Here is a 144179-nt window from a genome sequence, read left to right on the forward strand (position 1 = left end):
GCACTCACATGGCTAACACAACAAACAGAGCCCTATATAGCATGACATGCATCTGGTTGTCTGGCCAGACTGACGGACTGGATGAACCACACGGCCTTTTGATCGCCTCACACTTCCGTGTGCATGCATAACATGCATCAGAGAGGAAAAAACACTCAGGGCGACTTTTGGCAGCAGAACGCCCTACAAGAGTCCGAGCATCGAGTCAGCTTTGATAGGTCATGTTGGTACAACTTTAGTTCAGACGCAGGTATTCGAAACGGCGTAACGATTGAGGCATGCCGTAGAATTGACACGGTTTACGTCACACTGACTCGAAGTATCTAACAACCTGTCCAACACGTTGAGTATATATATTGCAATTGTTGATAAGCGTTTAGGAAGGCCTTTAATTAAATATTCATTTGCTTTAAATTAAGAATAAGTTAAAATTGAAAAAACGATATAGAGCCCGACGTTTCGCATTTATTGCTTATTCATGGGCAACTGAGATACAGCACAATTTGGTCAACATACACATTAAAAATTCAAATATCATCATTGACAGCACGCTTTTCTATAAACATGTCTTTCACTAAACGATATCGTATCAGTTCGATCGATCGAATGCGTTATCGATGCGAATGCGTATCTCAGTTGCCCATGAATAAGCAATAAATGCGAAACGTCGGGCTCTATATCGTTTTTTCAATTTTAACTTTATTCTTAATTTAAAGCAAATGAATATTTAATTTAAAGGCCTTCCTAAACGCTTATCAACAATTGTCAATCTATATATACTCAACATGTCAAGAAGTGTTATGGAAGAGCCAATTAAGTACAAGCAATTTACGTTAGCCAAAAATGAAACCGAACGATCGAACGAATAGTTTCTTCAAAGACGCATAGAGGAAAAAGTTCTTCCTTCCTCAACGCCAGTACAGCCGAAATAGAAGAAACAGCATTTCACTCCAGCAGCTAAAGCATATCTAGAAGATGCAATCAAGACTTTGCAAAGTAGGAACGTAATCTTGTCGAACCGCATTGGAAACCATGTGCAACTTCCAGAACATCTGAGGGATCGACTGAAGGCAGTATCAGCTGAAGTTGAAATGAACTTAAAAAGGAAGCTAGACAGATTATGGGATCCAAGTGATTGGAACACAGCTGGAAACATGTCTCTACAAATGTACCAATTGAAGGAGCCATGAGGGCCCTTCAAGAAGTATTATGACTAGTGGACGATGTCCAACTCCCAGTTCCAGAAGAAAAAAAAAGGATGATTACGTTAGGCTGGTCGAACTTTGCATAAACGGGCGTGTACGTAGAAACGCATTCGATCGATCGAACTGATACGATATCGTTTAGTGAAAGACATGTTTATAGAAAAGCGTGCTGTCAATGATGATATTTGAATTTTTAATGTGTATGTTGACCAAATTGTGTTGTATCTCAGTTGCCCATGAATAAGCAATAAATGCGAAACGTCGGGCTCTATATCGTTTTTTTCAATTTTAACTTTATTCTTAATTTAAAGCAAATGAATATTTAATTTAAAGGCCTTCCTAAACGCTTATCAACAACTGTCCAACAACGACACAGCGCGTTTGCTGTCGAGGCCATAAGTGAAAAGTGAAACCGCAGCTCGCGTCTGGCTACATTATACGAGCATAATGTAAACAACGGTGGATGAAAAACATTACATCCCCCCCAATTGTTACCACCACGGCGTATCGGCTACCAAAAGCGCTAACTTTCAGCGCTTCCGGTACACAGGTACCTATGCGGGGTCCGATCCTGGGCGGCCTCGCCATTAGACCACACCCCTGGACCCCACCGGATGTAGGTAATACGTGTAGGTACATCGGTCATAGGCGCTGATACGGCAATCAGCTGGACCATCACGGGTGTGATATCCACACGGGCACAAACCACAAACAAACGGTCCCGGTTCAAAGCCAGATATGCCTCCCAACGCCCCATAAATTCCATAGGAAGCAAGCAGAGCAAGGAGTGAATAGTTTCTGTCTGTAAGAGCTGAGCGAAGTGCCATCTGCTCGGTGAAAAGCAAAACTCACTCTCTATCATATACACGGAGTGGGTTTCACGAGAGCGTGACATCCTCACCTGACCATCGGGCCACTTGGAACGTGCGACCTGACTGTGGGACTTTTTGTATAGCCAGTGGCTAACAAAGGGACATTGTCCCTCTGTGCTGGCGTCAACACTAACAATGACGACTTGGTGAGACTCAGCGCACCTATCCAGCATGAACCGGCTGGTGTCAAGGTGCGATCTGGTTTGGTTTGGTTGGCTTGGTGTTGCCACGTGTACGATCATTATGATTTGTGTTGAATCACAGGAAAAAAAACGCCTTGTGGCGTAAAGATAGTTAGGTGCTGACTGCTGACGGCTTACCATTGTTCATTTACTTTTTGGTTTATGGTGTGGACAATTATTGCAATGTGCAGAAAAGTAAAAATAGAAGTGATTGCAATAAATTCACGCTCACAGAAATGTAAAACATCCGAAAACAATGCTATTTCTACGACTAGGGGTTGGTTGTCTTTATGGCTTGGCTCAGTTGTGTCTTCTCCCAAGCTAAAACAACCGTTATCTGGCACTTGGCAGGTAATCATAGCTGCAGAGTTTGAACCGATTGCCGCTCTGCAGCAAATACAGCACGCGTATTCTAGGGCGGCAACTCCCGATTCACGATATGCATGCATATTGCATAAGCGCTAGTACTTTTAGCATGCGAGGTGAAATTGCAGGAAAAACAATGGGATATCCTAACATATTTGATATCCCTAACATCCTAAGATATCCTAACATGTTTGTATCATCTAGCGGTTAAGACCAAGGTTAGGTCGGGTCAGCAGTCAACACAAAGTCGTCATACATGCGTAGCTGGGTGTTCGAGCTGCGCCCCTCCCCTCCATCGCCGCCCGGCGGGTCGGCCGTCCGTGGCCCACTGCTCACCGGCTGCCGGCCGGTCAGTCAGTCCGCGGTGGACTGACTCTCTCGCCCACCCAGTCTGCACCAGTCAGCCCGGTGAACCGGGCTGACTGGTGGATTTTTCCGTGGATTTTTCACAGTGGGGATTTTTCCGATCTAGCGCCTATTAATTCAAAAAATATTTTTTGGATTTTTGTTTATTTTTTGTGTCAGTAGGGCTAAGAAATGTCTGAATTTTTCATATATGGCATTGTTTTATCTGTATGTCCACAGCAAAACTAGGAAAAATGCGCCCAAAGTTCACACTCATGCGTGATTACTCAATGGGCTCAGCAAGGCCCGAAAGTATAGCTCAATTTCATTGTCCTGTCCTGTTGGTTTTAATCTTGCGAGGTCTTAAAGTTGCATATCGTCTGAAAGGCACCTTTATTAGGAATGGAATGGCAAACAGAAAGTATGCCACAACCTTACTAAGGTCACAAAAATGCCCTTTACAAAAAAAAACCCTTACAGACACCATATTGAAGGAATGGTATTCTAAATAAATGTAGGAAATCAACAATGTTCTCCACACTTTTCCACTCCGAAATATATCCTATCGAATTCGCCACTTTCTTCTGCACAAGGCAACGCCTAGTTTGGCTGCCGAAACTTGCCTGAACACGGAATATTCACATTAGAGTATCTTAACACCCCACTCGAGGAGCGCTAGGGCAAACAGCACGATATACAGGGTGTCCCAGAATTACCCGGACATTTATTTTCTGGCTAAAAGTACGATTGCGCTCGATTCTAATGATATACAAGCATCATACTTTTATAAGATATCCCTTAGCTATCGAGCTTGGGGACTGTGTGCTTTTGGTGACCGGTAACGACTCAAGTCAAGTATTATCCAGAGTCAAGTAAGAGTAGTCCTTTTCCGTTTTCAGCTTAAGCCCCTAATAGGCAACCATGGTGAATCAACTCCCGTTTTCAACTTTGTAAACGGACTTTCGGCATGGTTTTCGCTGGAGAGCTTCAGCAGCTCATCTGCAAGCAGTTAGGATTGGGCAAAGCGCAATTTTATCAGCTAACGAAGCCAGAGAGAGCAAGAGATAAACCTGATTGACAAGCTTGGGCTCGGCCATAAAGGGTCATGCACCAGTTGTCAAACGGGTGGTTGCTTGTCATGGACAACAAACGTCACTGATCTAGCTAAAAACTAGCTAAACGATAGATCAGGATTATCTAAAGAACATCAGTCTACTTTCCACCACTATCTTCGCAAAATTTTGGAATTTGGGGTCCCTCGCCTGAAAAAGATGCGAAAACTACGGGAAAGGCAGCGAAAATCACTACAATTCATCCCAAAAATATAACATATACAACAAAAAATTATATTGAAGCACACTTTGTGGTCTAACGAAGGTATTCTGTCATTAGAACCGCCCGAAAAAGGCGTGTGTGAACGTCAGATGGCTACAACGCCCCAACAGCAGAGACGGCCAGGCACCCGTCGAAAATCTAATTGTGAGACATTTTGAGCCACCGTGCACTCATGGGGCTTGATATGATGGCCCAACGACAGCCGTTAGCACAAAGTACTACTGCGGTAATATTCTACCAGTAAAAAAACTGGATGCCGTAAACCAACTGGCCATGAACGGGTTTGTTTTGGAAATCAAATCTGTTGGAAGCCAAAGGTCTCGCCATGTTCAGACATGGAGCTTCTCCACTTCAGATGTAAAAAACGCGGCAAAAGTGGTGAAGGCAGCAATTTTTGTTTTGGGGGATAATGCCTTATGACCTGGAAACACTTTGATGTTAAGTTTGTCTTATATGATCGTATTATCCTCCGGCAACAGGTCAAAGAAAACAGGCCTTCACCGAGTTTCGGGAGAGCCGTAAAACAACTGAGACCAGCAATGGCTGGCATTTTCAATCATGGTCGGCTGATCTTGTAGCAAGCGTATCTATTGCATGTGCTATTTCACAGCCACCCTAGTTGACTATATAGGACGACAAAAAGAAAAAAGCGCAATCATGTTTGCCTTATTTTATACGCTAATTAACAATGTCCGGGTAATTCTGGGACACCCTGTAGGTATGTTCCGGACATAGGCGAATAATTTTACTTCGTGATTTATATGATGCATATTTTCTGAGACACATTCATTAGGAATAGGATGACAAGCGTAAATTATACATACCGTAACCTTATTAACCATCGCACTTGTGGGGAGGGGGAGGGGGAAGGGGTCGGATAAAACCCCATGGTTTTCCGCAAATTACTCGCGCAAAAAGCGGCTGATCGCGCCGAAACTTTGGGTACCCTCGAGATCATTAATTTTACATCTAACCTAAAAATTTTCATGACTCTCACCCAACTGACCTTTGACCTGTGACATATTTCTCGAGACCATGTTTGGCCGAATCGTGATTCGGCGTATGCCAGCTCCACATTATCCGCGGTTTCCAGTCTTTTTGTGGTTTTAAACGTTCAAATATGTGCAATGATGTTGGTGCCATGCATAATGGTGGGAGTCAAGGTCACGTGAAGGTCAAGTCAAGGTCATTGACCTTTTAATGACCTTGGTTCGCTTTTTCGAGTTTTACTTGTTTCTAGGGTAGTTTTTGGTGCTGATTTCGATTTTAGCAGCCATTTGAATATTTACGAAGTAGTTCTAGTGCCTTCGCTCCATGTTACGAAGCTATCAGTAGTAGGTGACACTTCTATGGATGGCCGGCAGGACGCCTACTAATTGATCTAACGTGACCTGACCCGACCTGGCCTAAATGCTTAACCCGCGCCCCACTGGGGGGGGGGGCTATTTATAGCCCCCCTCCCGTTTTTCTGCAATAACTTCCAAACCGCTTGACGTATCGACGCCAAACTTTCAGTACCTTCGGGTACATCAATTTGACACCTTGTGTCAAAATTTGAACTTCGTAGCTACCATAGGTCGGCCGGAAATGACGTCAGAGTGACGTCATGTTCGGCCGATTTCGACGCAAAACATCGAACCACGGCAATCGCTCCCAAGGGCTCAGTTTTTAAGCTAGATCCAATTTCTTTGCATGAGAGGACTCAGAATTGATTGCGCTATCAAACTGCAATCTCGGATTTTCGAAATTTTGAAAATTTCGAAAATTTTATATAATAAGATTCAAAATTTACATTTTTACATTTTTTCAAAAAAGTTTTTGACTTTTCGAAAAAAAAAACCGGAATATATATGATAGAACGCGTTATTATGACTAACTCTAGCAAGTTTCAGCTAAATATCTTCAAAAATGGCCAAGTTATACGCATTATTGCAAAAAAATCACAATTATTAATTTTTCTAATCGATTTTTCACCACGTATTTGACATCGTACGCCAATATAAATAGCACCATCGTGTTCCTGAGCTCAAACTGCATCCAATAGACATCTTTTCTGTTGAAAAATTATAACTTCAAAATTTGACCTTTTTTGACCTGAAAGTGACCTGACCTAAGCTAAATTTGACTCAAAATGACCTCGAATGACACAGACGACATCAAATTCGAAATCTTTGGCCTAAATGGGCCATAAAACATGTGTCACGTGACCGACGCATGATATAATATTTTCGTGACCTGTGATGACCTGACCTTGACCTGAAAATCAAAGTACAAGTTTGGTACCCTCAGGGTATCTAGAGCATCTGTTCACGAGTGTGTGAACCAAAAATGAGCCTGCTCTGACTTGTACGACGGCGGCCAGAGCCCAAAACGTGAACAAACCAAAATGCTAATAATTTTCACTTTGACCTGACCTGTGACGTCATCGGTGACCTCGAGCTCAATGAAATTAGGTTTCGCTGAACAGTTTTTCCGGGGCTATCAGACGCCGTTTGAATTTTGACGATCGGCCCAGTAGTTTCGGAGTTAGGAGGGGGGCTATGAATAGCCCCCCCCCCAGTAGGGCGTGTTATACGCAGACCCCAGTGGGGCGCGGGTTAAAGACATCGTCTGTGATCAAAACTAACATGAAATTCGTGATCAGCACCCCAAAATACCCCGTAACACCCTAACTTTGCGAAGTTTCAAGAGGTCTCGATTTCCCAACTTTAGTTGGGTCATTAAACTGACTTGGAAAGTCAGCTTATGACCTTGGACTTTGAAATTGGATATATTCGGCCTAATTTCGTCATAGGCAGCACGCTTGACTTTTCCGCGAAGCTCTAGCTTGATCAGGGGCCAAACGGCTGAGCGGGGGGTCCAATTGAACCCCCTATACCTATGTTGATTATGCACATTTACAGGTAAAATTCTCACCAGGACACACCAGCCAACATCTGTGCACAATCTGGCCACAATTCTACCTATGGTTTGCCCTCTACGAATAAATACGTGCTAGATCGGAAAAATCCCCACTGTGCGGTGGACTGGGCGGCAGAGTCAGTGAGTTGGTGATCCTGCGCTGCTCTGTCGCTGATTGAGTTCACTGGATCCGATACACTGAACTGGTGGAAAGCCAAGTCTTTACATGAACGATAAGTTGAGCAGTATGTAAAACTTACAGCACACGGTTTCTGCTTATTTTTCTCTTGCTGTTGGGATCCTAGGTCAGATATCAGATCCATGAGGTCCATTCCTGTCTCCTCACCCCTACCCGCCCGTGACGCTTTGACTGAAAAGCTCCCTGGCCCTGACCAAGTTCTCTCCCTGTGACAGGAGCGCGGCGATGTCGCTGTGCCGCTGGCTCTCCCGCTGGCAGCTGTTTTTCCGCACGCGGCGGCGGACGCTGCGCCTGCTGCTGCTGACCAGCACAGCGGCATTCTCGCTGCTGGTGCTGGCACTGCTGGATACCAGCGAGCGGCGCTCGACGGCGGCAGGTGCTGGTGACAGCAGCGACCAGCAGCAGAGCTACACCTGCCTCCGGGTCACGCGAAACACACCCGACCTCGACCTCACCGAGGTGTTGCCCACGCTGAATTTTACGGTGAGTTCTGCAGGGGAAGCAGGTCTAACGGCTGGGAACCAGGCCTGAGAGCCGGAAAACCAGAACCAGGCCGGGAAACTGGGGAGCTGGTCGGGGGAGGGGGACCAAAATAAGATCATGGGCACACTTGAAAGCTGGCGGTCAAATTTGACCGCCCGATTGAGATGCTCAAGCGCAACAATCAGACTTGACCAGATTCATGAGCCCGATTCCAATGTTATTGTTCAGTGCATCTTTTTGTCATTCAGGGGCGTTGTGAGACAGCCCTGAGCCGGACTCACCCCCCCTCTCTCAGCTTTTCCAGTGCGCTCGACTTCACAGTGCACTGTTTCTAAAAGTTGGTCAAACTGTTTGACCCGAAGTTGACCTGAAGTTGTTCAGATCTGGCCATCTGACCGGACTTGGATTCCATCCGATGCACAACTTCATAGAAAGCTTTCTTTGGTAGTTGGATTCATAGAAAGCGTCAAATGTTGAAATGCCATCGTCTCCTTAGCTTGCATTCTGTGCACTCCAGCGCTACCGGCTAGGTAAATAGCATTTCGTGTATGATGAACAATGATATGCCGGCGCGCAAAGATTTTCACGGGATTCGTGCGGGAATCTCGAGTAATTTTCCGACTTAGTTTGTATCTCTTAGAAAGCGGTTGAAAACATTCCGCCGCCCGACTGCAAGAGTTTATTTCCTGACAGGCACTTAGAGCGCCCTACTGAAACTGGTTTAGAGAGAGCAAGATCGCTTTTGCTCTGTATTTATTTGATAAAACCGCCATAAGCACGCCCGTGCCTCTTTGCATCATTTCATCTGTTCTTTTCATGACCACGCTGCCGTTAAAGATGGCCTCTTTTATGTGTTATGCGGAAAACAGACTATAGGGAAACACATCATTCATCATCATGGAGTAATCGCACATTTTCTAGGTAAACAAACTTATTTTATATTTTGCTCACAAAACCACCCAGGCATTTTTCTGTGGCAGTTTCACAAAGTTTTATCACCATTTCTTGTTCATTATCGCGGAAAACAACTGCTCGTCCTTCTGTTTTCACAAGGGATACGAGGAGTCCTGGATGAGGCGCGATTGTTGTTTTCACACTTTTCGTACACCTACTCTCTTCTCATTTCCAATTTGTCAGTTTCCTTGTTTAGCTTCCTGCCAAGCCGGTCTGACCGGATGCCATCCGAAGCTGAGCGACTTTTGGTTTTACTTGTATTAGCCTGCCGTTCTTGCGTTCAGAAAAGTGGCGGCAGAAGTGGTGTAGGTCTTCTGTCGGCTTTGCAACAATCACACCACAGTGGGTGCGCTCTGCGCTCGCTCAGCGTCGGGCTGTCAGACTCTCGTCACGTTCGCGCGGCGTGCTCGTGCATCACGCCGGCCGACCCGTGACGGGCGGCTGCCGGGGGCTAATCGCGGCGCGTCACGGTGAACGTCACGCGTGGGTGACGCGCCGGCGCCGCGTCTCTGCGATTATTGGCGATGCAAGAGTGGCGGCTGGTGCGGTTAAGCAGCGGGTTGTTCGGATACCGTTAGCTGTAATGGTTCTGTACGGGAAGGTGCAGGTGGCATAAACTGCAACAAGGAGTGTGATTCTGTAAGGTGCAATTGAAGTTTGTTAAAAGAAGACAATAACTTCATGATGCAACAGTTTATTGCATGTTTTACCATATAAATGTGTGACTTTTTGTGTAAGTACAGAAGATCGCGTGTCCGTTGCGTGGTTCACGAATAGGTAGCGTTGTCGTCATTTTAAACCAATTTAGGCACCTGAGTCCTCATGTAAGATAAACGCAAGGCGTTGTCTTACACAATATTTATTAATTATACTACATGACATGCCGTTTTCAGGTGTAGGTATAGGAAGACGGATAAAGTCTCTGCGCCACATATTAATTATTGGCATTAACACTCGTGTCTCTGTATGGCAAGTAGGTAGGTACCCTATCAGATGCTGAGTTTATTCAATGTCAACACTATATAATAGGTATTGAATGCTATCGTATACCTTCCTATACATTTTGAAGCAACTGATAAATGCATACTTGCTATTGTCGGCGTCGTCACCGAAAAAAATGCAGCTTGCAGATCACCATTCAACGAAACCTGTCAATCATGTGCAATTATGCTATTTGCACAACCGAAGCCCAAACTTTTGTCCAGTTTTACGACATCGATCTGCACCAAGGCCATGAGGATCCGTGATGTTCAAAGCCGGTCACGAAATCCCGTGTGGTATGCATGACGCGGGACGATAATTTCAAATATCACCTAAGAAATAGCCCTCGCCCGGCGGACTACCGCGGCTTGAATTGACCGGAAGGCGGCTTCATATCTAGTGGATGACGTCGGTAGTTCGTGGTCTGAGCTCCGCCGACAGAAAACAGCGGATGTTGAGCCGACAAAAACAGCCGACAGCAGCCCGCGGAGCCTGACACTTTGACAGACTGGCCTATAGTGTCGGCAGTAGAGGGAGGGCTGGTCTGGTCTAACCAGTGCTCTACATACCACGCCGACAGACCCAAGTCAGCTTCACAGATCAGGGACCAGAACTAAAACAGCGCACCACCACTCACCGGGTTCCTCAGCACCGTTGAGCTCATACTTGAGTTGGGCTCCTGCCGCGCTGAGCCGCGCAAGGACGCCGTTAATTCTTCTGCACCGTGCCCGTATACATAAACCGGTGCAGCTGGCACAAAGACAGCTTGACCTGCATTGCTGGGCGCTGAGAAGCGAAATGGGTGACTGGTTAATTTATTAACCATTTTCTCTCATGGTCATGACGCGTGTGGCTCGGAATGTATAACTACAAGGGCTTCCTGGTGTGCTCCAGCAATCACTCTGATAAGAAAGTTGTACAATGTGGGCTGTTGTGGCATGATCGAACTTCCTGGACAACTAATCGAAGACCCATTCCCTCTTCCCTCGACTGTCGACCCCAGCGGGCGTCCTTCTCCGTACTGTGAGCTCCGCCTGCTGCGTTCACTGTCCATCTCGGGAAGCCCCGCTCGCGGGGTGGCTGAGGGCGCGGCCGGTCGTCTGCCTCTGCCGCCAGTGCCCTGCTGGCGATGTACCGTTATCGTGAGCCATTCTTGCAGCACGCTGCTGGCGGGTCGATTGCAGACAGTGGCCCGTGGACGTTAGGAACCGTGCCGGCCAGAGGAGTCCGTGATGAGATAGGCATTTGGCGTCACTGCGCATCAGACAAGGCGACAAGACAGACGCGGCAGCAGAGGCCTCAGATCCGACTGCAGGGCCACTGCCCGATGCCTTCTAATCTAGGGTCGATATAGGCTGTTGACTGGACTGATCCCGGAATAATGTGTATGTTGGAAAAGCTGACTGAAACTTAATACGTATCGAATTATGCATCTTCGACTAAATTATGGTGTTCGCTGCTTGTAAAGGAGAAATAAAAAGACGTTAAATGCCTACTTAACACTGATATGTATAAAACGAAACGAATATTTTATATTCTTTTTTGACAAGCATTTCTTCACACAATAGCCGACTTTTTAATTGCCATCAGGAAGTGAGTCGTTGTTGATTGATATCGGATAGCTTCCCTGTTTTCTTTCAGCCCCCGTAGGCTCGTTGCCGTTGGATAAATTGCATTATGAAGAGCAGCCGTCCACTTTGCAATGCTCAACAGCCACCCAGCGTTTCACACTAGAGTGGATCCCGACGGACGACGTTTCATGCTTGGTTTCAGTCGCCGTCCAGCACAATACACAGAGCTGACAGGCAGTTTCACACCCAGTGGTCGGCGGCGTCGGCGGAGCACGGGGGTGGCCAGTGGCCACGGCCCATTTCACCGCTCCCCCTCCTTACAGGGGTAGGGGGGTACCACATGACCCCGAACATCGTCCGCCCCCGGTCCGACAGCCCTGCACGGCCAATTCCGTGCGCGCTGCAGCGCTGCTCATTGTAAACCCGGATGTCGGACGGCCGTTACAGGGCTCTTCAGTGCGGCGGTGTGTAGCGTACGCCGACACTGACGCCCCCCCCCCTTCCCGTCGTTGTAGACCCCGGCCCCTCCCTCCGCCCTCCCCCTGCCCATCGCCACCGCTGCCGCCGCCGCCGCCGCCCGTCGCCGCGCCGGCTAGGCTGGGCTTAGCTCGTACCGCGGCGCCACGCAGGGCCCTGTCGCGGCCGCTGCAGACACCGGTAAGGGTGGCGCCTCGCGTGTCGCAACGCTGTTTTCCCGGTGCACGGGCCAGTCAAGGTCACTCGGCGTGGGGCGCGCCTTGACCTGAGGGCTCCGGTGCGGAGTTCTGACAGGGTGAGGGCTGCCGCGTCGGCACGTGGCGACAGAAGCTGAGGAGGAGAAACGAAGGAGAAAAAAAATACAGAATAGGTGAAAGAACAGAGTGATAGAGAGGAAGGAAGTTAAGAGGGATGGAGAGAGAGAGAGAGAGAGAGAGAGAGAGAGAGAGAGAGAGGAGAGAGAGAGAGAGAGGAGAGAGGAGAGAGGAGAGAGGAGAGAGGAGAGAGAGAGAGAGAGAAAGAGAGAGAGAGAAAGAGAGAGAGAGAGAGAGAGAGAGAGAGAGAGAGAGAGAGAGAGAGAGAGAGAGAGAGAGAGAGAGAGAGAGAGAGAGAGAGAGAAAGGGAGAGATTCAGATTCTGAACTACGATATGATATGAGCATGAAAATATTCACATTTAAAGTGACCAACCCACCTTTACATTAGTTTTGAGTTGAGATAGCCAAATTGGTGGCCATGGCCTGAAAACACCGGTTTGGGCACTCAAAACATCGAAAAATGCTTTGATTCGGAGATATGGAATTTCAAACTTGCAGTTTTCGGATTCTAAGGGGCTAATGCATTGGTGTGCCCCCTTAGAATTTGTGACGTCAGCGGAGATCTAACGATTTTTAAATCTTTTACTAAACCGTTTGGTAGCACGCGGTGGTATATGCTGCTTTGCGCGCAACAAATGCCGCACTTTCAAATAAAGTCGCTAGGAACAGCGGAGATCCCAAAAAGTAAACAATAGTAAAAGTCTAATATCTTGAAAACCAGTGAATATCTTTCGATAAAATTTGGTAGATATTCGTTTTCGCTCTTTCTGAACCGAGCGACATCACTTTCATGCCAATTCATTAACATTTTTGAAGGTGGGAGGGTCCCTTTAAAGGGACATTCATTAACATTTTTGAAGGTGGGAGGGTCCCTTTAAAGGGACCCTCCCACCTTCAAAAAAGTTAATGAATTGGCACGAAAGTGATATCGCTCGGTTCAGAAAGAGCGAAAACGAATATCTACCAAATTTCATAGAAAAATATTCACCGGTTTTCAAGATATTAGACTTTTACTTTTGTTTACTTTTTTGGATCTCCGCTGTTCCTAGCGACTTTATTTGAAAGTGCGGCATTTGTTGCGCGCAAAGCAGCATATACCACCGCGTGCTACCAAACGGTTTAGTAAAAGATTTAAAAATCGTTAGATCTCCGTTGACGTCACAAATTCTAAGGGGGCATACCAATGCACTAGCCCCTTAGAATCCGAAAACTGCAAGTTTGAAATTCCATATCTCCGAATTAAAGCATTTGTCGATGTTGTGAGTGCCCAAACCGGTATTTGCAGGCCATGGCCACCAATTTGGCTATCTCAACTCAAAACTAATGTTAAGGTGGGAGGGTCCCTTTAAGTAATCGACACGTGCAGCTGAACATTTAGGACGTGGGCCGAATCGTTAAACGAGCGGAATGGCCTTCCCATAGAGGCGAAAACAACTTAGTGCAGCGCAGTTCAGGTCCCACTCCTATCTATGCTCGCACAAGGCCTAATGAACTCGCCCTTTGTTGTGCTCTAGCATGGGTTAATTTAGCTAAACGTTGCATTTTCTGGAGCATATGCACCTGACTAATGCCTTGTGTAGGTTGATTAATGTCAAACACAATAACAGCTTTCAACATGCATGACAGCTATCATATTATCCCGCAAATCACTGATGCACAATCTGGGTCGAATTAAGAGGCTGACGATGCCATTCATACACAGCTGCGCAGAGAGCTGCATTCGTTTGGTGTGGGTCTGGCCGACATGTGCGGAGCGGACAGGCTGGCCACCGACCCCCGCTGCTGGCAGCCACGGGGACCAAAAATAGCCCGCAGGGTCAGGGCAGATACGGCACGCCGGCACTGGGTCGGGCGGCCGTCCAGGTGCGTGACGTCACCCCCCTCGGGCGGTCCCTCCGCGGGGGGGGGGGGCACATGACCGACGGGCTACTATATCACGATCGAGTGGCGACAGGACGAGACGCCGGGGACCGCCGGAACGGCACGGGTCGCTCCAGGCTCGGCAGGCAGTCGGCAGACTTCGTCATTCTATGTAGACGAACATTCGGCCGCATGGCGTGCCATGATTTAGAACTTTATGTTCCGCAACTCCTTGTCGCAAATCTTGATTGATATCGTCTAGGCAAGAAACTATAGAAAGTGACTTAGATTAGAACTACAATGAATCCGATATGCGTGAGCTTCACGCAATCATTTGACAATGCCCATAGCGGATTATTTCCGTAACTAACTACTAAGGCGCTCAGTGCTAGCAAGCCTGACTTTCATGACGACATGCACGCCAGGCAACAAGTGATTGCGAAATAAGAATGTCGAATGCGACAGGTCACATGCACACCGTCATTTTGAAATACTCTATCCTTTCAACGAATATCGGCATTCGGCATGCACATTCACATGCACAGCATGAATATTCATGTCAATGTGACACTGGTGACATGAATAGTGACCATGCGTCTGGTCGTCGATTTAGGCCATCAGGGATTATTCGACTTTGATGCTGATGCAATGTCAAAACATGGCCGCATCCCCTCTCACCTCAATGCCATGTATCGCCATGGCAGCTCGGCGCTAAACTTATATCAGTTCAGGGTATTACCTGCAATGGTACAGCCCTAGCATCAGTGTTTACTTTTTTTGTATACACAAAAAAAAGAAGCAAACAGTTTCCTGAACGCGAGTGCATACATGCATACGCGATGTTTTAGCCGTCCTGACACTGCAATGCAAGGGTTGCTGGTGACAATTAATGTGCATTTCAACCATGCAGGTACCGTCTGTCAAGCGCAGGCCTGTCATTATCTCTATAGCTCTACGGCTCTACGCCTCTAATGACTTTTTAGCGTAGCAGCAAACACACGCAGTGTTGGCACTTTGAGGCTCGTGGGTATAATAGCGAGCAAGGCCATTTCTCGGTTTTGATCTTATTGTTGTTGTGAGCTCAGAGCTGCTGTTTTTTTTTTTCAGTGCACACTGGTATTCTATGATAAGTCGTGCTCTTTTTCAGGCACCATGGACAAAGAAGAAGACGTTTTGGAACGCTGAGATGGAGAAAAGATTTCAGAAGACAAGGGTTAAACCACCATTCCCGCTAAAGGTACGAATTCGTACGCTGTTATGCATAACCCACGGCCTTTGTTGCAAGCTCTTTTTGTTGCTCCTCGGCGATATAACGTTGCTCATTAAAACCAACTGCGAAGTGCCCGTAAATCAGACTTGATAAAATCATCGTGCCTAGTGGCTGACCAAATAATCGATAATTTTCTCAGCAATTCAGGATCTAAGAGTAGTTTTTTTAATTCGTTTTATGAGCTCGTTTCCTGCATTTGTGGCGGTCCTCTAGAATTTCATTTGCATACAATTAATGTGCGAATTAAGTCCGCTAAATGGGATGCAAATTTATTTCCTTTGCCGAGACAAGTCGAGGCGAGATCTTATAAGCCGAAAAACGCGATACGATGCATGGGCATTGGACATTTTTTGATGCTTTAAACGTCGTTTGGACAATGCTAAAATGGTAACACTGCACAGTATTGATTGTTCGCGGTATAGCTCGTACAGCCTTATCTTTGGTGGTAGTTTACCTGAGCACACATCTGCCCTGCGCGCTACATACACTCGCCGGCCACCTAACGGCACCTGTGTGTTCCCTGGCTGCAGATAATGGTGGTGCCTCACAGTCACAACGACCCCGGCTGGGGCTGGACGGTGGTCGACTACTACCGGTCGCGCACACGTCACGTTCTCGACAGCATCGTGCTCATGATGCCGCAGCAGCCCAACATGCGCTTCATGTGGACCGAGGTCACCTTCCTGCAGCTGTGGTGGGAGGAGTGAGTGCCGCGCCCCTCTCCCCTCCCTCCCCTCCCCTCTCCCCTCGCTGCCCGCCCCTCTACCCTCCCTGCCCTCCCCTCTCCCCTCCCTCCCCGCCCCGTCCCTTCAGCCCGGCTCCCTTGCGCCCACTGCGGGTGCAGCACATGTCGCGTGCATTCATTGCAGGCAGTGCATCGCTTCAATCGCATCCGTTTCCGCATAGAGTAGAGTTATGTCGCTTGTGTGGCATTCGCTTTTTGTGTAGTAATCCGTTCGAGGTCAACACCGCAGTAATACCAGTCTCAGCATAGTGTGCATTGACACCGGCCAGTGTGACCTGTAGTGGACCTATTCAACGAGTCACGTCTGACCGTTATAAACCTTCCACTTACGAGGGAGATGATATGATTTCTTGTAAATCATACAGGGTTGGGCAGATAAATTGGGACAAATTTCAACTTCCTCCAAAACGACTATTTTTTGAGTGTTAAAGATAATTTTTTAACATAAATATAGGCTAATGAATACGTTTCCATGTTATGCAGGTTGCGTTGTAATTTTGACTCGGCTGGTCACAGGACGTGGGCAAGCCACTATCAACTTGGTCCGCGCGCACATGCATGCCAATACTCTAATTTTACTCCATCAAATGGCCGAATATACATTCTTGGACGATACCGCGAAAACGAAATATTTCTATCGAGAGTTTTCAAAGGATTTCATGCACTCGGCCAAGGCCTCGTGCATGAAATTCTTTGAAAACTCGAGATAGAAATATTTCGTCGCGGTAGAGTCCTAGATATTATTTCCTGGATTTCCTGTATGTTTCTTAATATCGTTCGTTATTTGCTTAAAAAAGGCCGAAATATGCATAAATAAAATACAGTAACAACACGTTAAATACTGAAATACTGGCAGTTCTAATTACTTAACAGTTCAGCAAAGCTTAAAATTTTCTTTAAAACAGAAGCCCTCGGTGAAATCAAGCTATCCAAGAAAACCATCCAAGAAAACGTCTCGCGCAAAGTTTCTTGGATGGCTGGATTGCATTGCAAGACTGCATCAAACATACAGGAAAGTAGTGTGTATCGAACAGACGTAAACGTTGGAGGAAGAGATGATATTGACTCATCCTTACATACCTATTGCATTGACAACGGCCGCTCCCCCGGTTTTCCAGGGGGGCTAAAAGGCAAAATTCAGTTAAATCAGAGGATCCTCGCGAAAACAGTGGCGCGAGCTTACAACGAAGGTAGCCGGGCCATGAGAAAGCGATATACCAGCACCTCAAACATGTACTCTTAGGCATTGATGCATATCAACCTGTCAACATAGATGTTGAAGCAGCTGTGACGTTAAAAAGATTGGTTCCTCTTGAAGGGCTTGGAGAAGCGAGCAAGCACGTGTGCAGGTCTTTTTCGATGATGGTATCCCCATAACCGAACATATGAACAACTGCAAACACCATGTAACATCGCAACCAGCCCAGAAGACTTGATCTTAGTTCCAAAAAGTATGCAGCAGACATCGGTGGTGGCATTCCACTCGGTGACTTCTGACGGTCACGTGGGGCCCCCTTATTTTACGGAATCGGGAGGGGGTTCGCCATTACAGGGTACCTAACCATTATTCCGGCAGTTCGAATCAACAAGATGGAAGAAGGCAACATCCTGCATGGAGTGATGCTATTCGAGGAGTCAGCTCCCCGGCATACAGTAAATTAAATACAAAATCTCCTTAAACGGAGGATCCCGCAAACTGTACCCAAGGGAAAATGCCCCCTTCCTCAGTAAACCTCAGCCCACACAAGTTCTGGTTGCTGGGGCGTTTTTGCGGGTGAGTCTAACGAACCTCCCCATTTGACTGTGGTGAGCCTCAGCAGTGCCAGTTGGCTACAATTACGAGCCATTTCAGACGGGAGATCTCGCCGCGCGTGCGGCCAGTCCAGGCACCGATAAGGACTGATGCAGGTGGACCACGGTGACCATATTTGGTGATAAATGTGCAAAATTGGTGTGCCAATATGTGATCCAAATTTGAAATGCCTATGTTTACAAATTTCTAAGCTACGGCGTTCTAAATGCAAATATGTATTTTGTCCCAATTTATCTGCCCAACCCTGTATTCCAGTCTGACCCTTGCTCGATGTTACCGATAGTGTTCATGACGCGGCGAGTGACTCCATGTCCTGTGCTGCCGGCAGCGCTACGGAGCAGCAGAAGAAAACGTTTAAGGAGCTGGTGCGCTCGGGTCGGCTGGAGCTCACCACGGGCGGCTGGGTAATGACTGACGAGGCTGTCGCTCGAATGTACCCGATGCTGGACCAGCTCACTGAAGGTATGGCTCCGCCGCGCGAGGGCACAGGGTGCCAGCCATCGAACCGGTCGCAGCTTGATAAATTTAGTAACTGATTTCATTGCACTGCCCTGTGGGATCTGGGGTCAGTGATGCGAGTGATGTGAACTGATGCGAGAGATCGGACGCCCGCGTTTCGAATGGGTGATTCGGATGGAATCGAGATGTCATTCGATGCCAGCTGTTTTTGTTTGACTGGTAACGAAACTAGTTTTTGTGGTCTGGTATCCTGACCAGACACTCACTAATGGCAACTGGCGCTGACGAAAACATGAGATAAGATTAGAATAAGATATCGTTCTTAGTTCTCGTTTATGTGATGCCCGGTCCCTGTTATCGAAATCCAGCCATCCAGTCCTTTCATTAATGAAAAATTGGCTTGTTTCAGATAAGACAGCTAAACTTAAATTATCTAAAGCATATACAGGAATAACAGAAAGGTGATTTCATTTGGAAGGAACACATTATCATGCACTGTCATTTCTGCTGTTGGAGCAGATATGAGACAAACCTAATACGTGCTTTTTACCTTCACTACCAGACGCTGTTCTCCGATATCGACTCTGCGCCAGGGCCCCCTTCCGCCACATGTGTCGTTGGTGTCTACTCGACAGCTGCATACCAGCTGAACGCCTCCCGCGACAGCCGGCACCTGTGGCGATATACTGGACATGTTTGCCCTCGCTCACACCTGCATACGTGCAAAATAAGCATTCGTTTGTTATGTCATCCATCACGGAATCTGTCACTGCTACCGCCTGCCACGCAGGACGCTGGCGTTTCCCGGGACAGCTTCGCACCCTATATCACCCACTGTGACCCTATGTGACCTCTGCGCGACCCTCCGAGACCTGTGACCCGTGTGACCCGCAGAGACCACTGTATGACCCACCGTGACCTCTGACCCGCAGTGACCTCTCCGTAACCCGCCGTGACCTCTGAGTGACCTACCGTGACCTCTCCGTGACCTCTCTGTGACCTCTGTGTGACCTCTGCGACCTTTCCCAGGTCACCGGTGGCTCAAGCACCACCTGAACGCCACGGTGAAGACGGGCTGGGCGGTGGATCCTTTCGGCCACGGCTCCACCATGCCCTACCTGCTGCGGCAGGCCGACATCAAACAGACGGTCATCCTGGTAGGTCACTCTACTGCAGCCTTTTTTGGACTTTGGACTTTCAGGATACCCTGTCACCATTATTCCTCACAGTATTTAGTAACGTGCATCCTTGTCTTGTTGTTGGCTTGTTATCGATGTTCTCCGCGAAACTGCTGGTTGTTCGCTTAGATGCTGTTTTCATCACTCGTGTGAATCTGTGTTTGCACTTTACATGAATTCATGTATTCCTCTAAAACAATAATGCTCTCTCTCTCTCTCCCTCTCTCTCTCTCTCTCTCTCTCTCTCTCTCTCTCTTTCTCTTTCTCTTTTTCTTTCTCTTTCTCTTTCTCTTTCTCGTTCTCTTTCTCTTTCTCTTTCTCTTTCTCTTTCTCTTTCTCTTTCGCCTACTCTCTCTCTCCCTCTCTCTCTCTCTCTCTCTCTCTCTCTCTCTCTCTCTCTCTCGCCGTGCCATTTGAATGGCTCTCCCACATTCGTTCACCATATTCGCACTGGTCGGCTGACCGGTACAGTAACCGGCTGACCGTCATACGGAGAGAACCGGGCCTCACGGTCCCGCTCCGGGCAATGGAACGAGTTGAACCCGTCTGTACGAGATGAAATCGTCATCACAGAGACACCACTAAACGCTTCCGACACGCTGCAGGCCTGCTGTAATCGCACATTGTGCAAAACATACTACAGCAGTGTACTGTACGGCGCACGACAGATAGCGCAGCGTGAAAAGTGCACAGTGCACACAGTACGCAGTGTACACCGAGACGTTGTAGGGTGGAGGTCCGCAGGCCCATCTGTCACTCTCGTTCGCTATACACGGGACAGATATGGGTCGACGTGCACCGTAACTGACAGCGGGCCGAGGGGTGCAGTCCAACATGTCTGAGACAGTCAGCAGGGCACTGGGAGAGATGCATATTTGGGGTGAATGTGATCCGATATGATATCGAATCAAACTTGATTGCCACAAAGCCAAACTTTTTTCGCAAACGTTTTTTTCAGAAACTCGTATCAATAAATGCGTTGATAGAAACTGCGGGCGAATATTAGGGATGTTATGAATCTTTTTGGCCAGGTACTTTTAGTGGTTAGGAAGTTATGCCGGTTCGCAACTTTAAGATAATAGTTGTGTTCTGGTACGTGATCTGCCAATGGCGAATAGTTAATTGGTACCACTTCCCAGTGATATGTGGTAATAAGTAATTGCAGTGTCTAGTAATGCTGAATCATGTGTGGTGTGTCGAATCACGTTAGAGATTGTCGTCAAAACCACTAGGGTAGACCTCAGGAGTGTGGCAATGGTATTTAATGAGCTGTCACGTCTTTGTGTTACTTAGAACCGACAGTTTCGGCATCGTAAATGTGCAGGCAAATGAAAATAATTAACGATGGAGATTTTCTTACACAAATATAAATCATGGCATTAAAGCTGTTGGTTCATAAGACCTAAAAGCCTGGATGCTGACGCCAAAGAAAAAGATGGTTTTGGACTAACCAAGTGACCAAACGTTGACTGAGGTGTAGCGGATAACCTTGACAACATGTCACAAAACGCTAAGCAGATCACGGGCACGAACACCCCTCAATTCTGCCACCACGACATAATGACCGGTTTACAGGCGCAGGTATTTGTGCCACTAACAGGTTCCCCAGGTGTGCCATATAATGAATGGGCTTACCTGTTGCGGTGCTATACAATGAATGGGTTTACCTGTTCCGGTACTTATTTCCATGCAGGCGAGCCAGGCCATTCCTATGAGTGGGCTGTTAGTTCAGCTGACCGGATTTTTTGACAGAGTGGTGATGAATGCACAGTGTTTATGAACTATTCTGCTGCATTATATTCCGGTGTCATGAAGGTCAGTTACATGCATAACAATACCGTTAATTTCACGCCATCACAGGCGCATACAAACAATGCGATGTAACAACAATGCAATGTATAATGCACTTTTAATGATTTTTTCACCCTGCGTTTCGCCTTGGCTTTGATGAGCAGGTGGGTCGGATATAAAGTGGAAAATATTTGGATGGTTTTGCTACTGATGTGAACGTCGATTCTCCCTTTCACATACATTTGCAGCAAAATTCAATTACCGAGGAGAACGGAATGTAGTTCCTCAGCTTGCAACGTGCCGTCCTTTTATAAGGGGAACTTCTATTTAGGTATAATTTGTAACAGTATAAATGTTAGAATGCGCTCATTTAGCTGAAGCTAGTTTTTTAAGCGACACATATGCCTAATTTTACTGTCTTTCTTGCTTTTATCATCCAACATACCTCTCCTAGGTGTAAGATGCCTTCCCTTCATTTTCTACATAACGCTGATTATCATCTCAGGGATCGTGTCGGTAGCGTTCAATAGTTGACTCCTTAACATCATCACCCCACTTCATATCGCGCACCAGACTCGACGTCACCCTACCTCATATCGTTTGCCGGGTGCGCGAGTTCGTAACGCCAAGCGGCAGTTTAGCGCCAGTGACGCGCCGCATACGGAGTGCATACCCCGATCGACTTATAACGGACCGGCGAGCCGGATGCGCGGTGTTGCTATCTGCCACCTGCATACACTTGACCTCGGCTGACACGGACCGGTGAAGACCGCGACGATGTCAGTGGTGAACCCAACACCTTGTAAGACATTGATGGTATGCGTGGTTGGGTCCGGTAGAGGCCCCGTTTCGTAGACCTGGAGCGGAGCGCTGTTTCAAAGCAGGGGCGAGACAGATTGTGACCTCGAGTCGTGGTGGTGTACGGGACGTTTATGCTCGCTGTTAGGTGTAATGTGTATCCCGTTTGGTGGTCAGACATGCATGTGATACCTACGGTGGGTGCGAATGACAAGTTCCTGTCTGTGGCCGCTCAAACTGTCTGTGTTTAGGGGACCATACCAGGTCACAGGCCATGCTTTGAAGGATGTTCGCAATAGCGCCTGACGAAATCTATCGTATTTCAGCGGACGCCATACGTATGGAAGGAGTATCTGGCAGCCCGACAGGGCGGCGACTTCATATGGCAGCAGCAGTGGGACAAGGACGGCTCCTCATCCATGCTGACCCACCATCATCCCTACTTCATGTGAGTTGGGATCGTAGCACCGCATTGAAATTTTAAAATAGAAAGAGTTAAATCGACAGATCTGTAACAAAAAAAAAATACGAATAATCCTCGAACGACTCGTTCCCCATCCCGAAAAATTCTTGCCATCTCAATACTCACATACACGCTCAAAGGTTTTAGCAAACAGCAACCAACATTGCCTGACACTTCCATGATAATGTTTTGGCTCCACGGGATAAAGTTTTCTTTCTGACAGCTTGCATAAGTGTAACGCCAACTATAAAAATGTCAGCTGCTTACGAAAAGGACGTCCTAATCACTGTTAAATGATGTGCCGAGGGTTAGCTCGAAGAAAAACGACACGGTGTCATAACGGCCAATTATTCCTCGGTCGTGCTGGATGATTGTCGGTTACACGAACTGTGATTACACATTAGTTTTATTACTCAGCATTTGTTAAACCCTTGAAACAGTCAACGTAGCAATTTAAACATTCACATCAGCCTAACTATCCTTGCATCATGGGGACAAAACCCACGCTATTGCAAGAGCAGCAATTTCCGTCAGTTTAGTCGCTCGACGAGGGTCTATGGTGACAAACCATAAGTATTTGTTTTCCAAAAGCCGTCATTTCACCATTTCACGCGCTATTACCTGTCTCAGAAGCAACAAAAACGGTAACGTGACGCATCACATCCAGCGGTGGTAAGAAAGCGGGCATGCCCCGCATTAGCCAATATGTTTGTCAATAACTGTTCTGTGGCGCTGTTAGCCACATATAACGTAACGCCACGGCGCGGGCGGTCCGGCGCCCGACCCCGCCCGGTGTCGCAAGCGAGCATTATGGTGCGTGACCGCGCTGTTTGGTGCGTGCTCTCCTTTCGCCGTCGCCCGAGCCAGGTCACGACCACACCCTATGGCGTAGCTCACTAGCGCGCGGCTCACCCACACGAGCTCCAAGGCCGGCACACGAGGATAAGTGCTCCCGCTGCGCAGTCGGGCACCCAGCGCGGGCCACTCACTCTCACAGTCACGCCGTGCACGAGGTAAACTCAGAGCGCGAGCGTGGCTCAAGGAAATCCCGTCTGAGCTGAATGGAAAGGAGGGTTCTCTGTGACCCAGCTGTATCCGCTCCTCTAGCCCTATAGCCACAGTGCTGCGTCGTGCATGACTTTGAAGAACGCCGATGCCACGAAAGCAGTGATTCGGAGATATGGTACAGGAAAACTGATGCTCACTGTTTGTTCTGCTGCTAAGAATGTCCCTTCACTGATTGAAATCACAGCCCTTCAACGCGACGGTGTTCGCAGAAATATGCCGCCAATTCTGTGAACACTGAACATGCACTGCGTGACCATCGATAAGTCGAATCCCAGTCAGACTGATTGTTTATGCAGCAACGGGCCTCTTACCTCTCAATCTGCAATAGCACGGTGTCGTTTCCTACACGATAGATACATCTCTGGACAGATGGGCGCGGTGTTGTCTATTACCGTTTATCTCTGGGGGACTTTGGCGAGCAGTCACGCATCAGTGTCTTTGCGCTGTTTTTGCAGTCATGCAATCACCGCTACTAACTGACTCAGGTAGTTGCAATCGTCGGTAGACTGTATGTATATTTACAAAGGCTGGCAAATGTGGTATGATTTTTGCGCCATTTAGCAGATATAGAGCTGAAATGGCATTGTAAGAACATTGCAGTGGCGTTGAACGCAGATCATTTTCGCTGATATCGTAAAGCTGTTGTCCCGTGGCCGTGTCCATCCTTCGACCTTCAGGGTCAATACCCGAAGTCATTGGTGACCAGATCTAATAAAATCTTGACATTTGATGGGTTCAAAGTTACAGTCTGTTGCAAAAACTGGTGTGACCGGCCCGGCTGTCCCCAGGTACACGACCAGTGCTGCGTGCGGTCCGTTCGGCGAGTCCTCCAAGATGTGCTTCAACTTTGACTTTGCCCGCGACTGGGCCAACCCTGTGGCCTGGTACCGACAGTTCACTCATGTCACCGACGCCAATGTCAAGGTGAGATTAGGTTGTCAAAATAAGGCATGGCTATGTTATCATGCTTATCTTACTTTATACGACATAAGTTTGAAACGATTGAAGTTTGAAACCTTCCGGAAGAGATGCAAATATGTTCAGTGCAAAGTCAGATTGGAGCATAATTGTTCACTTGACATGCTGGTCTTCTTCCGTTTAAGAACAAGAATAAAGTTACCTGAGCCCGTCAATCATTTTTTTTATAAATCTTCTTCGTAATAACCCGTCAAAGAGGACTGTCTGTATTTGTTAAACTATATGATCGAATGTGATAGGTAGGTACTTCTTTACCTAGAGCTCTAGATCCTTAATTAGTAACTGACATCAAATATTCTACTTAAGTTGTAATTGACCATTTTCTCCACCTCTCTTCTCCGCAGGAGCGCGCTGAACTCCTGGTCGACGCCGCTGGAAGGACAGCTTCTCTGCTCCCCCACAACGTGGCGCTGATGATGCTCGGAGCCGACTTCCAGTTCCAGCATGAGTTCGAGTGGCGCGAGCAGTACACCAACTACACCAAGCTGATGACGTACATCAATAGTCACCCGGAGCTGGACGCCGAGATTCAGTTCGCCACGCCAGCGGAGTACTTCAGCGTGGTTCGGGCACGTTCTCGCCGCCGTCGCCGGCTGCCCACACTGGTTGGTGACTTCCACGTGTACTCAGACGTGTTCCAGGCCAAGCCCAAGTACTGGTCCGGCTACTACACGACGCTCCCGCACTGGAAGCGCGCTGCCCGCCAGCTGGAGTCGCACCTGCGTGCTACGGATATCCTCTACTCGTGGGCGTGGAGCCAACATCGCGAGGCACACAGCACGGCCAACTCGGCGTTCTACCACAGTTACAATCGACTGGTGATGAGCCGTCAGGATGTGGCGCTCTTCAACCACCACGACGCCATCACCGGCACTTCGGCCACCCACGTGATGCGGGACTTCATCGAGAGGCTGGAGATCAGCGACACAGACCTGAGCCGAGGCTCACTGATGATGATGATTTCTCTCCTGCTCGAGTTGGGTCTCTACAGCAAGGTGCTGACGCTGTTCGATCAATACTCTCCTCTTGAGTACGGCGTCGGCCTGCCTCCACAACTGACTGAATTCAAAATTCCGACCGGTGAGAGTCGTCGCATCCTGCTGTTCAACCCACTGGCGCAACCACGCACAGAGCTGATGAAGCTGCGCGTCATGCAGCCTAACATTGCTATCGCTGACGACACGGGGAAGCCACTGAAGGTGCATTTCCAGCCGGATGGCGTTTGGTTCACCGCCTACTTCCTGGCACCACTCGACCCGCTAGCTGTCCATGCCTTCCAGGTGACAAAAGCGCAGAACCCTCAGCCTGCAGTGGTAGAGCGAACCAACCGGAACCTGGAAGATTTTTTCCACATCAGAAACGATCGTTTCGTGGTGACGTTCAACAAGACTGGGTTTACGTGGAGTGTCCTGGACAAACGCTCCGGGCGTGAGCTTCCTTTCGTGGTGACCTTTGAAGCGTTCTCCACTGTCAAGGGAGAAAGTGGTCTGTACTTGTTCGCCACGGTTGATGAGACCCCGCCGAAGACAATGCCGTGCAGGAACCGTCGCTGGACGGTTCAGGAGGACGGTGCACATTCGGAGGCCACTGTCGAGTGTGACCGCATCAGCCTCACGGTGCGTCTACTGAAGACAAACACACCGCAAGGTCAGACACTGCAGCTGGAGACGACGACCTCGCTGACGGCAGAGGACACAGAGACGGACGTCTTCATGCGCCTACAAACTGGTGTCGAGTCGTGTGCACCGCGAGGCTGTGGTTTCTACTCGGACGCTAACGATTATCAGATGGTGTGGCGTCCGTACGTGGCTGATGCGGGAGTGCCGGGCAACGTGTACCCTGTCACGACGCAGGCGAGTGTGCAGGACAATCGGCGACGAGTGACGCTACTCATGGACCACTCACGAGGTATCGGTGTCCTCGACGAAGGAGAGCTCACTGTCATGCTCGACCGTCGCTCTAACTTTGACGACAATCGTGGCATCGGACAGGGCAACCAGGCAAACCGTCCGGCGCGCTCCACGTTCTGGGTCACCTTCGAGGATCTTCCGGAGCCGCCGGTGAAGGACGAACTCTTCGCGTCATCACCTCTGATAGCTGCCTTGGCGCGGGAGCTGAATCACCCTCCGAGGGCGTACATGTCGCGCGTGGCCTCCAACGACCCGCGTCTCCGGGAGCCTCTGCGACTTGTGGGCGGCGCGCTGCCCTGTGGCTGGGAGCTGGTGACGCTGCGTCAGCTGCAGGACCGTTCGCGGTACACCTACCCGGGTCGCAAGATCCAGATGACGCTGCTGCGCCGCCGGCTGGACTGCCGGCTCTGGGACGAGCGGGACGGCCTGCAGTGTCGGCACAGTGACACGGCCGGGGTGGATTTCTCAGAGTTCCTCGGCCTGGAGAGCATCCACGAAACGGGTCTCACGGGGGGCAGCAAGACATCCAGCGGTCCCGGTCCGCGCGGGCTCAGGGATGTCCGGCTGAAGCCCGATCAGATCAGGACGTTTGAGCTGGGATACACGAGAAAGGGCGTGGATAGCGTTGAGGTGGATACGGATGAGGAGGAAATCGCGTTAGTGAAAAAGTTAAATGACGTTTCGGAGGAAACCAACGTGAGATAGCGGTCGACTAAGCCGCAAGGTGTAATAATATTCCGGGCTTGACTGCGAAAATAGATCTGAATGATCAACAGTTGAGCTGTTGGAAGCACGTTGGCAGTTCAGAATGCCAGAGTAAAGACACCATTGAAGTGAATCGTCTCAAACGATTGCCGCTGTCCTGCTTGCCGGCGGGACCTTCTGGAGGTGGTTGTGGTGCAAAACTGCCAAAACGACGCTCTTATCAAAGACAGCCTTGGCAGCAAGTCCTTACCACACATCCACACTAAAAATGTCGTTTTAACACGACTGTGACAGTTATGTGGCGGGCGAGCCACGCTGTGTTGGTTTGGGATATTTTGGGCACGTGTGTTGGGTGGTTTGTTACCGGGAATCGGTTATGTCACTGTGATAATGTGCCGTGGTACTGTGTATCGTAGCACGTGGTTACCTGAACGTTTTCATTTGCACACACGAATCAGGGCGGTGCGGTGTTTTATAATGAGCGCAGGTGACATACCATTTGTCAATGCACATCGGCACGCTGACGCAGTTGTTCAGAGCTTACTGAATTTTGTATTCCATTGCAAGAGTGGTTAGTGTTAAAAATACGATTTGAATTGTGTCAATTCACTTGCAAATAATGGCAATTTCGTTGCATTCTCAGCATTAGGTATGAGTCGTGAGACCTTTACAGCGACCTGAAACACCTACCTTGGCGCGTGTCGTAAAAAAAACTATTGGTATAAACCCGTTTGTATAATTTTTTTTTCTGTGTATTCTGAGCTGCACTATCCAAAAGTAATTTGATTTTTAATAGTTGTACGGCTTCGTTGTAAACCTTCGTCTCCTCTTCCATGCTTGCCGTCTCACTTAGGTATTGGCTAAGTGTTTTTCGTTTAAAGTCTAGTTTCACTTCTGTACCTACCGTGGCGCCTGCGCTTGCTGATGCGCCGTATGCCTGTGAAAGTTTTGAGTGGAGCTTTGTTTTTGCTGGTACGTACATAGTGGAGCTCCTTTTTGTGGTCTACGAATGTAATCACTGGGTGTTGCATCGTTGATCCACATACGTTTTGTATTTGTCATGTGTGTTTGAGTTTTGAGATATTTTCTTCATTTGTGTTGTGGGGATTCTCGCACGGACTCAGTTTCTTACGGACCTCATTTTCTTCATGGACTTCTCATACAGAGGCCTGTTTCACTAACAAATAAAGTGTGTAATTACAAAGAAAAAACTTGAGTTTAAAAGAAATATTTACCAACATTTGAAATTTGGATTTCACGAAACCTCCGAGCATGAATTTTGAGTTTAAAATTTACCAACTTTTTTACAAGAAAAAAGTTTGTAAGAAACATCGAAATCGCAAACTTTCTGTTTCACGAACACCAAAAACTTGAAAGAAAACGTTGTACTTACAACCCGAAATTCCAGTGGCTCTTACGTTCGGAATTTTATTACTTTTTGTGCAATGATGGAAAGCAATCAATTATTTAAAACAAATATGATATGCTGAGTCATTATATGCTCTTTTTTAATTAGCACAATCCCTACGAACCAGCTACGAGCAATAAATAAATATCGTCATGTTTTGTCATTCGCGCGCCATAATTGCATTCAGCAGTCTTCTGCTGTCAAATGTTTTGCGTGTTATTTTCTTTCAATAATAAGATATTGTGAACTATCATTTATACCATTCCGAAACAGCATAATTATTTATATTTTATTCATGCATTTTTTGACATGAGTACTAGACATAATTTGATAAAAAGAAGCAATATCTGTAACATGTTATAGTTCTTGATTAAAAACATTTTTACTGTTTACAAGTTTATTTGCAAGCTCTTTTTATCGGAGTTGCCGCTGGTGATGAAGTTTAGTGAAATCCGATTTTACATGGTTTGCAAAAATACTTATGAATTTTAAAATTCAAACACTTGTAATCGCAAGTTTTTAGTGAAACAGGCCTCAGATCTTTTGTTTTGGAAAACCTTTTGTAATTCACTTTGCAAAACCTTTTGATTTTATGCTCAGAGGCCTGTTTCACTAAAAACTTGTAATTACAAGTGTTTGTAGCTTACAATTCATAAGTATTTTTACCAACTACGTAAAAACCGATTTCACTAAGCTTCATCGCCAGTGGGACCTCCGATAAGCAAATGTTTGCAAATAAACTTGTAAACAGTAAAATTGTTTTTAATCAAGAACTATAGCATGTTAAAGACATTGCTTCTTTTTATCAAATTTTGTCTAGTATTCATGTCAAAAGCTGCCTGGTTAAATTATAAATAATGATGCTGTTGGAAAAAGATATAAATGATAGTTAACATTATCCTATTATTGAAAGAAAATCACACGCAAAACATTTGACAGCAGAAGACTGTTGAATGCAATTATGGCGCGTGAATGACAAAACATGACGATATTTTAATACCGATCATTTTTGCTTCTTAGGGTGTGTGCTATGTAAAAAAGAGCATGAAACGACTCAACAAAGCATAGTTGTCCTAAATATATGACTGTTTTGCATTATTGCACAAAAAGTATCAAAATTCCGAACGTCAGGACCACTGGAATTGCAGGTTTGTAATTACGATGTTTTCTTTCAAGTTTCTGGTCTTCGTGAAACAGAAAGTTTGCGATTCCCATGTTTTCTAGCAAACTTTTTCTTGTACAAAAGTTTGCAAATTTTAAACTCAAAATTCATGTTCAAAGGTTTCGTGAAATCCAAATCTCAAATGTTGGTAATTATTTCTTTTAAACTCAAGATTTTTCTTTGTAATTACAAGTTTTATTTGTTAGTGAAACAGGCCTCAGGTTTGATGTTTTTTAGGCATAAAGGGTACGTAAACGGCATCTCTGAACTTCAATAGGCCTGAATAAATCACGGGCTGTCGTTTCTAATCTTCAGGTATTTAGAAATGTTGACGCTCATGGGAATGAGAATCGCCAACATGGCTTTTTTGTGGCGGTGGTCTTTTTATATTTATGTGTGTTTAGGTGCGATTGAATGAATTGTGGATTGGTGTACGAATGTTACATTTGGTGATGTTGTTTTTTTTTTATTTTTTCAAAAGCATTGAAGATAATTTTTCATCGTTTGAATAAAAGCAAGCAATCGTGTATGAACATAAATTTGACATATCGGATGATCTTAGATGTTTTAAGCGTAGAACCACTTCATTTCCTATAAACACAGGACAGAAGTGTTAACAAACAAATGACAAATATGTGAACGTCAGATTCGTGTAACAATACAGAATAACTGTGACCAGCTCAACTTAACTTTTCTAATTAATCAAAACTGATTTTCTATTTGATATCTGACTATTGGTTGCCACATTCCACGCATGCGGATTTATTAATGTTTACACATGGAATTTCAACAAACTTACGATACGGAAAAATAGAAACGAAAGAGCATTCGTCACTGCACTTAAGTCCACATTTCTAGCAAATGTAATAATCACAGTCCATCTCGAATTTGCAAAAATGCATCGAAGTCCGTCGGACATTTCATTCAGAAGCGGCATGGGGCTCATTTCATGAATAACCACACGCACATTAACAATTTACACAGAGTGAGCAATGTACATATTTCACACAACACGGCACCTACTCGTTTTTTTTTTATTGCACGAAATTAACAGGACAGAAACAATAATCAACATGGTGAACAGAAACACGGCAACGAAATACATGCGGTTGCATATCACTCAGCCTATCTCCCAAACCCTGTCCCACACAGGCTTCTTAAACTGCAGGCGGCTGCTAGACAGGCGGAGCCCATCCGACGCCCGGCGGCGGCAGAGGAACGCGAGACAGAGCCACAAGGGCGGGCCACGCTCCGGCGACACCAGGCGCCAGCCGCCACTCCACCGAAAACCAACCCCGAAGTCACGCCAGGGTTCTCCCGGAACCGAGCTCTTCGGAGTGTGGTAAAGGATCCAGTCGAGAAGGAATCTGAGAGCAAGGATGCTGGGGCGGGGCCATTGAAACAAACATCGCAGGGCGCTTTGTGGTGTGGCCCGCCTGGCCGAGCCGGGGCGGCGTTCTCTCATGGAAACGCCCCGGCCCCGGGGAGATCTGGAGGATACCTCCCCAGCCGGGGAGATCTGTTGGTTACCTCCCCGGCGCTCCAGGCGGGCCGTCAGCCACCGCCCGCGCCGCCCGTCGAAAAAGTATCGCGGGCGACGCCCCCTATCCACCGGCCGGGCCTGCGAGCCGTCGACTTTTTGGGCCGGCGCCCCGCACGCCCGGCCGGCCGACCGGCCCAATTTAATAGGGCCGGTCCCGGGTTGGCCCGGATGGGTCATAGGAGCGGTGGCTGATTGTTTATCTTGCGTAGAATTGCGATTGAATGAATTGTGGATTGGTGTACGAATGTTACATTTGGTGATGTTGTTAATGACATGTTTCATAAAACGATAGCCAAAAGTCGCAATGGGCGGGGATTAGTCCGAATAATGAAAATATATGTAGATGTCAAGCTGCTTTTGGCGCCATGATTCGGAGTTTGACGTAAGATCGTGAAGTTTACTCCACTCATGTGCTTTTACACTCAGTATTTAGCCGCGTTTTTTGCAGCATACATTAGCCTTTAGGTACCTCCTGTAGAGAACGCGGAACAAGGAACTACACAATCACGCAACACAGCCGACACAGGTCCCAGAGCGATTTTTCCCTAATCGGCCGGTAAGCTGCATCGATTTCACGGTGACCTTTTGGTTTTGAAACTCGCATGCGGTTCTCCCAGCACGATATCATCCAATGCAGGACCTCTGGCTTGTTTTGCGTCAGTCACATCTCGTTGGGGCTGAGGAAGGGAACACGAGCGTAGTTTCCGGTGCTGGTGATAGTGACGAGCCCGGAACAGTGTGTCGCTTTGAGAAGCTGCATTTCAGAGAAGCTGGTTTACAAACGGACATTTAACCTGACTGGCGTTTACTTTTGGTCGCAATACTTAGAAGAACAGCGTGTGGCGGTATTTCACCAGCGTGTGGTTCCGTGTCTGTAGCCAAAATCGGACTGGTGCTACGAATCTGGAAGTGCTGATTTTTTTGTGTGTAAAAGATCAATATCCAGCAACGAGGTCTGCGAGGGACAGTTGTGACCATGGATCAGTGGCCCCCGCCCCCTGGAGCTCGCGCCGACCGGTGGAAGAGTCTGGGAAGAGAGCCAGCTTTCTTCACAGATGGGTAAGATCATAAGGCTAGTGTGGAGAGTTTGAACGAGCCTAGATTTTATTTCTGTCATTTCCATCATGGGCTGATAATTCGACGAGTATTCAATGCGAACAACTATGCTGTAGTGTATCCGTTTGTATAAATAATGAAAGGGGTTCCACGCACGAAAGCTAAGGTCGAAGTGCGAGAATAGCCTGAAGCTAATTATTTATTCAAGATGCATTGTTGAAAACGGAAAACGGTAGGGTACGTTCAAGCCTGCCAGCTGCTTCGCTTTCCCAAGGCCATCTATAGAAGGTACAGTCACTCCCCCGCCGACCAATCAGAGACAGATCCTGAGTGACGTCACCCCTGATGCTCGCAAGGGGTGCTCCATTCCTTTACAACGTAAAAATGACTAACTTCATTTGAAGATTATTGGTGACACTCTACACATATGGTTCAACCGTTGATGTCATTGGAAAGTGCAACTAATTTTCTAGCGATAAAAAAGAGCAGCAATATGCTAAGAAATGGCCGGTTTTGAAGATATAGACGATTTAAAAATCCTCTGCAGTTGCAGGAAAGCAACGTAACAACGCATCGAGCTTATATTTTTACTATGAATAAATCATTTTTTATTAAGTTTTTAGATATGGTATCGATTTAATCAACAACCTTATTACAATATTTTTTATTACTTGTAACTTTATTTCAAAATAATATTTTCAAAAATGGCAACTGTTGGCAAGTAGCTTTGAAGCGATTGTGGCGCACCGCGCCATTATTGTCCTGAGGCCCCCTTATGATGTCATCAAAAGTGGAGTGACATGGGCCTGCGCTTTCCCGTTAAGTTTCATAGAGGGCCGATGATCTGTCGCGGCCTATCCGTCCGTTCTAACGCTGGATGCGAGTTCTCCGAGGCGTCGCTGTGAGCGGCGGTAGCATCAGACCTAGGTGGCGCTAGTGATGCTGGAGCTGGGCCATCTGGTCCAGGTTCATGACGGTGGTTTACAAATGACGTCTGAAGTCGAACTTCAGCTTGACCTTTCTTCATTTGCAGCGCTCCTCTAATTTTCTCACGTACGAGTGGCAAGGGAGGCATGGAGGCAGTTAGGCACTGAAGTTCGACTACGTCAGTATGGAAGGAAACAGGCACCTGACCATCGTTCGCCTCTTGGGCCGGCCTCCCAGCCAGCAAAATTGGTCTAGGCCGTAGCTGGTTTTACTCTTGCTAGCTTTAGCACTTTACTCCGGCCGAAGTACGGGCAAAGCCTGGAGCTCTACTGGAGCTAGCACACGATTCCAGAGCTCTCCCGCGCCACAGCCGGACTTATGCCGCATCAGCCGTGCCGTACCTCCACCGTACTTCAGCCACAAGCCAGACTGCAGCTAAGAGACCACCGGACCTGGCCGTAGCGACGCCGTGGTAGGGAGCCGGACTTGAGACGGACTTGGTGGTCCGAAAGCATAACAACTCCGGAACGCTACGGCAAAGACTGGCTAGCCGGATAGAGCCATATTGACCCAACCCCCAATTGTTCCGGTGGCGTTCCGTTTACACCGGCCCAAGCCTGGCATGTCGGAGTTGCCGCCGCAAAACGGACTTGAGCCAAAATAAATTGCTGGCTGGGCTACTGTTTTCCTTTCAGTTCAGCACCGGCTGGGACGGCCAGTGCTCGAAATGCACCGTCCCTCGTGTTTCAATAGTAGCGTATATGGAGCCTGTCCATGAACTTTACGGGTTTATCTCATGGCTACCTTTTGGTTGCAAACGTATCTGCTGACATCAAGTTAACCCGCGCACCGACGGGGGGGCGGATATCCGCCCCCCCCCCGAGGTTTTTCGTAGATAGAGGGAAAGCCGCGGCGCGTAGCGCCGCGAAATTTGGTACGACTATTCTCTAATCAATTTTACACATGGTGTGCAAGTTTGAACCTCCTAACTTTTAAGGAGGATCACGATGATGCCCTTAGTTTGTTCCTATCTTGACTAGTTCGAAAGTTATTCGAGAAAAACTCTCTCCATATCTAGCGCCGCCATTTTGACTTTTTGACCCCTGTGACGTCATCTTTGACCTGACCTGAAAATGACCTTCGTAAAAATTGTAGACCTTGTCCGTGCGTATCCCATGCCGTTTACCGCTTGTCGCTATCTTGCTTCGTTCTCGAGATCTCAGGGGGGAGGGCGGTCATCGGCCCCCCCCCCCCGTCGGTTCTAAGTTGGCGCAGACCCCCGTCGGTGCGCGGGTTAATGAAATATATTCAAAACAGCTTTAATGAATTAGGTATCGTAATGGACAAAATCGAGCAGCATATGGATTTTTAGCACTAATTTGAGGGACAATACAATTTACAATAATGATAAGCAGCTCTATGCCTTACAGTCATTCAGGTCCTTTTTCATAAAGCCTGGAATTGTAGAATTGTAGTTGTAGTTTGTAGGTTTGTACTTTCGATTGTACAAATCTGTTCCATAAAGGAAAAAGTACAATCCGAAAGTACAAACTACAATTCCACAAACCTACAACTCACATTCAGCAATTATCAGCCAAAAAACTAGCAATCTGTTTCATAAAAAGAACGGTTCCTCTGATTTTGGGATTTCCTTGGCGGAAAATACAATCGAAATCTACAACGCCCTAACCGTGTGTAGAATTTCGGAGATGAAGCATAGGAATCAGCTTAACGTTGCTAATAATTTAATTCAATAATAACCAATGCTCAGATACACGATATGTATTATTACTGAGCGAGAGAGCGCAGCGAGCGAAGCGAGGTCTTTTCAATATAACGAAAAAATCTCAGTATTGAGCCGCCCGGTCCGGCCCGGCCAGTAACACTTTTGCCGGGCTAATATCTCAGCAACCGCTGGACCGATTGGCCTTCGGTCTTTTTTGTTGGGTAGTCCTATTCCTTCTACCCCGTAATTGACTACTCCTAATGCATTTCAGAAACCCTCGTGGCACGTACCACCATAGGCGATGGAACGGGGGGGGGGGGGTACCGGGGCACCGTACCCCCCTTTGATCTTGCTATTTTATCATTAGCCCTATGGACGTTGCATGGAAAGAATGGGACCAAAAGTCGGCAGTGCCCCCCCCCCCCCCATAATTGAAGGTGTTCCGCCGCTACTGCGTGCCACGTGAAAAGTCAAGGGTGTTCATTTTCAAGCTGTTTTGCAAAAGTAGTGATTTTGAGAGGCTCATATCTCAGCAGCCGCTAGGACGATTGTCTTGCGGTAATTGTTGTAGGGTAGATGCATCCCTTCTACCAAAGGTCGCATACTCTTGACCTATGTGAGTGGCCCCCACTGCATGTGCAAAAAGCAAAAAGAAGAGGTGTTAACTTTGCTCCCGCTCGTTTTTCGCCCAAAAGGCACTTAACTGGTTATTTTCATCATTTTCCTGTTGATATATAGATTCATGTGCGCCGCATTTCCGAAAAAATGCCGGCATTGAACGGCGGCTCGACCCGACCCCCCTCGATCCGGCTGACCCACGCCAATGGCGTTTTTGAACGGAAGGAACTAAAGCGCTGAAATTCGTACCATCGTTCGGGCCTATTCATTGTTTATAATTCGACAAAAAGACGGCATTTTATCAACAATTTATTTTCCTTATTCATACGAACCTTTTATCAGTAGGTAGTCATAATAAGTTCACGAATAATATCTAAAAGTGAAGGATAAATATATACCTAGCTATTATTGATATCAATATCTGAATACATTATGCTAGGTACTATACCTACCATCGATCGACTCATGTAACATTTTTTTTTTAACATAGCTCATAATCTTACATTAACATAACAGTTTTTTGCGGATAAAGTTTTCTGGGAAAAAAGAGCAGCCTACGCTCATGTCCTATTTGTTTCCGGCTCAGTTTCTTCAACCAACACTTATAGTCACCGTGCCAACACTAATGGAATGACCATGCACCTTCTCTTCAAGACTTGTAGCCTATTTCCTTTCACGCAGTAGGAAAGCTTGTATTTTTATCAGTTTTCATCCCGTCTCCTGGGTGGCTCCAGCCTCCATCTATTTGCTTCTCGCTTCGTCACAATGCTCTTGCATTTTGATTTTGGCATTTGATTCGCTGGCTTTCTTGTTGCTTCATGTTTCGCTAGGCTGCATTACTTATCAAAACGGGTAATTCAAGGCTCAAAGCAATTTGAGGTCACATAGCTCGTCGCTACTCGCTAGGTAATATGACGGTCAACAATATCCATAATAACCACTCTATAACTCGGATAGGCTTAACCTAAACCTTTTTCAGCCATTTTTGCATTATTGTCTGAACAATTCATGAAGAATTCTTTCAAGAAACTAGTGACTTGTTGGACTTACCCAGATACCAAATCTCGAAACAAGCACATCTTGAAATGATTGCAATGTTGAAAATGTTAATACTTTCAGCATAAAAGTTTTAGCTATGCATGTGCAAAGCGATGGCTGATCCCTAAAAGCAATTCAAGTTATTTATCAAAAATTATTTCTTTTAAAAATTGCAAAAAACTGTCTGCACACCATACGCAATTTGCAACACAACATCGAAAACTGTTGCAGAAGTTTTTGTTTACTCCGTTGCCATGGAGACGAAGCCCCGCAAAACTACGCTCCCGGATCGAAAGTACAATTCTATTGACGCCGCATGTCCAGGCTTTATGAAAAGTAGTAGTTTGTAAAATTGTACTTTGAAAACTACAAATGTACAAACTACAATCGGATTGTAGAATCTTTATGTAGAATCTGAACGGAAAAGAAATGGGCAAAACACGAAACACTTTACAACGTTCGGGATAGGTCATCCCAGCTTTGAACTTCTTCAACATTGAAAGTGATAATGAAGTGATAATGCCTAGACCGAAACATCCCGAGCCTTACTTCTCGCCAGTTTCGAGGATTTCCTTTCACCTATCGTAGCTTTTGTAATAAAGTATGCGTCTTTTTATTTACCCAGCTGTAGGCACATAACTAATTAAAACACTTAAAGGTAGTGTGCCACCTTTGAAAGATTTCCCATTTTATTTTTCCTAGGATAAGAAGCTTCTGTTTTTACCTAATATCGCAAAAAAAATCAAAAATGGGCCTGGAATAGTGCCTTTTTCGCCTAAAAGTTTATCGGTTTTTCGATATGTATAACAACTGTAGTGGGCTGACCTGCAAACAGGCGTCGGCAGCAATCGCGAATGCGGCGCACATGTGACAATAAGCAAAGGTCATTATAGAGTTACGACGTACGGGAATGAGTTATCAGCTGTCTAATCGTAGACAACACAATGTCGAGCCTTAAACTGTAAGCCTGTATTGGTATTGTTTCTTTTATTTGGCTGTCGAACATTATTTATGGTTTGAAATATGATTTTATGTAAAATAATTGATATGAAAAAGCCGTCTCTTAAGTTATGACCCCATTTCACCACACGCAAGTGGCAGAAATGACAATGATCAGCTGACGCATTTTTCTTGGCCGAAGTCAGAGCGCGCGGCCCGACGCACCACCACCGCACCACAAAGTATGAGCAGAAGCCGCGCTCAAAGCCAGGGCTCCGGTAACGTGAGGTAGCCGAGTCGGGGCAGCGTGCGCTGACCCAAGCCGGGGCCGCAGCTTTGGGCGCGGTCTACCGCATCCCCGCGGGCAGCCCCGGGCTATCACATGACACCGGGAGGACGCGCGGCCCCGGCTTGGGTCAGCGCACGCTGCCCCGACTCGGCTACCTCACGTTACCGGGGCCCTGGCTTTGGGCGCGGTCTACCGCACCACCTAACAGGCGTGTTCGAAACCGCAGGAGATGATGATGAACGGGTTTATCGAAACTTGATTGGATGAGCATATCGGTAATAGCGATTTCAGTGTGTGCATTTATTGTTCATAGTGGTGTGAAATGTGGTTGGGGTACGACCGACAACCCGTCGGGGCGAATTTCGCACTGGGGTACTCAAAATTTGAAGAATTTAAGACGTTTCCATGAGTTTTGAAGGTATGGATAAGTTCTAAAAATCCGGTTCTCCTTATCTGGGCCATTAACTCCATACGGTCCAGGAAAGCTGGCACACTACCTTTAAACGTAGTTAAATATACATTCAGAAACAATGTGTTTTACATCTATTTGGAAAAAGTTCTGCCTGTGACTTAAATCACCCTGTGGAGTTTGGTGGTTATAAGAAATGAAAATAAATCAACTGTAGATCATGCATTGCACCACTTGCCAAATTGCACATCAATCAGCCTCTGAATTGTTTACACCTGAATCATAACCATATCTTTCCGTGTTTCGTGTCGAATTATGTCCAATGACGAGCCATATTATGCTGGCTCACAACTGCTGCAGGCGATTCCTTTGGACCGTTTGGGCGCGATTACAGTTTGCAGCGCTGCCGAGCCTGGTAGTCAGTGGTACGCCCCACCACAGCGCCATGGCCCCGACTATCACGGACATTATGTCCATGGACAGGGCGCCGCGCCATATCGGCCGAGTTCCCAGACAGGCGCTGGGTGTAACGGTGTCCCATTGTAAAACGCCCTATTGAGCGACCTGACCGACCTTAGTCTTTTAAATGTGTTTACCGTCGGATGGAGCCTTTGTGGTGTCATAGTGGGACGGGAGTCGATCTATTATTTTGAAGTTTATTTATGGATGCTTTAATTTATTGGCACGAATGCTGTATTTTTTTTTATCAAGATTGGGCCGAGCAATTGAGCAAAAATTGCTATCATCATGAGGACCCAGGAGGAAAATGAGTGAAATAAACATATCAGTAACTGATTCGTAACCCATCCATGATGTCTGTAATTTAGCCCTCGCCCATGTGGGGGGGGGGGGGTGGTGCAAGTTGCAACCCCCCCCCCCCCCTGAGGTTTTTTCTTAGCTACGCGCCGAACCGTTTCAGATAGCCTGCTCAAATTTGGGGCCCTATGGGGCATCCTTTGCGAACTTTAAGTATTTTTTTGTCAAGGTCATGTCAGGTCACGGAGTTATGACGTCATAAAGGGAACAACCTCCGGCCAGATTTACGCTAAATTGGAGATTGCTTCACATTGGTATAAATGCCGACTGACCTGACACACTGATGGATTGTTTTAGAATCACAACTGGCTGATTTGACATTGGCACAATGTCCGTTGACATTTTGAAGGTTACTAAAGGTCAAGGTAAGGTCAGTGACCTCGGTTGACCTGTAATGACTTCTTGCATTTGTATGCCTTTTCGGAGTATTTTGATGCCCTGAATTCGAATTTGCTATCCATTTCAGGCATCGTCGGTTGTTTCTTGTAGTTCATTTTGGGTCAGGGTCAGGTCAGTGACGTCACACGCCTGACGTGACCCAATGCACAAATGACCTTGCAGACTTCCGATGCTCCCAACGCATCATTTTTAGAGTTATGACATCGAAATACACACCAAACGATAGAGAATTGATCAAGGATCACGATAGTAAAGGTTTCAAGTCGATATCTCTTACCGTTTTGCCGCAATCGGCGCGGAAATCTGAAAAAGTTAGATTTTTCCGAAAATTTGACCTTTGGCCGGTCATAAGTAGGTCAAATGTTGATCTAGGACCAAAAATATACCACCAATCGCGAGATCTCGTTGAGAGCAATCCGTTGGTCTTTTCCGCTAAGCTCTACGACGCTCCGTTTCCAAACGCCAGGGGGGGTCGCACCAACCCCCCCCCCCTGCATGGGCGTAGGTGGCAAAACACCGTTTACGGGCGAGGGTTAGTACATATAAGCAACAGTGGCAATGCTGTAAGTATGTACCATCGGTGCCTAAAACTTCTCTCAACAGCGATGAATTATCAAAGAGCTTAGTTTTTCTAAAAAGTTGAAAAAAGGAGGAAAAAAATGACACTTTTGACGCTTTTGAAAGCAACTTTTTACATAACTACATGTGTGTTTTCTTTAACACTATTGTTTATAAAAAACGTGTAACGTTTAAATGCAAACTACTGGTAATTGCATTGGTAAGTTTTCAAAGTTTGCTTCCTTTTGATGGTCATTAGTTGTAATTGCTTGAACAATCAGCAGCTCTGATGAATCAACTCCGGCCATCATCGGTCCTACAGTGCAGCGCCCATTTTTACCGGACACATCACTAATCGCTCCTATTTCCGACTGCGCTACTGAAAGCATCACCCCACAGCACGCTAGCGCACTTCGGCACGATGCGCGTCATAAGTGCGTCGAAATCGACGCATTCAGTCGACACCTACCTACACCACCGGAACTCTCTACCTCCCTCCTCCCCCTCCCCTTCGTCCCAAGCACCTCTGTTAGTGGCCTGAGGGGTTGTTCGTGACCCGACTCGGTTAGTTGACGCCAGTGGGCCGGTACTTTTGCCGCTCGCGGCGATTTTGGCGTCGCGACGCAGCAGGGGCCGTCCGCGCCGGCTGGCGCCCCTCCCCGGACGACACGTGGCCGGGGTGGGGGGAGGGGAGGGGGTTGTCGGCGCCGACGCTGTGCTGTCCGCAGGCTTCACCGTCCGGAGAGCGTCGAGTGGCACCTGGAATCGGACGGCGGAGGTGCGCGGAACTGCGGAGCTGCAGCAACAGGCGTCCGTCGTCAGCTGACACACGGCACCGGCCACCAGACGGGGTCACCAGACGAGGTCAGGCGGGGTCAGACGAGGTCAATTCAGTCGTCAGAGCGACACAGAGAGCTCTGAAGAGCAGAGAAGACGTCGGATCAGCCGCTCTGGCGATGAAGTGGTGAGCGACCGGACTTTGTAAAGCGCCGAAGATCTGCTGCTGAAGAGGGCTTCAGACCGGCAAAGAGATGGGAGATCAGGTTGTTATCAAAGTAAGTGATATGCTTTTTTTGTTTGCTGTCATCTCCATCTATAGGATTCGTGACATTTCAGTGTCAAGGTGTTACAATCAACACATACATATTTACGAGTCACTTTACACATTTCCCTGCTGGGGGGGGGGGGGGGGGATGGTTGAACACCCGCCCTTGTAAGCCGGCTGCCATGGGCCACGGTAGCGATACGGGAAAGGCGGCATTCAAAAGAGCGTCAAAAATAAGGAAATTACTTCGGTCACTTTTTTGGTCAGGTCAAAGGTCAGGCCATCAGAGGTCATTGAAGGCAAAAATTCGCTGATTTCCAGATCAGATTTTGACAATTTTCAACAAATCGACGCACTGTTCGGGAACTAGGTAAAAGAGCTGCAATTCCGTGGAAACTCGCATTTGATAACCATATTAGCGCTCTTTCTGAATAATTCTCTCAAATTTGACCTACTCCCAACGGTTTTGCCTGCAGGCAGTGCAGGGGGCGAAAACTGCCAAAATAGACGATTTTTCGGAATCAGTTTTTCTGCCACAACTTTTGACTGAAACCTCGCACGAAATTTATTTTAACAGAATCGTGTTTCTCTCGTCAAGACGCATCGATTGAACTCATCTGACCTTGAAAGGTCAACTTAAAAATTTGACCTCAGGTGAAGGTCATTTACCTGACCGGTAAGGGTCATGTAGCATTTCAGTCGATCCGTATCGTCGAGCCGAACACATCTTAGGGCTTTCATCGCTCTGGCGTGCCTCTATCAGAAGTTATTGGCAAAAACTGTCAGATACCACTCGTGACTTGAGATGACCTCAGGGGTATAAAAAGGGGATACGCTCACGGGTGCGATTTTCATGTTCAGTGTGTCGGCGTTATTATTAATTCAGTATTTGAGAGTGTTTATAATGACTTTCGTCTGAAAGAGACGCCTTTCAATTTTCTCCTTACAATGGAGAGTTCGCAAAACTGACCTGACCCTAGGTCACCAATATTGAAATTCCGTTTATCCATTTTGTACATACCTACTTATTAATCGCTTACATACTTATTAGTCAATCTTATTAATCACTTACATACTTATTAGTCAATCTTATTAATCGCTTAAAGTTTCAAAGCAATCGGTCACTCGGTGTAGCTATGGCAGACATTGGAACTGTTGTGTAGTGAGGTCAGTTGTCCTGACCTCAGGTGACCTGGGTCTGAAAGTTTTACAACATATATAGAAAAGATGTATGATAAGGTGTGCCAAAAACGGCGGTGCTTATTCGTAAAAAACCGCAGGGGGTTGTTCAGGGGCGCGGGGACTACTTTCCGACTGGAGGGGCACACCATAATAGAGATTAACCTAGGGTACCCCCAAATCTAGTTTTCTCACCGGTTTTAGGCCACTTATTTTTCACCCCTCGGCTTTTTCAACAAAAAAAGAAAACATTTGCAAAAAAAGTGTGGTATTCCGTCTCAAAGCTGTGGGGGCATCGCCCCCACGGCCCCAAAGTTGGGGGGGGGGGGGCAAGCTGCCCCCACTGCCCCCCGGCTCCCACGCCTATGGGGTTGTTTGAACCCTCCCCCCCCCCCCAGTGGGTTAAAATTTTATTCCATTCCAAATATAAAACATTAGCGGCGTAAATATGACCATTTATTTAACATCGTATAAGTAATTGCGTAAACACAACCACATTACAACGGCATAAAACAAATGATAAAGCACAACTCAAGCGTAGGTAGCCACATTGCCGATAGCCACATGATAGTCACATTGCCGAGGTCATTTATGTCGTCGTCCGGGCTGTCCGTTTCACTTGTCTACACAAACTGGACGGTAGCCACAAAGCCGGAGCCCATGAAGTACTTCTTGTAGGATTTGAAGCGCAGCACCAGGTCTCCGTCGGGGCTGGTGGACGTCAGCTGCTTGCCCGTCAGCTGTTTGCTGCAGTACATCTCTCCGCCGTCTAGCACTCCGCCCAGCCGTACCGAGAGGTACTCGTACTTGCAGGAGCCGTTCACCTGCTGCATGATGGAGAAGGTAGTGAAGGTGACGCGCGCCCGGCGGCCGGTCGGCGGCCGCACCCACCACGAGCAGTCGGCACCGGTCGGGTACAGCGCCGGCCAGCCGGGGCTGCTCACGGTGCCCTCGGAGCTGATCTCGCCACCGCAGCTCGGAGCCGGGTAGTAGCTGCCACGCACCGTCTCGCACGCCGAGCCGCTCGTGCCCGGCGGACAGTGGCACACGCAGTCGGCCGACACGTAGCCGCCGTTCCGGCACGGCGGTGGGCTGCTGCACAGCTCCTCGCAGCGGTACAGCCGGTTCATGAGCGCCACGTCACGGAAGGAGGGCTTGTTGCGCTGTCCGATCAGACCCTGCAGCGTCGGGTTCCGGGTCAGGATGGTGGGCCCGCCGTTGGAGGAAAAGTACGTCGAGCCGTAGTGCATGACGGAGCCGAGGTCGTACGGCACGCCGTGGTTCTGGGTGTTGTCCACCTTCTTGAAGTTGTGCTTGTACGCCTCTTTGACGTTGTCCCACATGATGGTGACGTGCTCGTCGCGGTCAGAGCGCGACTGTTCGTGGTAGAAGCCGAGCGAGTGGCCGATCTCGTGGGTGACGGTGCCGAAGCCGGTGCAGCCAGAGCCGAGACTCAGCTTCTGTGTTCGTGAGGAGGCGTGCTTGGCCGTGCAGCCGAGCATGGACCAGCAGCCGGACTCGGCCACGAAGAGCACCCGGGGCTCGGAGCTGCCGCTGGACACCTCCTGGAACTGGACGCAGCTGTGGTCTCGCCAGAACTTGATGCCGGCCTCGATGGCGGCGCGACTGGCGTCGTTGGTGATCTCGTAGTTGTAGCGCCGGTCCGTCCAGAGCTCCCCAGAGGTCACGCCCTTGCGGTCCTCCTCCGCTGACCTCAGGAGGTCGCCCTCCTCCAGACGGCCGTACGGCGTCAGGACAGGGTTGGTCTCGTGAAAATCGAGCGGCTCGGGCTCGTCAAAAAGTTCGAAGTATTCCTGCAAGTTTGCGCGTTTGATTTCTTCTTCACGTAAAGCTGACCTTTCCAGCTGCAACTTCGTGACGTTAAAGATGATATCGTCCCTGTAGCGATTCGGCTGAAAAATGAACAAATGGGGTAATAACATGTACTACTACTTCGTACGAAAATTTGCTTGTATGTTAAAATGTTTACCTCATGAAAGCTCTTGCTCAGCGCATTTATGCAAAAAAAGGAAACATCAGACTGCAGAAGGAGCAGATGATGAAAATAACCTCATTTGATTTCTATCGGATTAGCCGTTGTGTGTATCCCGCACGCTGAGCACGACTAGCCCGCGCCCCACTGGGGTCTGCGTATAACACGCCCTACTTCGGGGGGGGGGGGGCTCTTCAAAGCCCCCTCCTAACTCCGAAACTAGTGGGCCGATCGTCAAAATTCAAACGGCGTCTGATAGCCCCGGAAAAACTGTCGAACGAAACCTAATTTCATTGACCTCGAAGTCACCGATGACGTCACAGGTCAGGTCAAAGTGAAAATTATTAGCATTTTGGCTTGTTCACGTTTTGGGCTCTGGCCGCCGTCTTACAAGTCAGATCAGGATCATTTTTGGTTTACACACTCGTGAATAGATGCTCTAGATACTCTGAGGGTACCAAACTTGTACTTTGATTTTCAGGTCAGGTTCAGGTCATCACAGGTCACGAAAATATTATATCATGCGTCGGTCACGTGACACATGTTTTATGGTCCATTGAGGCCATAGATTTCGAATTTGCTGCCGTCTGTATCATTCGAGGTAATTTTGAGTCGAATTTAGCTTAGGTCAGGTCACACTATAACTTTGTACTTCACTTGGTATACTCGTAACTTTGCCATTTTTGAAGAAATTTAGCTACAAGTTGCTTATGATAGAATTTTCAAAATTTTTAAAATTTTGAAAATCCGAGATAGCAGTTTGATAGCGCAGTCAGTTCTGAGTCCTTTCATGCAAAGAAATTGGATCTAGCTAAAAAACTGAGCTCTTGGGAGCGATTGCCGTGGTTCAATGTTTTGGGTCGAAATTGGCCGAACATGACGTCACTCTGACGTCATTTCCGGCCGACCTATGGTAGCTACGAAGTTCATATTTTGACACAAGGTGTCAAATTGATGCAGCCGAAGGTACTGAAAGTTTGGCGTCGATACTAGGAATAATAGCCGGTCCCCTAGCTCAGTTGGTAGAGCGTTGGACTCCGCGTGGTGAGTGCACGCGTTCCCGGTTATAACAGTCCGGGTTCGAAGCGCGACGGGCGCTTGACATTTATGGGCCTCCTGACAGGTATGGTTGCGGTTGCTGGCAGGCCGTAGCCAGGCGAAGTCAGTGAGGGGACCGGCCGTGCGCGGCTATGTGCGCACGCTAAACTTTGGACTCTAAATTCTGCCATAGAACTGGAATTGCGCGATCGGAGGGTAGAGGGCAGGGTCACCGCAACAAGCTTCGCTTAGCGGTGGCTCTGTCCTTGTGAATCCTTCCTATCAAAAGGTTCGGACTAAATTTATAAAAAAAAAGATACGTCAACCGGTTTGGAAGTTATTGCACAAAAACGGGAGGGGGGCTATGAATATCCCCCCCCCCCAGTGGGGCGCGGGCTAGAAATTACACCGCATACTCCTAAATATTGAAGAGTTGTTGAGATGCTGCTGGAGATCCAATGACAACAGTCCCTAGGAATTGACAAACCATAAATTATTGATCAATTTTACTCAACACCCAGAACGGTAACATACAAAAACCTATTAGCGTCACTCACCATCACTCCTGAACGAACTGCCTGCGAGCACATTGGAGCTGAACCCGGCACGCTTTAAGCGAGCAGTCAAGTCGGTGGTGTGCAATAGGGGTGGGGAGGGTGGACAGGGTTAGCATTTTCTGACGTATGAGTGTTGTTTGACTGTGTGCCTGTTTTTACCCCTCAACCATATTTCCCGTTGATCGTTTTATCTTTTGACTTGTGACACAGAATAGCCACAATGAGTGATGTGGAGTTGTCAGCAATTGTCAATACAATACAATACAATATTACCGGTAACTTACCATTGCCGAAACACCGCAGAGCAGGAAGATGCCAAACAGCCACATTGCTGCTCCGCTCGCAGATTGTGAAGTGATATAGTTGTTGGTGGAAGTGATGCCTCTGCCAACGTCCCTCCCTCCTTATATACCTACCAACAAGGCTTGGAGCCCCCGCAAATCGGAAGCATATAATCTCCACATATGCCGAACTGAGGATTATCCCTTCCCACTTGCTGTGTATTAACAACACTTGCACAGTATTTGTCACGGGTTTGTCAAATCAAAGAAGAGATTAGTGCCAGGACGGCACATCTGAGGTGAGGGGGGGTGGGGTGGGGGATCAACTGCCAACCATAAATCAGGAGAAATAATGTGTTCTAATAAATAATAATGTGTTCCTCACACGCAACAAATAGAACGCTATAGGTATTGCTGATAATGCTGATTCGCACCATGATCTCACATGACTGAAACTGATGGTTAGTAAACCGATGTTTCGCGATGTTTAGGAACTTTGAGATCGTGAAGCAGACGCCACGATTATATTATGCATTGTGTATCGCACACGATACACCAATAACTTAAAGTCGACATCCCCTTCTTCCTCTCCAACTCACTCGACTGCCTTCCGCAGGCATCCCACCTGCTCGGCTCGTCTTCGGAGGACGTCAGGTCGTCCGGCAGGCCCTTCAGCCTGCTGGTCCCCTCGCCGGTGCTACCCCTCCGGAGGTCATCGGCCGGCAACGGGAAACGCGCCACAAGAGGTCAGTCACACGTCCGAAATATTCGCATAGGGTCGGCATATAGAGCTGGGAGATAGAGTTTGGATATTTCCTTCTTACATACAGTTCGTGCCTCGTGGTTAACCCTCGCCGGACCTATTGGTTTTCTACATACGCGCCGGCCGAGGGGGGGGGCGGGTACGACCCCCCCCTCGCCGTTTCGCCCCTGGTGGAGCTAGCGCGTCGCGGAAAAAACGAGCGTGTGCGCCGTTACGAGACGCAGAGATTGGTACCCGATTTTAAGGTCCTAGGTCAACCGGTGACCTCTGAGGTCAGGTCAAGTGCCCCAAGGTACGGTTCAGTTTTTGGTGAATAACTTCGCAAAAAACGGTCGCAGAGCGCCGATTTTGGCAGCATCGTGTTCGTCTCGCTCAGGCGCGTCGAATGATATACTTTTTGTCCGGGTCAGGTCAACTTGGGGTGTTGACCTCAGGTCAAGGTCAGGTCAGCACCCCCAGGTCACGAAGTTGGTCGAAAGAGGTCATGTCGCATATCATTCGATTCGGCAGGTCTTCCTGAGTCCATTGGTGGCTTTCCCGACTCGCTAGCTCAATTTGATCAAGAGTTATTGACGAAAAACTAATATGACCTTGATGACGTCATAAATGACGTCACGCAAGGTCAACATTGAAAAAGTGACGCATCTAACCTTGCAAGGAGTGCATAAAATCACGATTCTGTGTGCTTGAGATAGTTGGAGATCGCTCCCGGTGCCAGAATAGCAGTTTTCATTTTTCCCCATTGACTTATAATGGTGAGGTCACGAAAATGACCTGACCTCATATGACCTTTAGGAAAAATCCGAGATATACAAGTTGTGGGACTCATAATGGATACTAGATCCTGCAAGTTTCATTTCCCTGTGACATCTCCTCTGGCAGTGAGGGCGTTGCGAAGTTGCGACATCTGAAGACCGTGCAGAGGTTCACTTATGACGTCATAGGTCAGTGACCTGACCTGACCCAAAAATGCGGTTGGTGTCAAAAGATGCGGCTTGGATCAAAGGTCAGGTATGCCAAGTTTCAGCTCTCTATCGCCAGCGTGTTCGGAGCTATCGCGAAAAAACCCTATGGGGGGGGCGGCACCCGCCCCCCCCCCTCGGCCGGCGAGGGTTAACAGATTATTAATTGCAAACAATCATACACATGAAGCAGGAAACGTGGTTAAAGGAAGGGTGCCACCTTCCGAAATTTTTGTTCTATGAATCTATTTTACTTATTTGAATTTTTAGACGTGGTTAGCGCGTCCACAATATACAAAAAACCGAAACATTGCATTTAATACATTGGCCAAAAAAAGATCGTTGTTTATATCACCACTACAACTCAAGGTCGTTTGATGTGGCAGCTAGGACGGCTGGCATATCCTGTTGTCATGGCAACATATCATTCTGCCATTTGCATTTATGGCGCAACTGAGACAAAAAGATGAACAAATAAAAAGGAAGAAGATAACATGATTTGAACTAAGTTGTAGTAAGTAAGTTGAACTAAGTAAGATACGTCAAAAGAACATCAAATAAGTCGAGTAAAGGTTTTTCCTTTACAATGCTTAAGAGATCTATGGAACCCTTCACCCTTCATGCAACTTACTAGAAAAACTTCCCAATTAAAATTTTAAAACTTAAGTGTATACCATAAAGAAAAAATATACCCTTTCAAAATGATAAAACATGCTTCAAAAGTATAACTTTTATACATACCTTTGCTGATTTCATGTTTTATAAAATACCCTTAACACGACGAGGAAATAGTGCTGAAGATTTTTGCCTGCCCGAATGCTGGCAGCAAAACTCGCAAATGATAACTTCACGTGCGGATTCAATGCTGACCGTCTCGAGCATAGGTAAGTGAAGCCGGTTTTTAGGTTCATGTGAGGCTAATCTTGTAAAAACTGCGTTGTGTCCAAAAGGTGGCACCCTTCCTTTAAATGGTATGCGATGGTGCCTTTGCGTTGTTTTGGTGGTAAATAAACTAGATAAGTAAAGGGAGGCAGTAAAATCTTTATTCGTCACCAAATGTTGATGTCCACCAACCGTTTAGGAAAAGTTTCGGCTGAAATGAAGATGTAGGACTGCCATCCTTACAAACTCTTCACATTTCATGGCATTGGCTTCGATTCGTGCCAATAATATGCAGGAACTTGTGTGGTATAATGTCATGTATGCGGGCTTAATTTGGTATCTACAAGTAAAACACTGGGCTCACATTACGAAAGCCATCCCCAATCGAATGACTTAAATTGAATAGCTGGAAACGCTCAGCTGAATATCGTGTCTCTTGCTAATGTGTTCTCGTGAACATTTGTGATTAGTGTAATTAACAAAAATTGCCTTCACCTAAATTAGAAAACACTGACGTCACTGATTATTGAAAGACTCTTAATGTCTCCCGATGACTATATTTGAAAGCGCGGCTGTGTAGCACTTCCAAGTTCCAATAGCGGAGCAACTTTTGGGGAGATACCCTGATACCAACGTGTTTTAAAACTTGATTATTATTCTGAACCTAGTTGTTTGGTCCCGTACTCTTTGGTCCAGCTTAGTGTTAAAGGTCACTATCACGAATCTAATGGACGGTAATATGCATATGTTGGCTGGAGTTGGAAAGATTCATCGCGATTTTGCGGTCCAAATAGCTCTCAATCAACAGACAGCACAACTTTTCCTGTCATCGGCGGTTGTTCGGTTATTTGTTTTAGCGACACAAAACAAATGTTCACAAAGTCAAGACATTGACAGTAATATATGACTTCGGATCGATATTTGATGGAGCAAATGGTTTTAGGACTTTAGAAGAAAATAGCAGACCTTAGAAGAAAATAAAATATCCGAGCATAGTGCAGTTTTGGAGCGTTTAGGTAAATGTCTTGTGAGATATGTTTGGACACATCATGGCTCTTATTCCACTCATTACTGCTGTTCAGTGACCACAGTCGCATGCTCAGCTGAGGACATCAGGCGGCAATGTCCGATCCAGTGTTCCACGTGGTTCTGCGATTAATCGTCCTCCAAATCGATTAGACGGCTCAAGGACGGAATGGACTTCCGGCCGTCGAGAAGGCAGCTGCCATCGAACACAAACTATAACGGCTGACACGCCGATCAGGCCACACGCAGGCTGCGAGCCATAAGACGCACAAAAAAGAAGAAGCCCGAGATGGCGCTAGCATGGAAAGCTGGTTAATTCTAATACCAGGTTATGTGGAGTGCTGCATATAATTTATTTTGTTTTATTACCACAATATTTTTTATGCGCTGGTAGGGTAGGTACCTACGACGATGAGTATCAACAAAGTTATGTGTAGAACATGGATATTTGAACCAAAGACTGAGGATGTGATGAACCGTATGCTTTACTAAAACTTAACCCTCGCATGTGTGCGGCGTTTGCCAGCTTCTAATGTGTAGGGGGGGGGGTCGGTTGGACCCCCCCCTTGCCGTTTGGCCCCTGATCGAGCTAGAGCTTCGCGGAAAAAACGAGCGTGTTGCCCGTGACCAGAGGAAGCCGATGATACCCAATTTTAAGGTCCTAGGTCATTGGTTGACCTTCCAGGTCAGGTCAATGACCCAAAGTCGGGAAAATCGGGACCTGTTAGAAAGTCGTAAAGTGTGGCTGCTAAGGGGTTTTTCGGGGTGCTGATCACGAATATCGTGTTAGTTTTGATCACAGATGATGTCTTGAAGCATTTAGACCAGGTCGGGTCAGGTCAGGTCAGGTCAACCAGTAGGCGTCGTGACGGGTATTCGTAGTACGTGTCAACCGCCTCTGACAGCTTCGTAACATGTTACGAAGTCACCAAAACTACTTAGTAAATGTTCAAATGGTTGCTAAATTCGAATTCAGCTCCAAAAACTAGCCTAGAAACATGTAAAACTCGAAAAAGTGACCCGAGGTCACCCGAGGTCACCAAAGGTCAATGACCTGACCTGACCTTCAGGTGACCTTGACACACACGGGAGTAACATCAAATCACATGTTTGAACGTTTGAAACCACGAAAAGCTTGCAAACACGCGGCTAGTGCGAGCCGACATACGCGAAATCGCGATTCCGGCCAAACATGGTCTCGGAAAAGAGGTCACAGGTCAAAGGTCATTTGGGTCAGGGTCATGAAATTTTCAGGGTAGGTGTAAAATTCATCAATGTGAGGGTACTGAAAGATTCGTCGCGATCGGCCGCTTTTTACGCGAGTTATTCGCGAAAAACCATGGGGGGGGGGGTCCATCCGACCCCCCCCCTACACATGCGAGGGTTAAGTAAAACATTATAGTAAACCCTGTTTGGTAGCAGCATGAAGTAAGTTACTTCGTTACTACTCCACTAATATTAAATTTACAAAGCAATGTTTACCCCCTCCCCCCAAAATGTTTCAACTTCAAACATTTTACCTGGTCCTATACCAATTAGTGTCCATTGTCCAACATACCTAAAAAGCAAATACAATAAGAGTTTTGCCAATTTTTGTTTCAATGTAGTTATATGCTGGTTTGAGAAGAAGTATCACCATTAGTTTAAATTCATTTGTCTGCGTGTTGGTCGTATGCTGCCGTCCACCTGAACCAGGTCACAGGACTGTTTTGAGCATCTGACAAGGCCGCACTGGCCATGAAGTGCGTAGCTCATCATCGTCGATATTTTCGGGAGGACAGTTTCACCCATACTGACCGGGTATCGACCAAACGGTGGGCTGTTTGGGCGGACCGGGTCCGGTTACGAGTCGCCCCTCTCCCCGCTCCCTGTGCTCCTCCCCGCTCCAAACAATCGCCGATACTACAACAGGATATGGACAGTGATTCGGACAGAAAGGTCGGTAAACGGAGGGACCGACTGATCGCCGTTTGACCTGAGTGGTCCGGCGGAGCGGTCCGAGCGGATTGGAATGTGGTCGTCTTTGACTAAAGTGAGCGGTGCGATATGTTTTTGGACAATGCGCACGATCTGTGTGCTGTGACTGGTGCACCCGGAATATGTGATAACGTACAGGGTGATTTTTTTACAGGGCAAAAAGTTTTTAAGCCTAGAGATACCAAAACATATAACAAACGCCAAAATAGTATATCCATGTGAAAGGAAATTGTTTGTCATTTTGTTTTCAGGACCTTTTAAAGACTTCTTGGGACTCATTCTGTTGTGAAGTTCCGTGAAAATGGCGCACAACAAAATGTTTTCCCCAAAATCGCCAATTTCTCCAGGCTTGCGTGCATTAAAACTGTGCTCACTTCGAACACGTTCTGTAAGCCTAAACGGAGCTCAAACTCAAAGTTTGTGTGTGCAAATGAAATGTCAGAATGTGCTTTTTACAAAGATATACATTTGCTGTCAGTTGATCAGGATCTGTTTTCTGGTACCGCCATTGCTCTTTACTTTTTGCCCTGTATAAAAAATCACCCTGTATTTGGTATTCCATAAACTCTCATAAAATATTCAGATGAGGTACCAAACTTCAAAACTAGGTCTAAGGCAAGGTCTGTCTTATATTGCCGTAGTGACGTTTTTGACGCATATTATTTCAGACTAAGGCATGCGCTAGCACAATAACAAAGTTCCGATAACGTCTAGTCAACTATGTCACGGCAACAAAAAGCATCTTTATATGCTTACATCAAGCATGGAGAGCATGTAACTTTCATAATCCCTAAAAAAATACGAACTCGTATCCCATTGGCAGTTCCTCGCTTCTGACAGCATCCAGCGTCTGTCGGTAATTATAGACACCAGAGTCCCTGATAGACACCAGCCCGGTAGCCAGCGGCGTATTTAGAAAATCGCGAAGGGGGGGGGGCAAGGGTTTGGAGGGCGCCACCTCACCCAAGGAGGGCGCCATACGTTCGCGAGATAAAAATCCTTAACGATCGCTCAGCGGACAGGGGCGGATCCAGGAAAACTCCAAGGGGAGGGTCATGAATCGAAGTGGTGCCCCTACCTATACCCAAAATTAAAAACTCAACGGATTTCGTCCACTTCATTTTGGTGGTGCCCCCATTTTCAGTTTTTTTCTTTTTATTTTTTTTTTGTCAGTATCTTAACTCTTAGCCACAACCACATTTACCAATTGTAAGCAAGTATATATGAATGTGCTATGTGTATATATGTTGTGGACGCTGAGTAATGAGTACTTACCAGGAACGTTATCAGGTAAGCAAATCGTTGTCAGTCCGACGAACTTGACCCTGGCGTCTAAAGGGTCTGTCCTTGACACTTCAGGCTTGTCAGGGGCACCAAAGTCCTTCCAGGGACACCACTAACCTGCCAGGGGCACCTACGGTCTTGTAGGGGCGCCACAGGCCCGCCAGGGGCACCACAGGCCTGCCAGGAAGCAGGGGCACCGCAGGTCTAGCAAGTATACACGACAGGCCTGTCTGGGGCACAACGGGCCTGTTGGGCCCATGAGCACCCCTAGGGGCAGGGGCACCACAGTCCTTCCAGGGGCACCGCAGGCCTGTGAGGGGCACCAGCGGCCTAGCAGGGGCACCAGTCAACACAGGCCTGCCAGGGGCACCACAGACCTGCCAGGGGCACCAGAGGTCTGCCAGGAGCACCACCGACCTCGCAGGGGTAACTTGGGCCTGTCAAGGCCCAGGGGCACCACGGGCCTGTCGAGAGGCACTTCAGGCTTTTCAGGGGCACCATAGTCCTCTCCGGGCGCAGGGGTAGCAGGGGCACCAGAGGCCTGCCAGGGGCACTGCAGGCCTAGCAAGGGCACCACTGGTCTATCAGGGGCACCACGAGCCTGTCATAGCCAGGCATCTCAGGCTTATCAAGGCCCAGGGGCACCACAGGTCTGTGAGGGGCTCCAGCGACCTAGCAGGGGCACCAGTCAACACAGGTCTGCCAGGGGCGCCACAGACCTGCCAGGGGCACCACAGACCTGCCAGGGGCACCAGAGGTCTGCTAGGGGCACCAACGGCCTCGCAGGGGCATCTTGGGCCTGTCAGGGGCACCACGGGCCTGCCGAGGGGCACTTCAGACTTTTCAGGGGCACCAGTCCTCTCCGGGCGTAGGGGTACCAGCGGCCTAGCAAGGGCGCCAGAGGTCTGCCAGGGGCACCAGCGGCCTAGCAAGGGCACTAGAGGCCTGCCAGGGGCACCACAGGCCTAACAAGGGCACCACGGGCCTGTCAGGGGCACCTCAGGCTTGTCAGGGCCCAGGGACACCACAGTCCTTCCAAAGGCACCGCAAGCCTGTCAGGGGCACCAGAGGCCTGCCAGGGGCACCACAGGCCTAGCAAGGGCACCACTGGCCTGTCAGGGGCACCTCAGGCTTGTCAGGGCCCAGGAGCACCACAGTCCTTCCAGGGGCATTACAAGCCTGTCAGGGGCACCAGAGGCCTAGCAAGGGCACCACAGGCCTGCCATGGACACCACAGGCCTGCCAGGGGCACCACCGGCCTTGCAGGGGCGCCTCAGGCCTGTCAGGGGCACCACGTGCCTGCCGGGGACACTTCAGGCTTGTCAGGGGCGTTACAGTCCTGTCAGGGCCCAGGGGCACCAGGCCCGTGGTGTCCCTGCTAGGCCTGTGGTGCCCCTGGCGGTCCTGTGGTGCCCCTGTCAGGACTGTGATACCCCTGATAGGCCGGTGGTGCCCCTGGCAGGTCTTTGGGCCCCCGGGCCTCAAGGGGGGGGCCATGACCCATGTGACCCCCCCCTTGGATCCGCCCCTGTCAGCGGAGGGGGCGGGGGTGGGAGGCCTTTTTTACTGCGCCACCAGTTTTTTTGCGTACCTTGGTATAGGTTATGCTGCATTGATTTTCCATCGTGTGTATTTTGTTTTTACTCCAGGTCACAAAAGGTCAAGTCACCCGCTCAGCTTAAGTGACTATGCTTAAAACTTTTTTTTAAGTTAGGTCACTCGACATGGCCTGATGACCTTGCTTTTAGCGACTATGGTTTACATTTTATAAAGCACGTGTAAGAGTAATGTACGAAAAGGTGTGCCCCTCCCGCTCACCCAGTTCCCTTCCCCAACAGGAAAAAACGGAAGCTCGTAGCGTAGTGGTATATGGGATTTTTCTACCGCATGTCTGAAGAAATGTCCTGGCGCGGGTTATTCTGACACGTGACGAAAAGGTTGGAAGTGATGGGCTATAAGTTCCTACTAAAGAAGTGTTGTTGTGCGCGCCGAAGGCGCGCGAAATTTTTGAAAACAGCCTTTTCCTCCGCCTTTTAGGCACATATTTTACGTGCTCACTGTTCAAAGCTCTTCTCGCTCTTTTAACAAATTTGAAGGTGTAAAAATACGGCCAGGGGCTCCGCCACAGGGGGGGTCGCGGGGGTCCGGACCCCCTCAATAATTTCCCTGGGGGGTACAGTACCCCCCAATATTCCAGATACCTATAAGCTTGTTTTCGCGTAGAAATGACTATCATTCACTATATGCATTTTGAGTGTGTTGACAGTCGTATAGCTAAGGAACTGAAGATCTAGAAATGTAGGGAACCCTTATAATGTCATAGCAGACAAAGTGCTCGACAGTGACACTCACCGGTCAACGTGGGAGTGTCATCATTTCGCCATTTTTGTTATTACTATGAATGCATTTAAGATGGCTAGGATTAGCTAGGTATGCTAGAATTTGGCTATAATTTTGCGAGGGGGGTCTAGCTTGTAGGTCACCTCCTTGACACAACACCTGCCCTAAGAGAGCTTCAAATCGATCTGAGAATCCTCTTTCAATGTGAGGTCATCCTATAGTGTCGGGGGGTCCATGTCGGTCTTTCAGAGCACCATACTAGTCTAAGCATCCTCACACCGTTCTGAGGTAATCTGCAATAATCTACACAGGGCTCTAAATGCAGGTTCGTTGAGGTAGGACATTCACAAGTCACAATCCCAAGTCCCAACAGCAAGTGGAGCATTTTGATATCCATTTTCAGGTCAGGATAGGTCAAACTCATCACAGAGACTGAATCTGAATGTCAATTGTCAGTCTCTAAGGACTCCATGTTGCTATATGAGGGTAGGGCTTTCAAATCCCTACAATAACTGCTAAAGCCCTGAGCTTTCCTTTAAGTACGGCCTAGGAGAGCTCTACACTGGCTTTAGAGCCTACGTAGATACCTGAGGGCCTATGTAGGTCCCCCAAGCCCATGCCAGTCACTGAGAGCCCAATGCGTTCTCTGATGGCCAATACCTACCGCCTTTGGAGCTCGCAACACTGGCCTCTACTCCTCAAGAACGTCAATTTTAGAGGCCGCCATGTCGGTGTCAATAGGGCTCTGCTCCTCGGTTTTCGATTCCTTATCCAATCTGAACCTTTGTTTTGCAGTTTAAAGCAAACCCCTTCCAACAAAATTGTTAAGTTTCTTTGTACTCAAGAAAAACAGCAATTTTTCGTCGATTTCGGGCGCTGCGGTAGGGGGGGGGGGTGACATCCTGGTGATTTCTGGCCAGGGTGGCATCCTCTTGAATGCCACCCTGGATCCGCCAGTGAGGTTTTGTGTTTTGGGTCGGACCCCCCCAATCCCAAAACCGTGGCGGAGCCCCTGAAAATACCTAAGGTTTGGTGGGGCCGGTGCCACACAAACTGTATAGGAAGCTTCGCCCATGGGTGACGATGTACATAGAAAAGTTTATTGGCGGTGGCATACACACCAGACCACCATATCGGATTGATACCGGAGCGCGAGGTGCGTAAACACAAGCGCACAACGAGAAGGCAGCAGCAACAGAAAGATAGGTGAACCATAACAGGACTGTTCCTCATGAGATTGATTAGCCTCCTCGGGCTTCTCATCCAAATTACCTCGACCAGCCCTCATGGCCTTCTCACAGATGCATATTACAGTGCTGAATACCTAAATAACCAGCTTCAATCACCGAAACTGATGCCTGCTGTTGCAGCCGAACCTGTTGACAATACTTAATCGTGATCCATATAAAATAGATGTCATGATGCATGTAAAGTAAGATCAATCCGTTAAGACCAAAGACGTGTTTTATGCATGGTAGAGCGTAGACAGTTTTGGTATGCTTCATTCATTATGCTGAATGCACGTTCATTTGTGGCAGTTTTCACAGGCCACAAATGAACAAAGTAGATAAATCAGGAAAGACATCAATATGTGCAAGAGAACTGCTAAGTTGGGAAACATGCCAAAGGAGTAGGTAAATTATAGGAGGGCAGCGATCAACGGAGGTCGCCAATAGGTAGAAGGGCTGCCTGCGATCGACAGGAGGTCGCTAATAGGTAGGAGAGCCCCGATCAACATCCCGAGTTTCGGCAGGAGGGCACCGATAGGTAGGAGGGTGGCAAGCAGCAGGAAGGCGCCAATGGGTAGAAGGGCGGCGATCAACAGGAGGGCGCCAATAGGTAGGAGGGCCCCGATCAACAATCAACGGGAGGGTGCCACCAGGTGAGAGGGCGGCAAGGAACAGGAGAGCACCAATATATAGGAAGGTGGCGATCAACAAGAGGTGGCCAATGAGTGGAAGGGTGACGATCAAGTTCAACAGGAGGGTGGCAATGGTGAGGAGGGTGCCTTTGCCCAAGAGGATGACATTAAACAGGAGGGGACCTGTGGGGAGGGCGCCAATTTAGCAGGAAAGTGCCAGTGGGTAGGAGGGCGGCGATCAACAGGAGGGCGTCAATGGTTAGGAGGGCGGCGGCCGGCGATCAACACGAGGGCGCCAATAGGTAGAAGGGCCCCGATTAACATTCAACAGGAGGGACTAGGGAACCAATAGGTAAGAGGGCGCCATGCAATGGCTAGAAGGGTGGCACTCAACAAGAGGGTGCGAAAAGGGAGGAGGGCGGCCATCAAATTTCACGAGGGCACAATTGGTGGGAGAGCGCCCATAATTATGAGGGTGCCGACCAGCAGAAGGGCACCATTGTGTAGGGCAAGGTGGCGACCTACAGGAGGGCGCCTTCGGGTGAGAGGGCGCCTGTTAACCAGAGAGCGCCAATAGGTAGGAGTACAACGATCAAATGAGGGCGCCAGTGGGTAGGAGGGCAGCGATCAACAGGCTTACATAGGCGACTACCGCTACGCTTAGAAAGCTTAAGCCTACAAATGCGGTTGGAGGGCGCCCAAGGGAGCCCTCCAATCGTATTTGGAGTGCGTATTTGGAATGGCGCCCTCCGAGGGCGCCCTCCAACCGTATTTTCATTTTTCCCTGCAAACACATTCGCGATTGGGCGCCCTCCAGTCGCGATTGTTTTTCGATTCGATTCTATTACAATTGCATTTGCGATTGGAGGGCGCCTTCGGCGCCCTCCAATCGCAAAGGGCGCCTTCGGCGCCCAAGGGGGGGGGACCATGGCCCAGTGCCCCCCCCCCTGCCTACGCCCCTGCCGGTAGCTCTGTGACACGTCACCAAGGCGACGGGGGCGGGTCACGGCGTCACGAACAGCCACTGTTGCGTGTGCCCAGCTGCGGGCTGTCCCGGGGCAGGCTCGGGTGGAACAGTGTCCACAGAGACGTCCTGGGTTGGGCTGTGTCCACAGAGGCGGCTGGAATTGTGTCCACATGGTTGTTAGAGCTGGGTCTGACGTGACGGCCGGACGCAGGCAGCCCGGACTAGAGCTGTTCTATCAGTGTGTCTGGATCAGTGGAAGGCGTCGCTACCGCGGTGGTAGCTGCTGCTGTTGGTGATGGTGATGGTGCAATGGTGGTGATATTGGTGCTAGTGACAGCTATGCTAGTGCACAACGTGAATCAAGGAGAAGGCAGATAGTGAAGCTCAGACTGAAGTTCATAAAAATAGCTTATTCACAAAGATTGGTTATTGTGGAAAGTAATCTGTTCTAGGGTCAACTTCAGGTTGTCTTGACATGTAGGGTACCGTGAGCAGCTTTATTTAGCAAAAAAAAAAAACAGAAGCTAGCTTATTTAATGTGATTAATACAAACCCTCATTGACAAAAAGTCATATACTTTTCCTGGAAGTCTTCGAATTTCGAAGACTTCATTTTCCATTTTATACGAAAACTTGTCTAGAAACATAACAATGCATCATCATATCAATCGAATTCTCTTTCCAGGAACTTTTTCTGCATCCATCGACTTATGGTTTGTTCCTGAACAGACACCATTATTATTCACTTTTGGAGACGACCTGAACGATCCTTAAGTCGGCCAAAGTGGCTTGTTTGATAGGCACCGGCGTCTAAGCAGTCAGACTCGGGAAGTTAATTGCCGGTTTGCGTGTCAATTGCCGTATAATTCACCAAACGAATCGGACTAATCTTGCAAGATGAGTCCATGGACTCATGGCGCCGGGCAGTTTGGCATTTAGACGAAGCACTGGGTCATGTTTTTTTTTTTTTTTTGGTACGGGAAGGTGGTGGCCGGTGGCTGAATATAAGAGCAGGGTTTGTGCAAGTTTTTTTTTATTTTTGAGTTCACATAGGTCGTTTGAGATAAATAGATCAAGAAATATGCATTTTGCTTTAGACAAAACTGAAAAATCAAAGCATGCTTGAATGTCAATATCATGGCCGAAACGTGGCAAATATCCACCACTGTGCCCAGCGATCATTTCAAGACGTTTCTTAGGAGGGCAAAAGGTGAGATGGTCCGGGTCGTTACAGCATAGCTCCAAATCCTACTAACAAGATGCTTATTGCGTTAATTGAGATCTTTTTTAGATGAATAATTTGCATTATGTTCACAATTTCAATCTGTCGTAAAAAAAAATCATATCGTATTCAATCAAGAATGCAGTTAAGTGGCCAAATACTGGCTCCACTCCAATAGCATGTTGTTTTTACTAAAATGGATTGAACACGTTGGACTTATGCCACCTTTGAACTACTCAGCAAGTGTCTGCTTTAGTTCAAAGCATGGAGTGACAGTTCTACTTCTAATGCATTGTACTATTCACAGAGAAGGTGATCTACCCGCGGCGGCTGACGACTCTGAGTGGCTCTCCTCCGTTCACCGGCGGGACACAGCTCAGCAAACAAACGGCAATGGTGAGTAGCTAACCAGGTGAATGCATCTCGACAGATTGCAATCATGATGGGTCGAGTCAATGGTCAGAAACGTTAGCATCGTGCACTTTCGGTGAGTCAAGAAAGTCTAGTCAAGTAGTCGTTAGTACCTATTGGGTAACGTCTTGCTCTATGTATACTATGGTGAACGGCTAGCTTGGTAAAATTTCCAGGAAAAATGCTGGTTCGATAAACTTACCATCTGGAGTGGCCCAGACCGATGTAAAAACCATAATGATAATGAAGCCCTCACAGCTTATGACAACACATGCTGCCCGTGTCTGACAGCGGCTGCGGCAGCTGGTGTTCGGAGCGTCACTAGCGCCACCACGGCAGGAGTGGCTGAAGGGCGGCTTCACGTTTCAGCCGCCAGAGGGCAGGGTGGGCTTCGGTCTCCAGACTCCTCAGTCGCTCACTCAGCCTCTGGTGATGGCTGTCCAAACACGGGTCATCAAACATCTGCTGTTCCAGAGGTTTCCCAGCGCTACGGACATCGACAGGTATGAGCATTTTTATACCTGCCGGACGAGGGACACTACCGAGTAGAGATGTCAATCGGATACCAACTTTTTGGTATATACCTACCGATACCAAACCGATACCAACTTGGTATTCGGTATTTCAATCCTAATGTACTTGGTATTTTGTTGGTATTATGAGCCCTTACTGATGTATAAGAAGCTGAGAAATTGGTAAAAAGTCGGTATTTCCCTCATGTTATGAAATTGGTTCGGTATCGGTAGGTATTTCCTCAAGGCTTATGTTGGTATTTGGTCTGGTATCGGTATTCAGATTTTCTGTAATTGACATCACTACTACCGAGTGCCTGAAAGTACCGAGCATCCATTGCCCGGCTACCTCATGAAAGTCGCACTCGGTCTTTGGTCTCAGTATTTCTGGGTGCTGGGTGTTGCCTGATAGACGGCGCGTAGGACAGGCGCTAGCCGCGGTGCAAGGCAGCAGCAATAAGTACTGAATATGTGTCCCTAATAAGAAGGTAGTTGCACGGCCAACACGGTGTTGGCCGTGCAACTACCTTCTTATTAGGGACACATATTCAGTGCTTATTGCTGCTGCCTTGCACCATAGCGGCTAGCGCCTGTCCTACGCGCCGTCTATCATATACATAGGTATGCTGTCTCATTTCATCTGGTCCGTCGCTCCTGTTGAGATCCCCGTCACGGGCTGTTCACTGGCCAGTGCCCTCAGTGACGTGATTTATTGTTACCTGTCTAACCCGTATTCTGTCGGCAGTCTGTTCCGTCTGCGCCGCTGTGACCAGCTACAGGGGCTGGCCAGTGCCCTCAGTGACGTCATTTGGGGTGCCAGGGCCGGCGGCCCGGCTCACGTCTGCCTCTGTTCGGAGGCTCAGCAGGTCTGGGGTGACACCGACTACCTCTCCGATGGAGTGACTGAGAGGGTGAGAATAGATTAGAGCGGAAAAATCATGCGTTATGAGTGGAGTTAGCCGTCAGTCTCGGAGTGCTTTGATATCGACACGGCTAGACCGGTAGCCTGATCAAATGTCGCGCTGAATTTTCGCAAGATGATGCGCTTATTCTTTAAATGAATGCCTAAAAACGTTTACTTCTTATATAAGCAAAAGCAAACATTCTAATTTTCATACAGGGTCATGCTCTAGAACGTAAGATTATATCAAACTGTATGACCGGAGACTACCTATATTGAAACGTAAACATGAGTGGATATTGAACGTCTCTTAGTAAAGATTGTTCAGGACACCAGAGGCCTCTTGCACCAAAATCCTCTTGCACCAATGCTTGGATTATTTTGCATCGTATACCCAGTCCAAGTCTCAAATGTAACAATTTGCATGCAAAATTTTGCAAGCACATGTAGGATTATGTATTGGGCTATTGCAAACAAATTTACCACCGTTAGATTAGCTTATTCTGAAACCGGTTTTTCGATTTTACCTAGCTAGGTAGTTTGGTGCAAGAGGCCTCAGCTTTGTTTATTTTTATTGGTAGTTTTCGGAAGACTTACGTCTTCATTTATCAGCCTGTCTTAAAGCACTAAAAATACATATAAAAGACCAACACAGAAATAATGAATACTTTTTCCATTTATTTTATTTCTGTGTTGGTCTTTTATATGTATTTTAAGTGCTTTAGATAGACAGGCTGATGAAGGAAGACAAGACGGATGTCTTCCGAAAACTACCGATAAAAATAAGCAAAGCTGGTGTCCCATGAACAATCTAAGAACAATACCACTGTCCCAGCTCAACAACATTAACTATAACATCGAACGTCTTTTAGATAGACGGGAGTAGCACATACGTAAAAAACAATAATGCTTTAATTAATGAAGTGTTATTTTGCAGGTGCAACATTGGACATTCGGTAACAAAGATGAACTTCAAAGTTTTATTTCATCTTATATCAAGGAGGTTATACAGATTAGAACTTGCCAGCAATTAGAAAATAGTTGCCGCGTCTCTCTCTCTCTCTCTCTCTCTCTCTCTCGCTCTCTCTCTCTCTCTCTCTCTCTCTCTCTCTCTCTCTCTCTCTCTCTCTCTCTCTCTCTCTCTCTCTCTCTCACCTTTATAGCAGTTTCACTGATATATCCAGGCAGGTCATTTGATAGCGTGCTTAAAGGATCCTTGCTTCTAGTATGTAAGTACTTACCATGGTTATTGTACAAAGTAACAATGACATATAGCATATGGCTGAATGGTAAAAGTAGCCTTTGATAAGACCTTTTGAGATGACCGGGATAAAACAATGCCGCAGTGTCGCACCCACTAATTGTTCACCCCACTCAAATATAACTTCTGTGGATAGCCTCGGTATAACATATATCATGTTGAGCCCGCCGTAACAAATATGTACTTTATATTTCAGTTTGAGTCATCTGAGGGCCACGCCTACATTTTGCTGTTGTACAGTCTTGTGCTGACACGAGGAATCAATAGGTGAGTAAAACAATATGAAATTGCAGATTTGGAGTTTTGGAGTATGACCTGACTAGGTCAGTCCAATGGCCAATATACAATCCATGCTTCATCTTTTATTAGAGGGTTTTGCCTCTAGCGCCAAAATTGTCAGAATAGTCTTGGACGGAAATCCGAGTATGACTACTATGAGGAGGTCAATACCTGACCAAATATACAATTCATTCGTTATCTTCGATCAAAGGTTTTTGCCTTTAGCGCCAAAATTGTCAGAAAAGTTTTGGATGGAAATAGACTTTGCTAGTTTTGTAGCTCGTATTGCATATCAAAGGCAAGGCATTTGAGTGAATTTGTGACATTCACTAATCACTACTCCTCAGATGGTTTAAAAATATAACTGGAAGGGTTCGGGAACAAGACGTAGGATATAAACGTTAGCTCGGCCGTTAGCCGTGTCTTGCGCATGTGATAAAAAAAACATGCAACCCTCTACCCATATTGTTGAACAATAAGCATCAGCCGTGTATCATATTTCTCCCTTGCGCTATCATTTGGCGAGCCTTCTTTAGCTTCCAAATAAGTAAGGCGGGTAATGCAACAATATCGTCAAGCAAAGGCAGACCTCATCAACAATAAACTGCACTAACACATAAATGAACTTCCAATGTTTATGAAGTCAGTTAAAACATTTCACTGGGTCTGTTTATAAATCTGGCAAGCTAGCCGCATGACACTGCATACTGCAGTGTATTTAGGTCGTAGGGCACCAACCATTCGAACAAAGAAGGAAGCAGGAGAAACACAACAGTAATTTTATTTGAGCATGTGACTAAAAGTGTCACACTTGTAGTTCATCGATGGAGTCAATGGAGGTTTCAGGTCTCCAGATTTGAAACTAAACGTTGAATCGCCAGCCCGTTCGTAGACCGATTTCGCTCTCTTGTTGCACCTCTGTAACAGCGGACTCCGTTTATGTTATGGCGTCTCAGTTTACCAGGCGGCACGATGGCGAGCGGCGGCGTGGTGCGACTTTCTGCCGAGCACATTCCCTCGCTGGTGTCCCGGCTGGCCAGCTATGGCGCCCTCAGTCTGCAGACGCGCACCGTGCTCCGCCTGCTGCGCGCGCGCATCAACCCGGCGCCGTTCCGGCTGTTGGCCGCCGGCACCGAGGGCGCCGACCTGGTGACGGTGACGGCCATGGAGATGACGCCCGGCCGCGCCGTGCTGGACGTCTGCGGCTGAGGGCCGCAGAGCCAAATTCAAATATCGTTGGCTTTACAAAAAACTGGGCGTAACCGAGTTTCCTTTATTTTCTTTCCAAAGTAGTTCTTATGACGGCGGATCGTGCCATATTAAAAAATAATCCCTCGGGACCGTCAAAACGCGTAGGCATGGGGCGGCCAAAGTGACCCGTGCGGCCAAATGACCCCGTTCTCCCCTAAGTGGGGTTCTGGGCAACGTAACGACACGCGGTAAGGGGCATTCGAAAGAGCGTCGAAAGTCATGACGAAAATGCTTCCGTCATTTTTTGGGTCGAGCCCAAGGTCAGGTCACCGTAGGCCATGAAAGGTAAAATTTTGCCTATTTCAGCATTTTTCAACACTAACCGGCGCGTAACTTGGGAGCCAACAGAGCTACAGCGCCACGGGAAGATGCATTCGATACCTCTGTTAACGCTCTTTTTAGAGTGAGACCTGAGACATGATCAAAGATCAACAGGCTAGCCTTCAGATCAGAGGGCAAAAAAAACTCCAAAAAGAGTCGTTGTATGAAAATGTTTTTCGGTGATAGCCTTTGACACAAGAAAGACAGATATTAATTTTACCAGCATCCTGCTCCTCTCGTCGAGACGCGTCAAATGAGCTATAATCTGATCTTGAAGATCATTTGGGAAATATAACCTTATGTCAAGGCCATGACCTGACGGGGTAAGGCCATGTTGCATATCAGCCGATTTGTATCGTCGACCTGAACATAACCTAAGGTGTTTTCATCGCTCTGGTAGGTCTCTAGCAAAAGTTATTGTCAAAAAACTGCTATAGGGACCTTTCATGACCTGTGGTGACCTCAGAGACAGAGGAAGGGGCCACGGGTGCAATTTTTTCAATTCAGTGTGAAAATTTCATTGGGTAAAAGTCTTTTAGTAATTATAGCAGCTACGCTGCACATTTTAGTTACCGCACGTTGGACAGTATAGGTCGCAGGGCACAAAACTGAACAATGTGGATAGTCATCCCAGGTAAAAGCCAGGTAGTCGCACATGATATTGTTTTACTATATCCACGGAGTATAGAGTTTTCAGGTATCCAGATATCGAATTTGAAGTGGGAGCGCTATCGTTTATATACTGATCCCGCTCCCTGGCCTCGTTGCGCCGCTGCCAGCGGACTGAGTCTGAGTTTACGTTAAGTCGTCTGGTTTGTCAGTTTGCCCGTCGGCACGATGGCGAGTGGCGGCGTGGTGCGACTCTCTGCCGAGCACATTCCCTCGCTGGTGTCCCGGCTGGCCAGCTATGGCGCCCTCAGTCTGCAGACGCGCACCGTGCTCCGCCTGCTGCGCGCGCGCATCAACCCGGCGCCGTTCCGGCTGTTGGCCGCCGGTACCGAGGGCACCGACCTGGTGACGGTGACGGCCATGGAGATGACGCCCGGCCGCGCCGTGCTGGACGTCTGCGGCCCGGAGAGCGCGGCCGGCCGGCGGCGGCTCGACAGCCTGCTGCGGGCGCCCGAGCTGGCGGAGCTCTGGCGGCGGCCCGTCAGGGTTGAATACATCGCAGAAGGTCTGGCTGATGTGTTTCAAGCTGCCGCCGAAAGCCATGGACTCAGACGAGTGGTTGATGGAAGCGAGACGTACCGTTTGTTCCTGCGGCCTGACAACCTGCCCGACCCGCCGCCGGTCCACCAGCCAGGACTGGAGGTCCGCTCCCTGGAGGAGCGCCACCTCGCCAAGGTGGCAGACCACTGGTGGCACAGTAGAGACCTGTACAAAGACGTATCGGCAACGATAGAGTGTGGTCATCGGGCTGGCCTGGCCGTCGGAGTATTTCTAACGGAACGTGACGAAAAGCACCCAGACACCCCATTCGACGAGCCGGTCTCTTGGTCAGTGGTGAACGCTTACGGCGCTCAGAGCTTCGGCTACACGGAGGAGGCGTTTCGGGGCCGCAGTCTACAGGTCCTGGTACTGCAGGAGCTGGTGCGGCGCTCCAGAACACTGGGACTGCCCTGCTTCGGGTGCACTAACGATGCCAATGGAGCGCAGCGGAGGAATCTCACACTGTGTGAAATGGAACCGAAACACTTGGTGATACGCATGTGTTTCGATGCCAAGTGGAGTGAAGCAGCAGGCTGAGTCGTGGTATTGGATGGTCAATTAACAGTAACAGCTATAAAATCGCCACCGTTTTTTACCACATCACTTGATGTATCCTGTCTGTAAGTTCCATACAAGTAATGTGTAATGGCATTTTCTGTTAACAGGCACTTTTATAGCATTACATTTGACCAATAAACATTGCAATAGCGATAGATGAAATACTACTAGAATTTACCTCCCTGCCTACCTTAATTCGAATTTTAATTTATCATCCAGTGGAGCGGACACTGGCGGATCCAACTTAGAGTTTCTGGCGGGGCAAACAATAATAATTTATCGGTTCTTTCCATGCGCCGTCCATAGGCTTAATGTTAAAATTATGCCATTTGGGAGAGGTAATTGCCCTATCTATTTGCCCTCCCCTGTATCCGCCACTGGAATCAGATAGGAATTTAGGTATCGATTGCCGCTTAAATTTTAAAAATCGGCCAGTATGATCTCGAGATACCGGGGGGGGGGAAGGTCGTAACCCCTTCCCTGCTACTAATTCTAACGCCTGTGGCCCTATATGCTGAGCCAGGAGGTTACAACCAATATGGTTGAGTCCGAAATTATTTTTGATAGCATCTTTGATTTATTTTGGTACTCATAACTTAGACGTTTTACCTGCGCATGACAGGGGCATTTTCCATAACGCGAGTGACTGAGAGGGGAGGGGGCTCTACAGAGCCCCCTTTAGAGCCCCCTTCCTATCTCCGAAACTACTGGGCCGATCATCAAAATTCAAACACCGTCTGAAAACCCTGGAAAACTGTCGAGCAAAACCTAATTACTTTGACATCAAGGTCAACGATGACGCCACAGGTGAGGTAAAATTAAACGTTATTAGCATTTTGGCTTGTTCACAATTAGGCTCTGGCCGCCGGCTAACAAGTCCGAACAGGCTCATTTTTAGTTTACGCACTCCTTGATATATGCCTCAGATACCCTGAGCGTAACGAACTTGCACTTCGAATTTTTCAGAGCAAAGCCAGGTCATCTTAGCTCATGGGAATTTTATAGCATGTATCGGTCATGTGGCACAGATTTTATGGCCCATTTCAGCCATATAATTCGAAAATAGTGTCACCTGTGTCATTTGAGTCTATTTTGCAGCTGTTAACCCGGCGGCCGCTGGGCCTCCGCGCCACCCACCGGCCGCTGGGGGGGGGGGGGGGAGGGGGCAAGTTTCGTGTCGATACGTCCAGTGATTTAGAAAATGTTACAGAAAAACGGGAGGGGCGGCTCTGTAGAGCCCCCTCCTCCCCCCCCCCAGTCATGCGCGGGTTAATTGCCTGGCGACATTTTGCTTCAGTCATCGGAAATAACTTTTAAATAAAAAATCGCTTAGATGACATATTCATCGTGTTCCCGAGCCGGTTGTGAACAAGAAAAGTCCGTATAAATTCGGCGTCATTTGGTACCTTTTTCAAGAAGGTACTTTTTCAAGATACTGATATGAAAGTAAAAAATATGAAATATGCATGTTATGAGCATTTATGTAGCATCTTGCTATCGACGCATGATTATTTTGCCGTCAGGCGTGTTCAGCGTACAGTTTATTTACCATGCATTTGCATAGCCATGAGGGGCAGGCGCTCTCAAAAGGATAACCTGCCGTAATTTTCCTAATTCATTTAGGTATGCAGTCGTCGGAGGTTGGTTAAAATTGGACAAGCGGAAGCGCAAAGCTGAGCTAATGGGCGGTCATACACAATGAGGACACCGACGCATGTATTTATTGCAACATACCTACAGTTTACATCGTGCACCGAACGGTTAACACCAATCAAATATAGGTATGTTATAACTTATAACTAAAACCAAACAAGAGCGCGGTAGCACACTTCACATTTTATATGTTGAATACATTGTGCAATCCGCAACCTTCAAGTACAATACACATTGGAACAGTACTTACCATCCCGACCGATTTCGTTCCCTCGCCTCGCCTCTGCAACCACGAGCTCGGTCTACAGTTTACACACGGCTGCCTGACCTTGTCCAGTTGGCTTTGTGCTACCATGGCGAGTGGCGGCGTGGTGCGACTTTCTGCCGAGCACATTCCCTCGCTGGTGTCCCGGCTGGCCAGCTATGGCGCCCTCAGTCTGCAGACGCGCACCGTGCTCCGCCTGCTGCGCGCGCGCATCAACCCGGCGCCGTTCCGGCTGTTGGCCGCCGGTACCGAGGGCACCGACCTGGTGACGGTGACGGCCATGGAGATGACGCCCGGCCGCGCCGTGCTGGACGTCTGCGGCCCGGAGAGCGCGGCCGGCCGGCGGCGGCTCGACAGCCTGCTGCGGGCGCCCGAGCTGGCGGAGCTCTGGCGGCGGCCCGTCAGGGTCGAGTTCATGGCAGAGGGCCTGGCTGATGTGCTCAGTAGGGCTGCAGAGTGTCACGGCCTTAGACGAGTCGTGGATGTAAACGAAACGCTGCGGTTTTTTGTTCGACCTGACAAGCTACCCGACCCGCCACCGGTCCACCAGCCAGGACTGGAGGTCCGCTCGTTGGAGCAGCGCCACCTCGCCAAGGTGGAAGAGCGCTGGTGGTACAGCCGCGACATTTTCCATGATGTTCCTGCTATGATAGATGCCGGTCAGCGGGCAGGTCTTGCCATCGGACTATTTCTAAAGGAGCGTAACGAAGCACATTCCGATATTCCAGCTGACGAGCCGGTTGCGTGGTCCGTGATAAACGCCTACGGCGCCACCAGTTTTGGCTACACGGAGTCTGCGTTTCGCGGCCGTGGGTTACAGAACATAATCATACCCGAGCTTATTCGACGCCTACGCCGACTAGGGATGCCGTGCTACGGATATACGAACGATACGAATGAGCCAGCGCTCAAGATATTCTCTACATTCGGAATGGAGAGAAGACACGCGGTGACCCGTGTTCGCTTTGTCACCGAGTGATCACAATGTGGTGCTGAGACTGCGCTCGTCGATGGAGAGAAGTGTTTGTTTGATTCTGCCTGTGATTTCGTCGTGATGCGACTTATCTGCCTGTGAATTCAAATTATCATTGTAAGCTGTTTTTCAACATGTACATCTTTTGATTATTTATAACTTTATTATTTCTCATCAGTACCTACACATTCCTAAGTCATTGTTAGATTCGGGAATCAGGGTTTCAGCTGAAAACGTCAGTGTGCGCATTTCGCCTGGAGAATAACCGAAAGGCTTAGCCGAAAGGCTTAGCCAACGTGCGATTTTTTACGGCTCAACGCGAATATCAGCCTTGTTAAAAATAGCTAGAAGTAGGTATACCTTGGCGGCAAATATTTCAGTGTCCTGTCACATACGAGAAGTTTACAAACGTTAACCCGCGCCCCACTGGGGTCTGTGTATTACTGTATGCCTGGCCTATTCAAATACATTAGCCAGAGGGGTGTGGTAATAACTGGTGTAAGCAAATTGACCACGGTCAAAAATGTATTACCAGAATGCACTTAAGCCAACATTTTGGGATGGTCTCGTTCCTAAGTCGGCTAAGAGCTTCGGTCCAGAAAATAAATTTATCGTTGGCATACAGTAAAATACATACCAAACTCGGCCGGTGATAAATTTTCAAGACCTCAGTCCTTACTGATTTTTGAACTCGGCCTTCGGCCTCGTTCAAAAATCCAGTAAGGACCTCGGTCTTGAAAATTTATTTACACCGGCCTCGTTCAGTATTATATATAACACGCCCTACTGGGGGGGGGGCTATTCATAGCCCCCCTCCTAACTCCGAAACTACTGGGCCGATCGTCAAAATTCAAACGGCGTCTGATAGCCCCGGAAAAACTGTCGAGCGAAACCTAATTTCATTGACCTCGAGGTCACCGATGACGTCACAGGTCAGGTCAAAGTAAAAATTATTAGCATTTTGGCTTGTTCACATTTTGGGCTCTGGCCGCCGTCTTAAAAGTCAGATCAGGCTCATTTTTGGTACACACACTCGTAAACAGATGCTCTAGATACCCTGAGGGTACCAAGCTTTTACTTTCATTTTCAGGTCAAGGTCAGGTCATCACAGGTCACGAAAATATTTTATCATGCATCGGTCACGTGACACATGTTTTATGGTCCATTTAGGCCATAGATTTCGAATCTGATGTCGTTTGTGTCATTCGAGGTCATTTTGAGTCGAATTTAGCTTAGGTCAGGTCACTTTCAGGTCAAAAAAGGTCAAATTTTAAAGTTAAAATTTTTCAACAAATAAGGTGTCTATTGGATGCAGTTTGAGCTCAGGAACACGATGGTGCCATTTATATTGGTGTACGATGTCAAATACGTACTGAAAAATTGATTTGAAAAATTAATAATTGTGAATTTTTTGCAATAATGCGTATAACTTGGCCATTTTTGAAGATATTTAGCTAAAACTTGCTAGAGTTAGTCATAATCATGCGTTCTGTCACATATATTCCGGTTTTTTCGAAAAGTCAAAAACTTTTTGAAAAAAAAAAATATAAAAATACAAATTTTGAATATTATTATATCAAATTTTCGAAATTTTCAAAATTGTGAAAATTCGAGATAGCAGTTTGATAGCGCGGTCAATTCTGAGTCCTTTCATGCAAAGAAATTGGATCTAGCTTAAAAACTGAGCTCTTGGGAGCGATTGCCGTGGTTCAATGTTTTGCGTCGAAATCGGACGAACATGACGTCACTCTGACGTCATTTCCGGCCGACCTATGGTAGCTACGAAGTTCAAATTTTGACACAAGGTGTCAAATTGATGCAGCCGAAGGTACTGTAAGTTTGGCGTCGATCCGTCAAGCGGCTTGGAAGTTATTGCAGAAAAACGGGAGGGGGGCTATAAATAGCCCCCCCCCAGTGGGGCGCGGGTTAACCCTCGCCAGACCTATTGGTTTTCTACATACGCGCCGGCCGAGGGGGGGGGACGGGTACGACCCCCCCTCGCCGTTTCGCCCCTGGTGGAGCTAGCGCGTCGCGGAAAAAACGAGCGTGTGCGCCGTTACGAGACGCAGAGATTGGTACCCGATTTTAAGGTCCTAGGTCAACCGGTTGTTATGCGCATAAGCATTGGCGAAGGAATCTCCCTCCGCCAATGCTTATCTGAATAATGCAGCGGTCTTGGCGCACTGGGAGAGCTAACAAGTAGTGAGACAAACAAAAACAAATCGTTCTGCCCAGACAAAGCACAGTGTTCCAACATAAACGGAAACACGTAAGCGAATACGGGACACTACGCATCACAGCGAACAGGTCACAGAGTCCTCTTGAACGTACGGCATAACATCTCCCCGGCATAACATGGCATTGACCGTACGGCATAACACAGATCACGGAGCAGGACGATACCTGTTCGGTGGGTGGCGCGCACGCGCACTGCGACGTGGTGGAGGCATTGCCTCGTCCGCAACACAGACGGAGGACGAGTTAGATGGACCGCCGGGAAGAGATGGATGGAGAGGCCTGATGAAGCGTCGGTTTCTCCAGCAGACTCGCCCACTCGGCAGCTTGATGTGGTAATCTCTGTGACGACCGATTCCCACGACCACGCCTGTGCGGTCCCACATCCTGGAGAGAGGGTTCTGCAGGCGGACTTCATCGGCGATCTTCAGCGGAAGAAGAGGAGACGCAGAACGGTTGTAGGTTTCTTCTGTCCTACGGCGCCTCTCTGCATTCGCCTGATCACACTTCGCTGCTGAAGCCTGCCATTCTGGAGCAAAACTTCGGTGATGAGCTGGAACACAGCTTCGGAGTGGATGACCCAGTACCACTTGGGCTGGAGACTGGCCGCCCTCACGTGGACTGTTGCGCAACTCCAAAAGACCCCGGTCAAACCTTTCATCGTCTAAGTTGCCGTCGACGGTGGTTTTTGCAACGAGCTGTTTCAGGGATTTGACGGCTGACTCTGCCAAACCGTTGGACTGTGGGAAGTGGGGAGATGACATCACATGCTTAACTCCCCACCTCCGCACGAAGTCTCCGAAGACTCGGCTGCTGAATTGAGGGCCGCCATCTGAGCGCAGCGTTACAGGAACACCGAGCATCACGAAGTTCTGACGCAACGCTCGAATGACCTGCCTTGAGGTTGTGTCACCCGCTGGGAACACATGCACAACAGGCCACCCGGAAAGTCTGTCGACATATACCAAAAAAGATCGCCCAGCGTGACTGAAGATGTCTGCAGCAACTTCTTCAAACACTCGAGTAGGTGGGGGGTCCGTCATCAGCGGCTCACGCTTCTGACTTGGTAGTCGTTCTTGACATAGCTGGCATCCTTGGACGGTGTTTTTGATGTCCGTTGATATTCCTGGCCACCAGACCACTTGCCTCGCCCGTCTCTTCGTTCGTTCGATGCCTTGATGTGCATCATGAAGACGAGCCAACACGTTGCACCGCTCCTGCTGTGGAATGACGAGCTGCGCTCCTTTCAAGACAATGCCATCATCCACGCAGAGATCGTGTCTCACTTTCCAAAACGGCAGTAGATGACTGGGAATGTCGGACTTGTTGCTTGGAAATCCTTCCAAGACCATGTCAACCAGGGCTGCATACTGATGATCTGCCTTTGCGGTGTCTCGCAGCTGAGAGAGCTGCATGTCTGAAGCCCGCTGGATGGCGCCGACGTGAAGATCAATGCTTTGCACGATCGCAGCATCCTCTGAGGTCGGCGAAGAGACTGGAGATCGTGACAATGCATCCGGGATAGCGTGCTGTTTCCCTCGACGCCACGTGGCCTTGAACGAGTACATGCTCGTTTTTTCCTTGAGTCGCTGCAACCGGAGATTTTCCACAGAATCCATCGTGTAGTCATTCCAAATGGGAATAAGGGGCTTATGGTCCGTCACTACCTCGAAGTGTTGGAGTCCCATCAAGAAGGTTCGACACTTTTGAAGAGCCCAGACGATGGCCAAGAGCTCCAGCTCGACTACTGCGTACCTGGACTCGGCGTCACTTAAGAATCGGGAACCACACTGCACCACTTTCCAGCTTCCCTCATGTTGCTGCATCAGTGCGTAAGCCACTCCCTTTAATCGAGCCGCGTCCGTCAGAAGTGCGGTAGGAAGAGCCGGGTCGAAGTGGGCCAGTGAGTTGGCGTCGAGTAGCGCCATTTTTACCGCATTAAATGCCTCTTCGTGTGCTTCTGTCCAATTGAAGACGTTCTTCGGTCGCAGTAAGCCCCGGAGAGTTTCAGCTGCCCTTGCGATACTCGGCGTGAAGTCATTCAGCTGTTGCACGAGGCCCATAAACGATCGTAAATCTGTGATATTGGACGGTGTGGGGAAGTTTGCAATGGCTGCCAGCTTGCCTGGATCCACAGTTTTACCGTCAGGAGAGACGACGTAGCCACAATACTTCACTTCAGACTGCGCGAAGTGAAATTTCTCCGGCCGAAGAGTGATGCCGTGTTGGCGACATCTTTCGAGGACTGACCGGACTCTGGCGACGTGGGCATCCAGGCTGGCATCGGCGACGATGATGTCATCAACAACTTTGGAGATGTTGCTGATGCCATCCAGGGCAACGTCACCTCTTCTGCAGTAGGAGTCGCCTGTGGAGTTGAGTCCCATCGGTGTTCTCAGGAACTTGAATCTTCCCCATGGGGTGATGAAAGTCGTCAGACTTTGGCTGTCCTCGTCTAGCGGTAGCTGCCAATATCCATTAGCGGCATCGAGAGTGGAGAAGAACTGGGCTCCAGAAGGGAGTGAAGACACTGCATCCTTTGGAGTTCTCATTGGGTGCAGGGGGCGTTGGACTTGCTTGTTAAGCATGGTGTAGTCCACACACAGTCGTGGTTGACCATTGTGCTTCGGGACGATCACCAGAGGGCTGCACCAGCTGGAAGGGACGTCGCCGACCGGTGCGATGATCCCCCTGCGAACCATGTCCTCCAGCTCCTTCTTGACTGCGTCTCTCCATGCTATCGGAATGTCTCTCGCCGTGTGTACAGCATATGGCTTCGCGTCTTTCTGGAGATGGATATGGACGGGAAGACCATCCATTGGTTTCAACTCGTCATGAGTAGCGAAAACGTCGGAATACTCCTCCAAAAGTTGTTTCTTCATTCTTTGTATGCGGTCTTTGACTCGCTTGTCGTCTGCCTGATACTGAGGGCGAGCTGTTGCTTCGGTACCATTGCTCCGTTCACTTGGAACTTGCCTCTTCTCGCTTTCACCTGAAGCAGAGGATTCTCGCAGCGGGATGGAGACCTGATCAAGATCGATTGTCTTCACAAACTTCGCCTGAGGAGCTTGAGGCGTGGGATAATTTTCGGGAAGGATCCCCAGATCCAGAGACGCATACCATGACATCAGTGGGGTCTGTATGTCATCGAATACGTATACATCATCGTGTGCCTCCCGACTGCCAATCTTGAATGTTGCTGGAAAAATCCCCAGACATGACATTGTCTGTCCATTGGCGGTGCGGATCGTCTCTTGGTCGCAAGGACGCAGATCGGCGCGCTGCAGACCGAGGTCGGCCAGCTGTGATGACCCGATCACGGATGCTTCTGCGCCAGAGTCTGGCACTGCCTCAATCACACCTCGCGAGGATCGATCGAATGGTCTGAGGATCTGCACACCTACAGTGGGGGCCTTGCGACAGCTCTTCTCTCTGACGACATCAGCGAGCATGATTTGACGCAAAGCAGGCTGCGTTGGTCGTTTCTCCCGTCTTGGTGTGTTGACCGGTCGTGTGCGGGGATCAATCCTCTTCTGCCGACAGGCCACTCCCAAGTGGTTTTTCTTCCCACATTGTTCGCATTATTTACCCCAAGCTGGGCACTGCTCTTGCGATTCATGACCGTCATCGCCACAGAAACCACATTTCTCAAACCGTCTGAGGGGAGCAAACGACGACTTCGATGCACCTGTCCGCTGTTGTGACAGCCGTCCAACTGTTTGGCTCGCCTTGCCATCCAGATCGACTTCATTGGACTTGCTGATTTCGATGGAACGACACTTATCCACCGCAGCTTGGAGTGTCGGGAACGGTCTCATGGCGAGCAGCTGTCGACGTGCCTCCGAATCACGGATCCCAGAGACGATGCGCGTAGTGAGTCTGTCCTCTATGCACTGGTTGCATAGTTCGGCTTCTCCCGCCAGTTCCTTCAGTGCTATGAAGAAGCAGTCAAATGATTCGCCTTCTTGTTGGCGACGTTCTTCAAAGAGCACCCGATCTAGCGCAACGTTTCGCTGACTCCTGAGGTATTTTCCGACCTTGTCGAGAACATCCTCTGGGCTGCTGTCGACGTCACCGATGACGTGCTCCAGTGTGGCGCGCATTTCATCAGTGAAACACGAGCGAAGACAGGCGATCTGCTCAGGTGGCGCCAGCTTGTTGAGTCTCGCGAGCGTGGCGTAATCTCTCCAGGCCTGACGCCAGCTCTTGAACGTCCGCAGTGAGATGTCGCGGCTGAGTTTTTCTGGCGGATGGGCTGCTCTCACGGCAGGACCTTCCGCTCCACCGGTGCCAGCACGGGCGGCTGACGCCGCAGCATCGTCAGGTGGAGCACTGTCGGCTCCAGCTGTGCTGGGGTTGGCGGATTGGGAGATAATCTGAGATAGACGCTGAATCTGCTCCTGATGTTGACGCTCCAGCCGCTCAACTTGTTCCTCATACCGCTGTTCTTGTCGTTCCGCATGGTGGCGCTGCGACTCCAGGAGAGCGGCCACCCACTCTGGGAAAAACTCCTCGCCAGATGCCGACGATGGTTTCTCCTTCTTCTGAGGGGACTTCTTTGGAGGCATGACAAACTGGAAACAGACAAGAGTCGAGTCTTGATTACAGTCACTAGAGTCGTGGGAACACTCGCTCTTATGGTTGTGACTTGCGAGAGGTAGAGTGCGATATTGTCGGTGGGCGAAAAAGCTGCTCCCGCGTACAGGGCCAAGTGACCCGCTGGGGTTCGAACCAGCGACCTACCCGCTACCAGGCAGGCATCATACCACTTCACCAAGCAGCCACTCACATTACGGCCGCTGGCACACCGACTTGTTATACGCTTGACATTTCAACAGTTGGCGCCTTCAGTGCCTCAGGCGATTGAGGCACCAAGCGAACGTTCCAGACGGCGGACACTCAAACATAGACCACATTCCAAAATATATAAAATCTACGAAGTATGTTATTTCGGTTTTACTGTCGGCTGCGCCATGTTATGATCTGTGCAGTGGTCCTCACTGTTCAGGGATCCGAAGAGTCGTCCGTCTTGCGCACACAGGTGTATTCTTCCTCTCGCGACCAACACAGATCAAGTGAGTGCCAGCTCAGCTGGCCACAGACGCGTATGGCAGCACACATACACCAACGCGAAGGAATCTCCCTCCGCCAATGCTTATGCGCATAACACCGGTGACCTCTGAGGTCAGGTCAAGTGCCCCAGGGTATGGTTCAGTTTTTGGTGAATAACTTCGCAAAAAACGGCCGCAGAGCCGCGATTCTGGCAGCATCGTGTTCACCTCGCTCAGGCGCGTCGAATGATACACTTTTTTCGGGTCAGGTCAACTCAGGGTGTTGACCTCAGGTCAAGGTCAGGTCAGCACCCCCAGGTCATGAAGTTGGTCGAAAGAGGTCATGTCGCATATCATTCGATTCGGCAGGTCTTCCTGAGTCCATTGGTGGCTTTCTCGACTCGCTAGCTCAATTCGATCGGGAGTTATTAACGAAAAACTAATATGACCTTGATGACGTCATAAATGACGTCACGCAAGGTCAACATTGCAAAAGTGACGCATCTAACCTTGCAAGGAGTGCATCAAATCACGATTCTGTGTGCTTGAGATAGTTGGAGATCGTTCCCGGCGCCAGAATAGCAGTTTTCATTTTTCCCCATTGACTTATAATGGTGAGGTTACGAAAATGACCTGACCTCATATGACCTTTAGGAAAAATCCGAGATATAAAAATTGTGAGACTCATAATGGATACTAGATCCTGCAAGTTTCATTTCCCTGTGACATCTCCTCTGGCAGTGAGGGCGTTGCGAAGTTGCGACATCTGAAGACCGTGCAGAGGTTCACTTATGACGTCATAGGTCAGTGACCTGACCTGACCCAAAAATGCGGTTGGCGTCAAAAGATCCGACTTGGATCAAAGGTCAGGTATGCCAAGTTTCAGCTCTCTATCGCCAGCGTGTTCGGAGCTATCGCGAAAAAACCCTATGGGGGGGGGGCGGCACCCGCCCCCCCCCCTCGGCTGGCGAGGGTTAATTTACGAATTCAAAGAGCTGGGCCGCATCTCATTTGAGATTATTATAAGGATTATAAGAGCATAATTTAGTTATCTTTAAAAACCATGCAACCCGAATCACCGTTCAGTTCCTTACGAAGTCAACCTCATTTACCGACCGATCACCGCCTGTTGGTTGTCGATAGGTATATGCAAGCCAGGTGACGTAAAACATCCTTTCCACATACGAAACAAGCAGCGTTGTATTTTTATGAGCGCATAACAGTATAACGAAGCGGCAACAGCCTAATGCCCATAATGATCCTAACAAACCGTAACGTTGCGGTATTTGACCTTCACTTGACAGTAGAAGGTAGCAGGCGCAGCGGACGCACCAAACACTAAACAGTGAGCAGCCGTCTGTCGCAGCATCGGCTAAATGAGGTCACGTTCAAGTGAATCCAATGCTTGTTTATCCTGTGCTTTTTATAGGCACCAGCTTGGCGCCTGGCGTCCAGAAGCATTCTGGTTTAGAAGGTCACCCGGAGGACCTATCGAATCAGTTGGGCTCCTGGACGGTGGATACTGGATATTGTTGATGCCAGTGGTTGATGCCTATAAAAAACTAGGGATAAACAAGTTTGAAGCAGGCAACAAATGCTTCCCTTCGAAGAAGTCACACTTCGTTACAAATGGACGATTTTTACCAAGCCAAACCACACACGTGAGATTAAACCAAACCACACAAAGAGATTAACCCTCGCCCGCACATGGGGGGGGGGGGGGTTGCCACCCCTCAGGTAGTCTTTCTGCTCTGCACTCAACATCTTTAGAGCTAGAAGACTGATTTTTCGTATACCTGCTCTTCTATCCTTTCTTGATGTTCACTGAAACTTTCAAGTTTCTGTGGTTTTTGTTTTCGGAGATATGACTTTGTTTTTCAGGTCATGTCATGACCCAAATGGCCAATTCTCAACATCTTGCGTTGGCTATGGGCCTTGTGAGCTTTTGACACCTTGATTTCGGCCTTTTTTGCCAGTCTTACCTCCCACCTATCATGGAACATGTTGCTCGACGATGTACAGATGTCAAGGTCAGGGTCAAGGTCAACCTAGGTCATCTAAGATAATTGCGTTTTAGGCAAGCGGAATTTACTTTTTGTGAAGTTTTTTGACTGCATTTTTGGTAAAGGCTTCTCAGATCATGATTTCATGTAATATGGACACATAAACAATCGGTGCACACATCAGTATACACACAGACACACACAGACATACAAACACATATAATTGACCTTGACCTAACTTGACCTGAAATGACCTCAGCAGCAAAAACCTGGTCGGGTAGTGTGGCAAAGAGGTTCTAGCTGGCTTGGCACCAGAAAACCGCATCGTCATCGGTGTATGATAAGCAGCGCACTTGATATCCAACGGTGACCCAAAATAACAACATTTTTTAGTTTGACCTGACCTGGAAGGTCAATGACTGACCTGAGAAGGTAAAACTGGGTATCATTGGATTTGTCTCTTCCCAAAGAATCTTTTTGGTCCTTACCGCTAAGCTCTATCTCCAACAGGAACGAAATGGCGCGGGGGGATGGCAACCACCCCCCCCTACCGATTGAAAAACAAATGCCATTAAAACCACCCGAGAACGACGATGCCTCTATCGCTCACGGTTTGTCAGTTTCGTAACAAAGCCGTGTCGTCACGTGCTTGGGTTCCAACCCGCACAGCGCGATATTCTGCAGCTGTGACTCGTTCGTATCGCTGGTGTATCCGTAACATGGTAATTCCTGTCGTCGGCAGCGGCGGACCAGCTCCTGAAGTACCATTGCCTGTAGACCTTGGCCGCGGAAACCAGGTTCTGTGTAGCCTATGCTCATGGCCCCGTAAGCGTTCACGAGAGACCAAGAGATAGGCTCGTCGAGTGAAATGTCTGGTTGCGTCTCGTCAGGTTCTGTTAGAAACATGCCGACGGCCAGGCCTGCCCGCTGGCCGACCTCTATCATTGCCGATATGTCTTGGTATAACTCACGGCTGTACCACCATCGATTCTCCACCTTGGCGAGGTGGCGCTGCTCCAGCGAGCGGACCTCCAGTCCAGTCTGGTGGACCGGCAGCGGGTCGGGCAGGTCGTCAGGCCGGACGAAAAGCCGCAGCGTCTCGTTCATATCCACGATTCGTCTGAGGCCGTGAGGCTCTGCAGCCGTCCTAAACACATCAGCCAGGCCTTCTGCCATGAACTCGACCCTGACGGGCCGCTGCCAGAGCTCCGCCAGCTCGGGCGCCCGCAGCAGGCTGTCGAGCCGCCGCCGGCCGGCCGCGCTCTCCGGGCCGCAGACGTCCAGCACGGCGCGGCCGGGCGTCATCTCCATGGCCGTCACCGTCACCAGGTCGGCGCCCTCGGTGCCGGCGGCCAACAGCCGGAACGGCGCCGGGTTGATGCGCGCGCGCAGCAGGCGGAGCACGGTGCGCGTCTGCAGACTGAGGGCGCCATAGCTGGCCAGCCGGGTCACCAGCGAGGGAATGTGCTCGGCAGAGAGTCGCACCACACCGCCACTCGCCATCGTGCCGACGGGCAAACTGACAAACCAGACGGCTTTACATGAACTCAGTCGGTTGTCATAACTGCTACAAGGTCAAGGGAGAGTCTGTGGTCCATGGCTAAAGTTTGTGTGGTCCATCTCGGCGTGAAACTCTGGCCTGTTGCAGCCCTTGCTGTTTGCAAAAAAGGAAAAATAAATTGTATACCTACATTAACCCGCGCCGTGCTGGTGGCCTGAACTTTCCGCCGAGTGCTGGGGGGGGCGTTTTCACGCCCCCCCCGTCTAACTCGGCTCCTGGGCCACGTAGCGACACGCGGTAAGCGGCAATCGAAAGAGCGTCAAAAATAAGGACGAAAACACTTCGGTCATTTTTTGGGTCAGGTCAAAGGTCAGGTCACCAGAGGTCACCAAAGGTAAAATGTTGACTATTTCAACATTTTGGAAACTGCCAACGGCTATCTCGGGAACCGATAGAGCTACAGCGCCGCGGAAAAGCGCATTCGATAGCCCTTTTACAGACCTTTCTGAGTAATGTTCTCAGATTTGACCTCAGGTCAACAGTTTAGCCTCCAGAGGGCAAAAACTCCAAAAATAGCCGTTTTTACGAAAAACGTTTTTTCGTCAATAACTTTTGACTCATAAGCGCCATGACATTACTTTTGCCAGCATCGTGTTCCTCTCGTCGAGACGCGTCGAATGAACTATTTGTTGACCTTGAAAGGTCATTTTGAAAATTTGACCTCAGGTCAAGGTCATGACCTGACCGAAAAGGGTCATGTTGCATATCAGTCGATCCGTATCGTCGAGCTGAACACATCTGACGTGTTTTCACCGCTCTAGCACGTCTCTATCAAAAGTTATAGCCAAAAAACTGCTGGCGACCGTTCATGACCTGAGATGACCTCAGGGGCACACAGAGGGGTCACAGGTGCATTTTTCCTATTCAGTGTGTCATGTTTACCTATGAACCGATGTTTGAGAGCGTTTTGAACGATATTCGTCCAAAAGAGGCGCATTTCAATTTTCTCCCATTGACTTATAATGGAGAGGTCGCAAAATTGACCTGACCTTAGGTCACAGATATCAAAAATCCGAGATATACATTTTATACATACTGTTACTCATATCAATCGCTGAAAGTTTCAAAGTGATCGTTCAGTCGGTGTAGCTATAGCGAGCCTTTGAACTTTTTCTGAGGTAAGATCACTTGACGTGACCTGGTGACCTGACCTTGAACGGCCTAGGTCTGAAATTTTCACAACATGTGCGGAAATGATGTAGGAACACGTGTACCAAAAACGGCGGCGCTGCGCGCCGCCGTTTTTGAGATATTCGCGAAAAACCTGAGGGGGGGGGCGTAAAAACGCCCCCCCCCCCAGCACGGCGCGGGTTAACTGAGCTGTGATCTTTCAACTTCAGATATGTTATCCAGCTCTTTAATGTACATATACATGCATGACCATACTTGCGCGGAATGCGTACTATGTGGGTATGCATAGGGGAGAGCGGGGCCAGTTGAACCACTTTTTATATATTGACATGCACAGCGAGATCTAGTTGTCATATCGAAAAATGCACAATGCCATGAAAAAATATGCTCTTTTGGCTTTATTTTTAGATATGTAAAATTGTGTTTCAAACATATTTTGCTGCCAAACGCATGCTTATAAAACAGCTCTACGCCCGTTTCAAATGACCCCGATGCGAGGGTCAATTGAACCAGCCCATGGGGTCAATTGCACCTATCCTTAACAATGGGATGTTTTCCTCTTTAAGGCCACTTTCTTAAGGAGATATTTTGTCCGGTTTACTTTTCCAAATGCTACATTCAATAGGTCGCTGGAAAGCTAAAAGTGCAAAGTTCCTCATAATAGGTGACATAAAGTACATAGACTATGGTAAAATGGGCGGATGAGGAAAATGAGAAATATCTCAGGCTATAGTGTGCTTTCAAGCAAAAGGCTGGAGAAAAAGGGGTCAAAAATTGAGCTCTATGAAACTACTATTTCAGTTTAAAAGCTCATTTCAAAGGTAGACTATTTCCTTTAATGTTTACAGCCCCTGAACAATAACCATTGCAAAGGTCACCGGGGTCCATTGAAACGGCCTGTGGCCCTGTTTCAACTGACTCTCAGAGAAGTGTTTCAATTGACCCCATCCGCTCCCGCCATCTCGCACGCGCCGTAAAGCACATGTCAAACGAGCTGGAGGGACCGGTACGAGCGACTTTAGCGAGTGTCATTTGAGCGAACGTCATTTGAGCGAACCATTTTCAGCGACTGGCAACTTAGCGAATATCAAATTGAGCGATTATCAAATATAGCGATTATCAATTTAAGCGAAAGCTATGTTTCAGCGACATCTATTTCGTCGACTACAGTTTGAGCGACTGTCATTTCAGCGAAACACTTCATCGTCCCGTAACGGTGTATTTTTTCTTTTTTCTTTTGCGAGCGTACGTACAACGAATGTTTCCGGAACTTTTCCTGGTTATCCGGAACTGGATGGCGGATGTCACGTGCAAAGTTCAGACATTAAGCTCCAAATTTAATGCCACATTTCTCAAAAATTTCAGCGGTTCGATTTCACCCCCCCCCCCCCCCTGCTGTTTGCCAATCAATAATGATGACCAAACGTTTGTTCAGAGATTCATATTGCTTGTGCTGTTTTTCGCGAAATTCCCCCGCTTCAGTTTGGATCAGTTCCCCATGTTGTAAAATTTGTTCTTGCCCTAAGCAACGTACGAATTTTCAGATATTTGGGTGAGGTCCCTGAAACATAGACTGGATCCCCCTGTGCCATCCCTCGAGTTTATAATTGGTCCTTGGTATTCCTTCCATCGTCCTATCTCTCACGTTCCACATTTCCAGATCAAGGTTGCAGAATGAGGCCAGATATTTTTGTGGTTTCCAAGCTTAAAAAGCAAATTTTTAATTTGCCGCGCGCAGCTTGAAGCATGACACATACCAAGCGGGTATTCCAAGGGAAAAGTAGCAAATGATTGACTTCCGTCGCGTTCGGTTTCGCTGTAACTGTGTTCGCTCAATTGGTCCCCCATTGACCTCCATATATTCGCTCAATCTGGTTTCGCTTATTCTGGTCCTCGCTTAAGTTGATAATCGCTGTGATTGAATTCGCCGACTTGACAATCGCTGAAAAAGTCAATCGCTTAAATTGATAATCGCTGAAAAGGCTTCGCTCAAATGTCGTTCGCTGAAATGACGCTCGCTCAGGTGTCGCAGAACCTGGAGGGACGGCATCATGCTGAATGAAGGGCCAAATAAGGTGTTATTCCGGAGCCAGGAGTTCTTCTTTCAGCAAACAAAGGTATATGAGATATCACAAAATATTCATAAAAATGACTTCTCCCAAACGCCCCTCAAAAACACAAAAAACAAGTGTCAAATCAAAATTACCGTCCGTTTGCCGCCCAAACGCCGTTGACAAAGGAAGTGGTCGAGCGCGGATGCGCAGTGGTGTCGGCAACGCCATATGTTGCATACTGTTGAAAATAAAGCCATGTTTCATCTGACCCAGTGGCGGCGGAATAGGGGGTGCAGGGGGTGCAGCTGCACCCCCATCGAAAAACATGGGGGTGCAAACATATCTTTTTGCATCCCCAAAATCCGTACAAGGGGCCCGTCGCACCATCCAATGCAATTTTCTCCTGAAAACCAGTGATCGGGAAACGAACACTGATCTGGAATCATCCGGGATGTCCAATTATGATCAGGAGCGCCCAATGCTAGTCTTTGGGGCCCCCACACCGGCTAGAAGTGTCCCGAGAGCGTTTGGTGCTCCACGCGGCATCTGAGGGCCCCCACGACGGCCTCAGAGGGCCCATTTATGACGATCTCTGAGGGATCCCACCTGAGGACTTTGTCCCCTGGGGGCCTACAACGGTCACTAAGGGCCCTCATGACGACCGCTGAGGGTCCCACAGAGACTCCAGGGCCCCGAGGAGACTCCAGGGGCCACGCTGGCCTCTGAGGGCCCTTACGATGAACTCTGAGGGCTCTCACGACGAACTCTATCCCCTGAGGCCCTATAACGACCACTAAGGGCCCTCAAGACGACCGCTGAGGGTCCCACAGGACTCCAGGGGCCCACTGGCCTCTGAGGGCCTCTACGACGGTCTCTGAGAGCCCTCGTGACGGCCCTAGACCCAACTCAAGTCTGAGAGCCCATTTGGCTTCAGACGGCCCAGCGACGGCCTCTGAGGGCCCCAACACAACCAGGTTGCAGGAGCTATGCTGGCATCTGAGGGCTCTGCAACGGTCTATTGAGGACCCTAACAAAGATGGCCTCTAGCGGTCTTACCAAGGCCTCTGAGACCCCTGCAAAGGTATCTGAGGGCCCATGAAGACCCTCAATATGGCCAAGGACCCTCATGACGACCTCTGATGACCCTCTCGAAGGCTTCTAAGGGCCCTCACAACAACTTCTGAGGACCCCAGGACGGTCCCTGACGGGCTGAGGGCCCTGACGACGACCTCTCTGGGCCCTCACGATGGTCTCTAAGACCCAACGCAAGCTCCAAAGGCCCACACTAGCGTCTAAGGGCCCCACGACGGCCTCTGAGGGCCTCGACGCAGGCAGGCTCCAGGGGCCGTGCTGACCTCTGAGGGCCCTCTTGACGACTTCGAGGGCCTAACGAAGGCTTCAAGGGCCAGCGCTGGCCTCTGAAGAACCCTACGACGGCGTCGGAGGGTCTCAACTCAACGCAGGCAGGTGCCAGGAGACATGCTGGGCTCTGAAGGTCCCGCAGAGTTCAGATTCAGAGGATCCAACGACCTTTGTGGACCTTACGAAATACGAAGGTCTCCGAGAGCTCACGCAGGCTCCTGGAATTCCACACAGATTTTCAAGCCCCATGTCGGCTTGTCGAGGCACTTTATCTGCTCTTGGTGCCCCGTCGCCGGCCTCTGAGAGTCTCAATGTCGGAACTTATGGGGCCATGGGCCCTACACCGGCTTTTATGGCCCTTACATCGACTCTTGGGACTCATGAACCATGAAATGTGGGTCTAAGCAGCTTCTAAGAATCCCCATGCTGGTTCTAGTAGCCGCCAGCCGAAGCGAGCTCCTGGGACCCCATGCATACCCCAGGGGTCTACCTGCCTCTAAGACCCCACACATACTTTTGGGGCTCAAACGCTTGCCCCTGAAGACCCCACTGAGACCCCTTTCCTCTATTCAGTCTTCCATACCGGCTCTTTAGGCTAAACATCGGCTCCTGTGGCCTCCATCCCGGCTTTGGAGGGCCTCCATAAAAGCTTTTTGGGGGTCCGATGCCGGTTTCTGAGAGCCCTTAAAGACTTTCGAGCCTATACTGCCTTCTGAAACCTTTCAGCAACTTTCAAGGGACCGACCCTGATCGGAGGGCTCATTCAGTCTGGGGAGTCATGTAGATCTCTGGAGGAGTCTCTATGTGGTCGGTTTCCAAGGGGCTTCTAAACACGGTCTTCTTGGAACGGTCTCGTAGGGCCCTCAATGGTCCACTGCGGATCCAGAAAAGTGGTTTGAGACGCTGCGGGTGGTGACTAGACTAAAAGATTAGCTGATACAAAACTAGCTGCATTTGCTTCTTTATGCTTTCATTATTTGAGACGGGTAGGTACACTGCAATTTCAAACCTTTTACAGAACTTGTGTGTATGGGCCATGGGGATAGTTTCCCAAAATCTTCGTTTTTCATAAGTCAATAATACCTAATCACTAAAAAAAACTGAAGGGGCCCAAAACTTCCAGAGGGGCCCCTTGAGAAAACTTTGCACCCCCATCCAAAATTACCTTCCGCCGCCACTGATCTGACCCCGTGTTTCAACTGGCCCCGCTCTCCCCTAATGTATGTTTCTACTAACTCGATGCATTTCTACTTATTGGATGCATGTCGCATATCCTAAACCAAACGAACTAGTCGATGCAGTATCGATATACACGTACACATTACACACATAAATGGGTGCCTAATGCATCTCATCAAACTACATTTTGTATTTGGGGAGGCTGTTGGATAACAGAACTATGTAAGTGAAATAAATGTTTATTACCGATAACGAACATCTGCTGTATGGTGTCTGGTGTTTTGGAATTCGATGCTGGAAAACGCGCAGTTCAGCACTGACCTTTGGAATGAACTGCTCCGGTCTGGGTGACCTTCCGGTCGTCATCGAATGTTTGCTGTAACTCTGACGGGAGGATGCTCGATGACAAATGGCCGGTGTCGGCTGACTTCACATTTGCCTGATGACCTGGCGACCTGCCACATGTACCTGATGACCCGGTGACCTCTTGCATGTGCCTCATGGACCGGGTGACCTGTCTCAACCCGGATGACCGCTCACAGAGTCTCTGATGACCCTTATGACCTATCACAGGGTCTCTGATGACCCTTATGACCTATCACAGGGTCTCTGATGACCCTTATGACCTATCACAGGGTCTCTGATGACCTCGGTGAGGCACAGCCGTCACTGCTGACCTCCGGTGGACTGGTGAGCCACAGCCTCACCAGTCTGGTTCTGACCGGCCAGGCGTCACCTCACCTGCACAACGGCATCGTATGGCGGCAGCTCGAGGCAGGAGCCAAGGTGAGACAGAGTTCAGAGCTAAAGCTGAGCCAAAGCTTTGAGCCAATGTGAACGAGAGCTTTGACACGTGCAAGCCAGGGCCCAAACCAGAGACTGGGTAAGTCACAGCTTGGAGCCCAATTTTCAGCGTAATGCCGTAAATGTGTAAATGTTGCAATGCGTGATACAGTATATGCCGTAAAAGATCATTGACGCATATTTTGCCAATCACCAGACTTATGATTCCACAGCTGACCTGTAGTGTGTATGCCAACATAAAAAGGTAAAATGTTAGACGGACTCATCCATGACAACAGCGTGCATTAGAACTCTCTCGTATCGTAGGCTACATCTCTGTTATCACGTGACTCGACAGGTGGCCCTGCACGGCGTGCCGGAGCGCAGTGACGTGGGCTTCCTGCTGTGGGAGGAAGCGGCTGCCGACCTGCTGAGGACAGAGGTCGGCTCCCGGCTGAAGACGCCGCTGCTGCCCATCTGGCTGACCTGCTGCCACGGACAGTACGGCGTCATCTTCCACCTGAACAGAGAGCTGACCAGGGACTACAGGGCGGAGCATAGGTGAGGGACTATTGGGGCAGAGCATAGGTGAGAGACTAATGGGAGTAGGGTGAGGGACCAAGGGAGCACAGGTGACGGACTACAGGACAGAGGCAGAGCATGGATGAGAGGCTACGCAATAGAGAACAAACGAGAGACTACGAGGTAGAAAGGACAGTCAGAGAGCATAACAAGATACTTACGATTTTTCTCACAAATTGCGCTCTAAATATCGAATATAAGTTTCAATGTATGTGGTAAATTATTTGTAACACAAGCCCTCGCCTTGAAGTCGTTTTGTCACTAAGTTAGGCCAATTGTTCTCTGACCCGGTATCGCTCGTTATACCGCAGATTCGACCTGCACTACTACACCGGTGACGAGGCGCACCTGGAGCGTCCCACGCTGATCGCCGTGGATACCAAGTCCCGTCCTCTACCCGGCCCCCGGAGAGAGGATGGGGAGGAGGAGGAGCAGCTACCGCCTCTCAACGAGCTCATACTCTCCAAGTGAGTGTCTACAGAACGGTCCCAACCCCACTGCAGTCATCGGGTGCTCTAAAAGCTTGGTGTGGCAGTGGATGACGACCGTTTTGCCTAAAATGAAAAGTGATGGAGATCTTTCAGTCAGCCGTCAGGATCCTTATATAAAACCACCAGACGATCACGAGTGTACAGTACATTTGTTTTTTGCTCAAAAGGGTAGAAACCCCACTTTGGGGCAAAATCATCAGTATTTTGCCTAGTACAGTCACCAGCACTTGCTACCCATCACCCCCGGACGGCGGGGGAGCAAGCTACCACCGCCCTTGCGAGACTAGCGCCGCCATGCGCCAAGAAGTGGAAACACCACGTGACTGAGGCCACGTGAGGGCAGGGTCACGTGATGGAGGGGCGGAGCATAGTAGTTTTTGCGCCCGACACTAACTGAAATGCGGCGCTGTGATTGGGCGCTTTAGCATGAATGAAGCCCCGGCGCCAGAATCGGCCGTTCGCCTTATATGGAAGGTAAGCCTGTGCGTTTCACTGTTCTGTGTTGGTTTGAGAGCCACGGCACCATACGAATTGTGAGCCCCTTTGAACGGGTCACCGCCCGAGGCACTGAGGCGACGGCTGTGCCGGGCATAGCCTAGCCTGGTGAGAGAGGTGGGCCAGGGAAAGTGCGATCGAGCAGCCACACTGAGACGTGGATTGGTATTATCTAACCGCGACAAACGATGTCAGCAGCCTCTTCTCGTTGACACGAAAAGTTTGACAGACAACGTGGGCAGTGCCCAATCAAAAGCTACTAAACGATTCAGTTAAGTAGGGGAAGCGGGGGGAGCACCGCCACCTTAAAAGCATTTCTGCTCTCCGAGCTGAGATGCGTAGTAAAAACGAAGCTCTTGTGCATTCATGTGAAAGGAGGGATGTTTTCCTACATGTTGGAAAAGTTCCCAGCGCTTCATTATAAATTTTCGCTACTTACAGACATTGAAAACAAGTCTTGCATTTTTCGCCCTCCAAAAATGTGCGGGTAGCACCGCCACCGATGGTGGTGTTATCCACAGATCAGCCTTACTGTAACAGCCGCCCTTGGTAGCGTTATTGCTGTCTGAAATAGTAACTCTACTCATATAAGACACACAAGAGTTGGTTGTTAGTTTGTCACAGATCAGACTGTTTGGTGCCGACAATACCTATGCATACAAAGGTGAAGGAAAATTCACGTTTATTTCGAAACATCCAGTGAAGTTGAACGTGAGGTTAAAAAACAAACGACGTTTGCGCCTTGCGGCATAACTAAAGCTCTTCTCCGAGCTGAGTGAGTCATCCTTGCGGCTTTATCCACTTTGCCACTCCTTGGGGTAGCACCGCCGAACATGGCGGTGTTACCCCACACACAGTCAGGGACTGGCAACGCCCCGACTGGAAAACAAGCCGGGACGCGATTCTTCTGTAATTCCTTTCTCAACGAAGCGCACTTCATGCCCTCAAATTTAAGGTAAAAATCGAGGTATTTTGACATGAAATGACCACTTACTTGCTGCTAAAACATGCCAAATGATTACAACGATGGTAAGAAATTCACAAAATGGGCAATTGCGATCTTAAAATCAAATAAATCTTAGCGAAACCTAACTCACGCGGCGCCCCGCTTCCGTTCGGACACCGAAATGGCGGATGTTTACATTTACAGTTCAGAGTTTTGCCGATAAAGGGGATGGCGGTGTTGCCCACATGGCGGTGCTACCCCCGCTTCCCCTAGTTGGCGAGATAACCAGACCCAATAAAAAGTTTTTAATTCGATTTTGATTGACAAATGACATACAAGCCCGCTGTGATGGACCAAAGAAGGAGCTGAACAGTTCATACAACTTCTAAAAAGCTCAACGGTAAAAATTTAAAAGTCAAATGTTAAAATTCAGCCTGCATGTTTAAACTCGGGTCCGGCGCTGGCAGAAAGCTTATATTGCCAAGCTTGCAATTCCACTACGTTGTAATGTAACCAATGTGAGAGCAACAGCTGAAAGCCTCGAGCCCCGTTGGGGGGAGGGGGGCGCGAAAGAGCCCCATCTCCTTTTCAGTCGATATCTCCTAAAGTATAGCGTAGGTCGCCACCAAACTTTCAAGACCCCTCCGGGCATCATTTTACACCTTGTGACCAACTTTTTCCAGAGCTCTTATGAAAGGTTAGTCACAAATGACGTCAGAGTGACGTCATGTTCTGTCATTTTCGACCCAATAAAAGGTTTAGCGGGAAGAGCTGTCACGCTTACAGTTTTGAAGATCACAAAAAATAGGCATTCAAGATAAAAAAGATGTAAAATAGGCAGCGCTACAAAACTGCCAACTCTGATTTCTAAACAAAAATTGTTTTCGACCATCAAAACTATAGAAGTATAACACCCCGAAAATACCAACAACGTTCAAAATTAAAGTTGGAATATATGTTATAGAACTATCTGCTCTAGCTATGCCAAACTTAAACTCGACAGCTCCATTTTTAGCAAAGTTATGACAAAAAAAACTACTCAAAATGTATTACGTAAAATTTTCAAACTCAATTTTTAGCCGTCACAGAACACACAGAGCAAGCCAAAGAGCACCATTGGATTTCCCGTGATGAGCTGCATCGAATAGATACCCCTTTTATGCAAAATATCAACTATGAAATTTAACCTTTTTTGACCTGACCTTGACCTGACCTCCACCAGAACGTAATCTAAACCGGCCCCAATGGCCGTCTAGCCCACACCATTGAACTTTAAATGTAAAATTGACCATAAAACATGTATCACGCGACCCTAGCAATTAGCATAGTTGGGTTCATATTGTGACCCTTAGTGACCTGACCTCTTTGATCTGACCTGGCATCAGTTACCTCTTTAGGCAACATATGTATTGGGCAACCACGCTCCATCGATGTTTTTCGATAACATGCCTTTTATTTGATGTGTTAACTGACTGTAACGCATTCCTTAGACTAAATCGGTGAAAAAATGCAACCTTTGACCTGACTTGTGACGTTATGGGTTGCACCTAGGTCAACGAAACCTGGTAACAATGTTCGATAGCCCCTGGTGGGGCTATCGAACGTTCTTCGAATTTTCAAAATCGGTCGGTAACTTTCCGAGATCTCAGTTGGAGGACGAAACGGCTGCACCACCCCATCAGGTGGTAGGGTCCGCCAATAGCCCAACGGGGCGCGAATTATTTACTCATTCATACAGTGTCATCTATTTTGAGAACACCTTTCTCACGCCATGACATGGTCCTCTCGTAATAGATCGAGATGAGGAGTGTTTTCACGCCTCCTTATGCACGGCTCTAGTGTTATTGAGCTATCAACTGTCAGCGGTGTTCGGACAATGAAGGAAGGCTTTTGGTTGTTTTTAGGTAAGATCTTGGGCCAGATCATTTCAGTGGCGGATCCAGAGAGAGGCCATGGGGGCCATTCTCCCCCCCCCCCTTGGGCCTCCCGGGGGCCCATCACGGAGTTTTTTTTTTAATTCATCACGGAGGTCACCGACGGGAGCTTTAACCCAGAGGTCTCCTAAGGGGGCACCATCCAGAAGGTCTATCGGAATAGGGTACCGTTTTCGGGGTCTCCCGGAGTCCCATTTCTGTCCCTCGCCTCGGGTTTTTTTTTTTAGTTTAGTTGAGTTTTTAGTTTTTAGTTTAATATTGTCCATCTATTTCCATCCCGAGGTCCGCGGGGGCACCATCTCGAGTTCTCAGGGGGCACTATCCCGAGTTCTCCGCAGGCACCATCCCAAGGTCGGAGAGGGCACCATCTCGAGGGTCCGGGGCACCATCCCAAGGTCTCCGGCGGCACCATCGCGAGGTCTGGAGGCACCATCCCGAGGTCTCCGGGGGCACCATTCCAAGTTTCCAGTGGCACTTTTCCGAAATCCGAGGTCTGAAGGAGCACTCTCCCCGGGTCTGAGGGGGCACCATCTCGAAGTCTCAAGGGCACCATCCCCAGGTCTCAGGGGCACCATCCCGAGGTCTCAGGGGCCGTTTGATCCGCGCCGTCCTGGGGGGGGGGCGTTTTTACGCCCCCCTAGATTTTTCGCGAATATCTCAAAAACGGCGACGCGTAGCGCCGCTGTTTTAGATACCTACACCCGTTCCGACATCTTTTTCGCACATGCTATGAAAATTTCAGATCCCGGTCATTCAAGGTCAGGTCACCATGTAACGCCAAGTGACCTTACCTCAGAAAAGGTTAGAAAGCTCGCTGTAGTTACACCGACTGAGCGATCACTTTGAAACTTTCAGTACTTGCCTAGGGTAACAGTACACGGAGAAAAATAATTACTCCCCCCGGGAATCACGATCCCCTATTTGGGAATCAACTGACACCCATGGTGTAATCCGATTCTGAAAAACAGTGTCCATACATCGTTTTTTAGTGTAAATTGATCTCGGTCAGAATCACATACCCAAGGGTCATTCCCAAAATTTTGACTCCCATTTTAGGTGTCGTGTCAAAAGATCATGCACGGTGTCAGTGTAAAATAACACATCTAAGCGTTTTTGACGCTATCATGAGGAGTTTTTATATCCTATAGGTGTCATTTCACACAGTTGAGCGTTTTCACAATCCGTGATTCCCTTATTAGGTGTAATTTGATCCTCAGTGGTGTCATAATATTCCGTTCAAATGACTTATTGAGTGTAATTTGACCCTCGGTAGTGTCATAATATTCCAGTGTCATTTGAGCCCATTGGGTTCAAATGACACCGGAATATTATGGCACCACTGAGGGTCAAATTACACCTAATAAGCGAGTCACGGATTACGAAAACGCTCAACTAAGTGAAATGACACCCATAGGGTTCAAAAACTCCACATGATAGTATCAAAAAACACTAAATTATTACAGAAATTGTTTTGACGTCACTGGTGGTATACCACCAACTCTTGACTCTGCAGTGTTGGTTCCTATAGGAACCAACCAACACTGCAGAGTCAAGAGATTTTCGGTGAATCAGACTTCGAATCCAGCTCCGGCTTCCAATATCGACTCAGACTCCGACTACAGCCAGAACTGTCGTTTCCAACCGACTCCGACTACGGCCAGAACTGTCGACTCCAACGGACTCCGACTCTGACTCCGTAACCCTGGTGTAGGTTCAGTGATTTGAATTTAATGCCCCGAGTGACGTCATGTGTGAGCTAGCCATGGCTGGTCCGCTACGAAGATGAAATAGGCAATAGCCCAATCAGCAGGCTGCACTGTCAATTTGCGGACGAAGATTTGCGGAAAAATACGAGACGAAGAAATGCGGAGACGAAGAAATGTGCGGACGGAGAAATGCGAGACGAAAAAATACGGAGACGAAGAAATGCGAGACGAAGAAATGCGAGACGAAGAAATGCGAGACGAAGAAATGCGAGACGAAGACATGCAAGACGAAGACATGCGAGGCGAAGAAATGCGAGACGAAGAAATGCGAGACGAAGAAATGCGAAACGAAGAAATGCGAGACGAAGAAATGCGAGACAAAGAAATGCGCGGACGAAGAAATGCGGAGACGAGGAAATGCTCGGACGAAGAAATGCGAGACGAAGAAATGCGAGACGAAGAAATGCACGGACGAAGAAATGAGCGGACGAAGTTTTGCGGACAAAGAATTGCGCGACGAAGAAATGCCCATGCATGCAAAGATTTTTCCGGATACGCTGCGGTATCAATTGATTTTCGGTGACCCAGACTCCGACTCCAGCTCCGGCTTCCAAAGTCGCCGTCGACTCCGACTCTGACTCCGGCCACAACTGTCAACTCCACCCGACTCTGACTCTGACTCTGTAACCCTGGGGCGAACCACAGCTCAGGTCCAGTGGTTTGAGTCAATGCCCGGCCAATCAGCAAGCTGCATTGTCGTGTGACGTCATTTGTGTTCTAGCCATGCCGGTCCGCCACGAAGATGAACTAGCTCGACCTTGCAGGAAAACCGTTAGGAAAGCCGTTGACTTCAGTTGCCGGAAGTGTGCCCACGTGGGTGCGTGTGGTGTGAGTGGGGAGAGGAACTTATTTGAATTAACGCGCTTTTAATGTCGCCAAACGTTGTTTAAAGTGTAGATTTACTTCAAGTAATAGTGCTTTAACGATAAACGTCAGATATTATTTGTAGTTTGCTCAATATGCGTATTTAAACAACGAGGCGCCCTGCACTCAGCGAAATTTTGAAGTAGGACAAGATAGCAACGCACCATGGAGACGGAGGTAAGTTTTTATGTCATTAAGCTGCAGAATAACTACGTAAGTAAGTAGCAATAATCACCGGTTGATGGAACATTGTTGAAATGTGAGTAATTCCTTACGGTGAATGGAGTCACGGACCCATGAGCCTTACGATAAGTTTTCATTAGATTTCGCCATACATTTCGTGCCCAAATGTTTTGGAATTTATTGTTGCATATATAAAATAAAGAATGACATGCATGTATTGTTAATTTGCGTCACGTGGTTAACAACTGCAATTATGACTCTGTTGGAGAGTGTATTTTGATCCCATAAGGTGTATGATTCCGAGAATCATTTGACAATACCTGGTATAAAGACTGATTGAAAAGAAGACGTCATCGTCAATAGATGAAATTGTAGCTGCAAGGGTGAAGACACATGTAAGCTACATTTAAAGTCTCGTTGCAGTCTGGCTAATCGTTCCTATAAGCTTCAGAAGCAGAACATACCCATGGGTATGTTGGTTAGTTGTACCATACTATTGGTCTCAAGATAAGGGCCCAGGCGACCTGTTTTTCTGATGCGATGAATATACCCTTTATACCCTCGCCGCAGCTCGGTTCGAGTGCATCCCTCACCCCTGCACACAACCCAATCCCCGCACTCGAATATTACCGGTATTTCTTATATAGGAGACCCTGACCAATAGTACTGGTAATATTGATATTAGCTGATGTATGACGCTAACAGGAACAGGCTCTGAGCCGGTATAGAAAACCATCCCAAGAGTCATTTGACACCGTTGAGGTGACACCTACGAGGGGTGTTTTTTGAAGCGTACCAAAAACGCGCAGTTTCCAGGAGTCTGATTACACCCGGAATCAGACACCCCCGAGGTAATCTGACTCTGGTTGGGAGTGTATTTTATACCACATGTCGTCAAATGATTCCCGGAATCACACACCGTGTGGGATCAAAATACACCCTCAAAATCCGATTACTCCCTGAAGTGACACCTAAAAGGGGTGTTTTTTGAAGCGTACCAAAAACGCGCAGTTTCCAGGAGTCAGATTACACCCGGAATCAGACACTTCCTAGAGTATTATGACTCTGATTTGGGGTGTATTTTTATTCCATAAGGCGTATGATTCCGGGAATCATTTGACGCCGTACGGTATAAAAATACACCCTCAACCAGTGTCATAATACTCTAGAACGTGTCTGATTCCGCGTGTAATCGGACTCCAGAAAACTGCGCGTTTTTGGTACGCTTCAAAAAACACCCCTTTTAGGTGTCATTATTTTTTTCAGTGTATGTATAAAATGGATATCTCGGATTTTTTTATATCTGTGAGTTGTGACCTAAGGTCAGGTCAATTTTGCGACAGCTCCATATAAGCCAATGTGAGAAAATTGAAATGAGCCTCTTTTGGCCGAATGTCGTTCCACACCCTCTCAAACATCGGTTCATATGTAAACATGACACTCTGAATCGGAAAATTGCACCTGTGCCCCCTTTGTGTGCCCCTGAGGTCATCTCAGGTCATGAAAGGTCTTCAGCAGTTTTTTTTACTATAACTTTTGATTTGACAGAGACGTGTTAGAGCAGTGAAAACACGGGGGCTAAACCGTTGATCTGAGGTCAAATCTGAGGTCAATCAGAGTGGTGCCCTCTGGGGGCTTAACCGTTGATCTGAGGTCAAAATTGAGGACATGTTGGCGAAAGAGCGTTAAAAGAGCTATCGAATGCGCTTTTCCACGGCGCTGTAGCTCTATTGGTTCCAGAGTTAGCCGTCGAATGTTTTAAATCGTTGAAATCGACAAAATTTGCCTTTGATGAGCTCTGGTGACCTGAACTTTGCCCTAACCTTAAAATGACCGAGTGTTTTCCTTCTTATTTTTGACGCTCTTTCGATTGCCGCTTACCGCGTGTCGCTCTACGTGGCCCAGGAGCCGAGTTAGACGGAGGGGCGTGAAACGCCCCCCCCCCCTCAGCACTCGGGATGAAATGGGCCTAACATTTTCATAGCAAACGTAAAAAAAATGCTTAATAGGTGATGCAAGAAATATCATCTCTTAACTATGAAATATTATATGAAATATTTGCGAAACCCTCAACATCATCCCCATTAGTGCCGAGCTCCCAACGACGACCATAAAAACGTCCCCATCCCGTCAGCGTAGGTTTATCATAAGGATGCTAAGATTTAATTTCCAATTCCGAAGCTGAAATGATGGAAAGCAAATTTACATTTTACATGCGAAACAAGCTGACACAACTAAATATTTTCTCTCTCGCTCCCTCTCACTGATTTACCCATTACCTACCCTCTCTCTCATTTTACCCTTCCTGGTTTTCCTTTTCTGTCTCTCTTTTTACTCTTCCCGTCCTTATCCCTTCCCTCCAGTCTTTCTTCTCTCTCTCTCTATCTCTCTCTCTCTCTCTCTCTCTCTCCCTCTCTCTCTCTCCCTATCTCCCTCTCTCCCTCACTCTCTCTCTCTCTCCCTCCCTCTCTCTCTTCCACTCTCTCTCCTCTTTCTCTCTCTCCCTCTCTCTCCATCGCACTCTCTCTCCCTCTCTCTCCCTCTCTCTCCCTGTTTCTCTTCCACTCTCTCTCTCCTCTCTCTTTCTCTCGCTCTTCCTCTCTCTCTCCCTCTCTCCCCTCTCTCTCCCTCTCCCTCTCCCTCTCTCTCCCTCTCTCTCCCGCTCTCTCCCTCTCCCTCTATCTCCCTCTTTCTCTTCCACTCTCTCTCTCCTCTCTCTCTCCCTCCCTCTCTCTCTCTCTCTCTCTCTCTCTCTCTCTCTCTCTTTCCTCACAATATTCTCGACTGCCACAGCGTTGTAGAACTTGTTTCCAGACAGGCCCAGGCGCTCCCCACTCCGCAAGCCCCAGCCCACACGGCTCAACCGCCCAAACACCCTCCGGCGGATGACCTCCGACCTCGGCGACCTGACCCCAGCCGACCGGACCGATCGCGTCCCTCTCCACGCCTCCGCCCCGCTTCCCCCACTACAACTGCGTAGTAATTGTAGCGTGTGCAAAGGTCACGTGACATTATTTACTTCTGCGGTTTGTTCGGCTGACAAGAGATGGCACTAGTGGTCTGTGGATCAGAGGCGGGGCTAGGTTCTACGACTTCTTGGGGCAACTTTAGGGCAGAAAAGACGTTTTTTGGCTCCTCATCCCAAAATGCTTCGAACATACAAAAACAAGTTAGATATTCGAAAATCGGAGGACCAAACCGATCGTTTGACGTATCTTGCTCGACTGAGAATTGATCGGTCTTCAAACTACTGAGCAAAAACGAGGTGATTAGTAGCAAGTGCTGGTGACTGTACATACCTATCCTACCCTATCGTGGTACCGGTCGTACCCAACCCAGATGAAAGCGCACGTGCTGCCACCAGCGAATCCTGTGCTGCCCTCTGCTAAAGCTTCTGCGTTTGTCCGCCAGGTGGCCAGAGGCCTCCATCGACTGGAGAGGCACCGAGCCATATCTGTAGAATGCGCGTCGGGCTCACACGCCGAGACCGTGTGCCGTGGTGGGCACTGGGTGGACCTCCGGCTGATACAGCGAAACAGGCCGCCCCTCGCAGCGAGCTTTCTGATAATGACTTTGGTGTAAATGTGATGTGAAGGACTTGACGGGTCCGATTTCCGCTGGACGGATTTGTAAAATATTTTCCCGGCATGGTCCCGGCATTGAATATTGTCCCGGTGTTTGTCACCTACATTTAGCGAGCGTCGCTATCAACCGTTTACGGGCACCTATGGAAGAAGACAATAGCCGTTTTCACGACGGGCTATCCGGCGAGTGCACCTGATTTGACCAAATCTGCACCTAATTTCTTTTACAGCAAATATCTTTATTTTATAAATTTATTTCAGTGTTTTAATCGATGATACTCTCTGATAATATGATAAAGCAGGCATATAGCAAATAGTGCAACCCTAGCTGATAGCTACTAAGAGACACACTGAACCTGATTTGACCAAATCTGCACCTGTCTTTACCAGATGTGCACCAAATGTGTACCAAATGGCCGTCGTGAAAACGGCTAATGTGTCAGTTGTCACCTTAATGCTTTTCTTTCATGACACTATTGTACAATTATATTTCATTCATTTCATTCATTTCATTCATTTCATTCATTTCATTCATTTCATTGCATCAATGCATTCATTCATTTCATTCATTTCATTCATTTCATTCATTTCATTCATTTCATTCATTTCATTCATTTCATTCATTTCATTCATTTCATTCATTTCATTGCATCAATGCATTCATTCATTTCATTCATTTCATTCATTTCATTCATTTCATTCATTTCATTGCATTTGGTTAGTGATAAGACTGAATGTCAGTTGTCTAGCCTCCATAAACGGACTGACTCGGCTCTAGCAGCGCTTATCGTAATGTGCTTATATTGCTGCCGTTGTACTTCAGTTGTGCGGTAGATGTAGAGCAAACTAGTGTCATTTAGTTCGTACATACGGGCCCCTAAATATCCGACAGAGAATCGCTGAAACTTTCCCTGGCGTTATGGGAAGTTGGAGAAGTTATAATGGCGTGTTGTACATACATGGGCAGTTTGTATGTATGTTTGTATTTACCCATCTCCTGCATTTGTTTTTGTATTTTGCTGATGCGTTACTGTCATCTGCCATTTTCAAACCATAACTTTTGACTTGTGGGCATTACAAGCTGCTTATGATAAAAGAAATCGAGCAGTTAACTTATTGGGTAATATTTATATTAGTGGCAAAATGAGAAACCTAAGCACTTGTATGTAGGCAGAAACGTTCAAGAGACGATGCTTTTATAATGAACATTTGCCGCAAGGAACTGAACACAAATAGCCTGTGTAGACAATTATAGTGACATATTGCTACTGTGGCAAAGCTAAAAGATTCGGCATGTGCGGTCGTTGTAAATGTGATACATGTATTTAGAACAATATACAGCAAATGCAAAAATAATTGGTGAGCATGGACAAGTGTATTGGGTTGGTATAGCTAGTCAAACCGGACCATTTCTTTATAGCCGATGCCGAAACATGATTTTTTCTAATTCCATTCCTTTGCCCTCCCCGCCACTCAGACTTGCGAGTAAGCTCCTCCCCTGACTAAACGGAAAGACGGCTCCTGACGGTTACTCGCTCGTATGATCTATTTCGTTCGCCGTCCCCTGGAGTGACCCTGACCTTCGTGTGACTCAAGTGACTGTCTGATCCTCTGGCAGGGCGACCGGCCGCTCTGAGCATCAAAATGAGATGTGTGTGGAAATGAAGCTGACGTGTTACTGGAAGCGCTCGGCTTACTCGTAGAAAGAAGAAAACAGTGTGTGAGACAGTGGAAGTGTATGAGATCGTACTTCATTATCATGCTCTTTGATAGCGACAGTTCCAAGCAAGAACATCCTTAGTGTCAAATTTTTCGAAGTTGAGATTTTTATACCATTCGACTCAGCTCGACGAGCTGAGAGGACCATATTATGGTCGGTAAGTTTCGTCACTTCCCACGTTTTTGTCTTCATTCCTACCCGTTGTCGGATCTATGTAAGCCTGGAAATCTAGAACAAAAGTAACGTTGCCAGCCTGCCAATGGTTAAAAATTTCTGCGGATTTGAATAGGCGCATCGCTGGGGCTTACTTTCCGCCTTGGGATGAACTTGCTTTCAGTGTAGAAAAATGGACACTTGCAGTTTTGATTGTTAACTTTTGTCAGGCTTCTACATATAAACAATTAAGTTTTATGCCTTGGCCCTACCTATTTGTTTTCATGTCCATAAGCATGCACCATAAGCATATTAGCATGTCCATAATCTGTCAAATATGTGTCCTTTCTCAGGAAACCTAATCAATAACTTGCATGAAGTTACTTGCATGTTACAGTTACTTGCATGAAGAAAGAGCTGTTTGAAGGTGAGTACCGAAACCCGAAGTTGACGGACGGAGGGACCGGGACACAGCACAACTATTCCCATCAAAACTCGAATAGCGCAACACAGTCTGAGACACGCAGCAAATCGATTTTTTATGGACTAATCGTAAATGCTTTTGCACATTGAGCGGCTGCTGCATCGTCAACGTTAAAAAAGCTTGTTGCAGTCGGAATATTTTCATATGTGATTTCCGCCGTTCTGTCTAAAAGGTGACAATGCCTATCACATTGACAGAAATCGATAACCATTCGTCCCTATGAGAGCCCCTAAATTCGTCACAGCCGACGGCAGTTATATTGTCGGTCGGGTTCATCTGTCTCTCCCCCTCTTTCCCTCTCCCCTCGCTTCAACCAGAGCAGCGGCAGCTTGTAATACGCCGCGAGGCGGCCGCTTTTCTGGTAATCCACTCATAATCTCATTAGGGACAATTTGTGCGGCCTGACCCCCCGTTGGTGTACCCCGCCTGGTGGTGCACCCCCTCGGTGCGACACTGTGCGCCACATCAGACCGCAGTGCGCCGCACCACGCCGCAGTGCGCCGCGACACGCCGCGCTGCGCCGGACCGCGTCCGCCCTAATGCCCAGATAAAGCCTGTTTGGTGGCAAAGCGGTGTGTTTTGCGGCGGCACACAATTGGTGCTGGTGATCCCATCATTAGCAGATAGTACCAGTATTATGTGGTGTCGATTGTGTTTAGCAGAGCAAGCCGAGATAGAGCGCGGCTGAGGTAAAGCGGAGGTGATGAACGAATAGAGAGGAGAGAGGGTATAGAAAGAAGGGGGATAGTTGAAATGAAAAGAGTTTCATTTGACCTTATTGATTACTGAGTTGTGCCACTAAATGATGAAAACATATCGTCAGACTAATAAGTATGTATGTACACGTCTCGCGGGTTTTAGCGGTAGGTTTTGCACCTAGAAAATTTAGTGAACTTTAGGCTATATCTTCGTCGTCTTAAGCTTTTGAGTGTTGAAGATGCGATCGACTTATTGGGTAACAAGCCGGCCTTGATCGTGTAAAATGGCTTCATCGTACATCGATTAGTTTCTGAGATATAACCGGAAATGTGAAAGTGCAAAACCTACCGCTTAACCCGGCAGGCGGTGGGCCTACCAGCCACCTTCCGCGCGGTGGGGGGGGGGGGCATTTTTTGCCCCCCCCCCGTATCTCCGAAACTACTGGACGGATCCGGAAAATTCAAACGTCGATAGCCCTGTCAAATTTGTTGAAGGAAACCAAATTTCATTGACCTCGGGGTCACCGATGACGTCACAGGTCAGGTCAAAGATAAAATGTTTCACCGTTCACGGGGCTTCTAGGGAAAGCGCTATAACACCGAGTAAAACGCATTTTGTCGAAAATCAGCGATAAGGCGTCAGTTGTCTAGTACATATGTTGCTATTAGAGGTCACTGGTCATACCAGGTCAGGTCACAGGTCAGGTCACCAAAGGTCACCAAGGGTCACCACATGAGCCCAACTTTACTAAGGTTATGCGATGCATGTTTTATGGCCAGTTTTTCATTTCCAACTCAATGGTGCTGGTTATAAGACCATCAGGTACGGTTTAGGCCACTTTCTGGTGGAGGTCAGGTCAAGGTCAGGTCAAAAAAGGTCAAATTTCAAAGTTGATATTTTTGCATAAAATGGATATCGAGTCGATGCAGCTCGTCACGGGGAGTCTAATGGTGGTCTTTGTTTTGCGCTACGAGGTCTAGAATTGCTAAAAATTGAGTTTGAAAATTTGACGTCATCAATTTTGAACAATTTTTCGCTATAACTTGGCCAAAAAAAGAGATATCGATCTCAAATTTGGTATGTATATAGAAGGCGGTAGGGACTATCACATATATTCCGGTTTTTTCGAAATTCAAAACACTTTTCTGATTTTTTGGCTATTATATTCAAAAAATTTATTTTTTATTTTTGGGGGTCAAAATCCAACAAATTCAAAAACCGAAATAGCAGTTTTGTAGCCCTTTTGATTCCACACCTTTTATGTCTGAAACATTTTTCTGTATCTCTAAAGCTGTAGGCCTGACAGCTCTTCCCGCGAAACCTTTTTTGGGTCGAAATGGCAAAAATGACGTCACTTTGACGTCATTAGCGGCCAACCTATCATAACCTTTGGAAAAAAATTTTGGTCACCATGTGCGCTAGCTGCTCCCGGGAGGGTACTGAAAGTTTGGTGACGATCGGCGCAGCGGTTCTCGAGATATATTGAAAAAACTAGAGGGGGGCAAAAAAATGCCCCCCCCCCCCCACCGCCTGGAAGGTTAATCTCGCGAGAGCCGTACCTGCTCAAAGTCGCATCTGTCAACGGTATAGCTGAGGCAAGTATAATTTTATTTTATTCCTTCAATATTATTTATGCATTTTGTATTAGTAAGGGATTGGAAGCTCAACATGGTCACATTGCGTTTGTTTTGAAGCTTAGCCCTCGCCCTGGCAGGGGGGGGTCGATGCGACCCCCCCCTAAGGTTTTTCGAAGATAGCGTAAAAACGGCGGCGCGCAGCGCCGCCAAATTTGGCACAGCCTATGGGGCAACCTTTTTACATATGACCTGAAATTTTCAGGTCCGGGTGACCTTGGGTCAGGTCACCAGGTCAGAAAAACCGGTACAAGGTCATGGTCAAATTTCAACTTTCTTTTTGCACCTGTACAACTCACAGTTTTCGACTGATTTCCTTCAAACTTTCAGGATGTGCTAAGTTCACCGAGTTGTATAACATATAGTTCGGGTTTTTTGATGTCACTGACCTGAGGTCAGTTAGAGGTCATTGCGTCGTAATGGTAAGCCTATGGGAAAATACTAAATTCGGAAAATACTGGAGATATCCGCTTCGTTCTATCACTTTTGTGCTTTGAAACCACAGTACTTAACAGCAGGTCACTTGGTGCTTCTTTGTTTGGTGTACTTATCCATGGGTCAGGTCAAATGAGGTCAACTGAGGTCAAATCACATTTTTTCCAATAACTTGGCACATAATGACGCTAGAGCTTAAAAAATGGTGTCATTGTGTTCCTGGTGATCAGCCGAATCGAATGATATGCGATATGATGCAATTTGGTTAATTTGAACTTAATTAGTTAATTAAAGTTTACTTAAAAATTAAGAAAAACTTTAAGTACACTTAAGCAAGCTAAAAAGTATATCATTCGACGCGCCTTGACGTGCTGAGTTCACTGGTGCTTTTCTTTTTGCTCTATCTTAATTAGATCAAAAGTTATAAGCGAAAAACTTTTGACCTGTTTTTAGCGAAATTTTTACATTTATACCCCCCAAAACCCCCCTAAATATTGACCTAGAACAACCAAATTTGTACAGGGGCGAGAACTCCATGGGGCCCACCTACCTACCAAATTTGGTGTTTCTAGGTGCCATAGGAGCCAATCGCGAGGGGGGGGGGTCGCATCGACCCCCCCCCCCCTGCCAGGCCGTGTTATGAAAAAGGCCCTGCCAGGGCGAGGGTTAGATATATATCATACTGTGAGTTATCTACGAAAAGGTTTTGTGCTGGGTGAGTAATACCTAGAATGTATGGATCGCAAGCCGTTTGAAATGTGCCCTTTCCTTGTTCATTTATCGGGAGCGAATGCCCGTCAAACTCTACAACTTGCAGAAGGAAAAATGATGAATGATGAACAATAGGTGCTAAAAAAGCAAATGCATCTCTCTTCCACTTCACCCCCTAGCATGAGTGTAACGATATCGGCTGCATTATGCAAAACACATTGAAGTACCAGGTGGATATCAACTTCGATTGCAAAATGCATATGTTCCGCCTCCTGTGATAAGGGTCACCACTCACCATCTGCGTTCCTAGCGCCGTATTTCGTCTGCGACCTCTTCACCGTATCTTTCTGTGCTCTGCGCTTGCTCTCGCAGTCGTATGCGTATCATGTGATTTATGCGCCCTTTTATGAGCGAAATATGTGTCCTACCCAACTGACTCGTATAAACTACACTACAATTTGCATCTACGTTTTCTACGTTCACTGCAAGTGCTGCGTACTGTTTGTTATCCGTACCGTCTACCTTTTGTTGCCCGAACAGTCTGCTGTTCGTTTTCTGTATTATCTATAGCTTATCATTCGTGTCGTCTACTGTGCGTTGCCCATGTTGTCTACCAAACGTTGCCCGCGTCGTCTACTTTTCATGTATATATATATATATATATATATATATATATATATATATATATATATATATATATATCCCTCGCCGGACCTATTGGTTTTCTACATACGCGCCGGCCGAGGGGGGGGGCGGGTACGACCCCCCCCTCGCCGTTTCGCCCCTGGTGGAGCTAGCGCGTCGCGGAAAAAACGAGCGTGTGCGCCGTTACGAGACGCAGAGATTGGTACCCGATTTTAAGGTCCTAGGTCAACCGGTGACCTCTGAGGTCAGGTCAAGTGCCCCAGGGTACGGTTCAGTTTTTGGTGAATAACTTCGCAAAAAACGGCCGCACAGCCGCGATTTTGGCAGCATCGTGTTCGCCTTGATCAGGCGCGTCGAATGATATACTTTTTGTCCGGGTCAGGTCAACTTGGGGTGTTGACCTCAGGTCAAGGTCAGGTCAGCACCCCCAGGTCACGAAGTTGGTCGAAAGAGGTCATGTCGCATATCATTCGATTCGGCAGGTCTTCCTGAGTCCATTGGTGGCTTTCCCGACTCGCTAGCTCAATTTGATCGGGAGTTATTGACGAAAAACTAATATGACCTTGATGACGTCATAAATGACGTCACGGAAGGTCAACATTGCAAAAGTGACGCATCTAACCTTGCAAGGAGTGCATCAAATCACGATTCTGTGTGCTTGAGATAGTTGGAGATCGTTCCCGGCGCCAGAATAGCAGTTTTCATTTTTCCCCATTGACTTATAATGGTGAGGTCACGAAAATGACCTGACCTCATATGACCTTTAGGAAAAATCCGAGATATACAAGTTGTGAGACTCATAATGGATACTAGAATCTGCAAGTTTCATTTCCCTGTGACATCTCCTCTGGCAGTGAGGGCGTTGCGAAGTTGTGACATCTGAAGACCGTGCAGAGGTTCACTTATGACGTCATAGGTCAGTGACCTGACCTGACCCAAAAATGCGGTTGGTGTCAAAAGATGCGGCTTGGATCAAAGGTCAGGTATGCCAAGTTTCAGCTCTCTATCGCCAGCGTGTTCGGAGCTATCGCGAAAAAACCCTATGGGGGGGGCGGCACCCGCCCCCCCCCCTCGGCCGGCGAGGGATATATATATATATATATATATATATATCGTTACCTATCTCTTTGTTCCCTCTTCATCTCCAGTGGGCACAGCACACTGCACGTGCCGCATAATAGACCTGCCGTCCGTCCTTCGAGCCGCGCGTCGTCCAGCCGGAGTGTTGACTGCTAAACTCGTTCTAACGACTGCCAGCAGTATTGAGCTGAGCTGTCCGCCGTCTAGCTGTAGCAGTGTTGAGCTGCCATTGTCTGTCGGCTAGATGCAGCAGTGCAGTACCGAGCTCCGTCTGCCGGCTGCAGCAGTGCCGAGCTCTGTCTGCCGGCTGCAGCAGTGCACTGCCGTCTGTCTGCCGGCTGCAGCAGTGTACTGCCGTCTGTTTGCCGGCTGCAGCAGTGTACTGCCGTCTGTCTGCCGGCTGCAGAGCGGGCAGAGGTTCCTCTACCAGCCGCCGGCTGCTCCTCCCTCCCCAGCCATTGGACGAGCGCCGCCACATCGCCACTTTTTGCCGCACCAGCGGCGTACCAATGGCGCGCCGCCGTGCGCCACGTCTGCCGCGGCCGCGCACGGTCCGCCGCCGCGCCACGACTCGCCGCGCCGGCGCCGCTAATGGCTTGCCGGGTTTATTTTGGACGCGTTTTATTATCTTAGGTCGTCGGCACGACACTCACCCAGCCAAAGCGACTTGTCATGTGGAAATATAATTGATTTTTACCCGGGGTCTGTTTTGGGGGAAGATAACTGAAGACAGTCGCTTTGTGGAAAGCATGTGGACATTGGCGACACGTCCAAAGGCAAATTCTAACGAGTGACGAGCTGTGTTGTTCATTACGGGAGTAGGTCACCGTTTTCGGGGCCGCGTGACGGTCGGTATTTGATGTCCGCAGACTCGGGACCAGAGTTCGGCGAGTCGGCGGCGCGGAGCCGCACGGCCTGTTTTCTGGACGGGTTGGGGTGCCCCTTTGTGTTCCATTGTCACGGAAGGTGCGCCCTGAAAGCGAGCTGATCACCCCTCAGTCCAAAACAGACGGCGCCTGTGTTGTGGCCGACGCCGGCCAGGGCTTATCTGAACTCAGCCCGGGACCGTGGACCGCGTGGTCTCGAGGACCGCGTGGTCCACACCAGCGCACGCCTGTTTTCCACACGCACTTTTACGCGCGAAGAGCGGCGTTAAAATCGCGGCTCACACAAGGGGTGCGGGCTGGTGTCAGTTTCGCAGATTAGGTTCAGTTAATAACAGATAAGGCCCGTGAAAATGCACAGGTATCGGCATTGTTGGTGGACTAGCGAGAGGATTACAGGATTTAATGGCGAAAGAATGCGTGCCGCACGGTCCACCCAAGTGGAAGAGAAAAGCGGCGGAGTATTTTCGCACGGCTCTGCTACGTAGCTATGTATGTTATTGGCACGATGTCTATCAAGGGTGGGTTTATGGGTGCGGAAAACGGCCGTTTTACCTGGCAAACAGGACAGTTACGGGTTGGGAGCCAGACGGTGGCACGCTTCGGGTCCGGCCACCGTCGAAGCAGTTCTGAAGTGGCTCGTGACTAGTGAAGTTAATTACAGAAAATCGGTAAACCGATACCAAACCAAATGCCAACCAAACCCCTTGTGAAAGTACCGAAACGGAATCAACTTGGGAGTGTGAGAGAAATGCAATTTTTATCAACCAAATTTACAGCCTTGTATGCATTGGTGAGGATTCAGAATGCCGAGAAAATACCAAAAACATAAAAAAATTGAAATAACAAATACCAATTTGGTATCGGGTTAGTATCGCTATACCAAAAAGATTTTGTTTTATCTATCTGATCACTGATGTCAATGTACAAGTAAATGTATTGTTTTATCACGTTTGACTTGGGCTGTCATTGGGAGTTTTGTAATCCTGTTGCCCATCGATACAAATAAATAAATAGATAAATAAAATAGATAGTATTTGAATTCTGACCAACATCTTTACTCGTGACTGACATGCTTATTCCGTGAGATGATTTTGTGCATGGTTTTGTTCACCTGACAATGTTTGCAGATAAAATCTAAGCATGCCTTCTTTATAATTAACATCACCGGCAATTATTAAACGCTCAGTATTAAGGTATGAACATTTGTTGAGACGTTTTTGGAGCGAAAAAGTCAATATCCTAAATATTGTAACATTATCAACTTAAGAGTACCACCTGCCTATAAGGCGATTGGTCTCGACATTTTGCACATAAGTTTGGTTCAGTCATCCCCACAATTGCGTTGGAAGGATAATTAGTTCCACGGTAAAGAGCTGCGCTGCGGTTGAACACTTCTTTTTTTTCTTTTTCTAAAAATAAAATAATTAAGTCAAGAGAACGTTACTATCATCAGATTATCTATTAGATATGATCCACAGCTATTTCATATCAGCTCTGCTTCGTCCACGAGAATTTTTAGCTTCGAAAGAGGGGAAGTAACTTGAGATAGTGCCTTGGCGAAACACTCGCCTTTACACACAATCGTTCAGTTCCTTTCAGCCCTACTGAAAAGAAGCAAATTTGTTTCTTTACTGATCTCACAATGTCACTTTCTCAACTACAGGAGAGTGTAAAGTAAACGACAGATTTCATAAATCACGACTTCTAATCTTAATTTGATCTTGACCAGGCTCGAAAAAATTGTCATATTACTCTTTGAAACTGGTCGCAGATGGAAATTTATTATCGCCATCTTACTTTCTCAATGGCAGGTATTGGACGCCTAACGTATGTGTAAAAACCGCCATCCCATTAAATTGACAGAGAAATGGAGTTCGTTTGGATGTAGCCTGATTTATGGCTCGGAGGAGCACGGTTGGCCCTCCGCGAAATAAAAGAAACATACTTGGATGTCGGTGGCATGTTTGGTCGGCTTGATTTGTGCACCGGGTAAAATTACTCCGCCATTGAGCGCCCAAACCTAGCGCTGGTCGCGGCAGACAGCGCGGAGAATCAATTTCCGAGTATGGGTTTATTGCTAATCGGTCGAGTCATTTATGGTCGCAGGGGGCGGGGCGGTGCCCGGGGGTGTGGGTCTGAAAGGAGGGTGAGACGGTCACACACACGGGGGAGGAGTGAGGGTCGTTAGGACACTGAGATACCGTGAGGAAGGGGTGAGCCACCCTGTGGTGAATATATACTCCTTTTGTCACATTTGCGGTCTGTGGTTGACAGTGGGGGGGGGGGGGCTGAGGGACTAGATGATCGGTACTGCTTTTTTATTTAAACTGCTCTAGGCGACCAGCTAGCGTGCTCTGGTATAAGCTGAAAAACTACGAAGAACACCAAATGTCCTGTGATTAGCATGAAAATCAGTAGCCTAAGGTTGAACTGGAAATAGCGGCATCAGTCGTCAATTTGTGTATTCGAAGTCGCGTATGCCTTATTCACGCTACGATTAGCTCGTAAATATTAACAGTAACTTTTTAAAGCAATCATATAATAATTACAACGACTTGAACTTAAAAAAGCGATAATACATTAATTATTGCGATTTGCGCTGCGTTGTGTCTCACAACTGAACTATGTCAGAGAACAAAACAAAGTGAAAAATAGTTGTTCTTGCAATCTTTTTTACCATCTTGAATTCTATCAAAAGTAAGACTTTTGTTTTCTCAACAGAAAACATTTAATAGAGGGACAGTCCCTGACTTGGTCGATAATTTGCAGCCTGAGCTTATGCTCAAGGCTTATTGTGTTCCCGTTCCGCCTGCGTATTATGTATCACCACTACTGGACTTCTCTGATGTTCTCTGTCCACACAGACATTTCCCCGTACTCTGCCCTATCGGTGTTGACGCTCTCCACTCTCTCCGTCGGGAGCCCTGCCGCGCGGCTGTGATTGGGTTTGCGGGTCCGTCGACGGATCGCTTAGCGGTAATGCTGGCTCGGCGTCCGGCTGACCCCCGGCTGGGCGACCCCCGCCGGCGCCGTCCCCGCTCGGCCTGCTGGGCCCCCGGGGTCCATTTGGGTCCGTCTGGGTCCGGTCAGTTCCCGCAGAGCTGCCGTCCACACTGCACACACCGACCGACCGCTCCCGTTTTTGTCCCCGTCACCGATACGAGGCATAGCTTCACAGCCAGCTCCGCCGCCACAGGATATCCAGACAGTCGATAAGAACTGCGCTCGAATTTGCATCGGCCAGTATACATATCATTGGTTGGGGTATGTGCGTGGCCGCGGCACCCCCGAGGGAGGGCAGGCGCCCCCCGCAGGAGCTTCCGCCAGAAGGGGTACCGCCCGCCACGCATACACCATATTTATGCCGCAATATGAAGTCACTGCGGGACAATGGCAGCTGGCAAAAAGTCGCCACCTTTTTGCCGAAATCGAAGTGGAAATATTACTTGTGTGCGCCACAGGTGAGCTCTGTGCGCCATACAGCGTCGACATCGTGCTGAGAGTGAACCTGGAAGGCAGGCAGACATGTCTGGTCAACGATAGTGACAGGCCATATATTAATAGCCGAATATCGACACTCAAGTGCTTGCTCGAGGAGGACTAGCGGCTATAGGTAAAGACAAGTTCGACAGCATCTGATGTGTGTACAACATGAGAAGAGTTCAAGCTACGCCCTGTGACATGGACGCGCATTACACTTGGGTACATACGCTGCTATAAATGACGTGATAATATTCAGGTTTTGAAACGTTATATTGGTTTATGAAGTGGATTACGTCTGTTGCAGCAGCGGCGTCACTGGTTGAGATGTAATCCCAGTAGTACAACAGCTCCTATAGGAGTGCCAGCGAACATTGACGCTCCTGTCAAATCAACATTGGCATTAGAGACAATGCCTGAGATTACCTATCGGTGCATTAGCGCTATGGCATGCCGAAGCAGATGGCTATCATTTCGTCTTCACAGGGGCTCTCAGTTGGATCCGTTGATGCAAACACAGCGCTATTCATTCGGTGGAATTAATTGACAGAGCCCCGCTGTGATACATATTCCGATGGAGTCTGATTTTACCAGCGCAGCGCAATCCAACTCTCAGCGTACAGTTACACACCTTCTGCAGACAATTAAAGCCTGACGATTCATCACGAATCTCGTTAGGTTCAAATTCAAAAAGCTTCTCTGCCGAATGGTAATGACAAACGCAGTTCTGTGCCGGCCGGGTCCTAATTTAGTGGACAGTGAAAAGGCAGTGCCGCATCTCCCTCCCACCGATACCCCGTAGTGCCCAACAAAGCCCTACAAATGAGAAACAACATTCCGCATCCTGGGTCGACCTCTCGCAGAGACACGATTATATTTAGTTCATATTTTATGTTTAATCGCTGTCTTCTGACATTGGGAATTTAACGAGCGATGCACCGCCGGACGTAAATAAGAATCAAAGAAGCTCGAGCCCTTCGGAGGTCAGAATGACACGATCGAAATGCTTTCACCAGTGCTTGTGTGCGGTTTTTACACCGCCGGCGTGATCGGGAGCTTGGAACTGGTGATGGCACCACTGGTTTGGACACTGTCACCGCGCGTTTGGATGGCGATGAAGTCTGCAGTGCACGTCAGATGATAAGTCGCTTTATAATGTCAGTTATTGTTTGCTTTATCTGCATGACGTTTTTAACATTTTGCGCATACCGTTTTATCGGCACCATTTATCAACCGCGATGTTGTGATAAAAAACAGGACCCAGGCTTTACATTTTTACTCTGCTTAGGGAAACACAATATATTCAATTGATGTTATCCATGACAGATATTTCATATCACGAAGCAAACTTTCAAATAGCCGAATTTGCAATGCATCTATTTTCTGTCATGCTGACTCTGGCTGTTAGTTACACCAGGAGCTGTGGGACGTGGGTGTTGACTGTCAAACAAGCAAGCAACATTTTGCATGCGGTTATAGGAATGGAGGATGATCTGCAAAAGATCATCTAATGACTATTGGCTCTTGCATTAAACACAAAGCAGCTTCCTTCATGGGATAAACAAAGCAGCGCAGACATTTTATCAACACTTGATCCTACCACAAATACTCTAAACGCCATACACTTTTAAACAGAAGGAACAGGGCAAACTTCACAGACTTTTTGACTGACAGGTCGGGACGCTCTCACATCTACCCGATCAAAAAACACCGAGCACATGTCAGTCGGACACTCGGACTGACCGGGTGTCAGCCGCCAACAAACACTGCTTCACCGAGTGTCAGTTCGGCGATAAACACGACGATCTGAGCCACCGCTCTGATCTGATCTGATCTCATCTGACCTGATCTGAGGTGGTTGTCCACCAGCCGGCGCTCGGTGGAGACTCGGCCGCAGCTGCCGGACCAGGTGACCGTCGGACCTCCCGCCGGCACGCGCGCACAAAACACCAATCAGACGCTAATCCAATTACCCCGTGTGCAGTCACTCACCTGCACAGGACGTGTGGCTGGGACGGCACGAGACGCCGGACAGGAGACAGGGGCCGCGGCCCAGCGGGGTGTCTCAGAGACTCCAACGGCACGAGTTGCACGGGATCATAGTTGTTTCGTTGGTCGTTGTATGGCCTTATGTTGAGCACTTCTTTGTATCGAAAGCCGAATTATATTTATATTGAAGAGGAAATATTCTGATCTACGCCAGATCTATACCAGACCTACAAATCTACCCCGAAAACAACGTGAGCACATAAACATAAACTTGCGGCTCCCTCAACACTGCTGCACTAATTTACGAGGTCATTTCCCTCTCAGGCCTGTGTTTATTTGCCCGGTCAGCACAGCGAGGGCGACCACCTGACTGCTGACCGCAGGCTCCCGCCCCGCTGTCTGTGGCGTCTAACCACAGTGGGACCCCCTGCAGACCCCTGCAGGACCCCCGCAGGGGCCACCGGGACCCCTGCAGGTCGGGACTGGACCGCTGGAATGCCGGGGCTCCCTTGATCAGAGATCTGCCTTCTCCCGCCTTTACCTCTTCTCCTCCTCTGTGCTCCTTCATTGTCCCCACCTTCCCGTGTCCTCCCTCGAGTTCCCCTGGCCCTAAAACCACCCGCCAATGCTCGCAGAATGGGAGTCGCATCTCTCGTACAATCACACCTCGCTGTGGCATCCCCTTTCCAACCCCAGCTAAACGCAAGGAGTCACTTTCAGGATTGTCATAACCCCCGATGTAATTTGCGGCCGTATTCTGTCCGGGAATGCGATCGGGCCGCCGCCTATCGGCCGATCTCGGCGACATAACTCGCTGTGCCGCCGCCGGGCCCTTTGTGCCGCCCGCGGACCCGTGTAACCCTTGTAGGCCATATCTCGTCTGTCACTCGCCGCTGTCGTTGCCGCATGGGAATGCACGCTGTTTTTCCCGGGCCCGTGGCACCACACTGGGCGGTGTATGTAAAAATCGCTGACTTATTGTGCCCGAACAGGGGACCGTGTGTTATTGATTGACTGTGCCAGGTGGGGGAGTGCCGCGCCGGTGTTCATTTCGAGGGGGCTGGTGTTTTTCATCCCAATGGTCAGCGTCGCGCATCACACATGTCCTTCGTGTGACAGTTTTGGAAAAATATGAACCGCTGCGCAACTAATTGTGTTCGCTTGTATTCCATTCATAAAAGGGTTCCGAAAAATGCCAACAGCGAAATAATAAATTTATCGCCGAGATAGATCTTAACGGCAAGGTATAACAAAACACACGGTTATGCATTGCTGCTGTCAAATAGTGTGCACTAAGCAGTAACATGACGGCAGGAAAGTTGCATGCAGCATCGAATCAACCCGTCTATTGCAATACTGACAAGTGGTGCTCGCATGTTTCTACTAAGATGGTAGTTGTATTTAGAGCCGGCGCCTGAACTAGGATGTAAAATACAGCTGCCAGTAAATTCAAGAAGTCAACATGGCTGCTCAAGTTGCAACTTAACCATGCTTTTGCATGAGTCAATGTGTGCAAAAATACCTATAGGCAGAGCATTGGTGGTATCAATTTCTAAATCGCAATGTCAAATACCAGTTTTATGCTGCTATTCAAGAACGACTCGTGCTCGACTTTTAATAATACACGGCATAAGTACCACATCTTTGGGTCTCATGAAATGGCCTTTGTCTAGAGGTCAAGCCTGTGGTGGTTCAAAGCCTGTAGCATTTTAAACCTTTAAACTAGATCGCCTCACTTCCTCTCAATCTCCCCTACAACCACCCCGCTGCGCCTGACTGTGACCTGACCTCAGCCAGCCCTCTCCCATCACCACAATCCGCGCTGCTCCACCCGGTATCCTCCGAAGCCGTTCACCGTTTAGCACGTGCACCGTATCTTGGGGACCTCGGGGGCCATCGGACCACACCATTAATCGTCCGAGCTCCCTGGGGCTGACCAACTGTGTAATTATCCACTCCCTGATAACAGGAAAATGAGCTCCTACCTATCGGCCCTGGTTACCCGTGGGGATTTACTGCGTGAGGGCGGGGCCGCCGTCCTGGGGGAAGCCGACGGTGACGGACGGCAGAACAGGGCATACGACAGGCGTGGGAACCGGCGATTCGGGCTGGGAGGGTGCTCGGGAAACCTGGAAATGGGGTGGATGAGTAGTTTTGTGGTAAGTAGGTGGGTTATTTATGCTTATTGTGTATTGAGAGTGGGTTTGGTAGTTACAAATGTGATTGGGTTGGGATTCGAGGCAATGTCTAGTGACTTTTTTCTTTTTCTTATGGAAGATAATGGAATGTTATAAGCAAGTGTTAAGTAACGTTATAGCAAACAGTGTAATGGAATGTCACATAGATTCCGTCGATTCCAATGAACTCGCCCATACTTTAAGTTCTATTTACTGCGATTACAAAATATGCAGAATTACGTGGTTTTATTGCATTTTACAAAGTGCGTCGTCTGTAATATTCTTACATTTTCTATTCAAATTGAGAAAGTGGGCAGATGGCCATGGTTTGCTTCCACTGACCAATATTTTTAGTCTTATTTTTACACTTAAGAAGACTGAAAACATTGGTCAATGGAAGCAAACAATACAGCATCCAATGCTCACACTGGAGTGAGCTTTGTTTTACATTTTGAGCTGCTGGCTATACTATAGATGCAGTTTCTCCTATACCAAGCGATCCGTCTTTTTCTTTCGATTTTTTTAACGTGACTCACGATCGGCTCTCATTGACATGGCCTCGCTATATATGCGCACTGGCTGCATTTGGCAAATTTTACATCTACCTAAGGCTTCGAGTTTATTTGCCTTCACTAGAGAATAGCGAAAAGACATTGTTGACAAAATCACCCAAATAAGTGCGGGAAAGACTTAGGCACAATTTAGATTAATATTTGCATATGGGGATGCATATTGCACATAAACATATTTATGCAATGTACATCGCATAAACACTTATCAGTCGAACTCTTGTTCGTTCAGAAAAACGCAATTGGTGTATGACGTAGGAGATGAATTATCGCACGATCCTAAGTACAATCGATCACATGCCTTATTATCGTTGCAGATATGTTGTTGTGGCTGCAACAATGCTGATTTATGGATATCAATAACACAGTTGACAGTGCGCATTTGACTCTGACGCAGCGACTTTTGGTTACTTAACATTTAACAATTGTCCTTGCATGCATGTTTGGCCGGATACTCATGTTGACAAATGTTGAATGCAGAAACGCATTATAATAAACTAAAATCAGGTTAAAAGCAGCACTGCGATTCAGGAAGACGCACTAAAATTTTGAGCATAGCCTCTGCTAGACTCACCAGTTTTGACCTATGTCCCTGCCAAGGGGGGGGGGGGGTGGCTAGCTCTGTCCCTTTCCGCTGCGTCACACCAGTTGTGGAAAAGTAAAGTGTTAGCCCTCACAAGACTTAGCGTCATATAAACATGATAACATAAGACGTCACGCAATGTTTGATGTGCACAAACTAAACATTCTACCTTGATAATTCAGCATCCAATCTAATCAGCGAATTCTTGCGAAAACGGAAAGGATGATCCTATTTTATGTGCTAAAAGCAGTTTCCTTATTTCCCACTTCAAATTTTCACCAGAGGTGTTCAGAAACAACTCAGGGAAGAACAACGCACAATCCACACTTCATCGTACCTAAAAAAGAGAAATATTCCGACTTTTGTTTGACTCAAATGGCTTATGTAGGTACTGCACATTGCAATCTGCAGGTAAATGATGTTAAGATTTGTACACCCATGATGCAAACTTCTGTCGCTGCGATTCTGTAAATTAGAATACGTAATAAAAAAGGTATTTATTTTGCATATCGGAACCAAAAGTTATTTTCCACAGATATATAGGATGCATAAAGCCTGCAAATATTTTCAAAATTAGCATACAAATGGAACCCTACATATCTCTACATCAAAATGCCTGCCCTCCTTTGGCTATTCCAGGAATTCAGTACAAGACGGCGGCACGAGATCTGATAGATCCCTATCTGTGCCCGGGTTACCCACGAGTCCGGGACGGCAGAGGGTGGCGACTGGCGGTGCTCAGGCGGGGCCGGCAAAGTCGGCCCTGCGTCCCCCGGTAAATGCGTCTCGGCTCGGCGCCAGCCGGCCGGTCGTCCGACGACCACATCGGGAGAGCACCCGTGCCGGCATAGCACACAGGGGCGTCGCCACGGATTTTTGAGTGGGGGGGTCGGGTTTCCGGTCTTCGTCTTGATGGGTAGGGGTGTTTTTAGCCACACTCCCGGTTTTTTCGTGTGCCCGGAGAAAAACCTCGGCGCGCAGCGCCGCGAAAGCAGCGGTATATCGTATTGTACATCAATTTTGCATCGTGCATAAAAATCAAGCAGAGGTCACCCGAGGTCAGGTAACAATGTCATGTCAAGTTCAGTTTTAATGCCTCTTAAAACTGCAATCTTGTCATTCCTATAGATTATCTCCTGACTCCTATAAGTCTGAAATTTGGGTAATGAATGGGATTATAAGTGCCAACAGTTCATGAATCTGGGATTTTACATCTGAGAAGCGAAGTCAGGTCAAATAGGTGTGTGACCTCTCCAATCATGATAAGATATGGGAAAAAGCACGATGCCCTCTGCTTTGAAAGAATATGCTAAAAACGCTAGATACTTTTGTAGCCATGACACCTTGTTCATTTTAGAGATAAGGTGCAGCTAATGACCAGTGGTGACTGAAATGGTCAGTTATTAGGTCATCAAAGGTCTCTAACACATTTTCGACAACAACTTTTGATGGAGACGTTGTAGAGCGATGACAGCACTGGAGTGTGTTCAGCTCAGTACCTAACACAGATCGATCCATATGCAGCAGGTTCTTTTCCGGTCAGGTCATGACCTTTACCTGATGTCAAGTTTTCTATTCAAGTTTTTAAGTTCAAATTGTAAGCCATGCGACGTGTTTCGACGAAACAAAAACGATGGTGATAACATGAATATCATACACATTCACTGAATCATAGGTTGTTACAGAACAAATGTTTCGGCAAAATCCGTCCGTTTAGGCTGTTTGGACTCTATGGTACACAAGCCTGAAGCCATAGACCCGAAGTCATATCTGAGGCGAAGTTGGCGAAAGAGCTTTAAAAAGCTATCGAATACGCTTTCTGTGTTGCTGTAGCTCTTATTCGTATTTTGCGGGTCGCTAAGGTAAAACGTTTACCAACGTAACGCATAAGGCATGCTTTCGGCCCCTGATCGAGGTAGAGTTTCGCGGAAGAGCGAAAATGCTGCCCGTGATGAGAGAAAGCCGATGATGCCCAATTTCAAGGTCTTGGCCGGGTCATCTTAGGTCAACGCCCAAAAGTAGGAAAAATCTGGCCGCCTGCTAGAACTTAGTGAGCCGTAGCTGTTATCGGGGTCCCGAGTACGAGTTCGATGTTAGTCTTGAACAAAGATGATGACTCCATGCATTTTGGGTAGATCGGGTCGGGTCAGGTCAGGTCGACCAGCAGGCTTCCTGCCGGCCATCTAGAGTGGGTGACTGACAACCACCAACGATAGCTTCGTAACATGTTACATAACAATCATTTATCAAAACTACTTGAAACGGTTCAAACGGGCGCTAAACTCGAAATCAGCCCCAAAAACCACACTTGTAAGTGGAAGCAAATAAAACTCAAAAAAGTTAACCAAGGTTATCCATATTCGAATCAGGGCCATTTTTTTAGAATAGGTGTAAAATTCATTAACTCGAGGTCACTGGAAGTTTCGTTGCAATATACTCCTTTTTGCGCGTCTTATAAGGAAAGCCCCAGAGGGATCCACCATCTGACCCCATTTCCCCTATGCAGGCAGGTCCGAGGGTAGCAGGGCTGAGGCTAGCCAGGTAGGTACCTCGTAGTTACTGATACGTCATCCGACGAATCGACTGCAACCATTATTTTGACAATCAGACGAACGCTTGGGTCAGTTTTGACGCGCTCGCTCATTTGAGGGATAAAAAGGGACTAAAATCATATTGGCATGCTGATGTTCTAGCCCACAGCTTATTGACCTATAAGCAATAGGGACTAGGCCTAGGGAGCTCTTGAAGCGATTCTGACTCTGACGTTGTATTTGTTGATGTTGCTGACGCCAACTTCCCTGACATGATAGCTAAAAAAAAGCATACTCAGCATCGCCAAAAGTGGGGGGTCGACCCCCCCGGTTCTGACGAGTGGGGGGGGTCGCGACCCCCCCGACCCCCCCGTCGGCGACGCCCCTGATAGCACATGCCACGTGCCACGTGCCACATGTCAGAGAGCCTCTCGCTATATGTTCTCACGGGTATGGACTTCTTCATACGATCCCTGGTCAGTCAGTTTGAGCTGTTGTCACACGACACATATCAAATAGATGTCACTGCCGCTGTATCCACGGAATTCCCGGTTATTTTTATCCACTGTAGACACATCAGCACGCATAATTCGCCAAAGCTCCTCAGCTCTATCCTACCACTTCACGCCGCTCACTGGCCGTTCTCCAGTCATTCCTCGCCATTCTGCACCGTCCTGCGGCCGTTCTCCGCCGTTTTCAATCACCGCACCACCAAACCGAGGACACACCACCAGCACAGCACTGATCCGAGTGCGTTCGCAGTCCGACTGGAGTGCGGACCTGGATCTGACCTCGCCTGGGGGACGAGCGAGGTCCCCCGGCGGGAGCAGCACGACACCGGGTCACACGGGCGGGCCGTCACGCGGCGATCCTGGCGCGACCTCCCGCCGCTCGCCGCGGCGCGCCACGCTCGCCGCGGCGCGACGAACGGGCCGCACCGGGTGAGCCCTGCTGGAGGTACAGAGGTGGAACAGACGGGCAGTGTTCGAGTGGTTCATAGGCCCACAGAGCAGGATAGGGAGTGTTCTGGTGGCGGGAGAGGACAGGGAGAGCCGTTATGTCGAGGGAAAAGTAGTCGAAATTCACTCTCCGTGGACCCTCGTCGAATTCATGTGCCTTGGATAAGTCGATCGACTCCCAAGTAGGCATTTTTTTTTTGACTTTTTTTCACGTTTATTGACAAATCGTACAAATATGACACAAGTACATCTAAAATAATCGAAGGCTCTCCAGCCCAACAAGGACTCTCTGTCATGGTTTCTGACGCCGGTTTTCCGTCTATGCTAAACGAGCGCCCCAGATTGAGGCGTTTAAACTCGCAAACGCCTGATATGCACCGACACAATAGGGCTTTCAAAACCCCCACAACGTGCGAGTAATATTTGGCAAGCGTACACGCTTGCATATACATACAGTGTTGGTAATATACACAAAAACGGAAGCCACATTTCAGCTGCATTTTGACTGGGCGGCGGCCGAGCTATAAAAATACCTATAGCTCGCCGCCACCACCACGCGACGTGGTGTGGCCCGCCTGGCCAAGCCGGGGCGTTGTCCCATCATGGACTAAAGAAAACGCCCCGGCCCCGGGGAGATCTGGGGGATACCTCCCCAGCCGGGGAGAGCTGTGGGTTACCTCCCCGGCGCTCCAGGCGGGCCATCAGCCACCGCCCGCGCCGCCCGGCGAAGGTATCGCGGGCGGCGCCCCCTATCCACCGGCCGGGCATGCGAGCCGTCGACTTGTAGGGCCGGCGCCCCGCACGCCCGGCCGGCCGACCGGCCCCAGTCAAAGAGGCCGGTCCCGGGTTGGCCCGGATGGGTCATGGGAGCGGTGGCTGATTTTTTGCAGTTTTTTCCATACATTTCTTATACAATCACCGTGAACCACACACACACACACTATCATATATTTGCGGTATGCTCTGTGGGCCGAGGCGAGCCAAGGATCCAGTTGGTTTCGCCCCTTCTCTGACCTATTCTTGTCGACCACTTAGTTCATATTTATTGTTCATTTTATAGTTTTATTGTTCATTGAGTTCATTTTATTGTTCACCTTTGCCCAATACATCTCACTTGTCTGATCTATCGTAAGTATGGTTATAAGTGTGTCTACCGAAAGTCTCCTCCCAGAGTAAATCATGTACACGCCTACACTAACAATATGGTTTATAATCGCATTTTCTGTGCCGCCTAGAATTACCTCCTTCACCCTGGTTATCCTTTCTGGTGTGTTTATCTGAATTCTGTTTATCTGAATTCCCAAGTAGGCATCTTCCCCTGCAGAGGAGCGAGCGATACGAACGACCAGCAGATCTTCCCGTTTGGTATTGGATCGCATATAAAATGATTGAAAGGTGAACAGAAAGCCCTAAAACAATGGTGAAACCAGGATAGATTACCTTAGAATCGGATGTAGTTTTATCTTTATTAACACGCGCAGTGGAAGGGTTGCGAGTACTACGCCCAGTGGAAGGGGGGGGGCGGATGTCGCCCCCCCTAAGATCTCAGCTCCCACTGGAGCTAGAAAGACGAAATTTGGAGGGTAGGTGGGGGCCATAGGGAACTCTATTGTGTGTGAATTTCGTGACCCTAGGTCAATATCTTCAAGGTCAAATGAGGTCAAATGTAGTCAAATCTGCCATATTAGCGACTTTTTTTGCGTTTACACGCCGATAACTCAAAAAGTTATCGGCCGATTTTTTTAAAACTTTCACTATACGAAAGAGCAAACATTTGTGAGTATGTATGGTGAATTTCTAGACAATCCAACAATAAATATGGCAGTTAGAAGCCTGCTAAGGGTAAGATGTCGCCGGCTGAAGCGGCATCGGCCGACGCGGGAAACGCGGCAATCACAATTTTGTGTTTACACACTCATAACTCAAGTTGTTACCGGCCGATTTTCAAAATTCTTTGACCATATGATTGCCTGTACAATTCTCAGTCTTCTCACCGAATTTGACGCGAATCTAAAATAATCAGCGGTAAGGAGCGCGATGTAAAGACGGAACCGTCCCGCCCCGGCACAGTCTACAATTCAGGCGGCGCGTAACGGCTAGCGCCGGCCGCCGCGCCGCCGCGCCGCCGCGGCGGCACGATGTTTGACTTTACACCGCTATTACTAGAAAAGTTGTGAACCGATTTTCTTACTTCTTGCACGAGAAGATCCGCTATTCAATTCTGGACAGGTAGCCGAAATTTTACATTGATATTGTACTTGCGTCGCGAGTTATTGGCGAAAAACAGGAGGGGTGGGCGAAATCCGCCCCCCCTTCCACTGCGCGTGTTAACCCTCGCCCTGGCAGGGGGGGTCGATGCGACCCCCCCTAAGGTTTTTCGAAGATAGCGTAAAAACGGCGGCGCGCAGCGCCGCCAAATTTGGCACAGCCTATGGGGCAACCTTTTTACATGTGACCTGAAAATTTCAGGTCCGGGTGACCTTGGGTCAGGTCACCAGGTCAGAAAAACCGGTGCAAGGTCATGGTCAAATTTCAATTTTCTTTTTGCACCTGTCCAACTCACAGTTTTGAACTGATTTCCTTCAAACTTTCAGGATGTGCCAAGTTCACCGAGTTGTACAACATATAGTTCGTTTTTTTTAGGTCACTGACCTGAGGTCAGTTAGAGCCGAGGTCATTACGTCGTAATGTTAAGCCTATGGGAAAATACTAAATTCGGAAAATACTGGAGATATCCGCTTCGTTCTATCACTTTTGTCCTTTGAAACCACAGTACTTAACAGCAGGTCACTTGGTGCTTCTTTGTTTGGTGTACTTATCCATGGGTCAGGTCAAATGAGGTCAACTGAGGTCAAATGACGTTTTTGCCAATAACTTGGCACATAATGACGCTAGAGCTTAAAAAATGGTATCATTGTGTTCGTAGTGATCAGCCAAATCGAGTGATATGCGATATGATGCAATTTGGTTAACTTATCTTAATTTATTAATTTAAGTTTACTTACAATTTAAGAAAAACTTTAAGTACACTTAAGCAGGTTAAAAAGTATATCATTCGACGCGCCTTGACGTGCTGAGTTCACTGGTGCTTTTCTTTTTGCGCTATCTTAATTAAATCAAAAGTTATAAGCGAAAAACTTTTGACCTGTTTTTAGCGAAATTTTTACATTTATACCCCCCAAAACCCCCCTAAATATTGACCTAGAGCAACCAAATTTGCAGAGGGGCGAGAACTCCAGAAGGCTCACCTACCTACCAAATTTGGTGTTTCTAGGTGCCATAGGAGCCAATCGCGAGGGGGGGGTTCGCATCGACCCCCCCCCCCCTGCCAAGCCGTGTTATGAAAAATGCCCTGCCAGGGCGAGGGTTAATTAACAGCCTAAGTGTGAACACATCTGTATCAGTAAGGTTTCTGCATTCAGGTAATTTATTGATGATACGAAGTAACTTTAGCACCAAGTCAGAGAGATGGATTATTTGATAAACAGCACCCAGCGCAGATGAAACTGAACTCGAAGCATCAATGTTCTGCTCAAAGATAACCATCTTTGGTCTTCACGACTTCTTGTCATCAAAGCCAAAATATTCCACCATTTAATATGCTCCTATGTCTCCCAATCCCTTCAGGGCATGCACATTTGCCAATGCACAGCTATTTGGCAAACTGTGCTCCCGTTTTAACCCAGTGTTTGTTACACTTTCCTCCACAGTGCCCAGAGGCCCCAGACGTTGGCGGCTCTGGCCCTGCTGGGTAGGCAACCCGCACGACACGCGGCCCCAGCGGAACCGAGAAACACTGCTCGGTCGAGAGACTCCAGTCTAGAGATGTCAATCGGATACCACCTTTTTGGTATACCGATACCAAACCGATACCAACTTGGTATTTGGTATTTCAATCCTAATGTGTTTGGTATTTTGTTGGTATCATAAGCCCTCACTAATGTATAGAAGGCTAATAAATCGGTAAAAAGTTGGTATTTCCCTCAGTTTCCCAAGTTGGTTTGGTTTCGGTATTTTCCCGTGGTTTTGGTTGGTATTTGGTTTGGTATCGGTATTCCGATTTTCCGTAATTGACATCACTACTCCAGTCGCCCTCGGTGGTCGCCAGCTGTGCACTCATAACAAAACCCAGAAAGAGTTACTTTTACAGTACATTTGTAAACATAGTTGGTTGGGTCCGACAACGCTTCTAAACTTCATTCAGGCTATCAATTGACGTTAAATAACCGTTTTCACGACGGCCATCTGGTGCACATTTGGTGCACATTTGGTGCAGATTAAGTGCAGATTTGGTCAAATTAGGTGCAGTGTATCTCTTAGAAGCTCTGTCAGCTAGGATTGCACTTATTGCTTATATGCCTCCGTTGTCATATTATCAGAGAGTATCATCGATTAACCCTCGCCGGACCTATTGGTTTTCTACATACGCGCCGGCCGAGGGGGGGCGGGTACGACCCCCCCCCCTCGCCGTTTCGCCCCTGGTGGAGCTAGCGCGTCGCGGAAAAAAACGAGCGTGTGCGCCGTTACGAGACGCAGGGATTGGTACCCGATTTTAAGGTCCTAGTTCAACCGGTGACCTCTGAGGTCAGGTCAAGTGCCCCAAGGTACGGTTCAGTTTTTGGTGAATAATTTCGCAAAAAACGGCCGCAGAGCCGCGATTTTGGCAGCATCGTGTTCGCCTCGCTCAGCCGCGTCGAATGATATACTTTTTGTTTGGGTCAGGTCAACTTAGGGTGTTGACCTCAGGTCAAGGTCAGGTCAGCACCCCCAGGTCACGAAGTTGGTCGAAAGAGGTCATGTCGTATATCATTCGATTTGGCAAGTCTTCCTGAGTCCATTGGTGGCTTTCCCGACTCGCTAGCTCAATTTGATCGGGAGTTATTGACGAAAAACTAATATGACCTTGATGACGTCATAAATGACGTCACGCAAGGTCAACATTGCAAAAGTGACGCATCTAACCTTGCAAGGAGTGCAATAAATCACGATTCTGTGTGCTTGAGATAGTTGGAGATCGTTCCCGGTGCCAGAATAGCAGTTTTCATTTTTTCCCCATTGACTTATAATGGTGAGGTCACGAAAATGACCTAACCTCATATGACCTATAGGAAAAATCCGAGATATACAAGTTGTTAGACTCAGAATGGATACTAGATTCTGCAAGTTTCATTTCCCTGTGACATCTCCTCTGGCAGTGAAAGCGTTGCGAATTTGCGACATCTGAAGACCGTACAGAGGTTCACTTATGACGTCATAGGTCAGTGACCTGACCTGACTAAAAAATGCGGTTGGTGCCAAAAGATCCGGCTTGAATCAAAGGTCAGGTATGCCAAGTTTCAGCTCTCTATCGCCAGCGTGTTTGGAGCTATCGCGAAGAAAACCTATGGGGGGGGCAGCACCCCCCCCCCTCGGCCGGCGAGGGTTAAAACGCGGAAATAAATTCATAAAATAAAGATATTTGCTGTAAAAGAGATTAGGTGCAGATTTGGTCAAATTAGGTGCATTCGCCGGATAGCCCGTCGTGAAAATGGCTAATATCAACCTAGTAAATCAAAATGATTGCTATAAAACTCTGTTTTGACGGACAAACGGGCGATATGGCGAGTAAATTAAGTTATCAAATACACTAAGCAACATAGGATGACGGATAAACGCACAATTACTTGGCTGATGCTTGTGCTTACACGTATATCTGGACTAAAAGACCCAAATTACATCCTGAAACTGACCTCGGCAAACATCCTCAATTAACCATCAGTCAAAACATGCCTTTTGTGGCTGTTATTTCGGTAATAAACGCTCCCGCTGTTACAAGAAAAAGGGCTACAGTGAAACAAAGTTGATGGAAAGTTGTACCGTAATCGCGTTTCTGCAAAGCAATATGCGTTATCCCGATATCTACAATTATCTCGCATCAGTCGTTTGTATTTCACTCGCGCCTTTGCTTATGCTTTAGAAGATTCACTTCTTGTTTCTTTTATGAAAGACGGACAGCAAATAATGGTTAATTCGTGACATGGACTGATTTGGTTATTAACTGTCCTCACAGTGGTCAAAAACCCCATTAAATAATTACATTATATTACATTACATTATAGCACGGAATATATAGTCTACGACATATAGTGCCCCCCTTTGACTTTGGCATTTTAACATTAGCCCTTTAGGCGTTGCATGGAAAGAATGGGACCAAAAGTCGGCAGTGCCCCCCCCCCCCCCCCCCTTCATTGAAGGTGTTGCGCCGCCACTGGCTTGGAGATGCACTCAAGCAAAAATATTGCAAAGGGCAGTTGCGCTAACAGCCATAGTTCTAAATAAGTGCGAGCACACAACACAATCAGCCATAGGCGGCGGAACGGGGAGGGCACCGGGGCACCGTGTCCCCCTTTGATTTTGGCATTTTGACATTAGCCCTATGGGTGTTGCATGGAAAGAATGGAACCAAAAGTCAACAGCAGTGCTCCCCCGCCCTTTAATTGAAGGTGTTCCGCCGCTACTGCAATCAGCAGCGTGCCACGGCCGCTTCAACATGTTTCGCCGCGCCGAGCGGAAGGCAGCAGGGCTTCCTTGTTCCTACTATAGTCTGGTGTATCCTATGCTGCGACGATGGACAGAGGAGATGAGGGGAGGGGAGAGTAGAGGAGAGCAGGGAGGGTCCATCCGTGCGCGGCGTGCGTCCATCCCTCTCTCTCCCGCGGCGCCGGCCGGCCCCCCGCACAACGGCCGACAGCACTCCACAATTTACTGTCTCAATCTGGCGTCGGAATCGGCCAATCGCGTGCGCCGCTGGAGGTCACCTAGGGAGGTCACGTTGAACGTGCACGCCGCTCCGGCCAATAAAGTGGCGCACCGGAGACGCATCGCGGCGCAGCGGCGAGCAGCGGTCACCGGACAGCGGCTGTCTGTTTATGGGGGTGGGTTATGATGCGCGGCCCGGGCGGCTGCTGATTACAACCCCAATGGGGTGGCGGCCAGACCCCGCAGAGCTGGGGCAGCTTCCGATGCCCGGCCAGCGCCAGGGGAGACCGGGAGCGCTTCAACACGCCGCTCCCAACGCTCCGTTTTTGTTTTACTGCATTAAGCCGCGCAGCAGGCTAGTCGGTGGTGGCCCAGACGCCGAAAATAATACCCACTTTGGAGGATAATCAGATGAAACGCCTTCTCGAATTGCTGCATAGACAATGCAGTATCAAGCTATCAGCCATTCAGCAAGGAGTGTATGAACGCAGTCGGGTGCCGCCATCTTTGTTTTGTGAGTGCCCTCAGCAGCTCGGCATTGGTGCTCTGCAAAGCCCTGATGTTAATCACTGACATCTGATGGCTGTTTGGGAGGAGCTGCGTACTCCCGCAGCATATCATAGTCTTGGAAGACCTCACACAATTCCCGGATGAGGAGAAATCGCCGGTGTGATATTCAGACCATCAGCGGAACAGCGTCTGCTGCTGAACGATCACTGCCTCGCTCGGCTAGAATCTCATTATTTGGTGATGAAGTGGAGAAATCCGCGGCGATATCTCGCAATGGCCTCTTCAGAGGCATTCTATCACCCGTGTGCCGTAAGTGGCTGCCGCCAGCAGCTATGAATGAATTACAGATGTGCGGTGCGATAAGCGATCTAGGAATATGTCTGACCTGTCAGAAATCTCTCCATATTCATCAGAACCCAAACTGATGTACGCCCTTATTCGTAGCTAGAGAGAAGACACGAATGAAGTAAGGGTGGCTGAAGTTCGTTGGTGGCACTCAACTAAAATGGCATCCCGAAAAAGGCTTCGTACTTGGTGATGGTGTCATGGTATCAGCCTTTTATCTTATGTATTTATGACGTAAAAGACTAAAAAGATAGCGTGATTTCTGCGGTAATAGCTGAAGTTTCCATCCTCAGTATGAGTTTCAATAAGAAACGCTCATGTCCAGGCTTATCTCAAATGCTAGCGCTGTTCTTTAGCAGAACCGTTTTGCGACTTATGCAATGGATTTTCTGCAGCGGGAGTGTCTTTTGCTTTTGGCGTTGACTTTTTCCCTTATAGGATGACATTACCGCAGCTTTCCGCAGCAATTTTACGTCTTTGCATTGGTGCACGTTCCCGAACTCCTTTCCCCATCCCGTTCCTCGGCAGCGGTTCCGGTGGCGCCGCGGTCCGTTGGCACCTTTCCCCGGGACGCCGTCACTCTGCTCTCCGCATTTCCGTCGCTCCTGTCTGTATTTCCACCGTCACCACCCGGTTCCTGCGCGTCCGAGCCGCCGCCGGCGACGCCAACACAAGCGCGCCCGCACGACGGCGGCAATGTGTTTTCGGCGGCGGACCACCGCGGCGCACCAGCTGAACGGCGTCTCCCTGCCGGCCTCCCGCCCGGGGCGCAATTATTTTCCCTCTCCGCCACACGGGGAGCAGCGACCAAGATAAAACGCACGTGAGAACATCTCCGCTCGCTACCTCGCGCGCCCCGCGCGGCGAGGTTAATTTTAACGTTTAACCAGCGGGGAACGCCCAATTTGCCGGCTGCCCGCTGTTGTTTAGACTCCGCCCGTGGGGCTTTCTGCTTCCGTTGCTCTCGCGCTAGTTCCTTCCATTCTGCGGCATTGTTAGCGCAGGGGAAACGTTCCCACGACTGACTTCGGTGCGTCTATTGGCGCATCTGTTTCGTTCAGACGGTTCGCTGCGGCGCGTAATGGAACGCTTGGTCGGTGCGTCGCTTTCACATGCAGCCCCTAATTACTGCAATCAAAAGTTGCGCTGAATGCGGCAAATTATGCCTCTGGCGCACAGTTTGTCCGAACGATTCCTTCTGGCATTGTGCCCCCACAGAGCCGGCCGACAATAAATTCCTCACCCTTCATATCACCTGCTGAACGGCGATATTGTGCGCTGCAAAGCGGCGGGGTGCACCAACTGGCGTCCAAAGACGCCGCGGCGCGCCGCCGCCGCACAGGTGCGCCACAAATGTCACAGCCATGCGTCACAACTTGTCGCCGTGCTGTGCGCCCCTGCCGTGTCCCCACTGGGACAGGCCGCGCGCTCCGGGGGCGCAGGCTGCACTACATTGCAGAGGCGGCGGCGCCGGGTTAATAACGTTGTTGCCCGGGTGTCAGGGCAGACTCAGGTGGGCGCTGGCACGGGCTGTCTCGGCACACGTCAGGACACCCGGGGCCCGCTGATGACGACCAACTGGGGCCGGATGCCGGCGCCGACCCCTCCTGTGCCGGAGCGCGGCTTATTAATAAAGTTAGGCTACCGGGGCGACTGGAAGAGTCTGATTTACAGCCGCTATCCGATATGTATGCGGCGAATAACGTCAGCTCATCATGGATGACAATGCTGCCGTGGAAGTTTGCCAATGTGCAGTTGTTTGAAGTGATCACCCTTTTTTCGAGTCACGGTGCTTTTGAAGCCGACAGGTGAATTATTTTCACGTAGGATAGAAATACTCCAGCCCAAGGGCATTTGTTGGAATTCTTATTTGCAATTCATCAGTAAGTACAGTGTTCCCACGCATTGGTATCGAAAAACGTGTTTAACTAATCCAATAGAGCCTCCATGCGCTATAGATATTAAATATGTGTCTAGTATTGATTATTTGTGATTCCTTTCATTCTTTTGTGCACTTGTGATCCCAAGGATTATTTCAATGCACACCAAATTTTCATTCCAATGGTAGCATCTCGCAGTTCATTTGCAGTTTTTCTCGGTTACCCCATGCACTCCTAGTCAGACGTCGTTCCTCCACCCTGCGTTCGTCGCTCATTCCTCTGTCTCCCGCTGCTTTTCGCCATCGACGCCGCATTTCAATCGTCGCCATCCATTGGCCCAGCGCTCGTTTGATGAACGAAGGTTACGAACTGCGCCCTCTCAGACCCATTCCCTAATCAGCAGCGCTGGATAAATCAGTGACACATGAAAAATCGGACTGCCAGTCACATAATTATCGGTAGTGGTGGGTAAGTCGCATAGAGTTCAAGGTGCGTCTGCCGGTATGGAATCGCAGAGTACGGCTTATCGAATATCCTACCGTATTTATCGATGGCTATCGGTATCGGTAGAGGCGGCGAAACTCTCGGCGTGGTTTGATCCGGCGCCATGTCGATATTTATCGATAGTTATCACAGCCATTGGCTGGGCTCGCCGTCCGTCCGGGAGGGGCGGAGGCGGACGTCGTTTGTGATTGCTGCGGCCGTGTGGCGGCGCCGTCACACAGAGAGTCTGCTCCAAATCGTGTCACCGACGCGTCGACGCCGACGCCAAGGACGTAACTAACGACGCGGCGAATTTATTAAACAACCGGCGGTCGTCAAAAGTGCCGCCGGGCGCGCCGCGGGCGGGCGCGCAACGGAGGTGACAAATGTCGGCAGCGTCCCGACCTGTGACGACAGGTGACGGCACTCGGACCGACTCACGCCGACACAAACCGACACAGTGCGACACAAACCAACACCCCCGGTGGCCCAGCCGGACCCTGCGGCTCGTAATTCCCGACCGACGGAGGTGATTCAGCCGCAGTGGACTATGGGTCACTGATGCAATAAAAAATGTCGCAGTTGATTAGTTAGTTGTTTGCATCAGGTTTCCGAGAAATGAATATCGTGCAGACATGAAATGCTCCAGCTTACACATCATCATAATGTCGAATTTTAGGAGATACACGAATACATAGGTGAACTGGATATGCATCCTTTTTAGATTGAATTGCAAAATTAGCTTTCACAGAATATGAAGAGCAGCACTCAACCAATGAACCAGAGTGGAGAAGAGGTTTAAATACTGGAGTAATGAAGCTTGGCTGAAGGAACAATGAAGATAGCAATGAAATTACGTCCCTATATCCAACTTGCATGCCAGAACTTTGTCCAACGACGTAAAAGTTACCTTGTATTGTATTGTATTGTATTGACATCGCGTCTCATCCACTAGTGTGACTTTTTATGAGAACAAGTACAGATATAAAATGTTAACATGGATGAGTGGGAACAAAATCACATCACAATAACTATGCACTCCATCGACACACATGATGTTCAATCAAACATTCGGTCGATCTATCATCCCTGTGATTGTACCAAGTGTTCTTTCAGCCGTCTTTTGGACCCCCCACGAACAGACTGGGGCAGCGCATTGTACGCGGAGACAGTCCTGTACATAAACTGCCGCCGGCCAGTTTCTGTTCTGATCACCGGCGGTCGCAACTGTTGCTGATAACTGGCACGTGTGCTCCTGTCGTGGACCTGGCTGGTGGTCGTGATCGACTGGGCGATTGTGGCTGGCTCGCCGATGACCATTGCTTGACGCAGCAAGCAGATACAGCGGTACATACATAGGTTGTGAGCGGAAAGCCAGCCTAACTGTGAGAGCACGTCACTGATGTGATCGTGTTTTCTGCGTCCAGATAAAACTCGGGCACAGAAATTCATAACCTTCTGAATGCGATGCATGGCCTGCTTTGGAGCGCTGCCATAGACGGAATACAGTATCGAATGATGGACCCCGTTTCCATGGGCATCACTGATCCGGATCAGTGCCTCGTAAGGGCTTAGGCTGCCCATGGAAACACCCGTAATCCCTTACCGCTGATCCGGATTCTAATCCAGCTTCGAAAGAAGCTGAGCCGTTACGATAGGGATTAATGTTTGACTTTTTAATTTTCTTATTTTGATTTTAATTGTCTTAATGGGCCTGGATGCATATATCACATTAGGAAATATTTTATTTAAATTATACTATTATTAGAATGATATGTTACAAAATTTGGGCTTTATTATTAAAGATTTAAACCATTGGAGATATTTGTTTGTGCATTCCTCCTGCACGGAGTCAAGCATTCCGTTGCGCAACAGCATCCACCCATCAGTTATCTTGCTACGATCCATTGTGCCGATATTCTAAATCTATTTGTTGGTGTTAAATGGCAAATCAATTTTGCAATCTTTCCAGCATTTTTTCATTGCCAGTGTAATCCCTTACAGCACAAATGCAAACTTTCTCGATGTTGCATCATTTGCCTGTCAACTATTGTTACATATAAATTTAGGACGCAGGGGGCCAATTGCCGCGGTGGCGCAGCGGTATGATTTTCGCTTTGTGAGCCAAAGGTCTCGGGTTCGAAACTCGGGGTCGCCCGAAACGTTTTCTGAAGTAATAAAAGACGAACGAATTACTATGTAAGTTTATTTGTTTATTATTATTTTTTAACATGAATCGAACTGAAAAATGAGTTATTGTAGAAAGTTTGGAAGATTTTCCCAATAGCCGAGTTTGCTATCGGTATGATAAAAGAAAGCCAATCTTCAGGACGTAAGATCCTTGTCGATTTTTGCACAATACCAGGCAAAAATGGTAGCTGGACTTTTTATCAATTGCCAAAGTGCGCCAAACTCGTCTCTCCTAAGCCGATCAGTAGCGGCTGAGCTCTTATTTCACTGATCCGGATCAGTACCGGCTTTGCCCATGGAAACGGCCCCAGTCATCCGGATCAGTAGCGGCTTCACTGATCCGGATACGAATCCCTTTGCCCATGGAAACGTAGTCATGGAGAGCACTAATCCGTTGATGACAGTGGGCATGACATCGCCCCTTTTCATCTTTCGAGTTTTGCGACTAGTTAACCACCGATGACTGATAGATAATCATTTATGTGAGCAAGCCACAGGTCTCGTGTCTCTACGTTAACGAATGTGGCTCGTTCTCTCGAACGCCGGTGACGTGGCGTCTTCAGCCGTCACACCACGCCGCCTTTGTCTCAGCAGCCGAGAGCGGCCATTTTCTCCGTCTCTCCGTCCAGCCGATGAGATGCAAATGAAATGATAAACGGATTCGTCTGCGTGCCGTGTGGATGCGGGCGATGCCTATCTGGGATGACCTCTGGCCTGAGCTGGAAGCTGGAGCCATGGCCGCCGTCCGGGACCGAAGGGACAGTGTTAACTGCGCTTTTGTGAAACGGGTTTAGGCTAACTTTTCGTTAGCCTAAACCCGATTTTCAATTTATTTTAATTTACCCTAACTTTTTGGATAGCATAAATTAAAACTAGTGTATTTTGATAGGAACAGCCCAGATCCGAGTTTATACTAACTTTGGAGCATGTTAGCCTAAACCAGATTTACCCTAACCTGGCCAATTAAACGATTCTGCTAGTTCATATTTTATCCACCAGAGTTTGCTTCGTACTCAAAGGCCTTCCTCGTCCAGTAAAAGATCTGGCAGCGATGTGCTACGTCGATTTGGAAGCACGACTGAGATACAATTTCGGCGCAGCTGTTTGCACGCCGGAATATCTTGAGCATTATTGTTGTTGCACGTGCAGTTTCAAGGATGGTGGTCGTTGTGTGCCTACAACAGGTAAGCTAAATATTGTTCTCCCTAATATATGATAGATCAGGTTAAGTAAACAGCCAGAAGAACTCCACCCACCCATATTGTTGTCACTTGTCTCCTTGTTTTGTTTTGTTTTAACACCTACCTTCTTGCAAAAATTGCCTGTAGGTAGCTTGTGCCTGCCATGACATGACTAGAGTCCATACCGGTATCCCTTTTTGCTTTATCTTGGCGGCTATATAGTTGTGTGAAGATGGTGGATACTAGGCTCATGTGTTGTTAATGGTTACATCACTTTTCATTTTGAATTGATGGAGCAGGGCATCCTTACAATTGTAAAACTAACCATACTTTGTTGGAAGCCGTTCTGTTAGGTTGTGCATCAGTTGGGTAAAGGACGAGGCTCAAATCCAAATATTGATTGACCAATGAAAGGTTGGAGTGGGCAGGGCCATGACCATGTAACGAAAAAATGGACGTGATTTTGTGCATCCTAGCTTTCAAGTGAAAAATAAGACATTAGCAAGTTGTGATTCACACAAGGCCTGTACTCACTCAGCGCACAATTAACTGGCGGTCCTATTGAAGTAAGTTGTGACTCAAGGCCAACCGACGTTTGACTGCAATTGCTGATCGAAAGAAGCGTGCCAGAAAAAGTGAGTAATTAAGAGATGGTAAATAGTTATTTGTATTAATTTGTTTACAATATTGTCAATTATAGCAAAATTAATTATTATTCAATAGTTACTATTTTGTATTTATTGTTTTAAAAATAAATTTCTAAAGTTTTTCATAGTGCCGATCCATTTATGGAATGGCCAGCTGATTGTCTGGCAAAGTGGACGCCCAGAACCTGCAAAAAATATCGTCATTTTCGGGTGAATGTGCGTACTTTCGTCAAGTATTACTCGTTAACTATCATTCCTTTGGTAAATGGAAGCTTTTTCTCTTCAGTGGGTGTACTCAATACCGCAAGTATTGTCCCGTTACACTGAATGCACCCCGTCATAGGGCATAAATGCAGCCCCCGTCATAGCGGGGGCTGCATTTATGCCCATATATGGTCATAGGTACAAGATCCATTTATGGATCGATCAATGTTTTTATTTCTGCTTCATAGTTTCCCCAATTGGCATGCTTCTTGTAAAACACTGATTGGCAGTGCTGCTAGCAGGTGGCAAAGAAAAATGATGAAGCTAACCACACACACAAAAAATACAGCCAAAATAATGACTGTTTTTTTATGCAAAGCATGCTAAAAGGCAATCAGGAAATTGATTTTTTATGGAGGCAATCTGGTGTCAAAATCAAACTATTGATTCCACACACATTAGTTTGTGTTTTGTTTTTGATAGTTTGGCTATTAACAAAATTGCATAGGCGTAGGAACAAGAGGGGCCAGGTGGGCAAGTGCCCACCTACTTTTTGAGGTGGGGGGGCCGGGGGCTACAGGGCCTCCTGTAAGGGATTTTCACGGGGGGGGGGGGCAGAGGCTCAAGGAGCCAAACCTAGGGTTCCCTCAAATCCTGTTTTCTCATCGGATTTAGGCCACTTATTTTTAGTCATAGCCCTGACACAATGATCTTTTCTTAACTAAGAAAAATAAAAATAGTAGCCTATCTTATCCATGCTTCGATATTTATTTGTAACCCTTTCACATTGCCCGACCAGGTGGTTACAAAAATGAAATACAAAGGAAATACAAACCTCCCAATTTTAACCCTCGCCCGCACATGGGGGGGGGGGTTGCCACCCCCCCCCCCCCAGGTAGTCTTTCTGCTCTGCACTCAACCTTTTTAGAGCTAGAAGGCTGATTTTTCGTATAGCTGCTCCTCTATCCGTTCTTGATGTCCACTGAAAATTTCAAGGATCTGTGATTTTTGGTTTCGGAGATATGACCTTGTTTTTCAGGTCATGTCATGACCCAAATGGACAATTCTCAACATCTTGCGTTGGCTATGGGCCTTGTGAGCTTTTGACACCTTGATTTCGGCTTTTTTGCCAGTCTTACCTCCCACCTATCATGGAACATGTTGTTCGACGATGTACAGGTGTCAAGGTCAGGGTCAAGGTCAACCTAGGTCATCTAAGATAATTGCGTTTTAGGCAAGCTGAATTTACTTTTTGTGAAGTTTTTTTGACTGCATTTTTGGTAAAAGCTTCTCAGATCATGATTTCATGTAATATGGACACAAAAAAAAATCGGTGCACACATCAGAATACACACAGACACACAAACACATATAATTGACCTTGACCTAACTTGACCTGAAATGACTTCAGCAGCAAAAATCTGGTCGGGTAGTGTGACAAGGAGGTTCTAGCTGGCTTGGCACCAGAAAACAGCATCGTCATCGGTATATGATAAGCAGCGCACTTGATATCCAACGGTGACCCAAAACAGCAACATTTTTTAGTTTGACCTGACCTGGAAGGTCAATGACTGACCTGAGAAGTTAAAACTGGGTATCATTGGATTCGTCTCTTCCCAAAGAATCTTTTTGGTCTTTACCGCTAAGCTCTATCTCCAACAGGAACGAAATGGCGCGGGGGGGGGGTGGCAACCCCCCCATGTGCGTTCTAGGATGGGAAAATGGCATGTGCGGGCGAGGGTGCTATCTTGCTCAAAATTTTGCGCTGAACCTGAATCCCCTTTCAGCATTTGGGGCCTGGGGTAGGTCTGGTCAGGTAAGCTCAGGTCAACCAGTGTCCAGTAGCTAGCCTAGGTGTCATGCCAGGTAGCCAAAGTAGGTGTCAATCACCACTGAAAGGGAGCTTCGTAACATGGGAAGCTTCGTAACATATTTTTTTGGCACCAAACCCTCTCCTGAAAATGGATCCTAAATTCGACATCTGCAAAAAGGACACTAATATATGTTGAAACTTGAAAAGGTGAAGCAAGGTCATCTAAGCTCAGTAACCTTGACCACCTGACCCTAATGCGACCCTTACACCTACCATAAGGCATGGTATTACAATCATCCCACAAGTTGGCGCGTTTTTTTAAAGACACAAATAGTCTGAAAACGCGTCGATAATGTGCGGTAACACGCAGAATCGCGATTCTGCCATGCCATGGTCTCTAGAAACACGCCATAGGTCAAGGGTCATGGGGTTCGGGGTCATATAATTGTCATGATGTGTGTAATTTTGATTAGCTCGTGAATGCGAAAAGTTTCGCCGCGATCGGCCACCTTTTACGAGTTTTTTCTTAACTGAGTGTCATGGGTGGGTCTATCCGACCTCCCAATAAGCGCGACGTTCAATTTCTCTCAAACACTCAGGGTATATTTTAACAAACTGACTGCGTCCCATTTGGGGACGCAGCCCCCTGCCTTTGGGACGAAGCCCTCGCGAAATTTGAACCACTGCGTCCCACACTGGAATGACAGGGTGTCAGCGGAAAAGTGCTAGCAAAAATAAGTAACATGCCTCGGTCTTTTACTGTGTAACAGATGTTGCTTTTCGATTGCTTTGTGCCCTGATTTACTATGTACCTAAGCACAAACATGCCCTCTCCATTCCTTGTGCCTTGCCCTATCCTGAAGACGTACACCTTGTTATATCCTCCCCTACTATACCCCTAGGGTATGTGCCCTGCCCAGTGTCCTGTCCTTACGTCTTGTACCTTGCCCTGCCCTTCCTTCAGGCCCTGTGCCCCGCCCTGTCCTGCCCTCAAATCCGATACCTTACGAGTATGTACTCTGCCTTGAAGTTGTATGCGCTGTCTTCCCATCTTTACGCCCGTGCCCTACCCTAGTTTGAGGCCCTGTGCCCTTCTCTGCCCTCAAGCCTTGTACACTTGTCCTGCCATCAGACCCCGTGCCCTGCCTTGCCGTCAGGTGCTGTGCCCTGTCCTGCCATCAGGTCTTGTGCCTTCCCATGCCCTCATGCCCCGGCCCAGCGTCCTTCCTCAAGCCTGATGCCTTGCCCTGCCTCAGGCCCTGTCCCGTCATGTTTTGCTACCAGGCCCCATGTGCATGCCCTGCCCTCAGACCCTGTCCTATTCTGCCATTAAGCCTTGTGCATTGTCTTGCCCTCAGACCCCACCCTCGCACTAAGCTGCTGTGCTCTGCCCTGTCATCAGGCCTTGTGCTGTCCCATGCCATCAGCCCTGTGTCCTACTCTGCCCTCAAGCCTTGCACACTGCATTTCCCTAAGGTCTCGTGTCCCACTGCTCTTAGGCGCTGTGCCCTGCCCTGCTATCAGGCCTTGTGGTGTCCCCCGTCCTCAGGTCCCGTGCCGTTTCCCGTCCTCATGCCCTTACCTGTCCTCACAACCTGTGCTTTGTTCTGCCCTCATGCCCTGAGCCTTGTCTTGCCCTCAGGCCCTATACCCTGTCTTGTCATACATTCAGGCCTTGTGCCCTACCTGTGTCCTTATATCTTGCTCTGCCCTTAGGTACTGTTTCTCGCCCTGCTCTAAGATCCTGTGTGTGTGTGTGTGTGTTGCCCTGCCATCAGGTGTGGTGTTCATCAGGTGTTCTAAGGCCCTGAATCTGGCACTGCTCTCCAGCCTTGTGTAATGACAGCCTCAGACCCGCGCCTTGCCTTGCCCTCGGACCCTGCAACCTACCCAGTCCTCACGTGCCTAATGTGTCTTATCTTAGCCTCATGGCCAGTGTCTGCCCTGTCCTTAAGGCTCAGACTCTGTGTCCTGCCCTTCCCCGAGGTCCTGTTTAGAGATGTCAAGGTCGAGCCCGCAGGCCCGGCGGCCAACCAGGGGGCCCTGGGGGCAATCATATGTTTTGCCGCCCCCCGCTCCCATACACTTTTTACTCGGGACCCTCTCGTCTCGAGTTGAGAGGACGTTGTAACCTTTCAGAATAAACAAACTCAGTAAAAATAAGTTCCACGTATCTCCACGCACGGACTCCAAGGGACCCTTGTCGATCCAAGGAGGCCCTCTATCCATACTCGTCAGCGGAGGCTCCTGAGACTGATGGCCTGAGAGGCGCTAGTGGATCTGAGGAGGCCGGAGGCCCCAATATCCAAACTGGTCTGGAAAGGCCCCTGACACTGGCGGTCTGAGAGGCCCGTCTATCCACACTAGTCAGAGGATGTCCCTGAGACTGGTGGTCTGGGAGGCCTCTCAATTTACATTAGTCAGAATAGGCCCCTGACACTGGCGGTCTGGGAGGCCATTTACCCTCACTAGTCAGAGAAGGTCCCTCTATCCTCAATAGTCAGAAGAGGCCTCTGAGACTGATGGTCAGAGAGGTCCTAGTGAATCTGGGGAGGCCCCTCTCCACATTGTTCTAGGGAGGCCCCCGAGACTGATGGTCTGAGGGGCCCTTTTATTTATACTGACCACAGGAGCCCCCTGAGATTATTGGTCTCAGAGGCTCTCCTGTTTATACTCACCAGAGGAGGCCCCTGGGATTGATAGTCTAACAGGCCCTTCTATTTATACTAGCCAGAGGAGGCACCTGAGACTGGTGGTTGGAGAGGTCCTACTGTTCGTAATAGGTAGAGGAGGCCCCTGAAATTCAGGATATCAGAGCCATTCATATGCATACTAGCCAAGAGAAGACCCTGAAATTAATTATCTGAGAGGCTGATCTATTCATACTAGCCAGAGAAAGCCCCTGGGATTAACCCTCGCCCGCACATGCCATCTTCCCATCCTAGAACGCACATGGGGGGTTGCCACCCCCCCCGCGCCATTTCGTTCTTGTTGCAGATAGAGCTTTGCGGTAAAGACTAAAAAGATTCTTTGGGAAAAGACGAATCCAATGATGCCCAGTTTTACCTTCTCAGGTCAGTCATTGACCTTCCAGGTCAGGTCAAACTAAAAAAATGTTACTGTTTTGGGTCACCGTTGGATATCGAGTGCGCTGCTGATCATATACCGATGACGATGCCGTATTGTGGTGCCAAGCCAGCTAGAACCTCTATGTCACACTATCCGACCAGGTTTTTGCTGGTGAGGTCATCTCAGGTCAAGTTAGGTCAATGTCAATGATATGTGTTTGTATGTCTGTGTGTGTCTGTGTGTATACTGATGTGTGCACCGATTGTTTATGTGTCCATATTACATGAGATCATGAAATGAGAAACTTTTACTAAAAATGCAGTCAAAGAAACTTCACAAAAAGTAAATTCCGCTTGCCTAAAACGCAATGTTTCCAGATGACCTAGGTTGACCTTGACCCTAACCTTGGCATCTGTATATCGTCGAACAACATGTTCACTGATAGTGGAGGTAAGACTGGAAAAAAGGCCGAAATCAAGGTGTCAAAAGCTCACAAGACCCATGGCCAACGCAAGATATTGGGTATTTGTCATTTGGGTCATGACATGACCTGATGAACAAGGTCATATCTCCGAAACCCAAAATCACAGAGACTTGACATTTTCAGTGGACATCGAGAAAGGATAGAGGAGCAGCTATACGAAAAATCAGGCATCTAGCTTCAAAAATGTTGAGTGCAGAACAGAAAAAAACTACCTGGGGTGACAACTACCCCCCCCCCCCCCATGTGCGGGCGAGGGTTAATGATCTGAGAGGCCCTTCTATCTGTACCTACTTGCCAAAGGAGGCCCCTGAGACTGATGATGGCCAGAAGAGGCCTTCGAGACTGATGGTCTGAGAGGACCTTCTATTCAAACTATGCAGAGGAGGTCCCTGAGAATAAAAGTCCTAAGAGCCCTGCGGCGGCAACTGGCCGTTAAAAAAAAAATCTGGCCATATTTCGGCTCGGTAGGGCCCCACAGAGCTCGTGAGAGCACCTCGAGGGCTGCTAAGTAGACACGCTTATCTCCATAAGGGTGCCACACCAGCTTCTGAAGGCTCCTTGTAGGCACCTAAGGGCCCCTTCAGGCCTCTAACGGCTCCACCCGCCTGTAATGGCTCCACACCAGTGTTTATGAGCGCCACACACCGGCGCCTTTGAAGGTCATACCTACCAGTGTCTCTTAAAGGAAATAGTCCACTTTTCACATGTTTTTTTTATAACTGGAATAGCAGTTTTGTACTTTGTAGCTTGAGCTGAGACTAGCACAAAGATGATTGGCTCTTTGTGGCTTTTACGGCTCAACAATCACCCTAGACGAAGATATTCCATTTCTCATTCCAAAAAGAGTGCCTTTCAGAGGAATGCGCGCCTTGCAGAGGAATGCAGTCACCTCATCGTCAGCCAATCAGCATGGGTATGTTTGAACTACACAATATGATTAGTCAACGCGTTGTAAGGTTCCGCGATAAACATAATTTTATATAGAATATAGTTCTTCCTAGATTAAAATATGGAAAATAATCCTTCATACAAAAAGGTTTTATTTTATTTTCTGATAATTATGATCATGAATCATTAATCTGTAGTAAAATACAAATTTCAGGAAAATGAACCATTTCCTTCAAGGCCCTATACCTATCTGTGGCTCTGAGGGCCCCACACCGGCGCCTCTGGGGCCCACACACGTGTGCATCTCAACTCTCAAGGCTCTATAGGTGCATCTGAAGGACCCACACCGACACCTCTGAGGGCCCCACACCAGTATCTCTGAGCTCTAAATGCCCCACACCGGTGACTGAGGAGTGAGGACACACCGGCGCCAGAGAACACTAACGGCTCCACAAGGCCACTGAAGGCACCACACAAGCTCTCACTGAGCTCTAATATCCCATACCGGCCTCTGAGGGATACCGGCCTCTGAGGGTCTGAGAGGCCCGTCTATCCACAGTCCACACTAGTCAGAGGAGGTATCTGAGACTTCGGACTATTATTCTCAGGGGCCTCCCATGCCTAGTTTGAATAGAAGGGCCTCTCAGACCATCAGTCTCAAAGGCCATTTCTGGCCACCGTCAGTCTCAGGGGCCTCCTTTGGCAACTATAGATAGAAGGGCCTCTTAGATCATCAATCCCAGGGGTTTTCTCTGGCTGGTATGAATAGAAGAGCCTCGCAGATAATTAATTTCAGGGTCGTCTCTTGGTTAGTATGAATATGAGGGGCTCTCATACCCTTAAGTTCATGGGCCTCCTCTGCCTTTTATGAATAGTAGGTCCTCACAAACCACCAGTCTCAATTGCCTAGTCCTCTGGCCAGTGTGAATAGAAGGGTCTCTCAGACCATCAGTCTCATTGGCCTTCTTCCGGCCAGTATAAACATAAGGGCCTGTTAGACCATCAATCCCAGGGGCGCCTTAGGTTAGTATAAATAGAAGAGTCTGTCAGACCATTTATCTCAGGGGGCTCCTGTGCAGCTGTGGCTAGTATAAATAAAAGGGTCTCTCAGACCATCAGTCTCGGGGCCTCCCTAGGACAGTGTGGATAGAGGGGCCTCCTCAGATTCACTAGGACCTCTCTGACTATCAGTCTCAGAGGCCTCTTCTGACTATTGAGGATAGAGGGGCCTCTTCTGACTAGTGAGGGTAGGGGGATCCCAGACCACCAATGTCAGGGGCCAATTCTGACTAGTGTGGATGGAGGGGCCTCCCAGACCACCAGTCTCAGGGACCTCCTCTAACTAGTGTGGATAGACGCCAGACGGGCCTCTCAGACCGCCAGTGTCAGGGGCCTCCCCAGACCAGTGTGGATATTGGGGCCTCCTCAGATCCACTAGCGCATCTCAGGGCATCAGTTCCAGGGGCCTCCGCTGACGAGTATGGATAGAGGGCCTCCTTGGATCAACAAGGGTCCCTTGTACTCTGTGCGTGGGGATTCGTGGAACTTATTTTTACCGAGTTTGTTTATTCTGGAAGGTGACCACGTCCTAGACGAGAGGGCCTCGAGTAAAAAGTGTGTGTGTGTGGGGGGGGGGGGCAAAACAAATGGTTGGCCCCCAGGACTTCCTCTGAGATGCTAGGGGGGGGGGCATAGCCCCCCGCAGTGATGCCGCTGGCCCCCCAGTGAAGCTGAAAAGAAAAATAGGTCCTCTCGGCATCACTTATCATTCTGCTAGGGACTTCATGGTGGTGCGCCGCCCCGCATGAAAACTGCGCGGCTTGAATCAGGCATCAGTACACGTTCAGAAACTGAGCCCACCTGTGCAGCCTGGTTGAGTGGCTCTAACCAATCGCTAGCCAGGATGTTGCGCCGGTAATACTTATCACTGATAGTGGTTTTCTGTGGCGTCATGAACGGCTTGAATATTACACAGCAGCTGAACATGCTTCAGGTCTAGATTTTGGCCGGATGTTTGACGCCGGGCGACGCCGTTCGAGCTGCTGGCAGCCCACACATGGTCAATTTGACGGCTCAACGGATATCGCAGCTCGAACGGCTTCCCATCCGACCAGGCCACCTCATTCATCTCTTCCTTCGACCAGTGGAAACGCCCTGGCCTGAGTCCAAAGGTGGTGGACTGGTTGTTGTCCCGTCAATTTCATTGTCTTTTTCAGTTTGAAGGGCAGCAAAACCAAGCTAAAGGGCGGGTAATGGTGAATCATGATGTGGGACCTCTTATTATCTGCCTTGGTAAGAATTCGAGTCTGTTTGCGTTTCCCAGTCGCTATCTTGACAACTCTTCTCACCACTTGGCAAAGGGCGCCTTTTGCGATCGACGCCGGACTGAGTCTGCCACCAAGTCCCAGTCTGTTACGCCTCAGGCAGATGTGCTACTGGCTGCTGCTGATGTCCAGCTGCTGACAGACCAGCTCCTGGCTCATGCCACCATGCCACTAACACTTAGCCTTACTACGAAACGAGAAACTGTACTCCCTTCTCTCCACTTCGTTGAACGAAAACTCTCAAATGAAACCGTTGGCGACTCGACTCTTACTAAGAGCAAGAGTCATTTCGCAAGGTCAGGTCACTGCTGAGTTGAGAGCAGATACCAGAGATATGTCTCATGGAGCTGAGCTGGCGGCCGCCGCGCCGGTGCACGCGTACTTGCGCTCGTGACATCCGTGCTGGGGGCACTCGTATGTGAACCGTGGTGGCGTTGCCTCTGTGACCCGGGGGCTACCTGGCCGGCTCGAATACGCGGCGATGGCGGGCAGGGCGCCCGAGTTCGATGCGGACGTTGAGTGCTTCGGTGCTTATACGCGGCGGTTAAATCAGTACTTTGTGGCGCAAGATATCGGGAGTGATCAAGAAGCAAAGAAGCGGGCCGTGCTGCTTTGTGCGATCGGCGCAAAAACGTTCGGTCTGCTGGAAGATCTTATTGCTCCAGCCACTGTAAGGCAGAAAACATACGATCAGCTGGTCAGCGTTTTGCAAAGTCACTTCGAGCCGGATAAATCTGAAATAGTGGCCAGATTCCGGTTTCATTCGTGCTCCAGGAATGACGGTGAGACAGTTGCTAATTTTCTAGCGCGGCTTCGTAAGCTGGCTAAAGACTGTTCGTTCGCACCTAATGTCCTTAATGAAATGCTGCGTGACCGTTTGGTCTGTGGCATACGGAACGAGTTGCTGCAACCTTGCTTCTCAGTGAGCCGGGGCTGACGCTCCAGTCGGCGGAGCAGCTGGCTCAGGCACACGAGTCGGCGGCAGCGAGTGCGGCTGAGCTCAGCGGCGGTGCTGAGCAGCGAGCAGATGGAGCCTCCGTTCATCGGCTGACTGGTGCCCGGGGTCCGCTGCGGCTGCGTAGCAGTTCTAGGGGTGCCGGTGCTGCCCGCGCTCCTGCCGGCTACAGGGACGGCGGTGGCGGCGCAGCGGACTCCAGAGCTGGTGATCGGCTGCGCTCTCAGCGTGACAGGACGACGCCCGGGCCAGGTGACAGCACGGCGGCGAGCTGTTTTAGGTGCCTGAGGTATCATCAGCCGGCCAAGTGCCCGTTCATCGATAAGGTGTGCTACAGCTGTGGCCTCAGGGGTCACGTCCGAGTACCTCCGCCATGTCTCGGCTGATGGCGACGCGTTACAAGGGTCGGACGCGCAGGAGGGTAGCAGAGAGGACGGCACTATTAGAGTTGCAAAGTTTCCCCCAAAGGCTGCTACCGGCACCGCCCCGCCCCACAATTTTTTTTGGGGGGGGATACCGGCATGCTACCACGCCCAAAGCAAAAACACCACCAAATTACCGGCATACTAAAAAACCTGCATTGTTGATTCCAGTTTACCCCTACAAGAGATGCCACATTTTCCTCTTAGTGTCCAAAGTTTGAATCATATGCTAATATTTTTTTTGTGCAAAACCAAAAATACCGGCATGCTACCGGCAAGACATGCCAGATACCACAAAAAAAACTGCGGTAATGAAAAATTACCGGCATGCCGGTAATGCGGTAGGGAAACTTTGCAACTCTAGGCACTATGCAACCGAGGAGTTCTAGTCCCGGGACCGGTGAGGAGGTGTACATACAGCATTTTCACCGTCCGGACCGGCCTCGGTGTCAGGCGACCGCCGCTGATGGTGCCGGTAGCGCTCGACGGTCAGAAGGTCGAGATGGAGCTGGACACCGGGGCGACTCTGTCGGTCTGCTCTGACGCCGGGTTTCGGCAGCTCTGGCCCTGTGGCGGGCCGAAGCTGGAACCGTGTTCGGTGAAGCTGAAGACCTACAGCGGTGAGCAGCTGCCAGTCATGGGGCAGGCTGCAGTGAACGTTCAGTACGGCGGACAGGCTCAGCGACTACCTCTCATCGTAGTCGAAGGTGGCGGGCCCTGGCTGTTCGGCAGGAACTGGCTGGGACACATCAGGCTCGACTGGCCCTCCATCTGTTGAGTGACTGCGGAGACCCGTTTGCAGCCCATCCTGGACGAGTTCGCTGACGTTTCAAGGAGGAGCTGGGCTGCTATCGAGGCGGGGAAGTCGGCATCGACGTAGACCCGGACGTCCAGCCTCGTTTCTTCAAGCCTCGCACCGTACCGCTGGCCTTCAGGGAAGCTGTGGACACCGAGCTGGAGGACCAGATCCGTGGCGGACTCTGGGAACAGGTACGGCACAGCAAATGGGTGGCTCCCTTGGTGGTTGTCCCAAGGCTGGGGGTCAGTCAATACGGGTGTGTGGGGACTACCGCTTGACCGTCAACAGGGCTGCTAAGGCAGAGCAGTATCCCTTGCCGCGTGTGGAGGAACTGTACTCAAAACTGTCGGGATGTACCATATTTTCAAAGATCGACTTGAAAAACGCGTATAATCAGCTTCCGCTAGATGAAAAGGCCCGCGAGTATTTCACGGTAAACACCCCGAGGGGTCTTCTTCGACCCCTTCGGTTGACCTTCGCCTATTCGAGTGCAGTGTCGCTGTTCCAGCGGACGCTGGAAACTGTCCTGGCTGGTATCTCTGGCGTTGGGGTCTTCTTGGACGACATTGTAGTCGCGGGTGTCGATGCCGCTGCGCATGACGAGGCCTTCCGGCAGGTTCTTAGACGGCTGGAGGAAGCGGGTTTTAGGCTCAACAAGGCCAAGTGTAGCTTCAGCGTCAGCAGCGTGACCTATCTGGGGCTTAAGATAAGCAGCCGTGGTGTGGAGACCACCGACGAGAAAACGGCCACGATTGTCCGTGCCCCGGAACCGCGGGATGGTAAGGAACTGCGTAAGTGGCTAGTAATCAACTACTATGGGAAATTCCTTGAGAACCTGGCGAGTGTCTTGGCTCCGCTCTATCGTCTTCTAAAGGCAGATCAGCCCTGGCAGTGGGCTGAGGCAGAGAAGTCTGCTTTTCGGAAAGCCAAAGAGATGCTAGTTAGCCCTCCTGTACTAGCCCATTTTGATCCCGCCCTTCCGGTGGTTCTCGCCTGTGACGCGGGACCGGTCGGCATTGGCTGTGTGTTGAGTCAGCGGACATCACAGGGCGAGCGACCTGTGGCCTACTATTCGCGCACGTTGAATGACACCGAAACTAGATACTCACAGACTGATAAAGAGGCATTAGCTGTAGTGACCGGCGTTAAGAAATTTCACTATTACCTAGCGGGGCGAACTTTCACTATACAGTCAGATCATAAGCCTCTCATAGGCCTCATAGG

The 144179-nt window shown here is 48.5% G+C and overlaps 4 protein-coding genes and 1 long non-coding RNA gene across 6 annotated transcripts in view; 4 read left to right on the forward strand and 1 right to left on the reverse strand.

Moving 5' to 3' along the window:
• The first annotated feature begins 7624 nt into the window (after nucleotides 1–7624).
• Nucleotides 7625–28452, forward strand: LOC122371364 (alpha-mannosidase 2-like). Its single transcript, XM_043347632.1, has 8 exons — nucleotides 7625–7888; nucleotides 15195–15284; nucleotides 15848–16020; nucleotides 18204–18337; nucleotides 19364–19491; nucleotides 22428–22549; nucleotides 24421–24556; nucleotides 24955–28452. The coding sequence occupies exons 1-8, from the start codon at nucleotides 7631–7633 to the stop codon at nucleotides 27223–27225; spliced, it is 3312 nt and encodes a 1103-aa protein (XP_043203567.1). The 5' UTR covers nucleotides 7625–7630; the 3' UTR covers nucleotides 27226–28452.
• A 14508-nt stretch (nucleotides 28453–42960) lies between these two features.
• On the reverse strand, nucleotides 42961–46254 carry LOC122371359 (blastula protease 10-like). The gene is made up of 2 exons (XM_043347627.1): nucleotides 46210–46254; nucleotides 42961–44250 (listed from the first exon to the last, which is right to left on the reverse strand). Exons 1-2 carry the CDS (start codon nucleotides 46252–46254, stop codon nucleotides 42961–42963), a joined length of 1335 nt encoding a protein of 444 aa, XP_043203562.1.
• A 645-nt stretch (nucleotides 46255–46899) lies between these two features.
• LOC122371362 lies at nucleotides 46900–61338 on the forward strand. Its single transcript, XM_043347630.1, has 4 exons — nucleotides 46900–46952; nucleotides 59797–59885; nucleotides 60192–60403; nucleotides 61158–61338. The coding sequence occupies exons 2-4, from the start codon at nucleotides 59883–59885 to the stop codon at nucleotides 61336–61338; spliced, it is 396 nt and encodes a 131-aa protein (XP_043203565.1). The 5' UTR covers nucleotides 46900–46952; nucleotides 59797–59882.
• Nucleotides 61339–62145: 807 nt separating this feature from the next.
• On the forward strand, nucleotides 62146–98640 carry LOC122371363 (inactive ubiquitin carboxyl-terminal hydrolase MINDY-4B-like). The gene is made up of 5 exons (XM_043347631.1): nucleotides 62146–62841; nucleotides 86295–86445; nucleotides 86801–87003; nucleotides 87336–87491; nucleotides 97115–98640. Exons 1-5 carry the CDS (start codon nucleotides 62753–62755, stop codon nucleotides 97161–97163), a joined length of 648 nt encoding a protein of 215 aa, XP_043203566.1. The 5' UTR covers nucleotides 62146–62752; the 3' UTR covers nucleotides 97164–98640.
• A 32672-nt stretch (nucleotides 98641–131312) lies between these two features.
• Nucleotides 131313–144179, forward strand: part of LOC122371360 — a 14755-nt gene continuing 1888 nt past the window's right edge. The window contains exons 1-3 of one of the 2 annotated variants that reach the window (XR_006254719.1): nucleotides 131313–131353; nucleotides 131827–131985; nucleotides 142959–143146. This is a non-coding gene — a long non-coding RNA (uncharacterized LOC122371360). The other variant, XR_006254718.1, reaches the window with a different exon arrangement.

The sequence above is a fragment of the Amphibalanus amphitrite genome, unplaced genomic scaffold (genome assembly GCF_019059575.1).
Source record: "Amphibalanus amphitrite isolate SeventyFive unplaced genomic scaffold, NRLGWU_Aamphi_draft 001235F_arrow, whole genome shotgun sequence".
In the NCBI taxonomy this organism is placed as follows: Eukaryota; Metazoa; Arthropoda; class Thecostraca; order Balanomorpha; family Balanidae; genus Amphibalanus; species Amphibalanus amphitrite.

Excerpts from the sequence above, each read along its gene's own strand:
- LOC122371364 (XM_043347632.1), top strand. The coding sequence starts at position 7,631 with ATGTCGCTGTGCCGCTGGCTCTCCCGCTGGCAGCTGTTTTTCCGCACG. Across the intron at positions 7,889-15,194 it reads TGCCCACGCTGAATTTTACG|GCACCATGGACAAAGAAGAA; the intron begins GTGAGTTCTGCA and ends GCTCTTTTTCAG. Across the intron at positions 19,492-22,427 it reads TCAAACAGACGGTCATCCTG|CGGACGCCATACGTATGGAA; the intron begins GTAGGTCACTCT and ends ATCGTATTTCAG.
- LOC122371359 (XM_043347627.1), bottom strand. The coding sequence starts at position 46,254 with ATGTGGCTGTTTGGCATCTTCCTGCTCTGCGGTGTTTCGGCAATG. Across the intron at positions 44,251-46,209 it reads TCTGCGGTGTTTCGGCAATG|CCGAATCGCTACAGGGACGA; the intron begins GTAAGTTACCGG and ends TTCATTTTTCAG.
- LOC122371362 (XM_043347630.1), top strand. Across the intron at positions 60,404-61,157 it reads AGCGCTACGGACATCGACAG|TCTGTTCCGTCTGCGCCGCT; the intron begins GTATGAGCATTT and ends TTCTGTCGGCAG.
- LOC122371363 (XM_043347631.1), top strand. The coding sequence starts at position 62,753 with ATGTACTTTATATTTCAGTTTGAGTCATCTGAGGGCCACGCCTACATT. Across the intron at positions 86,446-86,800 it reads AGCTCGAGGCAGGAGCCAAG|GTGGCCCTGCACGGCGTGCC; the intron begins GTGAGACAGAGT and ends GTGACTCGACAG. Across the intron at positions 87,492-97,114 it reads AACGAGCTCATACTCTCCAA|GTGGCCAGAGGCCTCCATCG; the intron begins GTGAGTGTCTAC and ends TTTGTCCGCCAG.